We start from the raw sequence: 144,179 nt of genomic DNA, 5'->3' as shown, positions 1-144,179 counted from the left end.
TCATCATTATAGTACAGCTTTAACACTACTAATATTGCCTTTTTTTTTGTAATTAGCCTTTATTTTCTCAACTAATGGATTAGTTGTTTGCTTTGTAAAAAAAATGCTGAATTGTATCTCTGTGTTCTGATTTTTATAAACTGAGGAGTTTTGATAATGAACCTGGCGCCATTAAGAAACAGCTAGGCTAATGTTAGCGTTCAGAAATGTGTCAGTCATGTTAACTAGAAAGTGGTTCAACGCTAACTGCTGCTAGCTGTCTTCTAACATTAGCTGATGTACTGCATTCACACGGCGGCCAATTTTCCACATTCTTCACAGAAAATGTCGCAGCTAAGCTTAGCCGTCATCACGTCTTTTTTTAGGGTACAGTCAGTATAGTAGGCTACATACAGTCGGACCCCCTGCTGACTCAGCGTTATTGTCTGAAGACAGTACGGGGGGGGGTCACTTCATCCCCCCATTACACCTCTGTGACTTTCAGATTGAAGGCGAAACGTCACACGGGCGTAAATATGGTGAAATTAATGAGACGACAACATTTTTGCTCGAACTTCAAATACTGAGTTTTCAATTTTTGTTTTCAGTTTCTCTTGTGTCGTTCCATTATTTTACCTGGAACAGCAAGGTGACGTAATAAAGACGCAATTTATATTCGCACAGTTAGCAAAATGGCTGCCACAGAGTTTCGGTATATTAGCTAAAGTAAGATTAAACCTAGCAGCATTTAGCGTTCAACTACTTCGTAGATCAAACTGCTGATATTTCAAGTTACACAACAAGTCTACACATTCCTAGTTTATGATGTCAGCTAGAAAAATAGTTAAATGCTTAATAATGTAACAAGTTTCTCAGTTAGCCTTTGGCTTTTAATTCTTAAACTAGATTCTGGAAACCAAGAAGCAGCCCAATGATATTTTAGATTCCTTAAACGTTAACTTGAAAAAGACTTAGCAGGACACTCGGAAAAAATGACCGCTATGCTAATATCTTATTTTGTCAACAGTGGAAATAAAAACAGTTTACCAAAATAGAAAATATTCAAGAAGCTGCTCAGCTTATTTTTCAAACTGCTCAAACATAATAGGTGATTATAAAACATACTTGGCATTAACGTCAAGTTGACAACCTCACAACACATTTGTCATCGTAGCTCTGCATCGTAGGAGAGCTGAGAGCAGTTTTGCTGTATTTCTTGTAAATATGTTTCACTGTCTTGCTCTCTGCTGTTCCTCTCCACCCCCTGACTCTTCAGATCATTATGTAATCCTGCTCTGAATCATTGCTAACACACACAAAAAAGAAATCCTCTCATATTTGGCCTCTGCAGACAAACGTTGGTGATTACACGTTCTCCAATGTTATGCAGCTTTTCTCTACCTTTACATTAAAGCAAATGAAAGTCCTTCGGGATTTCACTTTGAAGTCTATGTGACAAATAGACATTATTTACTGTAATCTGATATATTAAAGCTACATCACAGGGAGGGAGTGATGTTTTACTGAATATCAGCACTGCTGTGATTTGGTCGTATCCTCACAAGGCCGATAATCACGACATCCAGAACAACGTCTCGACCTTGAGTGTGACGTCACTTTTATAAAACAGTTACACGAGCGGAAAATAGTGATAAAAGTGAAAATCAACAACAGATTATTATTTTACCCCACCAACTCAAATAGCTTCACAATTCAACTGAACCTAGACTGTTGCCAAGCAACCCAAACATTCTATTCTACTGCACTCTTTTTACTCTGTTGGTATCCATGGTTACCACAGAGCAGCACATGTTCAATGTCTTCATGAACCTTCACGTGTGTTTAAGGGTGCTCTTCACATTAGGCCCGATTGTTTTGACCGAACACGACTGCTCCCCGCCTCCCTCGCTGGTCTGTGTTCACCTCAGTAACATCGTTCCTTGCTTGAGTACACTTGGGTATGCACACAGTCCGATACAGGAGGTGGCAGTAGGCGCGTAGTTGGTTTGCAAATCTGCCAAGGAGCAGAAATAAGAAGAAGCATCCAAAGTAAACTTGCGGGCTGAGTCCATCCTGCTAACTGTGGATGTTTTTGTTATTTCTGAGACGCCAACAAGAACTCAGAGGATGAAATCACCGTTTAGAATCACATCATAAAGCGGTCCACTTGACTATTTGAGCACGGTTGCATTCACATCTCCCGCGGACAGTACTCGAGTACTCATGCCCAAGACCACCTCTTCCACCAGACTCGGGGCACAGTACCCGAGTACGGTACGTTTGTGTTCACACTGATCAAGTGAAACAGACTTTGGGGTCAAGCGTACTCTGACCCGGGCCCGGTTCCCTAATGTGAAAACACCCTTGCATTGGATCATGAAACCAGGGAAATTAGAGTCTCTTGTTTGATTCTGAGGTTTGAGATTGACAGATAAAAAAATATACTGTCAGCTGTAAGTGCAAACAAGAACTCCTGGCTTAGGAGGAGTGATACGTATGTGAAAAGTCCCAGTGATGTCGTTCTCCTTATATGGTCACTCATGGAATGCCTCTTGTCCAATCAGATTGCTTGGTTGGAACTAACTGTTGTTCATTTATAGACACAGCAGCAGCTTAGCCGTTTCTAAAAAACACAAGTGTGATGCAACCATATTCAGAATCTTTCATCTGAGCAACATAGCATTGAGTTTTTTAATAAATCAGTATTTTGTACCTGTAGAACATATTTTTGATGTTTTTCTTCCAAAGTTGCCTTGTTAGGGGAGTACAGGATTTATTGCAGGTCTTTTTTTGTGTTTGGACTGCATAAAAAGACCATTCAGTTCAAAGATAAGGAATACATGTGTAGCTACAGTTGTGAAACATTTCCAGCCAGGAGACAAATAATGATCCTGTAATGACTCATCAGATCCATCGAGAAGTGCCTTTATTACATTTGGCACTGTCTCCAGTGCAAACAGATTTTAACCTCCCTGAGTGTGTATCCAAAGTGACCTTGCCTCGCAGCATGTTGGGTCCAGATGCGATGTCAGCAGTGCAGTTGTTGACAGAGGTTTGAAAAAAAAGCTGCCAGCTGACGTGGCTGTCCAATTAGAAGAAGTGCTTCCCACACATTTAAAGTCTGTCCGAGCATGTGGATGCAGATTTCACAAGTGGTAATTGTGATGATAGTATTTTAATCATAATTAAGTCCACATGCATGGCTGGATGTAGACCCTTTAATGCGTTTTCATCAGATGTGAAAACTGGGGCACAGTGGGGAGTAGTGTAGCTGTGTTTGGAGGGAAGCGGGGGAGAGGGGGGAGGGGGGGGGGGGGGGGGGGGGGGGTCCTGAACATGTGTGTGCGACTGAGCGTTGTTTGTTTGTGCAGACCTCTGGCTAATAAATAACTCTCCTGCATACTGTGCAACTCACCGTGTTGTGCAAAGGAATTCTGTTGTTGGGGCAGATGTAAGTGGCTGCTTCCTTTTGGGTTTCCTGTTGTTGTGAGTGTGAGTCTTGTGAACTATCTCACTAGAGGGGGTTCCTTTCCGTCAACATCAGGAAAAGGGAAACACTTCGATTGTCCTGAGCCGCATGCCAATGCTCACCTAAACGCATGAATGGAATACCGAACGACGCCTGGAAAAAAAATTCTTGCGATTGGCTGTTTGATAACTCAGAGTTAATCACACAGTCTGCACACGTCTGAACATGTGCTTATCATGTAAACAAAAGGGGAGACAGATAGGTTATCTGATGAGCCCCGTCTGCTCGTCAGCTGCGGTTTGTTTGGTTCCCACAGGAAAGAATTACTGAAGGTCTGTAGTGACTCAGGTTTTTGCCTTTTGGGGATTCTCTGTGATCTTTCTGAATCTTTGCTGCAGGGAAACCTCTTTCCCCTGTCCCCCCCCCCCCCCTTTATTGAACTCTGTTACAAACTCAGCTCGTTCTGTGTGATCTTGCTTGGTCAGCCAGAAGTGTAATGGATTAAAAACGGCTTTGCTAATCCTGCAAACTGAAGCTCATAAAACCACACGTCTCTTGTCACTTTTTACATTTTCACGAGTCTAAATCTGGAAATACTTTTACGGTGAAGCATTTTCATTGAAGCTATTTTAAGATGCTGCAGTCGCCTTTCTGTCTTCATGTGAATTTGTTTATTGGAACTCTATTTGCTGTATAGATTGCTGAATGTGAGGGTGCTGCAGGGGTGACATTTGTTTGTAGGCTAAATAGGAAGCTAACAAAAGTTCATGACTGTTAACACCTTTTGAAATGTAAGAGCTCAGAATTCAACACCAACTATATTTATTTCCAGCGTTTGTAGGACAAAGTGGAAGTAGAATTGGCTTTGCTTCCTTGATAAACTCGATCACTTCACTTGGATTTCTCTTTGGGATTTTGAAGCATTGGACAAAACTTGTTAGCTATAAAGCTAACAAAGGTTTAGGAAAGTTACCTGCTTAATAACATCTTCTCAAATGAACACCACCTGTATGATTTTTGAAGCTTTTTTAAAACCCCTGAAGAAAAAGCGAAAGTTAGACTATTAGAGAAAGTCTTCATGGTGAGGTAATTTACTTCAGTTTTATATTAAGCAGGCATCATGGTAATGTTCAGACACCAGCGAGGTTTCATCATTTGGCTACTCGTCAGAAACCAACAAACCAACAAACCAAGATCAAGACATAAAAGTTTTAAAATTCAAAAGTTGGGTTTCCAAGTGTCCAATCGTCCCTCAGTGATGAATAAAGAACTTCTGGCCCTGATGAACTTTTGGAAAATATGTCTTCAATCTCAAACTTCTGCAAACTACCAACAGAATATCTTCAATCTCTTAGCAACACAGCAATCAGAAAACCAGCTGACTCTGTGATGAGGGAACCAGAAGCTAAAAAAAAGAGATTTCTTATTTGTATGTTTTCAGGCTCATTCCTGCAGCACTCCCATTAGAAGCTATATTTAGTTTTTCACATCAGATATTTTTCTCCTGCAGCTAAATACAGAGAGGAATTCAAGCTCATCATTGACCGAATCGCTGTGGTGAAGCCGGAGAACGTAAGTGAACTTTGAAATATTTTTTACCTTTTGTGGGAAGAAAACTGGACTTCAACTCTGTGTTCATATTTCTACTGTGAAGCATGAACAGGCTCATGTGGTGTGTGCGGTCTTCTGGTTAATATATTATGACTGGATGAGGAGTCGGGCCTGTGTTGACTTTTATATTTCTCTTAAGAAGGGTTCAGATTTGAGGTACTATCACCATGGGGGGCATCGGGTCAGGATGCAGGAATCCAACAAGACTTGATTTTATGTAACAGGTTAATTTCTTTTCAAGTTAGGTGAATCACAAGGGTAACAGAAGACACACATGGGATTGAACATCCATGCATTGCTGAACTGCTGCGCAGGAAGTGTACTAAAGGCGGTGCAGTAGGAAAAGAGAGGAAGTGAAAGGAAACAAAATAGTGAACAAATAGTGATCTTTACTACAATTTCACTAAACTGTTTGTTCCTGAAGGTTTCCAACAAAGACTCTGAGACTGCACATTACTATTTCCTTTATAAACTGGAACTGGAACCAAAACTACGACTAGATTCTAAACTAAAGTTATGATGTGTACTTGATTCATTTTTAGAATCAAACTGATGCAACCAAAGAAATGAATTAAACGTTTAAAGTTATTATGTGACATAGAGAGACAACAGGAGCGCTTCTGGTATTCCTGGCATTTCAGGAAATATGCTTACTTGTTAAGTATGAGATTGACTCTTAAATCAGCCTGAAAGATGTCCTGTGGAGATTTTTTGTTAACGAACTAGATAAATAATTTGGAATAATGTTGGTTTAAAGGGACACAAACATGGTGCTTATGTTGCGTTTTACGTTATTCATTATTTCTTGGCCTGTTGCAATTAGAAAAAAAAAAACATCATGCATTTTACATTATTTAATTAAATTAGAATTTGGGAAAAATCTTCAGTAACCCGAGTTAAAGATCCAACATGGCGGCTGCGTGCATCAGTAGTAGTTTAAGCTGTACACTATAGTGTTTATTAGCAGTTTAGTCTTCTTTTTGTTCATTTAAATGTGTTGTGTCTGCCATTCCCTCCACTATCTCCAAGAAGAGGCTCACAGAGAAAGAAAGGCCACCAACGGATTGATGCAAGAGCACACAAGTTATCACAGTGTCACCCACATGACCGTCACTGTGGGCTCTTTCTCCTCACACAAGAAGCCTTTTGTGCTGACTCACTGTCTCTGCCTCAGGGTGAGAAGTATCTAGTGCTGAAGAAGAAATACAGACAGATGCTGCAAGACCGAGACGTCAAAACCTCCGGGACGAGAGGGGACGAACAGAGACATTCTCCCGGCACGGTGGCGTGGGACTCGACAGACACGTCGACTTCTCCCGCTCGCCTTAAAGAAGAACAGGATGAGCCCATGACGTGCGGAGAGGCTCACTCTGCTGCGGAGGTAAAAAAATCTGCTCCCTGTTCTGTCCTAGTCTACTCGTGTGTGTGTGTGTGTGTGTGTGTGAGAGAGAGAAGTGATGATGACTCAGCAACAAACTCCCTGAGTGTGCCATCACTCCAGATCACCATGTTTACTCTTTATATGAATGAGGCGTTTATCTCTAAACAAGGCCGTCGTTGTCAGTGTGCTCTGCACGATGTGTCAGCATGTAATGTGGGCTGCACATGTAAACAGAGAAACACTCAGTGGAGCAGACAGAAGCTCTAAGCTAAGTTAGCTTGGATAAGAAATAAGAAGGTCAAAAGGGCTTTTATATAGAGGTCAGAGCTGTTTAATGCACAGAAGCACTTAACTGTTGTGAAAATAAACACTGTGTGCGGCTTTAATGCGCATAATCCTCTTGAAGTACTCCTACATATTGTTCCTGCTGTAAACTTTTAATCATAGATTTATAAAGATGAATGTGTTTTTGATGTGGCTGCTTTGATGGCGTCACTCGAGTGATTCAAACCGGCTCTGAAGCAAACATGAAGAGACCACACCCACATGGGGAAGAAGAAAAGAGCAGGCTAACTGTGTGTGTGTGTGTGTGTGTGTGTGTGTGTGTGTGTGTGTGTGTGGGGGTGTGTTAGCCTCAGCCAGCGCTCGACACAGCACCTAAGAGCTATGCTCACTCTGAGATCACAGGAAGTTTGTGTTTATAACACGTTATGTGTGTTCTCCTCCTGCAGCACACAACTCCTCTGCAGCTTCCTGTCATCCAAATCCATGTAACGTCAGAGCAGAGCAACGGAGACGATGAGCTGGATAAAGATTCAGGATCAAAGGTGATGATTCGGCTGATTGAGAGGGAGCGCTTGAATATTACAATATTAACTACTGGTTGCATTTCCATAGAACTTTTTTTGTAACGTGCAGTTTGATGTTTCTCAGTGGAATCGCTGACTGGAAACAGTTAAGCTGATTAAAAAGTTATTCTAATGTGCAAAAAAATGTTCAACTCACGACTTCCAGTGGTGCCGCAGTTGACAGGGTCAAACCCAAATTTCAGTTTTTGCCTCGGTCAGAATAAAAACACTCTGATGTGGGTGTGAGGAGCGTTCTGTCCAATAAGTTAAAAAAAACATAAAACTCCTACGACTGATCAGCTGAAGCATGACACATGAAATCAAATCATTACATTGATATTCTGTTATTGGCAGCTGCTTCAAACCCTCAGAAAACATTTAATAATCTCTCAAATAAGAATGCAGCACGAGCACAAACTGACAGGGATGTGAAGGTACATTAAAAACAAAATAGAATGTAAAATCAGTATCATCTACTACACCAGAAGGACTTGGGATCGCTGCTGCATTTTTGCAAACTATGATAACCCTAACACCCCCCCCCCCCCCCCCCCCCCCCCCCCCCCCCGAAAACCTCATTCTGCTCATTATTATGTAGTTGTTCCTTTTTTTAAGGTTTATTTTGGGTGATTTGTTATGCCTTTATTTGGTGATAGTACAGTGGATAGAGTCAGAAATCATCAGAGAGAGAGAGAGAGAGAGAGAGAGAGCGAGAGAGAGAGAGAGAGTGGGGAAGGAGCCATAGATTGGACTCGAACCCGGGCCGCCCGCTTGGAGGACTACAGCCTCTGTTCATGGTGGGAACGCACTAACATTTAGGCGACCTGCGCCCTGATTCTAGCACCTTTTGAACTTAGATTTTAAGTTTTCTTGAAGAATATTCTCTGTTACTTGAAGATATTAAGACGAACACTTTTCTGCTCATGCTCAAGTAAAGGAAATTAGTCTGACACATCAGTTTTTTAATGTATTATTTGTGATTATATGCCGTATAGAAACTCAGACTTAAAATCAAGAAAGTGATGTAGAGGTCAGTGCTTACACTCCAGCTGTTCCTCCTCTCCCCACCAGGTGGTGCTAAGTTAATTACCTGGATTTGTAACCCTGCAGTGTGAGGAGGTTTGAGTGGGAGGAGAACCTGATGGGGGAGCAGAAAGGGGAGGGGAGGGGAGGGGGGGATCTGCATTTAAATGAAGCTGGCTGTTATGATGTAAAGCAGCAGCATGTTGGACCTCATTAGAAAGATAATAATCGCCCGTGCCCATTAAAGAGATTGAGATATGCTGCTCTCCTTGATGCTCCAAACAATAGACACATGAAATATGCTGCAGTGTGTGAATAAAACACCGGCATCAGATTAAGAAGTGTTTGCTTAAGGTATTAGTCACACCATTGAACTGTGCATGGACGACACAGTGAGGACAATCGTTTCCCATGACTGAAGACATGCAGTGACTCCACACCTGAGGTCGGAGGTTTGGATCCAAGTCTCTCAACCTTTAAATGGAAATATTATAACTCTTTTATATCATGCTCCAAAATGTGGGATGACTCTCAGACTAAAAAAAAAAAAAAACACTTCTTTTAATTATAAAGAAGGAGGAGAACTTTTGTTTTGAACTCAGTAGAAAGATTCAACCTCTGGATTCAAACAACACAAGTCACATTCAGGACGGTACACATCAAACCCAGTTTCCAAACATGGTTTAAGGGGAACTGTTTTTAAAATTATTGTCACATTTTTACATTTTTCCTTCAAAAAAAAAAAAAAGGGGGGAATTTAAGTTTATTTTAGGACTCAAGAAAAGTGTTTACTTGTCATATATGTTGTTGTCATTTAAGCACAATGAGCTTACCTGTAATGAAATGTGCTTTATAAATAAACTTCTATTCTATTCTAAAAGAAGGGTTCATTAACTAAGGGTCCGGTGTCCATCTAGAGTTTTTTTCCCGGGCAGAAAAAGCGCTGGCTGTGCGCTGAGAAGAAAAGCGCTGCTCACCCGTCCAGTCTCTATGACAACAGTCTCTGTTGACAACTGCTACTGTATTATTATTTATTTCCCGATCAGACACAGAGCGAGGAGGATGTGGGTACAAGACACGATCTGTAGGAGGCTAAAATACAGGGAATATCATACTTTTTCTTTTTTTATTGAGTTTTGAGACATACAAATATATGTTCGACGGCTTCTCCAGTAAAATAAGAGTAGTTTTAAGTAAAAAACAAACAAACAAAGAAAAGGAGACAACTAGAACACAACACAAACTCAAACTAAGCTTGGCCGTTCAACGAGTTACAAAAAGAAATAAACACAGTATGTATTTGAGGTACATTAATCAGACGGGCTATAAAAGACAAAAGAAGGAAAGGAATATCATACTTTTTGAAAAAGATTATCAGCTCGAGCGCTCGGAGCAGCCGCACAAAAATGGCAGAGAGCTTGTAAAAAAAAAAGGCGCTGGACACGGACCCTAACATTTGTTTTTACAGGTACTGATGGTTCTGTAGGTTCCTGCAGTAGAACAGGTCTTAATAGTTCTTATGGATGTTTTGCTTCACTTCTCTGCTGAGGCCAAAACTACCTCAGAACAAGTAGTGTTGGGAATGTATGTTGGCTGTAGGGACAATTCATTGGTAAGCTTCACTTTGATTTAAACATTTTTTAGACTAAGTAGCTCCCAGTTTAGATTGAATGATTGCCAATTGCTAAACACTTGTTTAACGTAGTTACTAGAACTAGTGAATTAAACATTTATTAGTTTTGGACATCCCCTTGTGTAATATTTAGGCATCTTGTAAAAAATCAAAAACAGATCTGTACATCATTTACATCCTGATGAAAAGTGAAAATAGTCACTATAACTCAAATTCTAAAGTAAGAGTTCCTCGGTCTCTCTCTCTCTTTTCATGCCTAACAATGTTTTCTCTGCGTGTTATTATCGTCTTTTTCCAAAAAGTATGCAGAAGTGGAATGAGCTGGATAAATACGAGCCTGCACTTTTCCTGTTCCGCACGCTGACGTGTGACAGTTTGTGTGTAAGACATAAAAAGAGCCGAGTGTTTGGACATCACGTCTGTGTGATGTGAGAATGATCTGCAATCAAGTCCTCAAAAACAAAAAAAGACCATGTCTCCCCTCTCACATAAATCAGCCTCAGTGACACTTTTACACACACACTGCTGGAGTGAGTGTTCCTCCTGGTGATGAAAACACACACACACACACACACATTGTTGGGGTGTTGTTTTTGGGTTAATTGTTAATTGGATTGTTATTCATTACCCCTTATGTGTGAAAACGCCACCTCCGTCTCGCTGCCTCATTACCTCTCGATCAGTCTGACACCCTTTTGGTCACGTCTCGTCAGCTGGAAAACATCACAGCAGTGTGAGCGCTGAGAGTGTGTGTGTGTGTGTGATGCTGGAACATCACTGTGGGACCATTATGACTGATTACAGTAAACTTGGAGGTATTGTGTCACCACTGAGTCGTCTGTTTTCTGTCTTTCAGTCCGAGTCCGAGCAAGACGAGGAGAGTACGGGCAGTATGGGCTCTGCTGCTGTTGCTGTAAGTCCTTTATCATCTTTTACCAAAGTTTTTCTATTCATTTATTATGTTTTTGTCTCGTGTTTTTGTTATTAAAAAGAGAAACGAAAATGTAATAGTAAAATATTGAAGGCGTTAAGTCTCCAGAGTTTGAGTTTCTTTCACAGATAGTTGACCAGGAGGGTTTGGTTTTTTGGAAATCCACATCCACTCTCTCTCTGTGGTGTCACATCTCTCAGCAACCTAATTCCCTTTAAACCATTAACAGAAGTAAAACAGTGTGCAGTGTGATCATGGGTGTCTCCCACATTGTGTCAGTTGGCCGTGACTCAGTCGTTTGTAGGAAATGGATTAGAGGTTTGTAGTTTCAGCATTATCAAAAGAGGCCACAACAGGATGTGGACAGTAGGGTGTGTGAGTGTGAGTGTGTGTGTGTGTGTGTGTGTGTGTGTGTGTGTGTGTGTGTGTGTGTGTGTGTGTGTGTGTGTGTGTGTGTGTGTGTGCAAGTCTGAGCTCTACCTCCCGTCTCTGTTGCAGCTGGATCCGATAGAGAAGGAGTGGATCTACTCTGCTGCCGGTGCTCGGGTCCCTGACCTCTCTCAGCTTCTCAGACAGGACCCCACGCTGGCAAATAAGAAGGTATAGCCCCTCCCCTCTGCTCTGCCGGGTACACAGGATCATTCCGTGCTCAGAATGTGTGTGAATGTGGTGATATCCCCAAAATAAAGTCTGAAGTAGCACAAAACTAGAGCAGCCGTTTAAAGAACCCTCTAATCAACTCAGTTCATCAAACAGTCGACAACATGAGCAACAAGGGACTACATTCAGTTCCACTAGGCCACAAAAGTCCAAACTCCAGGGAGATAGTGGGGATGTCATGATACTGGAATTTTAAACTGTGTTATGATACTAGCAATAATCAAATGATGTATATTAGATATTAGAGGTGGGGAATTTTTTTTTTTTATTGGTATATTTTCTGAGATTTTAAATAGATTAATAACTTCCAAAAATAGATTTTTTATTTTTTTTTTTTTTTTTTATATATATATATTTTATGCATTTTTCACATAAACACAGAACAAGACAGCACAAACGTAGCCAAATTACTGAATAAAATATATATATATATATATATATATATATATTTAAAAAAAACAACAATAACATACATGTGTAGATTTATTTTTTATTTGTGGCTGATTAGTGCTAAGAATCGAAAATAGATTCTCAATCGAATCGTGACACCATGAAATCAAAATCCAATCGTGAGACACCCAAAGATTCCCAGCCCTTTCGTCGCAGGGAAATTAAAAAGTTGAATCCTAGACAGCCAATTTTGTGTAGTTTCTTTTTTTCAATCATCAAAAATTGCAAGCAAATTCCTCCACTCTACCAAAATCCATACGTCAGCAACGTCTCAGGATGTTACCAACGTGTCTGCTCAGTTTCAACATCGCTCTCTCTTCTTCCTCGCGGCAGCCTCTGGTTAAAAATATGACTGAAGATCTGTCGTTTTTCTAAATATTTTCGGTACTTTTCAAAAGTATCGATCATTTACATAAAGGAGATTTTAACATTTAAAAATGTGAATAAAGTGAAATGTTTGCTAACTGTCCAGTGGTTCAGGAAATATTAGGTAGGAGTTTGCTGTGTTGGGCTCGGTCTGTTCATCAACTCTTATAACCTGTGCACAGCTCCATTCACATAATGATGAAGTACTGTTAGCCTGTAGTATCATGATGTTGATGAAGGGATGCAGAGTAGATGAAACGATCGAGAGAAACGAGGAATAAAGCTTTATCTGTTACCATCTGAACGTCAAACAACCCACTGTCAACGCTCAACAGGTCTCTGCTACCCTGTGGAGGGAGGAGACTCCTTCTCGTCCATCCAGACGTCAGAATCACGTCCAAAATTAAATGGAAAGAACAACAAGACACGCACGTGTGAAAATCCAATGTGCCCACTGTTGTTTTTTTCTTATTTGTCAGCGGGCTTAAAGGCTAAATCTTTACCCACACAAGAATACGTAAAACACACTTTGAAGTTCCTGGTTTAGTTCTGATGTGTAGCTTCTTTGTTTCCATTGTTGTGCACATTGTGACAGCGATATCGCTCATTTCTCAGACCTCGGCGATCCCCTTGGGTTGGTGCAAGAGTGTAGAAACTGAAATCAATAAAACAAAGAAATGCATTTTAAATAAACTGAAGTCTCTCTCTTTCATGCAAGTTAAAAAAAAAAGTCATTAATCTACTTTCTTCTGTTTTCTTTCCTTGTTTTCGGGCTCAAACCAGGACTTCACCTCTGTGAGTATTAGCAGGATGTCTTTAGCATGCTCTTCTTACTGTGCTGGATGATGAGTTCTGACTTCAAGCCTCTTATTCTCTCATTTTGACCCACTGTGGCTCCCGACTGTGACCATGGACATCCTTCGTAGGGGGTAAGTTTCAATACTCACAACACCACCTGTTAGAGGAGTAGTTCATGTGCACTTTGTCTCTGGTTTTGTCTCTGGTCCATCTTCTCTTCTGTGTTCGTGCAGTTCAAAGCGCGATCTTCTTCACTCCCAGACCTGCGTTCTGCTTGTGTAACTTTCACAAGCTCATTCTGCCGAGAGTTTCTCCCTTAATCGTATTCTGAGAACCCTGTGTTTAAAACATCCAGATCATGCATTTCAAAGGTCCACTATCAAAAGGATTATGAAAGATAGCTTTTTAGCTCCTGTGCCCCCCTGACAACCCAAATCCTTTTATTTGTCTCCCCGTGCGCTTAAGAGATTTGAGCTCATGTTTGTTGTCCCTCCCCTGTGTCACAGTTCTCACACTGTCCTGTGGCCGTGGCGGACCACCTTCTAAGAGTGGCCCTAAGCCTCCGCCATCCCCACCCGGACAAGATAGCACGGCCGCCATTGAAGTGCAGGGGCGATGGTGGGGGGAGATTAAGGAGAGTCTTAATGCCCCACAAAGACTTCACCCACTTAAAGATAATCTGAAAGTAATAGAGCAGGCTGGGATTAATTGTAGAACAATGCAGGTTGTGTCCCTGGGAAGGTGCTAAGTCCCCCTCGGGCCTCTTTGATGTTCCCCCTTTAGCTCTCAGAACCCTTCCCTCGTTCAGCGGAGGTGGATGCCTTCACAGAGCTGGCGTACACGAGATGCCGCCAAAAAAAAATCATGAGGCTCCCGATGATTTACGAGTCTACTGTGTAAATCCAGGTGCTGTGGTGTTTGATCTGCATTCATCATGTCCAGACGTGGCTGCAGAGAAGTCGTGTTAAGTTTACCAAGTACAAGGCTCTAAATCACATGTTTGACCAGGACTGAAGGATTACTCTTCATCCTGGGAGGACTTAAGTGTTTCCTGCTCTGACCAAATGTTTGTTGAGATCAGGTGGTTTTCAGAGGTATGTACTTCAAAAGATCGGTCGGGATAACCAGGTCTCACCTGATGAGCCTGATTTATACTTTTGAGTTCAATCTACAACTGAGGTATGGAGTAGACACGGTCTATACGCCTAAAATGAAACTCAGCCTTTGCTTCAACCCCGAGAATTAGCATTTGCAATAAACTTAAAGCCTTAGCCGTTACCTTAGCTGTAGCATTAGCCATTAGCCCAGCTGTAGCCATAGCTGCAACAACAGTCGAGCCCTAGCTTTTATCTTAGCCATAGCTTCAGTTGTAACCCAAGCCAGAGCCCTAGCCTCAATCTTAGTACTAACTTTAGCAACAACCCTCGCTGAATCTTTAGCCGTAACCTTAGCTGTCATTTTAGCCACAGCGATAATCTCAGCCATGGCTTTAGTTGTAACCTAAGTCATAGCCTTATCATCTGCCTTGGCCATAACCTTAGTCATAGCCTTACTAGAAACCTCAGGAATATATCTAGCCTCAGCCAAAACGCTAGCTGTAGCTTTAGCCGTATCGTCAACCACAATCTTGGCGGTAACGTGGGTTGTAACCTTAGCTGTGATCTTAGCTTTAGCCTTAGCCATAAGCAAAGCCGAATATTCAGTTGTACACAATGTCATACAGTAACCCAAGCCTCAGATTATCGTTAGCCGTTGCTTCAGTCACAACTTTGGCTGCAGCTTTTGGCTGTAACCTTAGCTGTAGCCTAGCCATAAACACAGTCAAAACGTTAGCTGTTCCAACAGTCGAGCGGTAACTGTCACCAAACAATTTCTCTATCTATAAATACAGCTAAAGCCCAAAGCTTTAGTCGTAACCTTGGCCTTAGAATTAGCTGTAAACCCGAGTGAATCCTAACCAGTAGCCTGATCTGTACTTACCCAGGATTGTAGCTACATATTGTGCTGACAGTGATTCTTCTTCTTTCATATCGTGGCAACCAAACTACAGTGTTGGCATCCACATGAAGCTAAAGCTGATGTCTATATGTGTATGGTTTAAAGATATTGCTGTAACATCAGTAAAAGTTTCATTTATTAGCGCCAATTCTAACGAGATTCAGTGGAACTGCAGAGCAACACAATTCAAAGCTCAGGTAGAAATCCGTCTTAATTAATCTGAACATATCTCGCTCTAAAGTCTCTTCTTCTCTTGCTTCTCTCCTCATGACGTGGCCCCTGTGCTCCCGCTGTGACGGACTTCCTCCTCCACACAGTTTGTAAGTACATCATTAGCCCATCACTCCTCTCTGTCTTCCTCCACATCAAGTGTCACAGCTCACCAGCCATTGTGTGTCCTGTCCATGTGAGCCCTCTTTAGCCTCCGCTTCCCTCACCGGGGAGCGTGTGGCGGGGGGGGGACAGAGATGTCCCCTGAGTGATTGGACAGGTGAGGGCGGTGGGACAGGGGGGAGCTCACCCCGGTAGGCAGGAACAGAGACGCAGGAAGGGAAGACGCCGCATCCTGTTTTAGCCTCGTCCATCACCACTGCCCACTGGGAGACCCGCCGAGCTGCCCGTCAAACAGCCGTTCAGCCAATCTGTCTTCAGATGTGACAACGGGCAGACAAAAAGAGGCAGAGATACACAAGCCAGACAGCATCTATCACAATCTGTCTGCCAGACGCTCGACACTGAGAGGTGTAGCTACATATCGCTTTACGACTTTCTCCTTCAGTCGGTAAAAGCTGAAATATTTCTCCTTCCAGCTACTGGAACGGTTTGTTGTGCTACCATTAGCACAATTAGCCTCATAGCCCCTAAACACAGAAGGACTCCTGTCCTGTTCCAGCGTTGCATTGGCCCTACAACACTTATTAGCTGGTCCGCAGATGTTTCTTGACTCCTGACTTCATCTGCTTCTTTTTTTTACCACAGAAATAAAAATTCTGAATATCGCAAGAAAATGTTTTATTTTTTCCCCCCCAAGTTTTTTGCAGGTCAAACAAAAAGCTCTGAATCAATTACAAAGGGACATATTGGTCCACCGGTTTAGCCCTGTGGTTAAGAGTGCGTCCCATTTACAGAGACTGCAGTTCTCGCAGACCATCCTGGGTTCAAGTCTGGCCCTCAATATTTGCTTCAGCCTTCTATGATTTTCTCCCGATCTGTCCTTTCAAATTAATTCATTAAATGTACCAAAACATATATTTAAAAAAAGAAATGACAAACTGCGAGTAACTTTTGTATGAACTTGGAAAAAGAGACGAGAGCACAGATGGCCTAGTGGTTAGGTCATGCCCCATGTACAGCTGGCAATAGTCCTGAAGGTTCAAATCCGAGATGCAGCTCCTTTCGCACGTGTCAGTCCCCACTTTCTCCCTATCAACAGTCCTATTCAAATACAGGAATAAAATGCTCTAAAAGGCAAAAAGAGAGGCACCTGACGTGAGCACAATGCATCTTGGGAAACTGGTTTATATAGTGGGGGAACATGCACCAAACAGCGTCAGGATGGGGAGTCAAACCCGCGTCCTGCAAAGTTTTTATTTCTTAAGAAGTCTGTTTTCAAGAATGTAAAAGACGTAAATAAAAAAAATCAGTTTTTAAGTGTTTCAAACATCCTCAGTTGAGAGTTAATTCAGTTACTGTTTGATTCACTATGTTAGGGGACGGGCTCTGAAAAGATGCAAGTGGTTACTTGGCCCACATCTGCACCGACGCTTTGCTTTCACCTGTTGATGGCCCATAATTACACAGCTTAAAGTGTGCAGGGGGAAACTGTGGAGATCACAGATGTGGTTCAAACAGGTGGATGTGGTTAGCAGTTTGTGTTGTACGTACATGTGTCTGTTATTTTCACATCTTTGTGCGCGGACATGTGGGTGTGTATCTCTCACGGCCGTGTCCCGGGGCCCCTGTGTTTCCCTCCCTGACGTGTGCTGACAGTAGTGGGCTGATGTCTGGGTGGGTCTCCACTCTGCAGGTCACACCAACATCATCAATCTTCCCCCTGGTGACAGGTGGCCGGGCCCCCTCACTGTGGGCACAGTGCTGTGTTGTTTTGTAATTAGGCAGGAAACCATCTCTCCATCTCTCCTCACTATTCCTCCATCCATGCGCTCCCCTCTGTGCACAGCTGGCTCTCTGCCCTCACACAGCCAATGAGAAGCCCCCCCCCCACCCCGCTCACCTTAACACTACTTGTAATGATGCTTCAGTAATGACCATACCAGACAACAGTGCAGAAGAATAATGCACAACTCGTTTGTCTTGTTGCACACAGACCGCTCTGCACTGGGCTGCCAAACACGGCAGTGAGGACATGGCTACTCTGGTGGCTAACGCCGGAGCTGACGTCAACACCAAATCAGTGAGTGCATTTCAGTGGGCTACAAGGGGCACTCCAGCTATTTGAAAATAGTCCCGTCAGACTGAATACCTCAATCCTAACTCAAGATCACCTCGATGACACCCAAAGGTCATTTTCACTCACTGAAGTCTGTGCAATGAGTAAACTAACTTTGTAACAGGGCGTTCACACTCACAGTATATACTCCTGAAAAAACACATTTTTCGCTGGGACCTCACCCGGAGTTTCTCCTGCCAGACCCCTAGTATTTTTTTCCACAGAAAGTCCGAGTGGGCTGAAGTGAGAACGCAGCAGGATATTCTCTGGAGAATTCACATCGAGCCAATTGGAGGGGGGGAGTGATGTTTATATATGTTACTGCTGCACGGTGCATAGAGTGTCTGCACGAGACCGCTACGATCTCTGTGCACTTAATTAAACAGTACACGTTCACTTAAGTAAATGCTACATGTAGCATTGATATAAAGGCAATTATACTCTTTATAGCATCTTAAAGCAGACTCTGTTGCTTCGTCCGCTAATTATGCGTCGCTTTTTTTAACCTCAGGAAACCCCCCGCCCCCCTCTCCCGACTGACAGGGATAGTCTCCCGCTGTGATGAGCATATGTGAACAGACAGGTCAGGAGAATATCCAGGGAGGTCCTCCTGAAATGATTTAGATATTTTCAGGAGTGTATATGTGAAAACAGCTTCAGTGAAATGTGTGGAGTGCCCCCGCTTTAAATCTACTCGTCTGTGCAGTTCTCTTCTATTAGACGGACACATTCACTGATTTCTTTGTGGTGTTCTTTCTTTCAGCATGTGAGTATCCAGATGAAGAAGTGATGGTTATGTACAGTAAGCTGCTGTCTTTTTTTTTTTCCTTCTTCTCTCTCTCTCTGTGATGTAATGATCCTAAATGATGTGTGTGAACATCCAGCTGTGAAAATGGATTTACAGCAGCACGTGTTGCGGGGCTGCAGGAGTGCTCCGCTAATAAATCACGTCATGTCATGTTAATTGTCTCAGCAAAACAGTGCGTCTATGTGCCGGCATGCACAACCCAAACGACGACGCAATTTTCACGGAATTGCCGAGCAATTATGTTTTTTGTCATTATCTCGTGTTTCCATAACCTCTGCTAATTTGTGTGTTTTTTTTCCTCACGCTGTTTTCATTGGCTGCGTTTTGGGACCTTGGGAAACCTGCAGGGGGTATGTACTAAAAGCCCTTCCAGCTCTTCCAGCCCTGAGATCAATGTGAAACTGCATTAACCCTTTATGTGTCAGTGTTAACGGTGTGTTTGCATTTAGCAGCACTTATAGAAAATTACAACAAATGTATTCATTTCAACTTTTAGATTTTTTTAAATGTATATTTCCTTTTGTTCTCCTCCTGTTTCTGTCCTGCAGGGATACACTCCTTTACACATCGCAGCGTTACACGGTCACCAGCACATTCTAGACCTGCTCACGGGAACATATGGTAAAAACAGCTTTCATTGATCCCACAGTTAACAGCTCAACAGCAGTGTTGCATCCGGATTAGAAGTTATTTCAAATTAGACGTGGGGAAAAAAGATTCTCAGCCCTATTTAAAAAACAAATAAAACTTGTAATCTTGTGTTTCTGGTTGGGATATCATTTAAATAGAAGCCTTTTGATCACATCAGTACGACGGAGGATTAGGGCCACGTAAATTGTTTTTTTTTTTTTTAATTTTGAGATTAAAGTCGTAAATTTACAAGAATAAAGTCGCAGTGCTCTTCTGATATAGACTATAATAACGACTTTATTCTTTTATTCTTTAGAGTTTAAGAGTTCTACTTTCATAATTTTCGCGGAGGCTGGCCTCAAACTTGTTAATTTACGACTTTATTCTCGTTAATTTACGACTTTAATCTAGAAATCTTTTAACATGGCCCTAATCCTCCGTCGTACATCAGTGTTTAAAAGCATTACAAATAAATTGTCCTTCACATAATTCAGACTTTTCTTCCATGCTGACTCAACACTTTCACAGTAGAGGTGCAGTTAATCAGTTTCAGAACAAATCTGTGTTTTTGTTTACTTGTGGATCATTGGATTGTTTCTTTTTGTTTTGGGTGTAAAGTGTCAGTAAAGTAGCTTACCTGCTCCTCACGTGACCAGTCTCTACAGCTTATCAGACGTTTTCTTTATTCAGGTGCCAAAGAAAACTTGAGGGACTACAGCGGCCATCTTGCCTGCCATTATCTGAAAATCAAAGAACCAGAGGGTCCAGAAGAAGACTGCGAGATACGTGAGTGTCTCATTCCTCCGCTGAATTCATCAATATTTGATGACTGACTTTAATTATTAATGCTGGTATAAATTTAATCTTTAATTTAAGTGTTTTCCTCTCTGACAGTCATTTGCCTGAAATCATTGTTTTGTAGTTTGTGCACCAGTGAAGCATCTTGTATCTCACTTTTAACACATGCTACAGTAATGAAGTTTAATTAAAATATTACCACAGCAACTTTTCTTTTTTGTGATCACAGAGTTTCAAGTCACTCAGGCCAGAGAGCGAGAGCGAAACAAGAACAGGAAGTTGGTGTCGTTGTTCCACTCTAAGAAGAAATGGGGCTCGGCGGAGGATCTGGCTCCCATCGAGGAGGAGAGGACGGCGTCTCATCAGCTCACCCTTCCTCCATTCAGACCCAGGAAGTTCTCCCGCTGAGGGAACACGGGGGAACGTCTATGACTTCCCCCGTGTCTGCTACACTCACACATCCACCAGGTCCTCACAGTCACTCACATGTAGCTACACACAGAGTGTAAGCCTACATGTATGTACAAAGTGTTAACACAAATCATGTAACCAGGATCATACACGTTCTACCAAAACACCACAACAGCTTCATGATTACTGAACCAACACATATGGAATAGGAGATGTTACAGATGATGCTTCGTCTTTTTTGTGTATCATCGATCTGAATGCTCACCACTAAAGTATTTCTTGAAGCCTTTAAAATGTTAGAGCTATTGCTAAATGTTACTTTTGCCTTAATGTTTCTAAATCAGCTCAGGCCAAAATGTTTCTTTGAGCTTTGTTGGTGCTTCAGGGAGCAGCTCTGCAAATGTGTCAATGTGATTTCAATTCATCTTTCTGTACCGTCTGAAAACACCACCGCACCTTCGGCAGCACTGCATCCTATAATCCTATTTTTTTAAGCTGCAGCTTTGATTTTTCTTGCAACAGGATGTTGTGTGTGTGATGGAGTGTCCATGTTGATCATAATGAAGGAACATGTGACAGAGCGGATCAAGTGTCGCTCTATAACGTGTTTCTGGATTCATTGAAAGCCAGCAGTAAAGATGTATCAGGCCTTAAAAACACAGACAGCAAAGCGAAAAGTTCTTTAAACTTTTCTTGGAATTTGTTCTCCGAATGAAAAACGTAGAAAATACAGACTTATCTGTTTAAAAATGCATTTTAAGATTTTATTTCCTGGACTTTAAAAACATAATTCTCTTGAAATTTCAGTAACCAAAAAGTTTTAGACTGATTTGCTCCGTAGTCAAAATTACATTTTTACTGAGAGAATTATTTTGAAATCACAGCTTCACTCTAAGCTGAGGGACTGTGAGAAAAGTATTAGCATACGGAGGAGGGTTGAAACGAAGGTTGTTTCAACGTTTTTGAAACTAATGTTTTAAAATGAAAGTCTCTTTTATTTGTAATGATGGATAGTATCAAAGTACCAAAGCTTTAAAAAAAAAAGAAATCCACTTCACACCTTTAGTTATAGTTTGAACCAAAACGTGCCACGAGAGAGAAAGAGACAAAAAACATTGCTAAAGTTTTTCTATAAATACAGAGTGTGCAGGACTTGGTGATTAAAAAAGAGAAATTTGATGTGCTTAGAACTTTTATTTTTGTTTATACAAGTGTCATACAGTATGGGAGTTTAAAAATGTGGTGTCCTAACGACCTGAGTGAAAACATATGTTTCACTTTCTAATGGAGTTTAGACATTTGACTGTTTTTTTTGTCATCATCCTCCTCCTGTTGATCAAGCTCGCATCAAAGGCTCATATGTCGGGGCGTCTTTTGCCTATTGGTTAGTGCGCGTGCCCAATGATCAGAGACTTAAGTCCTCGAGAGCGGGCGGGTTTGAATCCGACCTGTGGCTCGTTTCCCTGGATGTCATTCCTCTCTCTCTCTCTCTCTTTCCCTGATTTCTGATTCTATTCACTGTCATATCTCTAAAATAAAGGGAATAAAAAGAAGACCCTCAAATAAACCTAAAAAACAACAATAAAACCCTCATAGGTCCAACTGAACTTACATTTTTTGTATTTAAATTGCATGTTAACTTTTTCAATAAGACGTTCCATTCTAACGCTGCGACTCTTTCCCGTGATTATATGTTTAAAGGGCTTTTCATTCATTTCTTATTTGTTGTAAAACTTTTGCTTGAGTATTCAGTGTCGTTGTAAAGAAGTTTTTGTTTTTTTTCCCCCATGCTGATTATAATCTGCCTTTGTCACATATTTGCACAATATTTATATAATGAAGATATTTTGGTATTAAACGGTATTTTATATCGACCTGTATGTCTGTGTCTTCTATTGAAACCACATTGTTCACGTCTACTTCACTGACACTCTGGAATCACCAGCGTCAGTCTCATTCATCTTTGAACTGTCTTGGTTGCTCACACAGTGTTTTCTCATAATGCCCTTTTTTTTTCTCTCTCTCTCTCTCTTCCTTTAAATACAATAACGCTGCTTCTTTAAGCTGCCTTTGATCTCACTTTTAACTACCTGACTTTGCTGGCTACAGATGGAGTAAATATGGGCCCTGCTAACTCTCCATACGGCTTTAGACCTTAAATCCTGATTAGCTGAAAAGGACAGCACTTGCTTTTGGGTCCTGGATATCAGACGACACAGAGGGGAACAGAGGCGAGTGTTTTTGTGCTTCATTTTTGAAGCGAGGATGTTGGGGGGGATAAGAGGGAGTTTCTGTAATAGATACTTATCTTACTGCCCTCAAGCCCCTCAAACAAAGTCCCCCTCTGAAGAGATTATAACCCAGGGAGGGCACATTAACTCTAATCCAATGCTTTGAGGCCCTCGCACCCCCATACCACCCTCTGCCCCACTTATTCCAACCCTTCTGTTGTTGGGGGGCTACCTTGTATCTGGTGCATGTATGAGCAGAGCCTGTGGCTACACGAGGGCTGTGTGTGCGTGTGTGTGTGTATGTGTGTGTGTGGGTGTGTGTTTGTGTGTGAGTCAGGGGGGTGGAGTGACTGGTTCAATAGCACGCTGACTCTAATGAAAAGCATTGAGGGGTGCATACTGCTGTGTAACTGATTCCTCTCTCTGAAGAGATTAGGCGCTACATTGTTGGTTCAGTTGCTCATTTCCATGAGAGCACAGCCTCCCACCAGCGGCCGCTCGCCTTTGTCATTTCGAGTTGGAAAACACAGAGCCCAATGTCCCCGGCTTCCTTGTTACCTATTGTTTCACAAATAGGCCAAAATGTAGATGTCACGTCACAGATGCCCAATAACCTCATTAGCTGCTCGCTGTGAGGCTGAAGACGGAAAATAATAATAATTTTTTAAAAAAGGAACAAGTCAAGTTAGAGCTTCCCTTAGTACAACAGTTATTCTGTGAAGAACAGGGCGGTCTTTAAAAAGTGTACAGTAGCATGCTTGGCCTTTTTTTTTTTGCTTTAAATGTGCCATGTGAGGGAGGGAAACTATTTCTAAGATTAAATTATTTAAATAACAAGTTTTATAAAAGGTAAATTAGATGGATGGATTTAACTTTGCTCTTCGGGAAATTACTGTCACATTTAAAATAACAGCGGTCAGAGCCAAAAGAAAAACATCCTCACTGCCTTTTCAAAACTCTAAATGTGCGTGTAAAGGAAAGATGCAGCGAGTAAAGATGTTTAACTTCCTCTTCAACACCTGAACATGTTTATATCAGACGTTACAGAGGCGCTGCAGCGATCCCATTCCAGTGCGTTCACAATAAACATTATTATTTAAAGCTGCAGACCTCAACCATGTGTGGCAACACCGCTCTGAACTGAGGCCTCGCATGCTGCACACATTTTACAAGAGGGATAGTCCAAAGTATGAAAAAAAAACTGAATCTCTTCATTTTGATAACGTGTATTTATGTTACACTGTCTGCAAACACCTCATCGTTGAAAGCTATAAATAAATAATTACCGTAAATCAGTTCTTTGCACCTCTAAAACACAAGTTTGCAGTTTCAGTGATAACACATCAGAGTGTCAGAACTCTTTAAATTCTTTGAGCTGCAGCTTTGAGGTGACAGAATCTGCGTTTCCACAAAGCGGGCCCGGTTTGGTTCAGTATAGTTTGGTACTGTTTGGTACGGTAAAACCTGATGTTGCTTGGGTTTCCACAGCCAACCCGTACCCTTCCACATCAGTAAATCACAGCGGTGTGACATAGAGTGTAGAGAGCCAATCAATTCAAGAAAAAGAAAAAGAATGACGGTGGAAACTGGGCTAAAGAAGAACGGCTTTCTGGGGACCGAGTTGATTTTTTTCAAGAATAACAAATGATGGTAGCTGGTACCTGAATAAGGTTTCTTTTCATGTCTTTATTGTAGAGACAGGACAGTGGACAGAGTCAGAGATCGGGGAAGGAGAGAGAGAGAGAGAGAGAGAGAGAGAGAGGGGAATGACGAGTGAAAGGAGCCACAGGTCGGATTCTAACCGGGGCTGCCTGCTTGGAGGACTAACGCCTCCATACATGGGGCGTGTGGGACCGCTTAATGCTGAGCAGCTCTGCGCGGGAAATGGCTTCAAGAATAAATCAGATATGAAAACATCCGTCGGTTCATCGTCTTACTGCTGCTTTAAGGCGGAGGAGGGGAAAGTAGCAAGACAACAATGTTGACGGTGTCAAAAGAAGGGGGAGGGGAATAACATTTAATGTGGAGGATCCATGTAAGGAGTCTTCAATACACACACACACACACACACACAATAAAAACGTATGACATTGCTTCATGCCACACATGATGTGTAGAAACGGGGTGCTGCGAGTTAACAAGCTCTTCTGCAACACTGAGCACACCGGGGGGATCTGCTCTGACCGGGCTGGGCTAACTGGACCAGAGCTCTCCCACCGAGCGGATCCTGCGGGGCAGCAGCACTCGACACAGGGACAACACCACCGCCAGCAACCAGCTGTCACACCAGCCCATCACGGCCCTGCCAACGCCGCCTGTCACTCACCCAGCAGAGGGCCGTCAATCAGCCCGCACCCAGGGAGGGAGCAGGGAGGCGGGCCACCGGCCGGCCCCCTCGACAAAGACATACTTACATTTGCAAGCGGTTTCAGCGCCACGACTGTTTAGAAAGAATGATAGAGTGGTCCTGATAAGAGTAATGACAAAGGACAAAGAGTGGGGAGAGAGGGGGGGGGGGGGTCTGGAAGAAGGGGGTCAGATAGTAAAGAGGTGGGAGAGCTTGATAACATTCACACTCTGCTTACATCTCTCCATTTGTGAGGCGTCCCCCAGGAAAATCTCATTAAGGAGGAAAATTGAGGGTTCTGGTTGGAAGCCGCGATGTGTTTGTGGTCAATCGACTCTTTGTGATCTGCATCGTCATAAACGTTGACCTCAACTCCATTAAGCCCGGCTATGTGGCCCCTGTGTGAAATGTGTCCTGCATGGTAGATAAATAAATGAATAAAACAGTAAAAACAGAAGAAAAAACAATTGAAAGCCAGATTTAAACAAAAGCTTCATAATTCTTCTCAAAATACCAAAAGAGCTCCCCATGGTCGTCCTTCTTGTGTTTTAGGATTTGTTCTGTTTTTTAAATGTTCTTTTAAAAAGATCGTAGAGCCGTTTTCAACTTTTTCATGTATGCTTCTAAAATGTCCGAGCGCTTTAAAGACTTGATTGCACTTTTAAATAAATATCCCGTCCCGTCCTCTGGTTTGGATTTCTCAGAGAGTCCCTGCATAAACTTCAGTAAACTTTCTCCCCTCCTCGGTATCTGCTGCAGTAAAAATAAACTAACAAGCGGGAGGCGTTGAAGACTGTGGATTCTCTGCAGGCTTTTGTTGTCCTGTTCACACCTATGAGCTATTCTAATTGCATGTTTAGTCCCTTTGTTAGCCCTGCAGGTAGGGGGATTGTCTGTAATTGAGGTCACACCTAAACCTTTTGTCCTGACCTGCTCATTAGCTGCATGCCCTGTCATTCTGCACTTTTACCTCAAAACCAGGCCCCTTTTTTTTTGTTTTTTTTGTTTTTTTAAACCCGACTGTCTGCGCATTATGTGGAATATGCAGAGGATTTGTAGATAACGGACTGTTTCCCCACAGAGGAATGACTCAGCTCTTATCAGAGATAGAAGATAACTTCATCCTCTTTGCTATCTTGTCCTGTATCTCTGCGTGCTGAGGACAGTCCTCTTCCATTTGGTCACTTTTTCTCTCCTGTAAACGAGCGACATCCTCACGGCAAACAGCTCAGACCCGACCTGTCAGAGCGGGACCAACACCTGCATTGTGGGCGAGCTGCAGAGAGAGGAAGAGAATGAAAAGGAGATCTGCGTGGGGGGACAAAGGCTTGCGGCCCTGAGCTGTTTGTGTTGTGAGATGTAGACACTGATGCCATAAGCCTTCTTCTTCTCTTTGCTCTCTGCTCAGCCCATTGTTGCTCCTCTTCAAATTTGCTTTAGGTTCTGTGGACCCCACCCCGAAGAATTCCTTTTTTCCCCCCTCCAGCTTCAACACTTTCAATCTGCAGCTTATTCAGAGGTATCTCTCACTCTGATCCACCCTCTAAACTAGAATCTTATAAAACATCTCGTAGGAAAGCTCAATACAAAGGGGCGAACAAAAATGGAGAGGTTGCTTGTTTTTATTTTAAAGGTTCTTTTAACTTTCAGTCAAGAAAGAGTGGGAAAATGGCCACCACAACTTTGTAAAGCCGAAGATGACATCTTTAAAATATCTTAAATTTGACCTAAAGTCTAGGGTCCGACCGATATGGAATTTTTGGGGGCCGACACCGATATTAAGAAGAGAGAAAAATCTGATAAATCGGCCGATATTTTTCTCTGTTCTATGTCTTTAGAGATAGATGAAAAAAACGATATATAATGAAGACCAGATGGTCACTCAACTGGAACGTTACTGCGCCTGAACGTGCATCACCTCAGTCACCTCGGTCGCGCTCTACTAAACTCCAAACACAAATGCTATTTAGTTTTAATCATTAATGATAAACAAAACAAAAAAAAATATATATTTGCTTTGTACGACACCTTTTTGTTTTTTGCCATTTAGAAATTTGAACTTTTTCTTCACTCAAAATGTGCCAAATCATTTTGTTAATTAAAGGATTCATTTATCATCTTAGCTTCAGTCAAAAATGATTCCTTGGGAGGGAATCCCATGGAAAATGTCTGATTAGGGCTGAAACTACGTTTTAACATGTATTTATTGGTTGATTATTGTTCAGTTGTTCAGTTTATAAAATGTCAGAACATTTGTAAAAATGTAAATCAGTGCTCCCCAAAACCAAAAAAAGTTAATAATATTAACTATATAAATTTGACTTTTTCTTCAATAAAATGTGATTAATCGATTACGAGAATACCTGGAATGTATTTGGCTGTATCCAGAAATCCATACTGATCTACTCTGCATTCAGGATATTTTTCAAACCCACACAGAAGTCGTGTGTGTATGTTGTACGGGACATTATGTGTTTTTCCATTGCGTCATCATCAGTGATCCAAACCTTTACGAGGAGATCATTGCCTAAAGTACACTCGGTGTGTTTCTGAGCCCGTTGACTTTAAAACTCAGAGTTTCAGGGCCACTGGACTGTTCAGAGGCTGAAGTGGTTTTGTTGTAGGAAAGAAGTGAAATCTGCATATGAAAGGAGAACAGACTGCTCCGTTACTGTGGTGGAAGAAGCATTCAGACCCCCCCCCCCCCCCCACACACACACACACACACACACACACACACACACACACACACACACACACACACACTTGAATTAAAGTATCAATGCCACCTTGTAGTAATAATGTATTACAATTGAAGGCCCCTACATTTAAGATTTAACAAAGTGAAAGTAGAGAAGTATCAGCAGCACGGTGACATCAGAGCTCCGGATGTAGCAGGAGGACGAGAGTCAGCATTAAAACAACATGAATAAGATCATCATCTCTAATATATATATACGTGTGGGGAACAGACGGTGATGAGCTGATATTAACTTCTTTAGATATTTGAATCAACAACATAATATAATGATCACATGTTAGATGTCAAACATTCATCCTAAAAGAAATTAATCTGATAAATAAATGAAGAATTAAGACACAGATGTTGGAAGTTGGATTTTAAAGTATGTTAATATTGTTCTTGAGTAAATTTACTTTGGGATCGTTCCTCATCTGTTCAATCATTACTTGAAAAGAGAAATAAATGCTGCACACTACTCTTGCTAAGTTTCACCAGTTTATTAGAAAAATCACGACGCTTCAGTCGAGAGGTTCAGAGGGACTTAAGCGTTGTGATTCTTCTAATAAATTGGTGAGACTTAGCAAGAGTAGTATGCAGCATTTCTTTCTTTTCAAGTGACAGTTTGTCGCCCTATGCACCTACTTTATGAGGTCGTTGGATGTGTGAACACCTCCTTTAAAAAAACTAAGTCTGTTTAATTAAAATCTATTTCTTCAATGAAATAAAAATGTAAAATAATAATCATCTGAATATGTGTAAAACCTTTGAACTCATTTTGCCTCCTAAAGTTTGAGAGATTTTTTACAGCATCACAAAGAGGACACATCGACTGTATCGTTATTAAATGATCCTGTAAAAAAAGTTATTAGAAATTAAATTACTTGTACTGCTGATGCTGCTGCAAAAAAAAACATATCAACTAAAGACTGTGAGGATGTTGGGATTCTTCAAAGAGTGAAAAATCACTGCAATCATCTATTATCATTTTAATGGCTGCAGTAAAATCCTTTATTTACAGGTGATCCCTCGTTTGAACACAAACACCTTCACAGAGTCTAACACTCCTGTAAACGATGCTTAGAGAAACTATACACGGACTATATTCACATAATTAAAGCACGGTTGCTCTTACAGACTATATAAAGTTGGATCAATCCACTTGTCATTTCCTTTAGAGAACTCATAGTTACATTTCAGAAACATGTGTGAGCGTGCATATTGGACTAACGTGTTGCCATGGTAATCTGAATAAAGTAGATTTCATTTTGAGTTATTACATTTGCAGCATGCGTTCACTTGAATTGTGTTAATAACTATTTTATATTAGAAAGGCTGCAGACACATCGGTGATGTAAAACAGGTCTGACTGTAGCAGATTGAAAGATGAGAGTTTACAGAGGCTCAAATCAAATGCAAACTAACAAAGACAAAGTCTGATTGAGATTCAACTGAGAGTTTTGGAGTTAATAGAACGGCTTTCAGGGGGAGTATGGGGGGGGGGGGGTGCAGCTTTTAACTTTTGCAGTTTAATATCTGGATTTTAATTTTGGATTAAATGCTCGCAAAGAAGAAAAAAATAATGAAAACTGACACTAAATACAGAAATCTTGACTAAAAAACAAAAGGTGGTGGGTGAAATATATTGAACCTGATTTACTGTTCCTAATGTTAGAAGTGAATAAAAGTATATCCAGCGCTTCACCTCTTAATGCTGTTAATATAATAATGAAAAAGATGTGAGATAAGAGAGGTGTGCTGCTCCTTTGAACTCAAACACTGAGCTTAACTATTTCTCTTTTGAAGGGGGGGGGGGCAGTGGAATAAGAAGTGTAATCTTCTCCTCTTATCTCTAACATCCCCCCTCCACACACACACACACACACACACACACACACACACACACACACACACACACACACACACACACACACACACACACACACACACACACACACACACACACAGCGCACACATTAGCATCTGTTATCTCACAATTATCATATACATTAGTCAACACCTGTTTCGCTTAACCTCGTTTAATTAGGGCCATTGAAACGCTGCGCTTCACCCAAAACAAAACCATCCGACATGTAAGAGGGCAGTTTGTTGTGGTTCACTCAATAAATTAACAAATAAAAAGATTTATGGCTCTGGGGCTTTTCAGGCTGAAAGACAAGTGTTAAACATTTTATTTTATTTCTCATTTATTCAAGGAAAACAAACTGCATTTAATATGTTTTGGAGAACGGTGGGGAAAAAAATCGGACTTTTACGCGTGCGTAAAATGTTCCCCATTTGAATATCAGCGTAATTAAAGCCACCGAGACGTTTAATTCAATCTACAAAAAGGTTCAGATGTGTAGGTGCTGAAGTGTCAGGAGCGACAGTGTTGACTGGCAGGATGTTGTTAACTGAATTCGGCTCGTTTTCTAAGATCTCCGCCGATTAGTGCCAGACATGAGAAGTGTTAAGAGTCGTGATAAAAATTACATTAAACTGGTGTTAAGCTTCCTTGTCGCGAAAACTAAAATACGCACATAATAATAAAAAAAAGGATTTAAAACATGCAAATGGAGGGAATGGACACGACAAAAAAGTTTTTCTAAATGTGAAAAGCTGTAAAACTCTTAAAGGAGTTTTTTTTGTGCTAATAAGAAAAAATTAAGATGAGGATAAAAGTCAACTGTAATGATTTTATTTCTACAGTCTGCTCTCTTATCATTGTAGGATAAAATCACTGGGATTCTTTATTTTGTTTTTCTGCTGATATGTCTCTGTTTGATATATAAACAAAGTGAATTTAAAAAATATATGTTTTAGAGTAAATATGAGGTATTTGGGGGGGTTACTTTACATCCAGTTCTCCAAAGAAAAAGAACTACATTTACATAGTTCCTCAGCTCTCTGCAGAAAACTGTGTCGCGATAAGCAGCATTTATTCAGCCTCTCCACCAAAACGCTAAAAGGAACAGCGGAGGGCTTCTTTGATGGGATTTACTGCCAGTGAAAGCTGCAGGTCTTTTGAACGTAGCTGTCAGTCAATACCACAGGGACCTCCCCCCTCTCTCCCCTCTCTCTCTCTCCCCCGCCCCCCCGGCACACACACGCTGGCAGCTTGGGTGTGTATAAATAGATGCAGGAGGCTGGATCGTCACTCAACCCCGAATAGCTGGGACACAGGAAAGATGCCCGCTTCACAAACTGGATTTGGAAACTTCTTCTTGGAGAGGAACATCAACATGCCGGCTGGATATCAGATCCCGGTGCTGGGCTGCCCGCCGGGCGTGCAGCAGCAGCAGCTGGCGGCGATGGCTGCAGGAGTTCCTTTAACGTACTCAGGACTACAAGGATACAACTTTATCCCCTATCCACACCACAGGCACATCACACACATGGTGAGTTCATAATGCTCGAACTTTAACTGTCATACAATGCGCCATGCTGGTTTGTTAGGAACTATTTTAAACAACGATGTGCGTAAAATCTGACGTTCAATAACCTAAAACAACTGAAAAGCTTCAGCATCTTACTTTATACTGGCACACCGAGTTGTTCTGACTTTATGACATTCAAAATAATTAATGAGCACGTTTTTTTTCCGCTTCTAAATATATCACTCCTAGTTTTAAACACTATTTAACTCCGTGCGTAATTCCTCATTTTAACGGTTCTTTTCTCGCTCTTCCAGAATAACGGTTTCGACCTGAAGGCCGCATCTCCCTACCATCACGCGCTCCTGGCTCGTGGGGGAGCTTTCTACTCGCCGTACCGCCCGGGAGCAGCGGAGGATCCCGGGAGGGTCGCCAAGGTGGCCACCCGGGAGAGCACCGGGGCGCTTAAGGCCTGGCTGAACGAGCACCTGAAGAACCCGTATCCGACCAAGGGCGAGAAAATCATGCTCGCGATCATCACCAAAATGAGCCTGACGCAGGTCTCCACCTGGTTCGCCAACGCGAGGCGGCGCCTGAAGAAGGAAAACCGGGTCAGCTGGGCGTCCAAGGGGAAGTCGGACGAGGAGGAGGATGACGAGGAGCAGGAGGGGGAGAGTGACGATGAGGACAGCTCGCTGCAGAAATGTCACCTGGATGACCAGGAAGACGAGGAAGAAGAAGAAACGCAAGCTGAGCGCGCAGACACGCAGGAGCAGGTGGGGAGCGCAGCACCTGTGGAGGAGCGTTTGGAGATGCAGCAGCAGCAGCCAGGCAGCGAGCACCAGGACAGAAATCTCGCACTTGTCAAGAAAGTTGAAAACTCGGAACACACACCTTCCGTTTTGGAAAGTAAAGACAACATTGTGAACCAGAAACCAAAAATCTGGTCTTTGGCAGAAACTGCCACCTCGGACACTGTGAAGAAACCCGTGGACAGTATTTACCATCCGGCCGGGAAACTTTGGGCAGAGTGGGCTTCAAGGAACGGCCTGTTTGTCCCCACATACACACACACTCGTGAACTCATCTGAGCGCGTGTGTTTGGACTCAAATGAAGAGACTTTTAACCACATCTTTTTTTTTGCACTTTAAACTATCAAACCTCAGGAAACTTTTACCTCCTGAAGTTTGCAGTGAAATGTTCTGGGACCAAAGACTAAAACGTGTTATTGTAAATAAATGTAGATGTATTTTTCCATCGCCAAAACTGTAAATTATGTTTCCTTTTGTCTAATCGTGAAGAAATATTTTTGCTTAAATAAAGTTCAGCTTCGAGCGAGATCCTGATGTGTGTGTGTGTACTTGGTCTGTGACTTTGACTTTTAAGTTTTAACACAATAATAATACATTTAGGCGGTAACAATTTAGAAAGAAACCGTGCATCATCATGTCCTTCTGCACATTTCTGAAAGTTATAGTGCAATGTTTATGTTAAGAAGGTCGTGCGTAAAAGGGGATATTCTTCAATATGAACCAAAATACTCCAAAATGAGAATAACAAAGAAAGTTTTTGGCTTAGTTTGCATTTCAAACACTTGGCCAATTAAGTCAACGAAACTGTTTTCTGATAGGTGATAATCCCTGCCAATTCAATTTAACTTTTAGACCTCTTTGTGGATTTATCTTCAAAGTGAAAATGGATGTTGGAGAGGTGTTAATTTCAGCCATTTTATTCTCAGGAAAAAAAAGTCTAAAAATGTAACTCTGGATGACCCAGCAGCAGCAGCAGCAGCAGAGCCAATGGTTCTGTTAATGTGTTGGTAATGTTTAAAGATGTTGCTGAGGGGATCCCTCGCTATCAAACACTCTACGCACAGTACAAAGGGCTGTACCTCCATTAATCCGGGGATAATGAGAAGGCCCCTGGGAGCTGTCGATGCCTTGTCTTCGGGCCTCACCTCTCCATGCAAATCCCTACAAACAGGAACACACAGAGAGGAGATTAGCTCTTATCTGAGCACATTTTTTTCCCCCCAAGCAAACACATGAATACAAAAGAACGTCAAGTAACAAAGCTTCAAAATGTTAAGAGTTATCTCTTCTACCTTTACAATATTTCTTATTGACATCATTTTTTTTTTTTTACATTTTATAATTCCAATATAACACTTTCTGATTATCTGAGCGTTCACAAGCGTATAGTGAACCTCTAGCGCCCTCTTGAGGGATCCAGGTGTAACTGCAGCCTGATTGTCAACAGGTGCACATAACGAGCAAAGGTAGCTCATCTGATGCTTTTTTGGGGGGTCAAATCAACACATTTAAAGATTACACTCACATTTTCAGACTCCCTTTGACTTACCCTTTCCGGGAATAGGCCTATATCGTCTTTGTCCAAGAGATACATGTCCTTAAAACCCGGTTTAAATCATGGACGCAACACGCGCATACCAAACTCGCCTTAAAATTCACACGTTTTTAATTTGTTTTTAATCTTAAAGGATTTCTGTGACACTTAGCCCTACAGCTATGGTTTCAACGCAAACGGGAAGTTTTTGTTGTTAATTCGGCATGCTATTAATACTGCTATCTTATAAAACAAAAGGCTAATACAATAAAAACCCGATTTAAGTTGCAGCTCACACTACTTCCTGTTTATATCCCGCAAAGCATTATGGGAACTGTTGTACCACATTAGTTCGAGGCAGTGAGGTCCCATGTCACGACTTTAAAAATGTCTTTAAAGTAAGAAAACAGGACAAACTGAATAAAATGATAACTGTCACAGTTTAAAGGTCAAGTTTCACACATTTTAATGCGTTCTTTACAAGCTGTTTGCACGTTGGAGAATCTGAATGAATGCTTTTATTTCGAACCAAAAATTTAAATAAGATAACAAAACAAAAAATACAAAAGTAAGTGTCCCAAAAGGAGCAGGAAGAAGTAAAACACATACATACCCCTATGTTACATTTCTTCTGTTAGTTTAAAGATTTTTTCAAATGAAAGTTCACAATTATTTACAGATCACGGGGGACGGGGGATACGTTTGTATATTCACAACAAATATACAAACGTATCCCCAGTTTGTTTGCCACGTAAAAAAAACAGCAATTTCAGTGTATTTACAATCCTAATATCCAGCCAGTCTTACAAACTTTAGAGGAATACCCCTAAAACAACTTTTCTTCTTCCATATCTGTCCAAAATAAATTGTTTGTGTAGTTTCTGAACACAAGCTGCACATTTTATTAAATGAAGGAATGTCAAGTAGATAAAATACATAAAGAGGCACATTCACAGCTTCATAAAAAGCAATTTCTAACAAATTGAAGAGTTGATTTAAAACTTTAAAATGCTTTACCAAAAGCTATGCAGTCTATTCATTTAGTGTTTCATGCTGCTTGATTAAATATTCTAACACTACACAATCATCACAACAGATTTATATTTACAACACTCAAGGGGGCATTATAAACAAGTGAAACATGATGCAAAAAGCTAAAGTTCATCACAGCTGGGACCTTGGTGAGAGAAGTTTTCAGTCCGTTCATATAGATATTTGTGATTCCTCTTGGGACACGTGCTCTGTTTTGGAGTCCTGTTGGACTCGCTGGCCATTGACGGTGAACCTGACATCTGACGACTCTTCCAGGCTTTGGTCGTCCTCGTTCTCCTCCGGTGTTATTTTGTTACACTCTTCCTGCAGCATGGACTCCTCCTCAGTCGGGTTTACTGCTTTCACTTCTCTCAGTGGCTCATGTTTTTCGCCCCAACATGGTTCGACACAGCTCTACAAGAGAAACATCAAAAATGAAGAAATAAAGAGGATTAGATTTGAGTGGAAGAAAGTGGGTGGTTATTTTTTTAAACATTGAGGGCAGGAGATTTTAATTTCAGTGTGTTTATTCACTCGGCAAATACCCACAAAAACCCCCAAACCTGGTTTCATGTGTCAGGTACAGGGTTTAAGAACAACCCTGGCTCTACACATATAGCTACATCCGAGCTTGTTTTGGGTTAAGCGCAGCGTTTCAAAGGCCCTAATTAAACGAGGTTAAGCGAAACAGGTGTCGACTAAAACATGAAATAGTTAACGGAGTGGGAAGACGACTCTACAACCGGCTTCTGGTAAATATTATGTACATGTGTGTTGTCCATTTGAGAGACTGTAGTATCATATTTACCTTGAACTTTCCTTCTGCTTGTCCTCGTTTCACCAAAACTGAAGAGAAATTACGGAGAGCATGAAGGACATAAAAGGGGATTCATGAAAAAGTCATTAAATTGAATATAAGAGAGAGCGTTCAAACCGAAGCTTACCTTTATAACACACAACCCCGATCAGCACAATTAAGATCAAAATCCCAATCCCAATCCCAATTCCATACAACCGTGAGTCTTTCTCTGCAAGGGAAGAGAGAAATGAATCCATTAAGCACACATTGTTCCTGACAGTGTCTCACATCAAATTTCACCCTCAGCAGTGTTAGGTAGGTGACACACACTAGAGGATTTCAGGCCTGATTTAGGGCCCGATCTGCCTACCAAACATGGTTGATATTTACGATTCCAGATCGGGCTGCCTTCAACAGAATACTAACCAATGAGAGCGGGCAGATCGGTAAGCGTCATCACTTTACTTAGTAATTTAACAGCTCACAACCCTGGAAGCTAACATAAAGACATCTGTGTACTGAGCCAAGAAGAAGACTGAAAAAGAAGACCAACTTGTTGAATTATGGTAACAGCACGAGAGGCTTTCTGATGTCTAATTCAACTGATGACGTCCATCGTCCTCCATATTTGTTTTCAGAATCAGAATCTGGGTTTATTGCCAAGTACATTTACACATACAAGGAATCTGACTTGGTGTATTGGTGCTAAACAATTAACAATTTTCTTCTGAAGTCACGTTTGATCACGCGGGTTTCTGTGAGATTTCAGGTCTGTGGAATTGTTACTACAAACAGCAGCTGTGTGGTCTCATGGGCTGGCGTTTGGATGATTATAATATTTAAAAAAAACGTTTGAAACTGTCCTCACTGAAAGTCTGTGGTCTCCCATGTTTTTAAAAACCAGTTGAGATTTGAAAATCGACCAGTGTGTAGCGAGTCTTATGGGACGGTTAGATCTCTTGAGAAACAAGTTTGCATCTCAAATGTTCCCACAACAGGAAACAGGTTTGCTGTTTGTCCGTGAAGAAAACAAACGTTCATTATCTGCCACATGTTTGTATTTAAGGAGGAAGTAAGAAGATGTAGAAGGTGTAGTCTACACACAGATGTAGTGTAAACAGTGTGTAGGTTAAACGTGTTGGTACCTCATAAGAAACCGCAGACCAAAACTGATTGATGTGATGTTACCTTGTCTCCTACACACTTTCATTTTGAGCGCGATACTCTAACCACACAGCTGCAGAGGAAGGAAGAACCTGAAGTGAGAAACTTCAACATTTTTCTCCGCCTACACACAACTTACCACAGATGTTGTCAGACTTGGCCGTTCCAGCTTCCTTAATGTGGTAGTCGCTTTCACACCTGCAAATCAATCAATAAATCAATCAACATGTTGAGTCAGAATCAAAAGATTCAAATTCAGGGAGTTCTGAATTTTCCTCTGAAATGTCCAAAACAAAAAAAAAGGAAGAAAAAAAAAAGCAGCCCTTTTGCTTACGTCAAATATCAGATTCCAAGTTTAATAAAAGGAAAATGTTGGTTTGCAAAAAAATTACAATACAATAAAAGAAGACAAATGTACTTTTAGTTAGATTTTTGGCTTCTTTGGACCTCAAAAAGAGTTTCAAGATTCTGAAAAAGTTTTCTCCAAGCCTCTCTGGAGGTTTAAGAAAACAACTCTTTCAAAAATATGTAATTATTTTTTGTATTGAAAATGGTGATCAAGCGCATGAGCTGCCCTGTCATTTGTAAATCTTCCATTATTGTTTGATTTAGTTGAAATCTGTTATTACAAAGCGAGTCAGATGTCCCCACGAGTTATTCTTTAACTTTTTCTTCCACAAAAACCTTCAGAGGGCAACTCTAGCATACATGAATTCCTTTTGATCAATCATTAACAAGCTCCTGTGAGGAGGTTTTAGCTGGTTATGAATGATGAGATTATTTGGCACAAAACACGACACACATTACAGTCCAAGATCATCAGTAACGAGAGGAAAAGGTACTGCTGTGTCCACAGGGGGCGCCAACATCGACACAAATCGAAAGTTCCTAAAACTAAACTAAAAAACTAAAAAAGACATTTGAGTAAGATAGCCATGCTAACAATGGAGCTCTTTTGTATGTACATGTCACCACGTTTAGTCTACTCTGCTATCGAGCTGTGGGATAAACCCCAAATAATCCTGTGTTCAGACCATTTCTTTTAAAGGTAACCCTAAAAGATAGGCTTAAGAGAACCCATGCCAAAACAAAACCATAAACTCAGATCTTCCATTGTTACGTATTTTATGTACATGTTGCAGCTTTGAAGAAAGAGTGGTAGTTCTTCAATAAAAGTGTGTCTGCTGAATCACACACACCAGATATTAAAACAGTAAACTGGGGGGATTTTGTTGGTCTGTTTACAACATGCTGCCACTTCAGTGTGATGTAAATGTTTTACTTACTCTGTCCATTTCTGGCAGACACTGTCCCACGAACTCTCACTGGAAAATGTGCCAACAGGGCATGTTTCACACACGGTGTCATGTGTATGACTCCCTAAAAAAAATACACCAAAAAAAGACTGAACACATTTAATAAACGAGATTGGGTAATACTGAGATTGGAAGGTTCAAATAAAAGGATGTACTGGATAAAAAAAAAGTCAAGTCACACCTTTAAGTTTGGCCCCTTCTCCTGGTGGACAGACGGTGTGCGGCACACAGGTGATGCATTCCTTACTGGAGCAGTGGAATCCCTGTTCACACATACAGATGGTTTTTTTCTTCTTGTTCTCGTGGACGATGTGCTTAAAGTTTTTATCTGGAAGAGGAATACACGCGAGTTATATGGCATGCTACCTTAAACAGAAGTATCACAATGTGACGAACAAGAATTGTTTTGTTTGATTTCTCACGAGATCTTACTTGGGTCACAGAACGGTTGACGTTGACAATTACGTTCAATTGTGTATGCGTCCTGATATTCATTTTCCCCGCAGTCGACACACTGAGGTTCATCACAAGTACCAGTACCAATCGAGGACATTCTGGTTCCTGTAAAAAAAACAAAAAAAACAAAGTGTTGCGTAATGTAAAAAAAAAAAGCACAATTATGATGTTTTTTTGTTGTTGTATGTAGTAAATAGGGTCCTGTGCCTTTAAGGAATAGTTTGACTTCTGGGTAATATGTAAGTTTTTGCTTTCTTCCAAGAATTAGATGACACCACTCTGACACCTGTCTGTTAAATAAAAAGCTACATCAAGGAGACGGTTAGCCTAGCTTAGCATTAATTCTGGAAACCAGGGAAAACAGCAAGTCTGGGTTAGTTAGTTGAGAAAATGCATTTAACAGCAGCTCTAATTCATCTTAATTAAAAAAAAAAGAAAAAAAAGGATGGTTCCCTATTTCAAATTGAGGTTGTAAACAGGAATGTTTTTTGGAAAGAAGATGTGACTAAGCTCACCATCTCTTGGTTGTAGCACTGCCCAAATATTATTTTCATTACAGATTAAGTACTAATAAACTCTTGTATTAGGATAGGATAGGATAATACTTTATTGATCCCCAGAGGGGAAATTCAGGCATTGCAGCAGCACAGACAAGTAAAGAAGGTCATTCAGAATACAAATTTAAACAGAATAGATTAGATAAAAATATAAATAAAAATAGGGGATATGAAGTACGATATGAATGGTGAAGTTAAATACGCGGGGAATTAAGGCATTAGGTGCAGTGAAAGTTTTCAATTAAAGTATATACATTATGGATTGGAGAAAGAGAATCCAATGGCGGATAAGATGGAAACGAGAAAGTCAAAGTAAAGTAGTTTTGTACATGTATTGATGGTGATCTATATTCCTTGTTCAAAGTTGTATCTGGTTCTTTTTAAACAATGCAACAAAGCCAGCAGAGGTGTTTTCATACCTGGAACACACATCTTGCAGCACTGTCCATTCTTCTCGTACTGATTTTCTGGGTTACAGTGAGGCTGACCAGCGGTAATCACCTGCAAAAACAACAACAAAAGTGTGATATATTAAAAGAGATGTAGGTTTGTCCTTGTCTCATCAGTAGTAGCTGTGGTTGAGGGGTTTGGTTTCTCTGTCGTTAAAACTGTTGGTGCAGTAAGGGCTGTGACGGAAAGTCCCAAACATTCAACACTAATGCAACTCTGAAAAAAAAAAACCAAGACAAACAAGCTGGTGCATTTGATTCTGTATTTCTCTGACTTGTTATTTGCATTTGGTGGTGGATTATAATTCAGTCTCTCTCTGACTTTTTGTTTTGCTCTTAACTTCATTATTTTCAGGATCTGTCACAGTCAGGTGCTCTTTCTTTTACACAGTCAAAACGAAAGTGAAAGTAACTTTGTAAAGACGAGTCATAGGGCCTACTTCTCAATAACATAAAATACCGAATACAACCGTACACTTGAACAATTCGTGATTAAATGAAATAAAAAACATCAAATTAGAAAAGACAGAGAAACACATCGCTGCATTAGTGTTAAAACAGAGATTTAACCACCAGCTTACTGCAACGCCCATCCCACAAAATGAATCCGATTTCATCACAAAATGTAGGATATATATGATATATGATCTTACTCACCAGAAAAGCGCAAATGAGTAAAAGCTGCATCTTCGTTTGTAGTCCCTCCATTGTGAGTCTGCACGCTTCCACACAGTCAGTTTGTTTTGACTGATCTGATCTCTGCGCTGCTCCTTTACTGCAGCTGCACACTCAGGGCGGAGGGGGGCGGAGCTGTGAGGGGGGTTTCCAACAACGACTTTCTTACTCTGCTCTTGACCATTTCCTGTAAATTCATTTCTGAACCGTGTCTCTGCATGGTTCCTAAAATATACAGAACTCATGTTCAACTCGGGTTTGGAGTACTCAGAGCTTTTACTTGACTTAAAGTAGAAACGTCTTGTATCTAAAATTACATTTTAAACTTTAATAATCTGGAGGATTACTGTAATGTCACATTGAAAAGCGAAAGAGAAAATGGTTATTAAGGTTAAAATACTTTAGAAAAACACAACAGAGCATCACATTTAAGTGAAAAAAAAAGCACATTACACATTATTTTTAAATGTAAACTTCTGTGACAGAGAACTTTTGCAAGTACCCTGAATGAAAGTACTACTTATGGTGATCAGTGTGACATCACTGTACATTATATAAGTGTATTATAATATTATGGCTGGCTCATGAATTTGTGAAGATAGTGTTCCAGCTGCAGTTGGTCAAGGTGGAGTTTTTTTTTAACTTTATTGTAGCTGCAAATAAATGCAGATACAAAGTCGCAATTTACTTGTACACAGTACTTTCACGACATTGTTGATTACAGAGTTACAAATTAAAGTCTTTGTATGTGATTTTTTACACTTAAATATAAGATAAATCAAGTATATCCTCTGAAAATAACTCTGTGAGTCATGACTGTCTACAATGGGTGTAACACCCGAGTCCCACTGTCTGTGATGTTTTCAGAGTCCTATCTTCACTTTGTTTACATCGCCGGGACGGCCGGCTGACTCCTCCCCTCGTGTATAAAAGTTGTTTAATTGAGGGACTAGAGAAAAGAAGAATAACATACTGTACTCACTGCTTAACTGTGTTTCTACATCACGCTCATTTGGTTTCATGCTGGTGCTCAAGGGCGACATCTGCTGGATCAAAAAATCACATATAAAGCCTTTAGAAAAGATAATAAGCATTTACAAAGCTTCAATGTTCCAATGTTCATGCTTTATCCACAGAGGAAAACGATCTATACACTTCAATCAGGACCGCTTTGTCAAGAAAAATACTTTTATTTGCAATTATTTACATTTAGTGGTGTGCTTCTGTTTAGGAATCTCCCACATACTAAATTGAAAAGCACTAGATAGGAACAGCACACATTCCTGACCTTCCAGTATACAAGGAAAGCCTAGAGAAGTGGCAAAAAACCCCAAACAGAGCACGCATCAATGACAGCAGCATGGCAAGGATAAAGTGAGACACAGCATAAAAGGAGGAGCTGGGGTGGAGGAGGGTTGCACATGAGGCTAGCCGAGGGAACAGTGAAGAGTATAGGCAGGTTAGAGCAGTTTAAATAAGGCGGCATGAGTGCAATAAGCAAATAGAATGCTTTGAAGCAAATCAGCTGGCCATCAGCTGATGATATGGCTCGCATGGAACAGCTGTTATCAAAAACAATGACATGATAGCAGAGAATGACTCCTTATCCTGCCTGAACTAACGCCATGCTCAAATAAGCCTGAAAGTAAAATTCACAAACTGTACGGCTTTTAGGGAAATTTATAAAACTGTACAAATGTTTCATCTATTCTTAGCCACACCTGAACATAAAATCCCACCAGATGAAGGGATTCCCCATCACTTGTTCATGAAGGGATTTCCCCCCCCTGTCACTGTGTAGCTGTATGAAAGTGCCGCTCTGTTGTGTAACAGTAAAACTTTGACATGCAGCTCAGTGCGCTAATGAAGATGTCTAAAACATGATTCATTGAGCCTTCTTCCAGTTATGTTTGCACCTGTATTCCTGCAATTACGACACAGATGGTCTACCGGGTGCTGCCAAAAAAGCATGCGCACCTCATTTCTCTCACCTTTGTTGGAGTGGACTGGAAAGTCCAATACATTTCAAATACAGAGGTCTTTTCATGTTCTAACCTTTAAATTAGGACACATTTTGTTCATATAACAAAGACACCTCCCAAGCCCATAGATATCAATATCATTTAATTATTAGTAGACTGAAACAGGAAGTAAAAAAAACCAGAATTTTAATCTAATATGAATCATTTGTCTTTCTTACGAAAACTGATTCAATGGACATTTAAAAAACAATACAATACATTTTTAGGTGTTGATTAATTCTCAGAGTATTGTCCAAAGGCAGAATGAAGAACAGGCATGTAGTCAATAATTGTTGGGAGTAAAAATATAATAATAAGGCTTTAAACCTTTTGTTTGTTACACATAGAAAGCTGCTTTCTGTCTTTGTATGGATATATTAGGATTCAACCAAAGCTGTCATGGGAACACCTTTAAAAAATATGTTGCAATGCCTTATGGGTTAATGATATTTATATTTTTCTGAGTGTTGGGAAGATGAACGTGTCTCTTAGCACTCTCTCCTGGCTGAAAAAGAAAACCAGGTGAGCTGCAGGTATACAGCACATTGTCCTGCGGGTCCAGACATGTAATTGGACTGAAAGAATGAGTTGCTCTGTTTTGTAGCCGGGGGAGTCTGTGTGTTTCTGTGGGCGTGGCTGAACTCACACAGCCTGATTTACCTGCATCTAAGTGAAGTGTAACCGGAGCTGGAGCTGGAGGTGGAGGTGGATGTGGAAGAGGGCGGTGGTAGAAAGTGTGACACAAATCACAGAAAGGTTTTCTTCTCCCCAGGTGAAAGAAGCAAATCTCAGGTTAGAACAAAACAAGAAAACAACAACAATCTTTCATGTCTTTGCTCTTTAAAAAAAAAAAAAAGAACCAGTACTGTCTGGGTATTTGCTTGAATATTTGTGTGACTTCTAAACAGACATGATGTCGAGTTTAAGAACAAGGAAGGGGGACAATCTACCTAAAGTGGATACAAACAGTGACGACTTGCCCCAGGTAAGATATTCATTTATACATTTAGACGACATACATTCAACTAGTAAGTTCTTTAAACAGCACCACTTTTAAATGTGTGTGAAGGGTGTGAAATGCATTCTTCTGCAGATGCCAGAGTCACTTAACAGCTTGACTTTATTTAGCTCCAGAATAAACACTCCCCCGCTTTCATTAACGTCAGAATGTGCAGTGAGAAGAGACGGGTTTGTGATTCTATGTATCGTCTCTCATGTGTGTCTTACTTCCTCAATTCAGCCTGATTTCCCGGCTGCTGTTTCCCCACAACTACACAGAAACATGACAGACAATGACTGATTATGGGCACATAGCATTCCTGTACTAGATGCTGATTGAAGTTAGTGCTTCCTCTTTGGGATTCCAGTGAACTGAAGCTGATTAATTCTGTCTTTTATCAGAAGTCATGCACACCTGACAGAAAAGCATTACAGTATCATTTTAAACCTCACGTTTGGTTTCAAATGATTCTGCATTAGTAATCAATGCAGAAAGGTACAAACCATTAATTCTCTACAGGATACAACAAATGTGTGTAACCTAGAAATAAAATACACATTACAATGGGTGATTTGTTTGTTTCAGTTGAGCAATGAGATGCAGCTGAGCATCATGAACAAGGTGAAGAGTGGAGAGCTGTCCATCGACGATGCTCTGAACCAGGCCAGGGAGGGCAGGAAGAAGCTGCTCAAACAGAAGAGCCAGGCTGAAGAGGTGTAACATTCAATGTCAAACTTCCTCATTATATAGTGGCTGCACATCAGTCTAACATTTAGCATATAATGGAGATTTAAGGAGTGTATTGCTGCTTTTTTATGGTCCCATATCAGCTACAAATGCTTCCAGCTCTTTGGAGCTGTGTGCAGCTGTAGCATCCAAACAATCTTTCAATCGGCCTTGCTTGAACAAGATGTAGATTACAGCCACGATGATAAACAACCCTTGCTTGTTTATCTCTCAAGCCAGTACCTCCGCTGTTTATCAGAGTATCAGTTTAAGAGTCCAAACCAGTTGTGTTGCCTGGATGTTGTTCTCCAACAAACGGTAACTTCTCCTGAAGCCCTGAATTTCTGTAAATGTACGGATTGAACAAAGACGATACAACCCCTTTATAAAGTTAAAAACTATCTGGGGATGGTTTTAGCAGCTAAGGAACCATATACTTCCCTGAGGAGTTGGTTGAGACCAAATAGAGAGTGAATATTTGTCCCATGACCATCTGAAGACCATAAAGATGAACTGACCTGAAACGCTTATTGCAGGTTTAAGTAAAAATATTGAAATCAGCAGATTTGGTTTCCAAGCTTATTGGAGACAATTAAAAACATTGTGTGAGTTTAGGATCTGTTTGTACTTTGAAAAGTATGTGCTAGCTACATATTTCCCCCAGATTCTAGCTGATTCTCTGCAGCTGTTGCATTGAATCATTTTAAAAACATAATCTGTTTTCATCTGAAAGAAACCTGTCTTGTAAAGCAAAGAGTTGTGACCTACTTGGGAGTCCTCAGCTTCTCAAACACTGTTGTGTTATAATAAGCTGCTCAGCCTGCTGGATTGGTTTAAGAGAAAATCTGTGTTTGACTTGTTTGATTTGTCTGTCAGGCCTTTTTGTTTTTCATGATGACAAAGGGCAGCTTTCATTGACCTTATCAAAGAAACAAAACAAAGGGCAAAATAATTCCGAAGAATTTCTGAAGAGGTGTTTTCCCTTACAGGAACAAGAATCCTCCCAGTACAACTTCAGTGTTCACAAACATGGCCGCTACAGGTGGCAGAAGCGAGTTCTTCAGGTGAGATTATGAAAACACAAACCCCCCCTGATGTTTATGTGTAGCCCACAGCCATGTTATCAGCTCTGTAAGGCAGAACTTCTTGACGTTCAACATGCTAACATCTTCAATACAATTAGCAATACTAACATGAAGTTAAGGTGTTATGTTTAACATCTTATCCTAGCAATGCTAGTATTACCTAATTTGTGCTAAATGTTGCTATAAATAAGCATGATTTAAACTAAAATCTGATAAGGTATTAAATCCAAAATAAACTGATTGGGGTCATCTGTTGGAATACCAACTTTCCCCACTGATTGATTTCAAGGTTACCATCAGGATTCACCTCCTATGGACCATGAGAATCTGAATTAAAGATTTTGAGATAGTTCTGCTTAGATCAGTGTGGCTAAAAATGATAGAATAAGGAAAAAATATTCAAATATGATTGTTTAAACGGCTTTAAATAAATATATCTTTGGTTTTGAATAATTCAGACCCTCGTTTTATGGCCCTGCAGATTGATTTCAAGACCAAAATGCTGTGCAGCATAGAGAAAGGCATCATCAAGCGACAACTCCTCTTCTCCAACGTGAAGAGCTGTGAAGATGGAGCCGGCACCAGGTTCTGCGTTTCCTTTAAAGAACATCACGATTATGAACTGGAGGCTAATTCGATGGAAGACAAATACAAGGTGAATATGATATGCTAACAGGAATGAAGAACTGATTGATGTCATCTTTGTAACTGGTTGTTCTTGATGCTTCCATTGAGTCTTTTTTTTTTTGAATGCTGGTTTGATTCTGTGTCTGAGCAGATGATGGAGCTGGTGAATAAAATCATTTATGGGAACATATACAGCGATTCAAAGGAGGGCAATGCAGAAAAAAGTCAGCAGCCTCAAGCGTCCCAGAGCCTTCGGGAAGGCGTCTTGTTACTGCACAGAGGCGGCCTGGCATCGTTCAGATGGGTGAAGTACGGATGTGTCATCTTATTTTTGGCCCCTTAAATGTTTAGACCCACTTCCACCTTTAGTTTATACACTGGCACAAAGGACATGAGGCACTTTTCAAAATGTTATAAATGAGCCTAACTTTTACTTTATTCAAAATATGTCATATGATGTCCTATTGTGTCATCATAACCTAGCTAAATAAAATGTATCCACACTGTCAGCCAACAGTGGTTTGAAATCATTTGATTTTGGTGAATAGGAGGATTGTTAGATTTGGATTCAGATTCTCTTTTTACGGACCCACAAGGGGACATTTTTTTTTTTGCAGCAGGAGCACACAGGAGGTAACATAAAGAAGGGAGCTGCAAAAGTGAACAACTGGATCAGGAGGATATCAGGGGCGGTGCTCCTGAAATTCTCTGTGAAAACAGCTTTTAAGCTGTCATGTAGAATTACATTTTCTTGTCTTTATTGTTGTTTGAACTTTTTGTTTTTATGTTCACGCTGCTCCAACTCAATTTCCCCCAAAGTTGTTCGATCGATGGACTGAAAAAAAGCCAGACACTCAGTTCCAAGTGTACTAACTGCAGAAATATCTCAAGTCAATCACTGTGTTATCGTCCACTGGAGTGTTGTCTGTAATCATGACATCACAGCTCGGCTCCAGTTGTTGGTGCTGCATATGACACATGAATCCTCTTCTTCTTCTCCTTCTCCAGATATGAGGTCCAGCTCCATCCCGGTCAGTTAGTTCTGGTCCCCTTAAAGCGCAGAGTCCCTGCTGAAGGTGATGCGACATCATGGACGCAGCAGTCGACTGTGATCCACCTGTCAGACGGCGACACGAGCGTGCAGAAACCGCCCTGCCCCGACACCTTCACGCTTATCACGCACAAAAACGAGTACCAGTGAGTGATTCTTTTTCAGACTGATCTAAGAGTAAACCAGCTGCCTCTTCTGTGAAACGTGTGTTTTCATGCATCTTTTCAGTGATGACATCATAAATACAGACCCAGTGTGTTAACTAGCAGGCTTATCTCAGCCTTTAAGGGAAGTTAAATATGGTGAGCTTTATTGCAGGTTCAAGGTTCCTGCACCAGATCAACCATCGGCCCACGGTGGTTCCCAGAGGGAGCGAGATGCTTGGGTCCAGGCCATCGACAAACTCTGCAAAGACTGGAAGAGGAAGTCCATGGGTGAACACATGTTTGTGGAAAAACAGATTATACGACATATCAGCATAGCCGAAGATGACGAGGACACAGAGACAGAGACGGAGCTCGAGTCAAGTGGAGGAAGAAGCGCCAGTTTCCCTTCTCCTCCGGATTATAAAAATGCAGATTCTCCTTCAAGTGCTTGGGATCATTTATCACCGGGGGACACCAGTCAAATCCATCCCTCAGCTGATTATACAAAGCCGGTCGCTAAACCTCGCAGCCAAAAAAAGACTCCAGCTCAAGTTATAGAGCCTGGAAATTCACCTCCTGTGCCACGTCCGACCTCTCCCAGTGTCATCGCCTTATCTTCACCCACCTCCCCTCTACCGTCGCCCATTCCAACCGCCCCCACACTCCCCGAGACTCCTGAACCAATCTACAAAGTTGTGGAACGCCCTCCACCTCCTTTCATCCCTGCGCCCCCTCCTCTACCCTTTAAATTCAAGATAGATTTAAAAAAACCTCAAACCAAGGCCTTCCACTGGGACCTGGTCAGCTCCGAGAAGGTAACAGTCACTTTTCAGTTAAAAACCTCATTTATCAGAAAGAAAATGTTTTTAGTATAAATCTCACAAAAAGGTTTTCATTAGAGAATTATTCAGAAAAAAAAGAAGCAAACAGAAAGGTCAGTTTCAGCTTGGTTTCACTTCATTATTCCTACGTCATCATTGTGATGTATTATTCTTTGTGTCTGTCCCCAGTGCTGCTCTCTTCTTCAAATGCAAAACATTGATTTCCACTTAATATGGACTTCTCTGAGATTCTAATCTAATTTGTTTCCTTGCAGATTGCAAAATCATTTTGGGCACAAGAACGCACCGGGAGGATTGAAATAGACTCGCCGCGCTTATTGGAGCAATTTGGCGTTAAAGATCTGGGGTCCTTTAGCATGTGTGAGCCGAGCAACACGCAGCACATCATCCTCAATGAGAAGATCGCACACAACTTCAGTGAGTAGACTCCACAATGTAATGTGCTCCTCTCACCTCCTTTCACACACACAGTCCTGACATTTTACAAAAAAACAAAAAAAAAAAACTGGAAAGCCCTCTGACATTCCAGAGTTCCCCTTTCACACATGTCCCTCACAGTGGGAGATTTTCCCTGTTGGACAGTAATAGGACATACTTTCAGTATAAATCTCACTTTACATTTTCCTGACTATTTACCTGCTGTGTTCACACATTGACTCACCCCGACTTCTTGCAGTAATTTTACTAAAGGGCAGACAGGAAAAAAAGTACAAACAGAAGAAAGTATGCTTTACTGGTAAGTAAAGAAAGCAACTAGCAGCCTCTTAAAAAATATCTAATAGTTGCTTTTTAATACAAAAATCCTACCTCTGACAGGGCAAATGACCATTTTTTTGTGGCCAATCAGATTTCTGGGGGGGGGGGGGGGGGCTCTTGTCACCTCTGGCCTCTGAACACGCCCCTGCGCTGAGGAAAACATTAACGAGCTGAATGAAGCAGAAGGAGTTTTACATCACTCTTTTTTTAGAGAGGCATCACTCGCCTATATGGAGAAGAGTTAGGGTATATTTGATACTTGCTATATTCATGTTTAAAATGTCACATATTAGATCTTTAAAGCTTTTCATCTTACCAAAATGATTCATTTGAAATTAAGAGTATGAGTCAAAATGTTAGACCTTGTGATACAGATGACTCAAATGTAGATATATGATAAGATGACACTTTACAAAGTGTCTACATAAACGGTGGTTATCAGTGACCACAGATTGAGCTTCCCTGGTTCTCGTGAATACAAGGAAATAGTGGGTTGAAAAGGCAACTCAATTGCGAATACAAGTTAAGATCAGGTAAGTCTGACAAGGAAGTGATTGGATTTTGTAGGTGAAATATTAAGTTTAATATCTATGTTGAGATTAATAAAAAAAAAACATTCTTCCGCATGGAGCCCGATGAATGAGCAGACAGTATTTCTGCAGTGAATTTGAAGCTGTGGTGTGAAAAAAAAACCAACACCTTCCCCCACCACAAGAGGGAAGTAGCACACAGAAAGAGGAAGCAGGAAGTCTGCAGAAGTAGAGTTAATGTCAGAGCCTCTCATTTTCATAAATTAAACTTTAACAGACCAATTAAGAGGAGGCTGACCTGAAATGTCTTTAAGGGAGAGCCTTTAAATGCCGCCATTTTGCTCTTTTTTTATACTGATGGATGTAATGATGGCTGTAAAAAACAGACAGACGGATATTCTTGCGCTCTGCCAGCAGGGGGCAGTGTGTCACTAATCCTGCAGTGCAAAAAAAAAACTGACCAACCAATCTGCAGAGCAAATTGTGAAGAGGAGCATATTCTATATCTCGTCTAATGGCTTTTCACTTTTGATTAACCGAGTGTGTGGGGTTTGTATATTTCAAGAGCAAAGCCAGGGGAGAAGATTTCAGAAGCTTCCTCTCATAGCTGTTGGAAGAGACACACACACACACACACACACACACACACACACACACACACACACACACACACACACACACACACACACACACACACACACACACACACAGTGGGAGTTGATACAGATGTGGTGGAGGTGGGCTGCTAACAGGAATCAGTGTGAGTGTGCAGACTGGGAACATAATTAGGGTCCACATGCTCATAAAATATGGATACGGGATCTGAGCGACAAAGACAGCGATTTCCTGTCTTGATACAGAAACACGGCGGTGGCGGCGGCGGTCGGAGTTTGTTCTCCTCCCTAACCTGAAAACTTTGGTAGTGTGAGGAACAGGAGCAGAGTGATGCACAGCCTGCAGGCAACCCGAGGCTGTGCATCTTCCTGCTGTATGAATCAGAAGAAAATGTTGCTGCATGTCTCACATTAGTCATTCCAACACAAACATCGAAAGTGACTTTTCTACTCTTGAATTTAGATTGTTTGCCTTAAAAGAAACAATTAATTCAAACATAAATACTCCTTTGTAGAAAAAGGTTCACAATGAATATGCCCCTTTCAGCTCTCATGAAGTCAAAACGGATTTTTAATGACACATTTCTTGCACTTTTTGCCACCTGTACTCTGCTTTAAGCTCATAACTGACACATTTTGAAAAAAAAAAAAGTCATTTCCTGATAACACATAAAACTTGTTGATGAATCATCCTGGAACCAGGGCGGTGTGTTATAAATTTGAATCCAATTTAACTTTCTATTTACACGACTTCTACAGAACTCACAGGAGCTACAAGCTGGCTGACAGTAATAGGCTGAGCTGTTTTCACATGTGAACTCTTGAGAATTTCTAAAAAAAATTCCGGTTGACTGAGGTGCAGATTGGCTAGCGGTTAGGTCTTGTATGGAGGATATAGTCCTCTAAGCAGCGGGCCCGGGTACCTGTCTGGCCTGTGGCTGCTTTCCCACCTATCATTCCCCACTCTCTCTCTCTCTGGTTTCCTATCCACTCTCCTGTCCAATAAAGGCCAAAAACACAAACATAAATCTTAAATAAAACATTCTTTAGGAATAGACTGACACAGAAATCTTCATACTTCTTGTTGTGCACACATGCACCTCACAGCAGGAGAGTATCCCTGTGGGACGGGAGGTATGGCAGTGGAGTTTCAGGAGGCAAGACACAACGTAAAAACACGAAACGAAAGCTCCAGAGTCTACTAGACATTTTGACTTTTTCTCAATGCAACATAAAGACGAACATGCAACTTAAAGCTCCAGTGAGGAGTTTTTAGCTGGTTATAAAACAGACCGAAATGAATACTGACGCCTATTTATGACCTACAAAAGCAAATAAAACCATCAGACACAAGATCTATTATTTATATATATCTATATTCAGTGCCTGTAATCACTGCAACAGGGTCGGTGTCAGACTAAACCATTAACAACATGAGGAAACATAAGTTTCACAGTGAGTGATACATTTGATGGTTAAAAGAAACCAGGAGGAGAATTGTTTTTTGTAAGAAAACACAACCTAGATACATGTAAAAGACATAATCAGCAAAGAGATAAGAGGTATCCCTTTGTCCACAGGGGGGCGCCAAAATCAGCACACACTGAAAGTCCCACACAGGAGCTTTAAGTACACTACTACTTTTATAAATTAACTTGGTTAAGGTTACACCATTCATTAGTGTTGAGGCAATTATCAGTTACTGTACAGCTTGAACTGTAAAAGACAATCATTAAGTGTTTTTATGTTTGTAAAATTAGAATCAGACGACACAGAATATACACAATAAAACCCAGAAATTCCTCCGGGCTTTAATTTCTTGACGCCAAATGGGGAGAAAAAAAAAAAAAAATCTGTTAATAAGACTCCTTTTCCTCTCTCACTCTCTTCCCTCCCAAAGTCACACTCACACCTGCCCCCTCCCTGTTCTTGTCTGCATGTTTATCAGCACAAACCCGTCTAAATGTGTACTGTTTATTCAGCTCGTATCGCACACACTATTTATTCATCTGATCCCATTACACCGAGAGCCGGCGTGCATGCCAGATCTCACATTGTTTTCAGCGTCGACTCAGCAGACACTCAAGCTGCATTTGATCAGATAAAAGAAGTACGAGATCAATTATTAATAAACAAACCAAGAACTGTTAATTAGCATCAGACTGTTAGCTGGCGCCCTGGCTGCGTTTTGCATGTCGACTTTTTTTTAAAAACACCGTGTTGTTTGCAGAGCCACGCTGAGGCAGATGGAGTCAGACAGATTGAGCAGGTGGTTGTATTACTGTTGTACTGCGGTTTTGAGTGCTTTCCTCTGGTTATCAACATGATCCTTGTGGGCCAAGAAACAACATCAGCTGCATCCAGAGTCCACAGGATGACGCTGTAATGATCCATGTGCTTATTTATAGGAGGGCGGAGTTCGCTACAGGATCCAAAACACATTGACAACAAGATTGTAGCTTGTATTGATTTGTTTTTGATTGTGTTATTTGGAGAAATACCAGCTTAACGAAGAAGATAGAGAATTAAAGTTTGTGTGGTTTTATTCTTTAACACGATTAGCCCAGATTGGTTCCTCTCTGCACGCCACGACACCATTTTAATCGGTTAATATTTTAATAACGCCTGATGTGGTGAATGTCTTCACACATTTGATGAGATCATCTATGACGGAAGTATTTAGGTGTTGTAACTGAGTCAAAGTAACACTACAACTTTGCAAACAGAAGGAGAAGTATCGGGGGTGTAGTTCCTTCTTAAACCCTTTTCACACATACAGAAATCTCCTGAAAAACTCCGGAGATTAGGCTACCTGGAGGTTCTTTAGGCTATGTGTGAACGCAAACAGACGCATTTTTCGCGTGGACTTTACCCGGAGTTTCTCCGGCCAGACCCCTCGTATTTTATCCACAGAAAATCTGAGTGAGCTGATGTCTGAACGCGGCCGCATATACTCCGGAGATTTCAATTTCAGCCAATGAAAAGAGAATGACGTTTAAATAGTGACCGGCTAAAGTGTCTACACGCGACCGCTACGATCTCCGTGCACGTTATTAAACGTCTGCATTCTGTTTTCTGTTAGTCAGTATGTTGTTCTGCTCTCTTTTGTGGATGTTGTCATTCCATTGGATTACACATAGCATTAATATAAAGGCAAATATTCTCATTATAGCGTTGTGTAGCGGACTCTGTTGCCTCGGCCGCTACTTCCGCGTTGTTTATTTATGTCACGTCTTCCCTCAGGTAATCCCCCCGACCCCCCCTCCCCTCTGACAGGGAAAGTCCCCCCGCTGTGAGGAGCATGTGTGAACGGCTAGGTCGGGAGAATCTCCGGAGAAGTCCCCCTGTAAATATCTAGATATTATCCGGAGTGTGAAAACGGCTTTATAGTGTTTACAGCTCTTCCAGGCAGGCCGGCCCACAGACACGTCCGGGCCCCTGAAGCGTCCGGGGAACGGAGCCTTCCTAAATCTGATATACTCAAATCAACAGATTCCCCTGCTTTCATTAACAAGCTCCCTCCCACATAAACACAAACATGTCAGAACAGAAATACACCTGCCAGCGCTCTTTGTATTCCAACATCAGTCATTTTTTCAGCCCTTTGTGTCACAGGTCATGCTGGGCACGGTTTCACTCCTAACAGAGAGTAGTTTTGAGGTTTTGTCCACAATCCAAAATTTCTTTGGAGGGGAGGTTACTAGCAACTTGAGAATCAAGAGTTTAAAGATGTACTGATACCAATATCACTATCAGGTATTGGGCCGATACCAAGCTAAAGCACTCTTGTTTGTACTCGTGAAACATCGGCAATACATCTGCAGCCGGTAAAAATATACAGCATGATGTTATCCTCTCTTTATGAGAAGAAAGGCACAGTATGGCCCAGGTCATTTGGCAGTTTTTTTTAGATATTTTAACAAAAAGAAGGATGTCAGAAGAAGAGCAGACTGCAAACTATGCACTGTTGTCTAGTCAAGAGGAGAAAACCCTTTTCAGAATACCCCTTAAGTTAAAGTACAGGATAATTCGAGTTTACGGAAATACGTACACGTGGGCTGATGTTATTGGTCGTATTAGTTTGTTTACACTGATGCTTCAATGCATGAGCTTCACTGTTGTAGCTGCACAGTGGAGCAGGTTTTTAACTGCGTGTATAACAGCTGTTTGTTTGAAAGGGTTGTGAGATGATTCAGGCAGCAAAAAAATAAATATTCAAATCTGCTTCTAACTCCCAGTAGTCTCATTTAATGGAGCACTGTTTGGAAAATGAACAAAGACCTTGAACAGAGATGGTTCTAAAGGTCAGAATAATGCTTAACTAGTAATAATGAAAAATAATGCTAAACTAGTAATAATGGAAATTCATCACAGAGGTGGTAGAGACTGAGATAATTCAGTTCAAGCTGGACCAGTGAGAGTAAAGCTGAAAATAACTGGTTAATTCTCCCACTTAAGGGACCAAGCAAGCTTTTCTTAAAAGCACAACAAAAGGAGAGAATGAAAATAAGTTTTGGTTTCTGCATAATGCACATACAACCCCAAAACAACTTTCAAATTAGCCATGCTGCAAGAGAGAAGAGAAGATAAAGTTCTGCTGCACAAATTTGCTTTTTTGCTGTCAATTTTCAGACTTAAGATATATCACCTCTCCAGGCTGAAAACAATTATTGAAGATGACAGCAATGAGGCAGTTTAAACTGTAACATTCTTGTTTTTTGTTGAGGTTCACATCATGCCAAACACAGCCATCACGACTTCATGTAAAATCCTCTTCAAAGTTAATAAAGAGGTTAAAAAAAATCATTGTACTGGATTATAAAATACATCTTTTCCATCTGCAGTGTGGCGCATTGGAACTTTAATTTAGTCCAGAAGTTCAAGGTACAAGATGTCAAGTACAGTACTTCAGAAAGTAGCTCAGTATCTCCTCCACTGGGTGAGCTCCGTTGTGGTTTTGTACGATCAAAGTGCATTTCTGTGTCCGAGTAATATGGTTATTTACCTTGAGAGCCCTCGGTGCATGCTGCCTATTTAATGACTGGAAATGTCACACTCCTAATTAAAAGTACACCTGTGGCTTCATGCGCTCAGTGGGATCACTCACCGTCTCCAAACTCTAATTTGCCCGGGCAGTGCCCAGTTTGTCTGAGTGCCAATCAGCAGAGGCCTGAAATGCAGTTTTCTTTTTCTGTGTGTGTCTGAAGCCAATCCCTCACTCTTGAGGACACTAGCAGCAGCGCTCGACATTATTTGGATGTTTGATGTTGTGGCTCCTCATTTGGAAATGTGACACGAACGTCTCTGTTGGTCCTGGTGAGGGGAATTACTGTCTCCAAGCTTTAATGTCAAGGATTTAGAGACGTGCTGATTACAGCTTTGTTTCTCCAAAATGCTTCTCATTTAGCATGATTATTTTATTCACTTTGACAATCAGGTTGATGATACCATTGAGTAAGAGAACAATTAGGCTCAGATCCTGAGAGTGAACTTTTACAGACAGTTAAAGGGATAGTTTGAGGACATTTCAGTTCAGATTGAGAGTCAAGCTGTAAACTAAGATGTATTCTTGTGTGATTATCTACATCTTAACTTCGATATGACAGAAACACAGACCAAAAACCGATACCTAAACCATCGCTGCTACTCCTCCAAATATAACTATAAGTTATATAAATATAAGTTTTGCAGCAAGGCCGTCTGTAACAGCGTATACTGGTTTGCTCGTTATTATTCAACTGAAACTGGAGACAGTGTAGTCAATGCTAACGTGTATCTACTCCTACAGCCTGTTTGCTGTCACTTAAAAGCTAATTTCAGTAAGTGCTGCCAGCATTTATGAGCTCCAACTCCCACATGATCTACTCAGTGATGTTTGAACTACACCAAAAAGTTGCAAAAAGGAAGCTCACCTTTGTGTTACTGCCCACGTCGACAGGCTATCATCAAAGATGTTATAGCCTCCTGGAGACAGCTGCTAACTCTCGTGTAGCCGCCAGTTAGCAATGAATTGAGTCCAGCCTTTGTTTACTGTCATATAGCAACTTGAGAAGCAAAGAGTGCAGAGATGTACTGATACCAATACCAAGCAAGAAAATACCAAGAACTGTTTTTTTGTACTCATGAAACATCTGTAATAAAACTGCACCCGGTACAAATATACAGCATGATGTTAGCCTCTCTATATGAGAAGGTAGGCGCAGTACGACCCATGTAATTGGCAGTTGTTGTTTTTTTAGACATTTAACATAAACAAGGATGTCACAAGAATAAAGTAAAACGCCAATTTCAAATCTGTTTCAAGGGTTTAAAAATCTGTGAGTTTATAAATTTGTTGGCATAGATTATAAATCTTGCGCACAGATTTGTAATCCGTGGGAATGGATTTACAAACGGCTTTCTATCTATTCTCACTCGAGCCTCGCTGGGCTCCAGACAAAAGCTCACTGACTTATTTTAATCCGTACACAAAAAAGACAAATGGTAAAAAATTAGATAAAATAGAAGTTAGTTATAGCGATAATAAAACATGGAGACATGCAGATTTTGCGACTTTTGGAAAAGACCATGCTTGCTGTTTCAATCAGTTTCCATTCTTTATGCTAAGCTAACGGCTAACCTCTCCTCGTTGAAGATTAAAATTTTACCAGGCAGTGGTTTCTTTCTTCTCATCCAACATTTGACAAGAAGACTTATTTAAAAAAAAAAAGAAGACATTTTTAAAAGAGGAGTCTGCCTACATGACATGACAGAAGAGCTCAGATTAAATTTAGAAATCTTTCCTGGGCCAGAACTCGCAGGGCAGAAGAACAAGGCTCCAAAAGTTTCGACCTGAAGTTGACAACCTCTCAGTGTATAGAGAGTACCTCAGTGTATAGAGGTTTGGTTTTAGGGACAGCTGATGTGGAGGTGAACTGGTAGCTTGAGAGTTGCCGGTTCACCTCCACCTGTGAGCACCTCACATCTTCAACATTCCTCCACAATAGCTCCCTGTGTTTATGTTTCTGTGTGTCAACATTACTTCACGGACTGAAAGGATACATTTCAATTAAGCGATAAATAAAGTGGTTCTTCTATTTTTCTTAAAGAATGTGACACTTTCAGATCAATGCCTCAGTGGGTCTGACTGGCACCAACAACTAAAATGTGTTTTTGCAAAACTCACCCTGTATTTCACAGACATGTCTTCAATTCCTGGCTTCTAATGAAGGCTTCTCACAGCTCCTGATTTATGCAGAGACATTTCCTGTAAAGCAAAAAAAATCACATCAGCTTTCACTTGATAGAATGCAAATTTGTGCATCTCCCTCAGGCATATGGGGAAAGTAATTAAGCAAAGGACCCTTTGTCTTCACAATGCTTTTTTTTTTTTTTTTTTTGTCATTTCATGGCAGGATGAGAAGACGATCTGTCAAGAGAAAAGCTTTCATGTACTATTGCATGTTTTTGACTTTTTTCTAATCTATTGTTCTTCTAGACATTTTCCTCAAAAGTTTCCCGGTGCAGCCGGGAGAGCTGAAGGACAAACTGTTCATCGTTAGCGAGGAAGACGGAGGCCTGTCTGATGAGCACATCACCTCTCTGAGGAGGTACGACTTTGTGCCAAAAGCAGCTGATTTGTATTCACTCCTAATAGTGTCACAACTGAAGCTGAGAGGTGAATGACTTTGTGTGCCATGGGCGGTTGATGTGTGTTTCTGTTGGCAGGCATATCATCTCTGGTAACAAGCAAACAGAAGAGCAAAAACAAATGTATTAGGCTGCATGTTACTGAAAGGAAGAAGAGAAACATAAAAATAAGTAAGCTCCAGGGCTGGAAATGAAGCCAACGTAGAAGAGGAAAAGCTGCATTTCCCTCTGTGGCCACTTGAGGCTGGCTCCTTTCTCAAAATGATGAAGAATTAAACAAGCCTGGTACAAAACACTCCTGGTGTCTTAGCTTATTGCTATAGGCTTAGAGTTATGTTACGAGTAGTAATTAGGGACATTGCGTTTTTGATGAACGACTCGATGCTGCTACCTCACTTCAGCTAATTCATTCACTAAACACGTTTATGTGTTTGAGTTGTTTGTGTCTTTTGGGGATCATTAAAAAAAAAACATTCTGGACTAATATTATGGCTTGTTGTGCACTTAATTATACTCAAAGACTGTCTAACAAGTCAATCATTTGAAGCCCTTATGGACATTCATAAATACATTTATATTTACAAAATTTTCCCGTGATATAGAGAAATGTCTGGTTGTTTTTTGAGATCTCGCCTTACTTATGTTGTTATCTCAAGATAATGAGTTTATTTCTCAAGATCTCAAGACACAGCCTGGAATAAACTCATTATCACAGCGAAAAACAGCATTGTAATCCCAAAAAACAAGACTGACTCTAACACTTTATAATCAAAACAGATGAGCAATAAAAACATTCACCCCCCATAGAGTGTGTGCTCAAAAAGATGTGAGCTATTCAGATCCAAACTCTTTTAAAACAAGGCTGTAAACATGGTTAATCCTGCTGTCAAAATCAGCATTTTAATATGGGTATTAAAGGGACCTGCAGGGTTAGAGTTAAGGATTAGCAGCCTGCCTCAAGTGGACACTCCAGGAACTGCAGTGTTTACGATTCCTCATTGGCTTCATTTTTCAACACTGAAAGTTGTTGTTTGGCTTTAACCTGTTTCTCCAGGACTCATTCTTCATCTAGGAAATAAACTCTTTCTTCCAGAATCATGCTGGTTGACTAGCTGATTTGCAAGATATTGAATTAGCCACAGGCACAGACCACGTTTTAATCCCACCGCATTCGCTAACCCATAAGCAGCCCGCAACTTGAGTCCTCAAAAGTTGCAGTTGACCTACCAGCAGGTGATGTCACAGAGGATAAGTCCATTATTTATACGGTCTTATGTGAGAAAACAGTTTGAACCAATGCCAGTTCTTGTGAGAAAAACACACGTTTTGCACTCCAGGCCTTCCCAGAGTTTTAATACTAAAGAGCAGATGCCAGAACCTTTTACCAGAGCAGCTTTACTAATAAAAGTTTTATCTCTGGTTTATTTGCGGAGATGGAAACTATTGACATGCCCTCAGGAATATATGACTGGAAGTGGGTGAAATGCTTCCTGAATCGTACCTGTAGTTTACTCAGCTACTCTGGATGCTGACCTCCTGGAAGGCGAGTGATCTAATGTACTGTGTGGAAGGTTTTTTTATTTATTCTAAGAAAAACGTAATATATATTTTAATGGGCTGTGGCGTAGGCCCGAGGAATACAATCTTGAAGGAACCACTCCCTGCTGGTGCTGTAATATTAATGACCGGTGCTCCTCTAGTGGCACATAGAGCGGCTCATGAAAAAGTGAATGTGCCTTCAGTTAGAGGAGGTCCACTTTAAGACAAGCGGGGTTCAAATTCAGTACAATCGAGTAAATGGCTGTTTCCATCAGCGTCTCGCGGCATATAGGAGTTGACAAAGAGCATCAGCACTACTTGGCTTTTAATCACTTAACTTTCTCTCGACTGCTGGAAATCAATGTAATAGCACATGTCTGTGGGTGGAGGGGGAGCTAAAGAATATGATGACATGAAGAGGCAAAGGTCAAAATGAGAGTGCGTCTGATAGAAATAGACAAACATTCTCAATTTGACATACATTTTTAAACTCGATCTGAGTCTGTTCATATGTTCTCTTTTTTATGTATTTTTTTGTGTTGGAGAAAAAAAAAATCACTGATGTTTTGCGTATGGACTCATTCACGTTCATTAAAATTTCATCAAACAAACGTAGCTTTGACCGAAGACAGTATATAAAGATGGACGGCACTCCTCAACTTCCTTCCATTGTACAAAGGTGAAGCCAAAATAGTACATGACGATGATAATGTCACTGTGCTTCTGCTAACAGAAACACACTTAACTGGAGCGACGGGTGGCCTGGTGGTAATATCGCACACCCCATATATCTATCAGGGGTGGATAAAAAGGTTTGAAATCTGCAATATGTCCCTTTGAAGTGTTAAAAACATCACACATTCGCACAAAAACAGTGATATTGTTCTGTTCATTTTCCTCATTAAGGTATGTCCCTACCATGGATGATGTGGAAAAATACAAATCCCACAAAGGACCTGTATCAGAGCTGCATATTGTGGACCAGTTCATGATGGAGGTACAGTTTTCAGTTCCTCATATGAACCTTCATTATAACTAACAGATTTAAAAATTTTCTTTGGGATTTGGATCTAACACCATGACCCGAGCCAGCGTCTCCATGTGATGCACTTTCTTTAGGAGGGCTTGTCAACTCTTGCACCTGCCACCTCGTTCACACACTGTGGATGTTGTGACAAGCTCTATGCATTCATCTGGTTATCACCTTACCGCATGGCTGGCAGTCATCATGTGTGCTCAGCTACAAACTGCAGGAGGGTGGGAGGGGTGCACTGATGAAATGCATTGCAGGCGTATTAGACTCCAGACATAAGAGGTTTAACATGCAAGAGACATCCTCAGGTCCTTCTGGGGGCACACATTTCAGTGGTAGATTACAGTCAGCCTGAATGCTTCTAAATAGATAATCATCACATAATAACTCCTCTTAATGGATGCCAACTAATGCAGGTATTTAAGCATCGCACTTAATAGAAAGTGAAATGGCATCAACTGAACATCCTGGGATTAGAGGTGATTGCTGACTGCTTTCCATGTTTTTTTTTTTCAAAATATAATGTTCTGCAATTTTCACATATTCAACTCATCCTGCCCCCTTAAAGCTGTTAATTTATAAATAAAAAAGGAAAAAGGAAAACGCTGACACACACGTTATGAATCATCCTAGTTTCACATTTTAAAACATCGTTATGGGTTAGAGTTAATTGTTTCCTCCATGTGATGCTTTTCTCCATCATGTTACCAGCATGTGTTTTTAACCCGAGGCTACGACGAGTGGAAGTTGGTCTTACAGACTAATGGGCCTCATTCACCAACTGTTCTTAATATATTTTTTTTACGCAGTTTTCAAGAAGCTTTTAACATTCCCAACCAAAAGTTTTCTTATCTTGTATTTGTTACAGTAGCTTACAACAAATCCTGTGTGATTACAGTGTGTGCACACCACCACATAGTCTCATGCCCTTATATAGGCATTGAAAGAGCGTTTCTCTAGCTTCAAAGTTTACAAGGACATGGCATTAATCAAAATCGAAAATTCTGCTGTTTGATAACAGCTTCAAGAATCGGCCTTAAGACTTTTCTCCGGATCTTCTTAAGAACAAATCTAAGAAAAATCCTAGGAAGATATAGACGAATGAGGCCGATTGCCGTCTGCTCTTGTTTTCCTTTAAATCAGAAAAATGTTCAAATGTTCTGTCACATAGTTCAGGATGATTTATTTTCATTTAGGATGTCTATGGTGACACAAGAGTGTCATCTGCAAACTATTTATCTACCTATAAAGAGACTTATCGACATATTAGCCTTGAAGCGCTGACCTTTCCCCGAAGATGAAACAAATCCTAATCATGCTTTGCACTGCACTGCAAATAGGTTGTTGCATGTTCCTAAATCAGGTTTGTATGCTTCACTTGGAGATTAAAGCCAAAGAACAAATCCTACGAGAGAGCCTTCCTTTTTTACTCTTCCAATTTGGTGAAGACGAGAGTTCGAGTTATGGATCTGAGACAAAGTCGGCAAACTACCCGAGAGTGTGTTTGCTGACTAATGTTAGAACAAGTTAATTCCAGGAGGATTTTAATTATCCCAGCGCTACCTTGGCAGAGAGTCGATGTGATATGTTAACACATGTGCCAGAAAAATGTGACAAGACGAGGAGCAGGGAAGGAGGAAGACACATTCTGAGTTCACCCCCAAACAAACAAACAAAATGACTATATGTTCTTTATTTCTTACACTTATCCTAATATCTTTCCCGACCATCTTTCAGACTATCTGCCCTTTGGCTTCTAGGAGACAGTACCTGAGCGTGTGCGGGACTGTCTGACAATGTGGAGTGATTTATTAGAGGTTAGCACAGACTCAAAGGTCGACTAGGCAGCTCAGCCAATCGTTTCAGGGTGTCAAGCCTTCAGTTTCTCTATTAAATCAGCCTGTCGACAGGCCTGCAGCACTCCTCTTTTCGCCTGAGGTAATCTCAACACAGAACTTGAGCCTGTGAGAAAGAGCCGCAGCCATCCAACAACTTTACCACCAGTCTTATCACATAAATCTATACAATCTCTAGGAAATAGGTGACTTGATGTGATTATTACATTCTCTCTTTATGTAAAGGGCTAAATAGATTTACATCTTTCCCCCCTTCTGTTACAGATGTGCAACATCCCCCATCTGAGCACACAACTGGACCTGCTGCTCACTCTGAGAGAACTGCCCAACAGCATGAACGACCTGCAGCCTGTGAGTAGATATGATCTCTTCTGAAGTCAAATGTATGGAAGGGGATCAAGGTAGTATGTAGAAAAATGTATTTGAGTGCCAGGTTAAAACTAGGGCTGCACAATTTATCCTACTGTCATAATCATTGTGAAATGAACATTGAAAAAGATCACAAGGAATGTACACACCTTCAACCAAACTGGAACCGCAGTGTTTTAAAATGAAGCTAATGTGGAATTGACAAAAACAGCAGTTCCTTGAGTGTCCACTTGAAGCTGACAGCAAAAATGGATTAATTCATATAACTCGTGTTTTAAATTAAGAGGGATAAGAGTTATGGTTAGAGGCGTGGCTTAGTTGACTTACAGGCGGCCGCATTTTAGCTGTTTGCCAGGAGGCTTAAAGGGGACATATTATGAAAAATCCACTTTTTTGACGTATGTTTTTGAACATATAATTGGGTAACCTGAGTGTCTACCGACAGACAAAATGTGAAATAAATCCACCCAGTCCTTTGTTTGTGGTCTGCATAAGTCTTACAACACAGAGAAAAATGCTCCGTTTCAAATTTGCTCTCCTTGTGACATCACAGTGGGATTCTGGTAAAAAAAAGTATGCTGAGCTCCATTATCACTGATATGCAACTTTCCTCTTATTGTGCAAATAATTTCAAAGCGATGAGGTGTATCTCACCATCATGCCATGGAAATAAGTTGTGTAGTGATGTGATAATTGTAAACCCAACTCAAACTTTAATCTTTGAATTCAGACTTTAAAAAAAAAATCACATATGGTGTAAAACCTCCTCATGTGAATCAACTGTTGAATCAGAAGTCGGGCTGTTTTTAAAGTTTCACACACACTCCTACGAGCTGAAAAAGGGCAAATCGTCAGCCTCCTCATGAAGCACCGGGTGAAACATGAGCATGCAAATGTATTCTGCAAATGCTAATGTTCAGATACATTGTGGTTTTAGACATAAATGAAAAGAACATCTGGGGATAAACTTACATTAACACATGAAAGCTTCTTTTTTTTTTACCCTCCAGTTTGAGCTTTATGTTTGAAGTGCCTGCTGAAGAAGTTTCCGTTTGATTTGCTGGCTTGTTAAGCGCGCCGAAAACAGAAAGGCATGAGAGCCACTTTCAGACACCTCTCATCATTCCACGGAGCAGAAAAGATGGATCTTAATCAAATCAAGTTCCATTTTTCCTGTAGGTGGTGTAAAACATAGAAAGGTGTTATCTTTATCAGAGACCCACTTCTGGCGAGCGCTGAGGAGAAATTCATGAATTTGACTTTCAATCAACAAACTTTTAGACTTTCTTTAAAGACAAGCACTTTTTAAATGAATACAAGTGAAATGAAATAGAAATAGAATGGATTTCATAGAATTTGATTGTACTTCAACAGTAGACAAGGAAGTCACTGAGTTTGTTTTATACAAAACCTGCGATTGTCAACTGACCCTGACTTAGCCTTAATGTGAGTGTAGTGTATTCTTACATTGTTATTATCTGAGCATGTCTTGCTTACCGGACCAATATGTAGGAGATCTACTGAATGAAATGATAAAGTGACCTTACTATATCATCAGACTATTAAGGAAACATGCAAGTGCTGGCTTCTCTGACGACAATGCAGCATCCAGTATGTCCTCTTCCTAAGTTTCGATTTTGGTCCTTGAATGGTTTGTTTTTGTTTTGACCAGAGAAGGTAGGCGGTTTTAATAAACCCCGACACGGCCACTGTGGACAGACCTTAGTTTTCCAGGCAAAAAAGCAAACCAACAGGTGATGCAGCGATGGAAGAAGAATTAACGGGTTCAGATATAATGGATTCTACCTGACCTAAAAAACCTCTGCATTTTTCTCATAAGCTCCAAGAGCAGAAACGTGGTAAGACTAGAATAAATATGGGAGATGCTTTTGAATAAAAAATGGAGAGAGGTTAGAACACAGAAAGGTTTACAGACCGATGCAGAGCTGGCTAAACACTGAAGCTTCAGTGACCGCAAAATGGCAACCAGTGTACACATTGACTCTAGAGAGGAGGGGGCGGGGGGAGACAGCTCTCTGTAATGTTTTGAATTTGGACTGCAGTACCCATTATAAACACTAGGGGTCATAGTTACATTTTGCTCCATGAAGGCTGTAACATTTAGAAAAAATGTGTGCATCATAAGGTTGTCAAAATGTTCAATTCCTTGATACATTTACATGCTATTGCTTTAAATGATGCATTTGAATGATCAATAGAATCAAGTATCAAGGCAAACTATCTACTTCTAAACTGAGAAGGTTCGGTAGTTTGTCATATATTTTCAAATAATTGAATTATATACAGTTTCTGTTATTCTAGATGTATAAAGTATGGGTAACTGACTGATATCATAAATAACTCTGGTCATTAAAGGGCTAACTTATAGTTGGAGCCAAACATGTCAGACTTGTGCAGTGCCAGTATCCTCACATTTCAGGTTGACATTAGTCAGACTAATCGTTAATACTCCTATAGAGGATTTCTGTTTATTGGCATGGGGGACCGCAGGCTGTGAAGATATTGCAGTCAGACAAGAATACCTTCCAGCTCCTCTGTCTTTTCTGTTTCTCTTTTTTTATGTGATTCTCTGAAGCTTCTGTTCCTTTCAGCATCAGTGCCTCAGTCCTAATCTCTTGTCTGCTGACTGTCTGCGAAGGAAGAGAAACAATGGATAAGAATGATGGCCTTGTAATCCATCGACTGTGACAGCAATTTTTCTTTGTCGAAGACCCAGAGACAAACATATCGCGCACACTGCTAGATGACTCGACAAGAAAGATTAGCAATTTCATTAAGTTTCAATTTGCTCTACGCTTTTTCTTTTGGATGTTTTTTTTTTTTTTTTCTCTTTCTACTGTGTTATAACTTAGAGATATTAAAAAAAGGTCATTTTTCAATCAAACTTTGGTATTTGCAGGAGGATATCTCCGACAAAGTGTTTCCTCATCTGCAGTCCACAGTGTGGTGTGTGACTGTTCCATAACAGGCGTTCAAACATGGAGAGGTTAGGGTCCTCTCTGAAGCAGACTACCCTAAATCCTTTGATTCTCTGACAGGGCAGACCTTTTTAAAGCCCCAAAACATTTAGGAGGATTTGATCCCCACCTGACAGACTCGGGCTTGAGGAGAGAAAGAGCAGAAATCACACCTTCAAGGAGGATTCTCACCTACAATGTGCTTGTTGGTGCAAACTTTCACTGCCAGGGTGACAGGCTGTGCTCTGCATCGTCGACCCCGCTCTATCTTTAAACTGTTTGCTGTGCTCCGTGTGAAACCATTTCTAAATATAAATAAGAGAGTCAAAGGCTTGGGACATAATCCAGTGATGCAGAAGACAGGAAGACATCTCCTGAAGATGAGATGTACTGAATGGGGAAATCACAGTACATTCAACATTTTCTCCTTTTCGTAATTTGTATTCAAAATGTACCAGAGGATAGAGCATCTTTATCTCCTGTAGGGCCACAGATTTTGAGAATGAAGCAAAAAATAACCTGATTTAGTCATGTAGCCAAGTCTCTAAAGAGTTTAGGAAATTGTCAAGAAACTGTCTAGATTTGTGCACATATGAAGTTAGCTTTCCTGTGTTACTAAGCTTATACTTTAAGCTTGTGGATTTTAACTGGCTGTAAATATCTGGCTTAAAACAAGGAAGCATTTCAAGGTTTGGTGCAAGGTGTTGAAGTCCTTCCGTGTGGCAAATGAGGGCAAGAAATGGGCCAAAAAAAACACAGGCCTCGGAGAGTTTCAGTCATTTGGAAAACTGAAAGTTGGTGGAACTGTGGTAAGCCAGGACACACACACCCTGCAGCAAACACACACAGACAAGACAACAGCAGCAAGCCAAAGACGGGGTCGTCACAAAACTAACATCATTTAAAAAAAATTTCTCATCATCACAAAAAAGAAGTGAATTGTCCAAAAATGAGGAGTTAGCTTTTTTCCTCCAAACTGTATTTGACTGGATTACCTGCCTACGGGCCTTCAATTTAAAGATGAGTCATCCAAAATATATTTCTACCAAAAAGACTTTGCCATGGCAAGATTAATTAGCACAGAGAGACAGGATTAGAGTTTTCATTTCTTATAAAAAAAATAGTTGTAAGCCACAATATGCTGACAATCAGTTGTCTAATGAAGGCACAGTGTACTTCTTTATTACGTAAACTTCAATAAGAAATGACATTATGGGCTGAACAGTTTCAACAGTTTCATCTTTCGACTGTAGAAATAGCAATGGGCAAAACAGAAGAAGGATTTCTCCTTTATCTTGTAATGGTTTGGATCGGTGACTCGTAATTATTGGTTAATGGTGTTGTGGAGAGCATCTGAGACTCCAAGCTAAAAGTGTACAACCACTTGCATCTAGGGTTTCCACAATGTTTTCTACAATTCCACAATGAGTCAAAAGGAAAGTAGGAGCTCTGCAAACATTCCTCCATAGCTGACGCACCGCTCAAACTAACGTCAAGGATAAAAACAAGGCGCCATCTAGTGACGTCGCTCCCCCACTAACTGTCTTAAAGGTGCATTCCACAATTTCAACTGTTACAATCTTCTCGAGGTTGTCCCAGTGGCAGGTTTTATGATGATACTCTTTAAACAGGATCATATGGTGAAAGTGTTTTTGCTTGCTGGTTCACACTTTATTTGTAAAAGTTAACTCTTTGTGAATCTTCTCCTCTGTCGCCCCCCGGTGGTGGAATGAACTTCCAAACTCCATTCGATCTGCAGAGTCCCTCTGCACCTTTAAGAAAAAGCTAAAGACCCAGCTCTTTCATGAATACCTACTAACTTAATGATGATGGTCTCCATATTATTGATGATGATGATGGTAATGACGATGGTTTTTGTTTGATAACGACGACTTATAAGATGGTTTCTATACTGATTAGAGCTCTCAAGAACTGCCCTCAATGTTGTGCTTTGCCTCTGGTCACTTCCTGTCAGCACCTGTGTGTCCAATCAGACTCAAAGCTGATCGTTTGCTCTTACTGACATTGTTCCCTTTTTTCTAGATCCTTGTTTCTGTTGTTCTTACTCTCTGATGTACTTCGCTTTGGATATAAGCGTCTGCTAAGTGAATTGTAGAATTGTAGAATTGTGAAGGACTGTTTTCACCTCAGCATTGACACCTTTCTCCCCTAACACACCATTGGAAAAACATATAATATGGTATTTATTTCTTTTCAGCTTTTCAGTGTGATTTCTATAGCTTGTCCATATTTAAAGCAATCTGTCCAGAGCTGGTTATACTGGGAAATTCTGCAGTATTCCTAAAGGAAATTTAGCTCCACTTAATTGCATAACAAATAACAATCTCACCAAACAACCAGGCTCTGCTTTTTTTTTTAGGTCAAATGAGGTGTTGTGAGTTGGCTCTTTATCTTTATAATGTAAAATACTAAAGCCTCTGGGTTATTTCTGTCCACGCTTTATCAGCACGGAGAGTTTCCTAAACAAGCTTTAGTCCACTTAAATTTCACAGTTGTTGTGTGGAGGAAATGAAAGCGGCTGCGCCTGTGTGCGGTCGGATTACAGAACAAAATGACTTTGCTCTGTGGCCCTTGTGTTTGTCTTCCAGCTGATTAACCAGAAGATCAGAATGTGCACGCAGCTGAACAACTGCGGGTCATTTGTTTCCGTGCTGGAGTACCTCCTCGCCATTGGCAATTACCTCAACGAGAACGCCAGGAAGGGAAAGGCCAAGGGATTCCGCCTCTCCTCCTTAACTAAAGTACGACTCCGCCGCTCTTTTCTGACCTTTGATTGAGTTGCAGCAAGGCTAATAAGACTACTCATTGATATACACGGCAGGGTTTCTCAACGTCCTCTTTCAACTTCGTCTTAAAGTCTTTCTCGCTGAAATTTCTCACATTCACTCAGGTCTTAGACTTCTGTTCTGCTGTGTGGTTTCATGTCACCGCCTGGCTTCCCTGGTTTCTGAATCTCTTAGATTCATTGCATTCATTAACGGCTGTCACTCAGTTTTGCTCAGTTTAATAAACTTTTCTTTTAGATAGAAGCTTATGTACTTTCACCTCTCATATATCTGTTTGATAACTATGGAGCAAGGAGAGGGCTAATTTAGCGTAGTATTGAGGCTGAAGAGTTTGGAGTACATCTAGCCTTGGCTTCCTCCGTAGGTACATGAACAAACTCAACAAGCCAGCATTTTTAAACTTCTGCTCTGAAATTATAAAGAATTACAAAGTGTTAAAACCACTTCTTCTAAGCCAGTCTGATACAGAATGGTTTTATGACACATGGGGATTTCTACATTCATGCATATAGCATCTAGTCTACACTTAGTAAAGCATTTTAGAGCCTTTAAAACTACACATTTCCAAAACTTTCCTAGACTTTTAGAAATGCTACCAACCCTGTTTACGTTGGAAACCCAGCGGTAGGAATTTTATGTATAAGGACAGTAAAAGACTTCATATTTCCCTTTCTTAGAGGCTTTATATGCGATTTTTCACACTTAAATATAATAGAAATCAAGTATATCCTCTGAAAATAACTCTATGAGTCATGACTGTCCCACTGTCTGTGATGTTTTCCGAGTTTTCCGAGACATATCTTCAGTTGGTTGACATTGCCGCATGGCAGCTGACTCCTCCCCTTGTGAATAAAAGTTGTTTAATTGAGGGACTAGAGAAAAGAAGAATAACATACTGTACTCACTGCTTAACTGTGTTTCTACATCACGCTCACACTAGCATTAGCATGCTAACACAACAATGCAGCGCAAGTTGTTTTGGTTTTATGCTGGTGCTCAAGGGCGACATCTGCTGGATCAATGTCTGCCTTTAAATGTTTGCTGAATGGGTATTATTGTTTTTATTTATTTTAACTTTTCATTTTTTCTTATGTGCTCTTATTGTTGTTATTCCTATTACGGTAATTCTAACTACACCATTATACTGTTTATTGTATTTGATGTCTTTGTAAAGCACTTTGTGGCTAATGTCTGTGAAAAGTGCCATATAAATAAAATGTACTTACTTATTATTACCAGTAAAAAATATCCTTACTGGATAAATACATCATGCCAATAATGAACCAGCCTCCACTCGCAGTCTTTTACTCAGCTTGTTATACTAAGCTAAGCGAAACATCTGCCTTCTGCGGCTTCTTTTTTTATAAGAGTGCGATCCCAATCTTCTTATTTCACTCTTGGCCAGAAAGAGAGAAAGCTTAATTCCCAAAACGTTGAACTGCTGCTCTGGAGGTGTGGTACTTGCTGGATGTATTAAGAGTATTTTCTGCATTTCTTTGAATGAAGCTTGAACCACTCCTTTCTGTCTAAAAGTCTCTCTGTTGAGATGGTTTCAGGGGCAGTGCACTCCGCGCAGAAGTTAAAACGTCCTCTGCTCCATTTAATGAAGCCGAGCCCCTGTGTTCCCTCAGAGGGGTTTCCAGGTCTAATTGAGAATTGTAAACTGTTGCTGCTTGAGGCAGACTTTCAGCAAATGAATGGTCGACTACCTTAAAGAAAACAGGAATCAAGTCAGCCTAAGAGCTTTCTTTGATTTTTTTTCCCCTTACTTGTGAGCATCAGTAGGCTACTTGATGTGTGTCGTTGTATATCTCAAGGCTTGACTGGGTCTTAAATTGGTAAACAACATGACCCAGTGTGTACAAGTAACCGTCACAGAATCTGAAAAGGGCCATGCTGCAATTTTAGTACGCAGCACCATCAGGAGCAGCATGGCATGAATTGTAGATTCATCATTACCATTTTAAACAATTATATAAAGCGGTCACAGATAATACTGCTACTGCTGTTACTGGTGTACTAAATGGTTTGCCAGGAAAACCATGTTCCCAGATTAACATCTCACATTGCAATCCTGAGCCCTGACAGCCCTCTGACATCATCACTGTGGTTCTTACTAAATCTGTTGTGCTTTCTAAATTGATAGGACTAAAATAGCTATTGAAACTAAATAAAATCCTTGAAGGCATGTCTTCACTGCAGGGCTATCAGTTAGCTCGTAATCTGGAATTAAAGGTTAGAGTTATTAATTTATTTTTTTAATGTTGAATGTACAAAATTCAACATGGAAAACTTAATGAAGCACAGAATTGTCTTTAAAGTCTTTATAAATGCGATTTTTCACACTTAAATGTAATATAAATCAAGTCTATCCTCTGAAAATAACTCTGTGAGTCATGACTGTCTACAATGGGTGTAACACCCGAGTCCCACTGTCTGTGATGTTTTCAGAGTTTTCAGAGTCCTATCTTCACTTTGTTTACATCGCCTGGACGGCCGGCTGACTCCTCCCCTCGTGTATAAAAGTTGTTTAATTGAGGGACTAGAGAAAAGAAGAATAACATACTGTACTCACTGCTTAACTGTGTTTCTACATCACGCTCATTTCAGGTTAATTTACATGCAGTGTGAAGATAGCTAGCATTAGCATGCTAACACAACAATGCACCGTGAGTTGTTTTGGTTTCATGGTGGTGCTCAAGGGGCGACATCTGCTGGAAGAAAAAAAGCACATATAAAGCCTTTAAAGATGTGCATAAGCAACACGACGCTGATGTTTGATGGCTGTCTTTTGTTAGTTTTCAATGTTGGTTCAAAGATTGCTAAGTGAAATCACATTGGGCTTTTATTGTCTATGTGCAGTAATGTACAATTACTAAGCTACAAAAAACTCTTCATGAACACAAACCGTTTTACTCTGGTACTAGCACTCACAGTAAGTATTTTTTTACGCCAAGGTTAACTTTTATTGGCAACATCCACAACACAAAGAATGTGTAACACAGAAAAAAAACCAAGCTGTATGTGTAAAGAGAATCTGTGAATGGCCGTCCTAATCTTTCGCTGGCCTTGAGTAAGGAAGCTGTTTTTTTTTCTTAAGCTACACACAGAGGAGTATATCACCATACACATCTGTCTTGTTTCCTTTAAGTTATAAGTCCTCACGCTGTGCAGCGGGGGGACCACAGCTTTGTACAGGCTGTTTTTTTTTTTTACAGCAATGTGTGCTTTTTTTCTCCATCTCCAGCTCTCACAGCTCCGTGGGAGAGAAAAGACGTTCACCTTGCTCGATGCCCTTGTGGAGCAGATCATGTTGCATGAACCGCGCCTGGCCACTTTTACCCAGGAGTTGGCAGAATTCGAAACTGTCCCGGGAGGTATTTGCTAATCAAGATTTGATCAAAAGCTGAAAGAAAGCTGTGTTGTACTTTTCCAATTGAGGTCTGTTAAGTGAAATTTGTATTTTCTCTGTGTGTGTGTGTGTGTGTGTCTTTTGGATAGCCTCCATTAAAGGCCTGACCGCAGAAGTAGATGGTGAGTAGATCAGATTTTACTACAGCACCCAAAGACTGCTCCCAAATCTGCTGAGATCACTGTAATACCGACCCGACTTTTTTTTGTGCCAACGTAAGCTTTTTTTGTGAGGCTGTGTGATAGTAACATTTACTAGCTCTTTCCGTAATTGAAGTCTCACTGTACTTTGTTGAAAAAAGCGTTGTCTGTGGGGAATAAATGGGCTCAGTCCAATATATTGTCTGTATGATGACTTACAACAAGTTACAACGAGCACAAATACAGCACTCCACATGATCACACAGGAGACAGCGTCTGATTTAAAGCAGCTATTTGCCTCAGTGGTCAGATATGACAAATTGTAACCAAAGTCCGTGCGTGTGTGTGTGTGTGTATTTGTGTGTGCGTGTGTGTGTGTTGTTTCAGTCCTGAAGAATGAACTGCAGAAAGTCGTGCAGTACAAAAAGATGGCCAGGAAGAGAAAAAACGGAATTGTTCACCCCAACTTCTCCAGAGACCTGAAGGTGGAGCACTTAATCTTGTTTTTTATAATTTAGTCACTCAGCCATTTAAAGGTACAATGTGTCTTCTTGTAAACAAACACGATATCGATTATGTTTTTCCTCACAAATGAACTGTTTACTACTGTCTGCTTTCTCAGCTTGTGGTCTCCTTCTTCACTGCTTTTATTGGCATCTTCCTGCTTTAGAGGGAGCTGAGTAGCCACTGGGGATGTAATCAGATAGATTACTAATTCATTATTTTAACATGCACTTATGATCTTCTCTAAATACATTCTAGTAGCATCACACACAAAAAAACACACACAGACCTTAAACACACTATTGGTGACGGATTCTCCTGTCTACTGACGTCCATAAAGTCATTAAAAACAGGAGATATGTTGCTGTGATGATCCTACACTCTCTGCTTTTATTGATTTTTGATCATTAGGGTTTTAAAGCATTTAAAAAACAAACAGATTTCATCATTTAATAAAGCCATTTGCTTGTGGCGGCTGGACTTATTACAGCATTTTACTTCATGATGGTGGTCCTAAGTGAGGACAAAACAGATGATAAAAAAATAAACTTTTTATAGCATATTGATCAAATTGGACTTCAGATGGCCAATTATGATCAATTGGCCAATGTTCAAACACCTTAAGGATCTAAAACTTGCATTTAAAACCAACTCTTTTTCATGACTAACTAACAGAGTAGCTTGATTGCCATTGGCTTCTAAAACGACTTACAGTATGTGACAGCTCTCTCAAACGACATACAGATGATTGACAAATATGAGAAAAACAGTGGAAAGTATTCTTTTCCCCAATGAGCCTTGGGTTCTTGATGTCTATGAACCTGTTATTGAGGGATATGTTACCATCATAACATATTTTATTCTAAAAGATATTCCGTCACTTTGTGTTTTCTGATTGTGGGGGAAGAACGCTGTTTAACAAACTGGTTCAAAATCTCCTGTAGTTATCCAGTTTGGATAAGATTTGGTGACGATGGCCACCATAGCATTAATTCCCATACTTTTCATACTCATCAAACTATTAGGTAACCCATGATGCCCTAAGGGTGTGGGGAAATGTCCCCCACAGTGTGACAGAGTTTACAGGTCCTGTCACTGAAGAGGTCACACAATCAGGTTTATCTGTAAATAACGGTTGTATAAGACTTGAGACAGGGGTACTGGAATAGGGATGTGCAGCCGAATAAATAATTCAACATTGTCTAACCTCCCTAGTCTGCACCAGAATTTCTAGTCAGTTAAACCAATTATTAATATTTATGTTCACCCTCAAAGCTGGTCTAAAGTGTTGTGTCTAAAGCTGTAATGCTGATACGCAGCCAACCACAATATTAGCCATAGACTGGTTGTAGTCCCTGTTAATTGACCTGCTTACCCAGCTCTACTGCCGGATGTAAACCAGCAAAGTGGACAGATGGCACCTCTATAGGAGCAGTGCGGTTTGGCAGTATTTTGATGTAGAAAATGGAGATAAAAGTGTACCTGTGTCAGGTTGAACTAGCATGTAACCACTCGACCAGAGCAAAGGACAAACACATTCAGAATAGGCATGTCGACGTTTACCGGTAGGACGGACCTAAGGCTGGTGCTGCTGTCATTGCTAACGTTAGCCACACTCCTCAAACAAATTTGGCGTCATTAACCCGTGGACGCTGTGACCTGATTGGACTGAAAATACAGCTCATCACATCACTGACAGCCCAAGTGTTCTCTTACCTTAGGACTAGTCTGTATTTAAATGTCTGTTTAAGGAGTGGGAAATTAGCGGCTAGCAAAAATTGGTTAACAATGTGACATGATCACAGTTTGGTAATTTTTTGCACAAAACTATTTGGTTGGTTGTCAGAAAAGATTCTGGTTTGCGTTAACATAATGCATAACTTACATATTTTATCTAAACAACACTGGAAGCTTCCCCTTGACTTTCTCCTTTGCTCTTGTCACAACTATTTATGACAGGAGGTAAAAACTGAATGTACAAATGGTAACATAAACAGTACAAATCCTAAGCTTCTTATTGGAAGCAGATTTGTACAAAACAGATTCGGAAAACTGACCTTCAGTTGTGTACATTTCTGACCAAACATGACTTTCTATACCTTCTGTAATTGTCAACAGAAAAGAATCACAGGATGTCTTTGACTTGCAGCTTTCTCAAGGTCAAAAATACACTGTTGATCACATGTGCCCTTTCAAAGCATGTTTTTTTCCGCATTATACGAATTGATGTTATGCAGAGTTAAGTGTCAACCGAGTTTGAGTTTTGATTTACTCAAACAGCGCAAAAGAAATCACCAGGAGCTTCCATTTCTGTTCTCTATACCCTAGATGGCGATTGAGAAATACAACACGGATCTCTCGGCACTGACGAAGACGTGTGAGGAGATGAAGAAACTCTACTCTGTCATACTGGTAATCCTTGAGTTATTATTTCAATATCTCTTTTGTACAGCCTCAGAGATGGATTGCCCTCCGTTTCCGTAGTCTCAGGATGGCCCTCTTCAATTATTTGTCATGTTATCTCCCTCTCTACTCTGGGAAAGTACATATATTTCAGGGTAAGAAGTCCCCAAGGTTACTTCATTTTTTTCACTATAGGTGTCCTTCAGGGCTTACACAAGGACATAATGCCTGAGCTGCACGGAGCCGTGGCCTCGACATCCTTTAACAGCAAACACGACCGATAGCAGCTTTGGAAAATGCTATTCTTACTCGTTTTTTAATAACTTTTTCAGGATTTAATGATCACTTTGGGCTGTCTTATTTGGCGGAAAGTGCAACAGACAAGTTTACCCTGACCGTTAATGCGTGACATCAATGAATGGTCGACAACACTATGAAAATGAGAAGCTGTTGAAGCCCCCCTGGAGGGTTTCTGATGTGTTATTAAGAAAAAAGCAACACATGGAAAAAAGGATATATACCACAAAGTTCTGTGGTTGAATCGTTCCACTGAAAAAAACTTAATATTGTTGTTCAAGTTTTAGCTTTTCATTCTTGGCGAGGGACTGTAATTAGGTTCTTGACATTCTGGCTGAAAAAATCCACCAGCCAAGCATATTTCTTTCTGGTCAGAGAAAAATGTAAAGCAGTCAAAACGTACCTCTGAACAAAATATGGAATACATACAAGCTATTTATTTAGCCTTATGCTAACACTAGCTAACAGCAGACCGGTTGCAGCAGGGTTGCTGATGTCCTGGATAGTAAGTGGTGAGTGGTGTGTGTGCGGAGTGCATTTGTGCATCAGAGTATGTGTGCACATGTCAACCTGCCCCCATGAAGCTATGACATGCAGACAGCAGAAGAGCAGGAGACAGAAGCTGCAGGTACACCAACATGGAGTCAAACGCAGCACAGTTTTTTATAATTTCATGACTACTTTGGTACAAACGTTTACCCAACATGTGGCCGATAGCCCTCTAAGATCTGTCTGTATTTGTGCTTGGTGGGTGTCAACTTCGGACCATGTTTTTGTTAGCATACAGATGAAACATTAGATAAGATTGCTCCTTCTCTAGATTATTAACAAAAAGCTCAATATTGCCTCTGGTGCTGCATTGCTGCAAAGTTGAACACTCTCCATCAATATTAGATCATAAAAGGCTGCACAAAAAACTCTCACAGCTGCAGAGAGACGAGTGCTGCCCCCGAAATTAAACACACGTGGTGATCAATAATCTCTGCACAGCTCGGTGTGAACAGCCAATCATCTGCCTTCAAACTATTCCTATTTTAGAATATTTATCTGATCTTAATCGTGCCAAATCTGACCATAAATGAAATGAATGACAATATCTCAAAATAAGATTAAACTAATGTCTAGTCTTTTTTAAATTCCTATGTACATACAGCTCTTATATTCTATAGTGAAAGCGATGATGTGGATTTGGGTTTGCTGTGCCTTAAGGTACTTTCAAAGTTGACTGGACCCTCTGCAAACAAAAACAATGAAAACATTTAACGAGTTTGTCTTGAGAACTGTGGTTTCCATTGAGCATTTTCCTCAACATAAAGTTCCTTCATAAAGAGAATTCCTCGGTCACACACACCGGTGGATTCAGAGGAGGTCCCTGTGTTTTTCTTTGATCCCAGTGTCTACAAAGGAGGACATTTCCTTTGCCCACTAACCTGCTTAGATTAGGTTTATAGCGCTCAAGCCTACTTCTGACATTTCAGCAGGCACTTTGTCTTTTTTTTATAGAGTCCCCACCAAAAACAATCAATACAAAAGTAGAGCCTATTTTCCTCACCTTTCCCATATCTCTAAGGACGATCCATCATCATAGAGAGTCCACTTACCCTTCCTGCTGTGTTTGAGTGCAGGGATATTATAGAGAGTGCTGTGAGCTTTAGGCCTGGTAGGGAATTGTGTTATATTACAGCCACAATTAGATTCCTGTGCACTGCACCCATCTCACCCACCCACCACCACAACTTACACACAAGTGAGCAAGAAGGAAGTGAAGTTACTAAAGACGGGCTTTATAGTGAGAGGACAAAATAATGAGGATAACCCCATGATTAGAGATTCATGCTCTAATTAGGTTCTGCTGTCAGTATGGAAACGGTGTAATAATGGTGTCCCATTGATGGACTCACAAGGCGTTACTGTAGTGTGAGAAGTATGACACATAGGGGGCTTCACATACACACTCAGTCATGCACATGCAATGTTAAACTCTGCAGTTGTAACAGCGATGTAAATATCCCACCTTGAACTGATAATATGCAAGCGATAATAGTTTCAGACCTTCCCTAACTCTCTTGTACTGGTATAGATTTAACAAGATACATCACCAGGGGACACGGTTAGAGCGTTAAAGGTCAAGGCTTAAACTGTACAATTATCTTTTATTTGCAGGTAAGTTAGTAAAATGATTAAAGAAGTGTGTGTCTCTAATCCAGGGGGTTCCAGACTTGGCGTTGCAAAGGATCCCCATATAGCACGCTGTTGCTGCTGCACATTTTGACAAATAAAGGCAGCTTTGAATTAAAGGCCAATGATGCAATTATTGCTTGAATAGTTAATGGTCAAAACTAACGATGATAAAGTATAGTGCAACAGGTTGGCATAGATGGGCTGCCCTAAAAAGCAAGGCAAGGCAAGTTCATTTCTATAGCACATTTCAACAACAAGGCAATTCAAAGTGCTTCACACAAGACAACAAAAGCATCATGACAGAGGAAAGAAAAGAAACTTTAAAATAGAATATTTAATCACTGAAATGATTTAATCTGAAAATATGTTCAAATAAAAATAATTCAAATGAAATTAATTGAAATAAATAAAGTTAAAATATAAAAGTTACAGTGCAGAGCTAAAGATTAAAATCTTATTAAAATTGTTGAATGAAAGGCAGCTGTAAACAGGTGTGAGTAAGATCAAATAAGTCATTTCTAAATTAAACTTTTAAAAATCACACAACTGTGTTCACAGTTAAATATTCACTCTGGTGTAAATGTACAATTGTATAATCTGTCCCATCTTTGCTGTGGACGAGTTTAGTATAAAAATAATTAAAGACTTGCCTGATATTGACGCATGTCCCAAATAAAAGTCAGGGTCATCTCACAGACTGAAGTGAAAAAGTGGGATTCTAGGCAGACATCATAAGAAGTACAATTTAACGGCTCTGCACAGGAATTAACAGTCAAAACCGAAAGACGTAGACTGTCAGTATCAAGGTGAGGAAGCCCCCCACCCCACCCCCTTCCTGCCCCTGGGTCTGGACTGGGTGTGGTTTTAACATGTATATGACAATACTGTGAGCTATAGAAATGATAATGTTTTGAATTTTGGACCAGAATTCCTGGATATTCCCGGGAGTTAACGGAGCCGTTAATCTAGTTTTTCATGTCGTGTAAATAGAAACCACGGCTATTAAATTCAAGTTTCAGGGTAGACATATTTACGGTTTTTGTTTTTATGTTTGAAGCTAAAGCTCATTGAGGCAGCTGATTAAATAACACCACCTCTAGATAGAGTATTTTTCTTTACTTGGTGAGAGAGACAATTTAATATGAAACACATGCTCTTTATGAGACAGTATATACAGCATGTACATTATAAAAAAAATGGAGAAATCAAAAAGCATTTTATCTCAATAACTCCGGGAAGATTTAACATTGAATACAAACTCATTAATCCTTGCTCTGTGTAAGCTTATGCTTAATCAACGACATTTAAAATAAACGGTCTTATAAGGACCTTCTCCCCTCTTGGAGTAAATCGTAAAAAAGTCAAACTGTTCCGTAAAGTGAAATGTTACATGATAAATCTTAAGATTTAAGTATTGTCCCCTTCTCTGTTCAATGAATCACTCTGAGTAATATTGAAAACAGTCTGCTGGTGAAGTGGCTGTGGCCTTTCAAAGTTTTACAATTTGACCTTTAGCTGCAGTGTCCCCCCTCAGGCCGCCAGTTGTTTTTCATCAGCAGGGAGCCGTGACAAAATGCACCGTCATCCCCCCCCCCCCCCCCTCCAGTTTTCATAACTTTAATAATTAAGAGTTATGTTTTAAAAACTGTATCGGTCCATTCTGTGCCATCTTGAAAATATCAAAATATCAAGTTTAGACACAATCACCATCCACACACTCCAAACTCTCAGTCCAGAGCACCACCTGCGTCCATCCCCTCCTTTGCTAATTTCACCGTGTTGGGGCCGCCGCTCTAATATTGTGTCTGTGAAAGCTCCTGAATATACAATAAAGCCCTTCAGGAGCATCGGAGAAAATGATTGAGAGTGACTCGGCTGTGTTTCTGTTGCAGGGGAGCAGCAGGTTTGGGAAAAGGCTTCATATTTAGTCACATCTTCTCACCGGAGAGGAGAATTCATAATGATGCCCCTGAATAGCCAACATGCAAATTTATTAATCATAGAAGAAGAAGCTCATGAAATTTTTGGAGGTCTGATTTTGGAGAAGTTTTTTTTTCTTTTTTTTTTGTGGCTGTTATTCTGGAGGCATGATTTTATAACAGCTCAGAATAGAAGCAGACGCTTTATGTAATACGCTTTTCTTCGCTGGAAGTCTGATATATATTGAATAGTCATAGTCATAAAAGCTGGCTGCTGCGATGTAATCACAATCTCTTCATATAGACACCAATCCATCCCAGCTCAGTGGCGGCAGATAAGGAGCTTTTAATCTCGCCTTTAAAGTAAAAAGCTCAAACCTGCAGATTAAAGATCATTCAGTGTGCTTCTGACAGGTGTGAGTAACAGCTCACTTTAAAGACTCGCAGCTTTATTTGTGTGGAGCAGCCCTGACTCACAAAAAAAAATCACATTTGTATACAACACAAAAACATTTGGATGCAATTTAATGCCGACAGAATCCGTTTGCTGTTAAAATGAAGAAGAAATATTTTCAATGGACGTTCATTGCGAGCCTGAGGGAATTTAAGTATGTATCAGTATAATGTTTACAAGCCACCTTTTTCATTTGCTTATCGCTAAAATAGGCAATCCTCCAATGCACATGTCATAGTGATGACAGCATTATATCAATTTGAATGGTTATACGCATATAAAAAAAGTAAAATATAACCAAAAGCATAATCTTTCCATATATCTGAGATACTTTTGTTGCAGCACTTTTTGTTTCAACCTCTCAATGCTATTTAAAGGGGACATATTATAAAACACTTCTACAGTGTTTTTGAACATATATTTGGGTAACCTGAGTGTCTACTGACCCACAAAATGTGAAATAAATCCATCCAGTCCTTTGTTTGTGGTCTGCATAAGTCTTACAACACAGAGAAAAATGCTCTGTTTCAAATTCGCTCTCCTTGTGATGTCACAGTGGGATTCTGATTTTAAAAAATCCCCTCCCCTCCCCTGGTAACTCCACCCATGGACTCCACCCCCAGCCTAGAGTAAAACTTTTGCGTGGGTCTGCCATTTTTATTCTCGCTACAGAGGAGTGATGTCTAACAGGAAAACTTGGGGGGGGGGGGGGGGGGGGGTCATTGCATTTAAAGAGACACACACACCAAAACGGAGCGTTCAGAGAGAGCTGGTTTATACAGGGTCACAAACCTCCTCTGGTGCTTGATTCATGTTATATTTTGACCAAAGCACAGCACAGATGTTTCATTTAGACCACAGGGGACTGTTTGAAAAAGTGGACAAGGGGGATCATATGTCCTCTTTAAATGTTTAGCTTGTTAAAGCCACAGTGAATACTTTTTTAGATGGTTATGAATTTAAATGAAATTAAAACTGATGCCTCTTTATGACCTAAAAAAGTAAACAAGACCACCAGCAGATGTGCAGTTGCACTCAGAGAACTTAGGAGGGCACCAAAGTGGACCAAACCGAATTCCTATTGTTGCTTTAACGCGTGCTGTGACACTCGTAATGCTTTCTATTTGAAGGTTTTACTATTCCATCACTATCTGTTTGTTAACAAAGTCAGAGCTGTGCTTATACTTACACATATTCTTAAGAATACCTTTAAGTTTATAAATTCCACAACTTGTGTGGGAGTACACATCAGTGTATACACACTGTTGATAAGAGAGCCCGGGAAAGTAGTGTGTAATGTGGTTGATGAGACATCTTTAGTGTTTATTAATCTTCAGTATTTTCCAACAGATATCAAGACTCCTGCTAAAGCGGATTTATAACACTGAAGCTGCTTGACTACTTATATTTTCTCTTAATGTTTTTGTTATCGATAATGACATTTTTAAATCCTTACATAAGTTAACAGTTGCACTACAGTAAGTTACAACCAATCAGATAATCCATTCATTCCCAAACTGTGGTGCGAGTACCACTGGTGCTACATGGGATCCCTTTTGTGGTACACTGGAAGTCTCTTAAATGGAAATCTCAGATTTGAAAAAAAAAGTTTTTAGATAAAGATGTACAAATTAAGTAGTTTACAAGCAAAGCTGTGATGGTAAGCAGAGGAAGTGAATATGTGGGAGAGGCGAGGTTAGCAGTGACGCTTCAGCACCCGCTAGCAGCTAACGACGTAAAACCAGTAAGAAAATAGGAGTCGAGTCACGTCCACATTGGATTCTGTTGGAGGGGCACAGAGAATGAGCCCAGGCTGCAGAGCGTGGTGTGTGAACAAAAATGAATAATATGCATATCAAGGATAAAACTGCCTCCTGTGTAAACTCTTGATGTTGTTACTTAGCCCTGCGCTATAGTGTATTTTAATGTTGGCCACAATGGTCGTACTTAGAGTGTGGTGGTCCTCATTGTAAAACGTTTGAGAGCCACTGATTTAATCTATTTCCTGTAGGTGCTGATGAATGCTAATATATAGTAGAAGTGTTTCTTTCTGCACCTTTAGCTCTTTGGGATATTATCATTTTAACTGATACTTTCTAAGATATACCTTCTAACTGGGGGATTAGAAACATTTATTATGCATTTCTGATTTTTTTTACTCTGTAGCTTAGTATTTTCCACCACGGTACGATACACAATGCCATCTTATTATCCTTCTTATCCTCACTCATTAAATAGGAAACACATTGACTCATAGAACAGGCAAGCCCTTTATTCCCCCTAAAGCCGTCTGGAAGAGTGGTTGTAGATCTGTTGGCTTTATTGGCCACTGTATGTGTTTGTTAAAAAATAAAGACATGCAAAAGCAACAAGGCTCATCAACTAACAGGCACAGCAGGGGGGGATGAAGTCACTCAGACTGAGAATCAGAAAATAAAACCTCTCCTGCCTCTGTTGATAACTCATGTTGTGCTCTCCTGACAGATTGTGAAAAACATCAGGTAAAAAGTATGCAAATAGACTCATTTGCACATATTCTGTGAGTGTAATATAATATTTTAGAGACAGGTGTTTATATCTCGCACCTCTCTCATGCCATGAGAGAGAGAAAAAAAATATGCGTGTCCTCACCTGTGAAAAGATTTGAGGACCTGTTAATGTAAATGTGAGGTGGGGGTTATTTCTGTAGTACATGAACGATTATGAAAACGTGAAACAGACTGTGGATCATCTTAGATCTATTCAGCCATGGTCAGACAACACAGAAACACAACACACATGGCTGACAAAGTGCAGACCATCGCTGACCCATGCTGACCAAGATCTCACAATCATTGACAATCATTGGCAAAGTGGCCAAGTCTTCATCACACAGTGTGGCTTATATTCTGCTAGAAGGTACAGCCCACAAATTCCTTTCCATTTGGGTACATCACTATAAAACAATAAAGATGACATGACACTGATTTGTATAGACTCTCTGTCTAGCAAACAGTTGTTGACAACATATAGTTGGCTCCTATCCAAACATAGATCTGATACAATTTACATGTTTCACCATATAAGGTTACAGCTTCACAGACCCAAAAGAAGAATTACCCTAAGATGGTTGACACAATTTAAAGATATGTTCACAAAATTATCAAGATGAATGAATCCATGAAAATACGTACTAACAGTAAACATGTCATGCTCTCTGTCAGCATTAGAACTTCTGGAAGTTTCTCTGTCGACTCTGTTTGTCTTAGTTTAACAGAAGTAGCACATTATTATGTTTATATTCATTCACAGATTTATATAATTTATTTTCAAATAATATCTGTCCAAAAACTTGTTATCACTATTTGATTTGACATGTCATCTTCACAATGTCATCATTTTTTTTTTTTTAAAGATATCTTTTTTGGGCTTTTTGTGCCTTTATTGGAGAGATAGGACAGTGGATAGAGTTGGAAATCAGGGAGAGAGAGATTAGGGAATGACATGTGGGAAAGGAGCCACCAGCGCCCCATCATTTTGTTTTTAAAGGTCACATATTGTGCAAAATACACTTTACCATGTTTTTCAGACGCTACTGAATGTCTCTACAGCCTGTCGAATATGAGAAAAGTGCAACCTCTCCGTCTTTTACCTGCTCCACTTTTCAGAAAATGTGTGCTCAAACAGGCCGTCTGGAGATCTTCCCTTTGTGACATCACAAAGGGCAGTAACCCCTCCCCCAGATGGGTGACACTCCCACAGCTAGCTGCTTACATTTTGCAATTTGTTTTGTAGGTGTCACGTCATTTATGACATAATGGTGTTGAATGTTGGTTGGAGTGGCCCCCCTGTAAATTTTTGCCTATGGCCCCAACAGACTCCAGAATCACCACAGACCAAAGGGCATGGTGCAAGAAAGCCTAAGCAACCCAAGCCCTTTCAGAGGGGGCGTGGTCAGACACAGCTCACTTGCATTTAAAGCTACAGACAAAGAAAAGGCCTGTTCTGAGCAGGGCTGAAATAGAGGGGTTCATAGGAGAATACGTTTATGCAGCACCATGCTCAGGGGCTCTGAACAGTATCCTAATTAATGCATGTCCACAGAATCCTGTGTGTGCATGTCTGTATTTGGGCATGTGTGTGTGTAGCATGTCTCAACAACAGAGTGAAAAAAACAGAATCCCCCCTCTGGCAATAATAAAGTACACATTCTTCTTCTTCTCAAAGGCCTGTAAGAATCTTTTGAACAAAATAAGTTGTACAGAAATTAAAAGTGATTGATTGTGGCATAGCTTGAGTCTGGGCTTTAACCGACACAGTCAACAGCATGTAATGAGCCAATTAGTCCACTTAGCCACCGCGACCCTTTCTGCCAAAGTTTGTTCTTGAGAATCACGAACATTTTCCTGCACGGGACCTTTAACCTCCTCTGAATTCAGCAGTGAACGTCCACATCGGTGTATAAGTGCACTCAAGGAAATGTGTTGCATGCAGAGGAAGTGTATGAGGTAATTATTATGAAAAGTAAGGTGTTACGATAAATATGCAAGACCCAGGTACTGGTTCATTATCGAGAGCTGTTAATTGGAAAATAGTTTTTAACAACCTCGCCGGTCTCAGAAAGAATAATGACTGTCGGACTAAAGTTTCATATTTCAAAGACACTAATGCTGTTTTTCTTTTTCTTCTTCTCTCTGTCAAGGTTAAATTTGGAGAACCGGCGGATCAGGACTCTCAGGAGCTCTTTGGGTTGATCTGTCAGTTTGTCCACGACTTCAAGAGGGCCCATGCTGAAATTATATGAGTTATGGAGGACATCCTGGTAACCGCAGAGACTGCAGGGGTGCTTATTAAACAAACTGAGGGGATCATGCCGGCTTAGTCACAGCTCAGAGAGAAAGAGATCAAAGAGAAAGATATAGCGTGCAACTTTAAATGCAGTATTTGATTTTAAAAGACACAAAGTTTGGTATGGATTCCACTGTTTGTATTCTCCTCCTGTGTTGTTGTACAGATATTTTTTATTCCATATATCGGGCCCTGCTTGTGATTCATTGTACAGACAGTATCTATGATGTGTACAGTGATGTGAATGCACCCGGACATCAGGATGACAACGTCGATGTAAATCAGTTTTGTGAACATTAATCTGATCTGTGTTGCATAATTCCACGTCAGAGTGTGGTCATGTTTTGGGTTGACTTCATGCCTCCTGACATTTGTTTTGGAGATGAATCCGTAATGAAGGCCCTCGTCGGTTGTAGGAAACTCTCATATGCTGAAGAGTGCTGCTAATACCCACCGCACTGTGCTGGCGGAGGAACAAAACAGACAGCACTTCAGAGGCCCAGGCTGAGGCCGCTGTACTTTGGGTGCGTGATTATTTTGAACACGGAGCCACGCTGTGGTCGGGGACATCTCCCATCCCAGCGCTCCAGGAGTAGCTCCAAGGCCACCTATGATTAATAACCAGGTCGGCGCGGCGGCAATGACACCACGAGAAACGCAAAACTCCCCCCTTCAAAGAGGTTGAAAGGTATTCTTAACCCTGGCTGGATTTGATTTATGTCTTATAGAGAGTTTTGTGTGCCTTCCATTCTAATGAGTTGACAGAAAAAACTATTTTTAGTTTTAATCGTGAACTGTGGTGGCAATGAAACAGACCTCTGAGAGGGAAGCAGCACCTTTCCTTGCAAGGAAGGAAACAGGTGATTTTAATTAAAACTTTACATCTGCAGAAGCAGTGATTCATCAGCAGGAAAAAAATGCAGGACCGTTTCATTAAATGTTTCCTTCAAAGTGCTTTATCTCTTATTTCTATAATTTCCAATTTGTCACTTTTACAGCTAAATGGATTAGAAAAGCTTTTTTTGTGTGCTTCTTTTCCTGGTGTAGTTTGTACCTCTTTAGAAATGACCACGAGGTAAGTGTCCTAACATCTAGCAGGTACAAAAAAAATCAAGACTAAAAGTCAAATTTATTTTACGATCTTAAATTGCTCTCTTACTTTGCACTGTTTCATTTTTAAAGGAAGAATGCGACTTTTTAATCCAGTAGGTGTCGCCCTTGAGGACAAGCATGAAACAAAACAAACTGCTGTTTGGTAACACCTAAGCCATACACAGCAAAAAGACCAGTGTTGAATTAACTCCCACAGAGTTGATTTCAACCCTTTTTCAGGGTTTATATAGCTCCACACTTTAACTTTAAAGTCAAATTAACACTTTAACACTGTGAGAGAGTTCCCTTTTCAACTCGCTAAACAGATTTAAAATAACACTTAGGGATTATACAAGTAACTCTGCTACAACACTTTTTTTTACTACCTGGCTAGTGTTAGTTTCACTCCCTTAAGAGTGAGGCTATCTACACTACAAAGTGTTAAAATTAATTGTATGAATGAATAATAAACAAAGTATTTTTCAAACAGTGACATTTATTTTTGTCTTCTCTGTAAATTAAAACATTAAGAATGAAGGTACAATATACAATCCCAAATCCCAAGTGAAGCCTCCGCTCTCCCTGAGCGACACACCTCCAACCCCCTCTCCCCGCTCGTTCACATGAAGGAGTTATAAATAAGAACACACCATAAAGTTCAAGTGGTGGACAGAATTGTCCTTTGCTCGAGCTGCGACTTCCTGCCGCATGCATTGCTGTGTTAGCAGGCTAATGTTAGCAGGCTTTAGTTAGCTCGTAGCTTTACATTGCTCATAAATTGACACAGAATGACCGTGATCTAAAGACGCTTACTTGACCTTCAAATAAACACTTCTTTTCTCTAGTCCATGACCTAAACAGCTTTTATACACAAGGGGAGGGAGCTGGCCCGTCCATGTAAACATGATGTAAACACGGCTCAGACAACAACACAGCCAGCAGGACTCGAGCTTCTCCCTCATTGTACACAGTCATGACTCAGAGAGACATGTACACAGGATAGACTTGGTTTCTGCTGTATTTATGTGTAAAAATGTCGCAAACAAACATTCTCCCTTTAAGTCAAACAACTGATTACAACTGTTAGGTATTAATCACCCCTTTGTTTTGAGCCACAGCTAAACGGCAACACTTGTTTTAATTATTAAATGTGTAATTAAGAGGCTGTATACACCTACACATTATAGTACAGTTTGTCGATGAATAGCTTGTTATATTCCATTTCAGTCCTTTTCAGACTTCCCATTCAAGGTGCGATATTTACACCTCTGTGACGTCTCGCCTTCTATATTTTAAACCTTCAGGCTCCGCCGGTGCTCTGTGACCTCCCGGTTCCACTTAAATTATCAGGCTGTGTAACGTGTGGAGCATCTCATGAAGACTTTTAGGTGCCATTTCCAAAAATCTTCACTCGGAAAATCATCAGTTTCTGTTCAGGGAATAAACATGATGAATGCTTTACCTGCAGAACTCAAACTGGAGTCCTTTTAAAGTCAAACTGAAGCAGTTCTTAAAGCAGACTCGGTCCCGTGGTGATCTTGTTCTTCCTGTTTTACTTTATTTTCTTGAGGCTGTCTTTTATTGTTGTGCTTGTTTGTTACTGTTTATATCTGTTATTGACTTTCATGAATTTTAAAGGCTCATCTAGGGACGGGAAATAAAGGCCATAAATGCTGTATTCAATGATTTACTAGCTCATAGCTTATCCCTATACAAATAAACAAGAAATAAACTGATATATAAATAAATATAAATGTCACAGAGGCATAACGGGGGCCGTGATCCCACCTCTGTTCCTTAACAGAGGCGAGACAGGATCAACGGAGCCGGCGGGGGAGAGCAGCGCTGTGTGCATGTCTGAGAGTGTGTGTGTGTGTGTGTGTGTGTGTGTGTTTGTGGAGCTCCACATGTTGTGTACAGAGACTAATGACAACATTGTTACAGTGCTGTTGTGCTACAGACACCTATAGGTGGCGTCCTCTCGTGTAGTATAAATTAAAACAAGTGAAAAGGCAAAAGAAAAATCAATGTTTGGTCCTTCTGAACCTTCAGCCAGACGACGGGTTTAAGGCTAAAGTAACACCAAAACTAAACATTGGGCTGGATCCACTTAGAATGGATTGCGCTCACTAATAGCACCATAAGTTGCGCAGCATTAGCCCCCGCTATCTGCCCTGCTTTAGCACCCGTTATCCATAAAAGAATTTGCACTGATTATTTTCCATCGCACACCCACAAAGTTGTCCTGCTCCATGCAATTGGGTCTTGTTTAGCATCTGAATGTGGAGAAAAGGCATCTTACCCTCTACTCTACAAGGAGAGATGAGCTCTCATGCTGTTGGAGATAAAGATGATGAGTTGGGAGGGGGAGGGGAAACTTCTCCAGGGTTTTTATGTTGTAGCCCGGACTGGAAAAATGTAGCACGAGTTTCACTGTTTAGTAAAAAGCTTCCTCTCTTAATGTCTGTAATTGTGGTCATTTTTGCAGAAACTGTTCTTGGGCAGAATATTTGTGATTAACAAATCATCTACGGCAATGTACTCCATTTGGTTATTTTTATTTAATACAGACAGTAATAATTTTGCAACATTTTGTCATTTTGTTTTTTTATTATATTTATTTTATTATTATATTTTACTTTTTCCCCCCTTATTTTATAAATGTGTATATATATATGCATGTGTATGTCTTTTTTTCCCCCATATCATTTATTTAATTGTGATTGTGTGTCTTGGAAAAATGTTTAAAACGCAATAAGCATATTGTTAAAAAAAGAAAGAAAAAAAAAAGCTTCCTCTCTGAATGGAGCAAGGAAGGGCTATTCGGAAAAAAAAAAGTTCCTTCTCCTCGTGCGTAAAGGCTCCAAACCTCTCAACAGAACAGGTGTGGATGAGGCGCTGACAGTTCTGGACAGATTTAAACCCTGAAGTCATATTTACAGACTTGAACAGATCATGCAGAGGCGGAAATTACTTTCCTGATCACGGGAACGTTTGCGTGCAATAATTTATACACTATTTACATCTGTAATATTTGATTTTTGATTTATAAATATTCAGAATGTCGCACATTACGCCTTTAAGCTGCCAGAACATGAACTACAAATAAATATGAAGGTGTTCTTCATACCTCCTGGTTATGAGAGCGCTAAATGATGAAACTGTTTCAATGCTGTGTTTACAGCCTTTTATTAAAAAAAACACCTCATCCTCTAATTAAAATAAGTATGTGAATTTATGCTCAGAAAGATCCTGGTTCAGACAGAATGCTAATACATCTTAGTGAAGGAGATTGACAACTCGTATCTCTGATCGCCTCTGGCTGAGTCTCTCTTTTATTAAAAGCACCGTGTTAAATTTATGTTTAATTAGAGGTAAAGTGTATACAATGAATTCTCACAAATGAGCCTGTGCCTTATTGGAGATTACCAAAGAAAGCTCATTATGTGAGACAGGGCAGTCCGACAGCGAGAGTACACGCTCTCCTTTTGACCGCTAATTAAGTTCCCCTGAGAATTCTTCTTTTTATCAAGTCACAGTCATTACGCTGAGTTTTTTTTTTCTTCTCCCTTTTTATTTTTCGCTTCCAGATGATCAAACGATCGGTTCTGATCGGAGCAGGTAAAAATGTTTATGTGATGTTTTTTTCCAGTCTAAAGAGAACTTTGAGATTCGAGACCCGGTCGGTGGGTTTGGCCCCAGACCTGATTGCTTTACGAACAACACAAAACAGTTTTCTTTTTGAATCAGTGAACTTCAACTCAGCCTCAAACGGTGACACATGAACGCTTGAGGTAATGTTACGCGTGCTCCATGGTGAAGCAGTTTTCAATACCAGGACACAAAGGAGCACGGCTGTCACTTCCACTGACAACAACAAGGTCACGTAGAAGGTTTTTTTTTTTTAACTGCTGGTTGTATTTGTATCCCTTTCTGTTAAAAACAAGTAGACTAAAAGAAACAGAATGAACTAAAATCCTAAAATTACTTTTCAATTGAAATAAAAAGCTCCAGGGAATGAATGAAGACCCCATATTTGTTATTATAGGGTTAGGGTTATACTATTCCTGCCATCAGACCTTGGGAACATTTTTTATTGCGTCTCCAGCAAACAACAAATAATAGTGTTTGTGTTCACGCAGACATCTGAGGGAATCTCAGTGAAAAATGTAATGACACTAAAAAAGCACTTCATCCTCGCTGGTATAGTCAAGTAATGATTCAATGCAAAAACCATTAAAAATACAGATACAACAACCTGAGCAAATGGGAATGACTGGGGAAATTGGGAACACATGGACAGCTGTTGAAGATTTAAGTTACTTAACTAAAGTACATGTAGCACTACTACTCTTCAAAAGTTCAAGTTAAGGTCTCACATTCAAAAATCCTACCAAAGGAATAATTTCACATCTTAGATATTTGACAGCGACTCTTTTGTCTGTAAAGCTGAATATCAATCAGTAGCCATCCAGGTCTACACTCCGTCCCGCCCACTTTGCTCTGCCAATGAAAGGAGTCTGATCCAACCTTCACAACAGGGTCCTGAGTCACTAACTAGACTCTTCTCCTCTGTCGCCCCCCGGTGGTGGAAGGAACTACCAAACTCTGTTCGATCTACAGAGTCCCTCTGCACCTTTAAGAAAAAGCTGAAGACCCAGCTCTTTCATGAAAATCTCAACATTTAGTGATATTGAGTATGATAATGATGATGGTTTTTGTTTTATAATGACAAGGACGATATTTAGGATGGTTTCGATGCTGATTAGAACTAAGTTTAGAAAAGTTTTCGATGTTTAACTCTGTACAGCCTGTGAGCATTGGACATAAAGTTGTTCGGTTGCACACACTGACGTTGTTTCCTTCTCTCTAGATCCCCACTTGTAATGTGCTTACTCTCTGATGTACGTCGCTTTGGATAAAAGCGTCTGATAAATGATTTGTAGAATTGTATCCTTGTTTCCAGTGTGAACCCGACAACAAAACGGAAGTAAACCTCAGTAAAGGCAGAGTCACATCAGCATTTAAAACTTTGTGCATATTGCATGGAGGCAGCAAGGAGCTCTAAATATTTTGGCTTCACTCCTGGACAGCTTTTTCTCTGTCCATCTTGATATTCAGTCTCTGAAAAGATTCAGTGAATGAATGCATACATTCAGAACAAATACATTCAGAATTTGTCATGATGTGAAATAAGGGCTCCTAACTGGCTGTGTTGCATGTTTTCATCGTCTTCATCAAGGTATAAACCTCCACCCGGAATGGTTTACAGACTTTTAAGTAGGCGTTGGTATTTGTGCTGTGCATGAACTCTTTGAACTCGCTGTTATTTTAGGAACCAAGTAAACAGGATTGCAGTTGGATAATATAGATTTAATATTTAAGCAGAACAACACCCCCCCCCCCCCCCCCCCCACACACACACACACACACACACACACACACAACCACCATCATCCACCCCCACCACGTGATAAAAACTCTTTAATTATGAAATGATGTACAACCCTGAGAAACAAAATGCCATGTGGAGTAAAAAGCATATGGAGAAAAATAGAAACAAGTCTGGACAGTGTGTCCCATGTGGCTTGCATGTTAGCGTTCAGCTAACCAGCTAACGTGCGAGTAATCTTCACCTTCACTTGAAAAATACAGAGAAATAATCAGACTAGCCGTCAGAAATCATTAATGTAGCGGAGTACACAAACACAATTCCCTTCTGAGAGGAGATGAAAGACAGCCTGGAGGTATTAAAGCTCCTCTTAGCTGGTTATGAAACAGACTGAAAATAATACGGATGCCTCCACATGACCCATAAAAGCAAACTAGACCATCAGCGAGAAGATTGACAGCTTCTGCAGCGTTATTTTTGAAGCCCGAGTGTGCAGATGGGTAGGTGTCATAAAGAGGTGATTAATGGCACCTTGTGTTTTATTTATTCATTATCAGGTAGTTTTAATCGTTGCTCTAGACACAAGAAAGCAGACAGAAACATAGATGTAGAAATAGATATAGGAATTAAAGAAGGACAATTAAAGGAATAAAGCAATAAGCTGAAAAAGAAAAGAAAGAATGTGCGACAGTTTACACATGAAACAGCAGAAATCCATTTATATCCTCCTGTGAACGTCTCTCTGAGTCATGACTGAGTGACACACTGTGTTGTTGTCTGGTCGTGGTTACAGGACGGGACGGCCTTGTGTATAAAGCTGTTTTAGTCAAGGACTAGAGAAAAGAAGGAGAACATTGCCTACTCACTGCTCATTTGTCACGAAAGCGTTTTAAGATCACGTTCATTCTGTGTCAATTTATGTTCAATATGAAGCTATGAGCGAACCAAAGTGTGCTAACATTAGCCTGCTAACACAAACAATGCAGGACACAGGCGACTGCAGCTCGAGCAAAAGGATGATTTTGTCCATCACTTGTGCTTAATGGTGCTTAATTATGGTGTGTTTGGTTTCATGCTGGACCTCAGGGGCGACATCTACTGGATCAGAAAGTCACACATTCTACCTTTTAAAGATGAAATAATATGTACAAAAAGCACAGTGTTTAACATAACCCTTACCTACACCTAAAAAGTCTCCACTCTCCATTTGTGTCACATCTTGGAAGCCGAAGAAAACTTTTTCATCAACAGGACTTCCTTCACAAGATGGATAATAATGCTCAGCTTCTTGTTTTGTTATGTGCTAGGTTATTATAACCTCTCTGCAGACGAATAAATCTCCAGTGTCACCTTGTAGTCATTCTCATTCAAAAAAGTTTAGAAGACGTAGTTCCCTCTGCAAGATTTCCGAGGACTTTCTTTTTGGCACGTTACAAGCCCTCTCCTCTGAGCTCTCAAAAAAAAAAAAAGCCTCTATTGCCATGGTAACGTACTGACATGCACAACATTAGGCTCTGAACCATTTGTCAGAGCCAGGTCATGACAAAAATCTCATTGAATGGCAGCTCTTCAGGTCGGGGTGCTGATACCACAAAAAACAAGTCAGATGTGTATAATTACAAACAGAGAGCTGAAAAAAACCAATATTTAATTTGGTTTTTAGATATCAGAAGACCATACTATAGACAGCATTTTTTTTTTTTTTTACCCAGATGAACTGTGCAAATATCAATCGAGATTAGATCCATTATGCCGGCTCTAAATCTGAACAGACTCCGAAGACTTCATGAAATCTGTCAGTGAGCCGCTGTTCTTGGTGTCCTGTGCTCATACGTTGTTGTTTCCAAACATTTCTCACCCCCACCGCGCGTTGGCTGGCTCTCGGCCTTGATTTGTGTCAGCGTTCAGCTTCATTGGATTCTCGGCTGTTTGAAATACTTCCACTTTTCATCACTTTCAGCAGTGTGCGTAACCTAATGATCTGTTGTTGTTCAGTCTCCGAGATCAAACGGCTGCATTCGTAAGCATGAGCTTTTAATGAGAAAAGAAGATGAACCCCCCAAAACACCCAAATGTGCTTTTCAGGATTCAGGCTTCTACTAGTTTAATGGCACCAAAGCTCAATTCACAATGACGATAATTAAAGCACCATTTACAAACATCTGTCCTCTCCACGTCCTTATGTCTATATGTTGTATTCAAATTTTAAGAGTGGAATTTGATCCTTGAAATTGGTTATTTTTATACTTTTCTTTCACTGCCTGCCAGTTTAGGGAGGGGTTTGTAGGTGATCTCCCATCATCCCATTTTTCAAACCCAGCGCAGTTTGGGCAGATGGCTGTTCAACATGAGTGTGGTTTAGCCCCAGAGTTTGTTCTTGCCACTGTAACTTTGCTAAATGTTGCTTCGTGCTCATCATCAAACAAGTGGAAGTGTTACAAACGGTTGGAAAAACAAGGGAGGTGGACCCAAGAGCAGAAACCAAAAATATCTAATTAAACAAAAAGGCCAAAGGCAACAAAACTTAATCTCAAAAGTTCAACAAAAAACACAAGGATCAAAAACAGGGAGCCACAGAAGAGCACGAACAAAACTGACATTCATACAACATACAACGAACTGACACAGAAGGGAAGAAACACAGAGACTAAATAGACACAGGGGTAATCAAACACAGGTGAGACTAATAACACAGGTGAAGACAATGAGAGCAATCACAATGGAGGGAAATACACAGAGGAAGGAATGGACACAACACTGAGGACAACTACAAAATAAAATACATGAAACACTAAAGACACACAGAACTCAAGAATGAAACAAAACACACTAGAACATAAAAAAACACTGGTTAATAAAGTTACAAAAATAACACATGAAACACTAACCTACAAAACACACAAGGGAAACAACATCATCAGACAAGAATGAGAACTAAAACAACAAGAAAACCTAAACTCTGAAAATAAGAAACCAAATCATGACAGGAAGTGTACATACCTAGTATTATTCTATTATTGTATTTGTTCTCCCTTTATTTAATTGATGTACATATGTTTGATTTATAACTTCTTGTTATTTTTGATAATTATATTCTTGTTTCTTGAGCTGTTGTGACAAAAAAAAATCCTCCCATGGGGGATCAATAAAGTTTATCTTTATCTTTATGATGGTTTAACGTTGGGTCTTTGTAACATGACAAAGAGTTAAGGTCTTTAACCTGTTTTTTGTAAAGTGTCTTGAGATAACATTTGTTATGAATTGGTGCTATCCAAATAAAGATTGGTTGGTTGATGATAAGGAGTTTGAAGTGGACATGCTCAGGGGTTGAGGAGCCAATGGAGGTTATGAAGGACAGGGGTGATGATGTGGTCACGGGCGCAGAATTCTGGACTTTCATCGTTAATAAGGTCAGCTGTTCATTAATCGGTTCTCCTATATTTTAAACTAATGTTAGCTTGTCTGGTTGAGTTTAAATGAAGTTGATGAGCTGATTCAGAGAAGTATAAATATACCTGCAACATTCAAACCTGATGCTGAATTGTACTTCTGCTGTTGGAGAATTTGGACACATTTGCATATTTAACTGACCTGCTATGCTCTGATAAGAAATCTCACTTGGAAATGTATTCAAATTAATTACTTTGAGGGGAACTAATTAAACACCTGCCTTCGTTTTCAATTCTACAAAAAGCTGTACATGCATCTTTCTTTCCGCTAAAGGACGTTATCAGTGAATGAAGGCACCTGTTTTAAGAGCTTGTAATGTTCCTTACATTTCCTTCCAATTACCTTATAACACTGCCATTTCCATCGCTAGTTATTTCTCCATATCTGCTGATTCTGAAAAAAAACAAAAAAAACGAGGGTGCCAATCATGTAGCTTTTTGTAAGTCAGTGGAAGGACATCTGATTGATCGGCTGTTTGTTTGGGGCCTGCAGTGACACAAGGGCAGAGGTGACATGCTCACGGCTCTGATCTTTGGTCAATATTGTCACAAGACGCTTCCAATGACTTGTTGATTTAATGCAGCTGACAGGCAGGTGCAGCAGATCATGCTGAGAGGTAAATGCATTACACCCGGAGATCCAACATTAAGTCAACGTGACACTCTTTTCCACATTGGATTTTTTTATTTTTTCCCAGATCATGGGAGAAATGAAAGGTGACATAAATGAATTTAAAGTGAAGGTCTTCTTGAGGTGAGAAGGTTTTTTTCCCCCCCCGCCCACAGAGACAGGTAGTGGACAGCTCAAGCAGGTGAACTTAAGAGAGAGAGATGTTGTCACCAAGACAACCATAAAAAGACTTAAGGTCCCATCATTGACTTCTGTGGAATTGAAAACTGAAAGATTTCCAGCCCACCTGTGCAATGAGATAAGTATGAGTCACTGTATTAAACCTGAAGCCAGAGTGGACTTTTTTCCCAGGCAGGACAAAAAAAATTAAAATCCTGCTCAAAAGCCTTGTTTTCAGCTCTGGACTTTTAGATTCCAGTTATGCAAACTGAAAAACCATTAGAAATATGTTTGGAAATAATTATTTTATGTATTTGCTCCCAGATCCGAGAAAAGGGAAATTATTGTACATCTACTGCATGTCTCCAGTAGAATTATCAAGCCAATTACTGAATGTATATTTAAGTTGGAGGCTATTTTAAAGAGAATTAGAGAAATATAAGCTTTCTGCAAATCACGCAGGGACCGTTAATTATAACTTCCACCACATGTGCGTGCGTAAAAGTGGATGGCTTTGCGCGCACATACGCAGCAACATCACTGCGGGGAACAGCCGCTGTCAGACGCGTTACTCGGAGTGGGAGTGAGGGCTATGGACGATTTATCGACTGATTCGCCTTTCAGACTGGAGCAGCCTTTTCTAAATCACTCAACATTTTCTACTTTTGTCTCGCTTTTGTTTAAGTCGACCTGGAAATGAGACGCAATCGGTGATCTCTGTGTTCCTTTGCAGAGGAAATAAGATTAAACTTAAATCGGATTCTGATTTTTTTCCCCCACACTCGGATATGGCTCATATTTGGATGCATTAAGATATTTTCACAGCGTCAGACAGCATCTGCGGCGGGGGGAGAGACCAGCGGAGGGACTCGGAAACTTGTGTGGTGCAGGAGTCGGGTCTCTCTTTTCGGATCTGCGCTGCCACAGCTGTCACAGAGAGCGAGAGTGAAAAGAGAGCCATGGTGAACTCCTTCATACTGGTGCTCAGCTGGGCTGTGATCTTTGAGGTGGCGAGAGCTCAGAATGACACGGAGCCGATCGTCCTGGAGGGGAAGTGCCTCGTGGTGTGCGACTCCAACCCGGCCACGGACTGGAAGGCTTCGTCCTCTCCGCTCGGCATCTCGGTGCGCGCCGCCAACTCCAAGGTGGCTTTCTCTGCAGTCCGGAGCAACAACCACGAGCCGTCGGAGATGAGCAACAAAACGAGAATAATCTACTTCGATCAGGTTAAGACGATTTTGTGAATACTTGAAACGTCAAAAAGTGTTTAATCTGCTTTTGATCACACTTTGCATCCAATCTCTCCTGCTTGATCCTGACCTTTACACCTTTAAATCAAATGTTGGCATTCGCCTTTTCTCTTAATCTCCAATCAGTAGCTCAGTTTTGATCTGTTCTGCAGAATAAAGTGTCATTAAGTGTAGCTCTTCCCAGAGTTTAGTAGCAGTTGGCATGTAGCTTCTGTAAAAGTGCACATATCACACGCAGGCGGGTTAAGAAGTGACTGGATTATGTTTTGGAGCGGGCGCCCTGCAGAACCTGCATGCACACGCATTCATCAGATCGCCTCGAGCTACCCCACCACTGCGTGCGCACGCGCTCGAACACGCGCCACATATACACACACCCTCACCTTGCATCAGTGCACCCAAACAAATCACAAACACACAAACAAGCAGAATGCCATTAGTCATACAGCAGTGGGCAGCGCAAGGTGTTTGTAACAACAACAAAAAAAAAAAAACCCAAAATCCGCTGCCCTCTCATTTAAATTACATAACGTGATCTTTTGCAGCCACAACACTCTGCAAAGTGATCTGATTGGTGTGGATCATGTGCACGCTGTTGCTATGAAAGCAACATTTGTCAAAGGTCTTGTTTGATCCTTGCAGAGGTGTCTCTTAATAACAGGTGGGGATACAAGTGTGAGACTGTGCAGGTGCTGCTGAGAGGAGCATCGGCCTCCTCCATCAATCATTTCCCACAGAAGTTCATTTTCTGCAGCACTATAAATGAATACTGTATGTCTAATACGACTATAAGGTGCTTTAAAACCTTTTAGTGACACTCATGAGACAGCGTTGAGTGCTATGCAGGCTGACACATTCAGGGTGGATCTTTTTAAGCATGCAAAAAAAGGGAAAAACTTATTTATTCATCAGTGCCCTAATATGTATGTGTGAGGTTGATCTACACGTGTTGCTCAGAGGATGCAGAATAAGAAAGGTTCAAAATGTCTTCAAGTACCATTTTGGTTTCTTTGTCAAGCAGTAGGGTTAAATGCTGGGTGAGGTCCATGGAGAAGCAGGTTGAATTGAATATTTGTTGAAGTGTGTCACACTTGGTTTGTGTCTGAGCTGAGGAGACTCTGGTAGCCACAACACTGATTCCTGTGTGTACTGCTCGTTTAATATTCATATATTTAAGCTGCATTGAATTGCAGGTCTTTGAAGTTCTGGTTAAATAAAAATAAAAAAAGTCATAATGTGTGTTTTTTCTCTCAGGTTCTGGTGAATATAGGAAACTACTTCACGTTTGAATCAGTGTTTTTGTCCCCGAGAAAAGGAGTCTACAGCTTTAACTTCCACGTCATAAAAGTGTACCAGAGCCAGACCATACAGGTACCATTGCTGCTTTTTTTTTCATTTTTACTGAGCTGTGTTGGACTGGGGTAAAGTGGTTTTTAAGGGACTGTATGAAAATTATTGCTGTAGGGTGGGGCGGTTGGGGGGGGGGGGGGGTGTAACAACAAGTAACTAACTAACAAATAGGTAACTTTACAGGCAACATTAAACTTTTAAATGCTAATGTGAAAACAATTTGTGAAAGTAATTGAAATACTGACATGTTTTGGGTAATTTCTCAAAAACCCTTTTACAAATCTTGGCCAAATCGTTTATTTTACTCATTCTTACATGTGTGTTTGGTCTTGTGCTTTAATTTTTGGTCATCTGTTGTTGTGAAATGTTTTTGAGCTTCTCATATTTTGTACTTTTTTGTTTATATCCATTAATAACAAGACACACTAACTTCTCTTAATCAAATGAGTAAAACTTGATTTAAGATTAAAAAAAGGAAAAGGAAAGGGATAAGGGATAGTGAAATAATATTTAGCAACAAACAAAAAAGCATCAATGAAAAAAAATGCAAAATATAAAAGAGAGTGCAAAAAACAAACAAAGATTAAATAGAAAAATGGTGACAAATATTCACGACAATGTTTGTTACCCTTTTATAAAAAGAAGAAGATTTTAACTGGTTTAAGAAGAGAGAAGCTAATTTCTTTACATTTACCTTCTTCCCAATTCATTTATGTACAGTCCCTAAATCAGAACTTATTGGCTGATGGATGAAACCAGTGCCTGTTGGATTTTGGTGACCACTTTTTTCCATTCAGATACGACATGTTTAATTTTAAAATGTACACCAAACCTGTAACTTTGTGTTCTTGTGTCTGATGGACTACAAGTTGTTTTGTAGTTTACTGTGATTTTAACTTGATTTTATTGACCAAAGAGATAAAGTCAAAATGTTAGAAACAAGGCACAATACAACACCAAGACATGCTTTTCCACTTTTCTTTCTTCTTTACCGCTGCTAACTGTTGTTTCTGTTGTCCAGGTGAACCTGATGTTAAATGGGAAACCCGTCATCTCTGCTTTCGCGGGGGACAAAGACGTGACGCGTGAGGCGGCCACCAATGGAGTTTTGCTTTATCTAGAAAAAGAGGACAAAGTTTACCTGAAGCTGGAGAAGGGGAACCTCGTTGGTGGATGGCAATACTCAACATTTTCTGGCTTTCTTGTGTTCCCACTGTAAAAAAAAGAAAAAGAGAAAAAAAGAAAAAAAAAAAGAAGATTGTAAGCTTACTGACTTCTTCATGATGTGTTGTCACCGTATAATCAAAACATTGCTGCTGCGTCTGCTGGATCTTACTGAGTGGTTGAGAAATTATAGATGAAAAATGTATCTGAACGGAGGGGAGATAAGACTTTGGAAATCGCGTATCTGGAAGTGCTGAGCGCCCCGTCCAGATGAAAGAGACTTGAAATGTTCCCTATCGCTACTATATGTTCCTGTCACTCAAAGAGCCTCAGAGAGGAACACCAAACACATCCCAAAAGTACTTTTCAAACCGCGGCTGGTTGGAATAAGTTCTGATTTATTTTCATGACAGCTGTTGCATTGAAGTACATCTGCTTTTTGGGAGTAAACTATAAATGCTTGTGTTACTTGTGTGACTTGTCATCACTTAAGTATTTTCAATGCTACATACTGTACTAAGGATGTTTTATTGTTTCAGGTGAACAAAGATGGATTATAGTGGTTTAGGTCACTGATAGTCCAGACAATGTCAACGTGAGCTGCTTGATGGAACAAATATTTTTCATTCGATTAAAAGGGCGACTTACACCAATGACAAATCGTGTTTAATGATCAGAGGCATAAATGGATTCATGTAAAGGCCTTCCAGTCATAGGGGCTCTCTGACCCTTTGACCACCTGTGAAATGTTACTTTGAAAAAAAAAAAAAAGAAGTCCTTCGACCACCTCAGGCCCGCCCAAGAGACCAGCTAGGCCCCTTAAAGGCAGAGTGAATGGGCCCTCTGCAGACGCCATTAATTCATATCAGTGCATGTGTATTGGATCAGTAGCGGCTGAGCTAGCCTCCTGGCTAACATTCGCATCCTCGGCCTGGATCCGATCAGCTTTTGGAGCTGAATAAAACGTTTATTAATAAGTTATTGTTGCCTTGGGGGTTAATGGCCCTAGCCTCCTTTATTTTTTGCCGTCCTTATTTTTTTTGTATGCAGGTCCTGGTGTGGGTATACAAAGTCCGACATTACTGGTCTAACCTTGAAGTTCAGTTGTCCCGCCCATGACGTTTATATCACAAACTTAATGGTTAACCATCTTAAGAAAGGGAAAGCTTGTTGTTACATTTTGAAGTAGGCGACTAATCAAAATGTGTAATTTATGTGTTAAAAAGAAAGGGTGAGTATTTAGGTGTAAACATAAATTGTGTTTTCGTTTCTCAAAATTTAGGACGGATTATGTTTTGGCTAAAGGTCATGGGCCCCTCATGCAGCTGCCCCCCCCCCCCCCCCCCCCTTTATGGGCAGCCTTGACCACCTGCAACATGTTACTGAATAAGTTCCAAAACAACCACAAAGACGCTCTAAACAACAAAGTCATGAAACATTTTTAAAGACATGCAAAGCAACTACAAAGAGATGCAACATATCTACAAAGACATAGCTACACATGGCTCTTAAACAAGTACAGAGTTTTAAAACAACCACCGACACTTCAAACAACTTTAAAAAAACGCTAAGCGATTTGAAATATCGAAAAACAGAATTCAAAGAAATGCAAAACGACCAGCCATTTTGGTGCCCTAGGCGAGATTAGGATAGGCGACCACCTATATGGCCTAAGAGAAAACAACCACATATTTGCAAAACAAGAACAAAGTTCGGCAGATGGCGGTTCATCATGAGTCTGATCCTGCTCGAGGTTTCTGCCTCTTAAAGGAAGTTTTGTTCTTGCCACTGTAACGTTGCTAAATGTTTCTAAGTGCTCATGATGGATTAACGTTGGGTCTTTGTCGATGAAATCAACAAAGAGTAAAGTTTAGGCTGGCTCTTTTTGCAAAGTGTGTTGAGATAACATGTTATGAGTTGATGCTATACAAATAAAGATTGATTGAAGTTGGAAAACAACCATAAAGTCGCTGAACTCCCATGAAAAAAAAAGACAGAAACAACTAAGACGATGTTAAAAACGACAACAAAGTGACATACAAAGACTAAAATAAAAAAGTTGCAACTAATAAATAAAAATACAACCAAATTATTTTTACAGAACAAGTCTGGAGGGTTATTTTTTTTCTAGGGTTGATTAAATTGTATCCGAGGCCAACCAGGAAATGAGGTCAGATTTCATCTAATGTCTTTTAATTTTAAGCGCACTGCTGATTCACATTTTATTATTTTCATGAATTGTAAAGGTCAATTTAGCCGTCATCCTGTCTTTTATTTTGTCAGGTTTGTTTTTGCCAGAACATGTTTTGAGGGGAAACGTAATTCTTGCCTGGGTTAAGTTCATGAGTAATATTTTCATTTTCCACTTTTCCCTGGACATAATTGATACTTAGCCTTAATCCAGAGCCCTGAGTCAGGTCTGTGAGAAACAAACAATGACAGTACAGAAGCTATAGTACACACATTATGGTAACATTTGCTAACCTGACTTTCAGTGTGTGATGGTGTTGCTCATACTGATCAACCTAAAGTGAATGATTAACCGACTCCTCAGATTCCTTCAGATATTCAGAGGATTTTACTTTTATATTGTTTGGGTGTTATGCACCTTTCTCTCTTATAAGATTACTCTCTCAAGTTCATCTGAATATTTGTTTTGGGCTATGACAGACTCATGTCTTCAGCAGAAATGTTTGGATTAACGCAGCATGACTTGCTCGTGGAGCATTTGGCAGCTAAAGAGACAGATGTTCTTCAGAAATAAGCGGAGGCCAAAAACTCACAAAAAAACCAACATTGGAGTTCAAATTGAAACGGTGCACAAACACCAATAATAATGCTGCTTTGAATATGCTTGATTGTGTAAATAGGAAACTGTTTGCTAACAAAAATGACTGTTTACTGATTATTTACAGCTCCCATAAAGTGTCAGAACAATCAATTTTTTTGCAGGTGTAAGGTTTACGGTTTGGGTTAACATTTTAAAAAGTAAATGGTGCCTCAAGTCACTAATGCCTTTAAACAAATTCACATTTATCTTTTCACTGACCGTAACAAATTACTGAGTGCCTACATGAACCATAAAAAGTGTAAATAATGCGTTCATTGCCACAGAGTGCAAGCTGAGGTGTTAAAGAGAGCAAACACAATGCGCAGATACATCAATTAAAAAATGATTTTTATGTTAAAAACATAATTCAGGCAGAATTACGTTTCTTCAAAGAAGGTATTTGCTGTTGAAGACGAGCAGAAAATGAATGTAATTTAAACCTGTGTAAGTGTACCACACCCTGCAGTGGTGGATTTGTTAATTTTGTGGACCTTAATAAAGTTTAATGGGCTTCTGAGAAACAGAACTGACGGTAGACAAACACCTGTCACAGCTTGTGAGCATAAACAGCATCCACAGTGCGGCCCGGGACACCTGATGAATTAATAAACTCTTTAATTGTTGCTCTATGTGACGGCTCTCTCCCCCCCTTCATGTCTCCACAGCTGCGTTACTGTCAGCCTCTCTGCAGAGTGTGTGTGCGCCACTGGTGCAGTGTGTGGCTGCGTTGTTAAAAATCAACTTAAAAGCTCGCCGAGGCTTTTCCTTACGAGCTCATTTGACTCATTATTTCCCTCTGAAGTAATGATCTGCTGACGCGTCCGGTTGAGCTGCTCTGAAGTGTTCGGGATGTTCACTTTCTTTGATCAAACTGAAATGTTTGTGAACATGCTTTTGTCAGTGATTGATGAGTTGTCCTTGGCAGTTATGACATTATTTCTTTTTCATAACCAGGAGAATTTTTTTTTTCTCCCTGTATTTTGGTTGCGAAAATAAAGAGGGAAAGGGCAGCGAGCAGCTCAAACATCCTCGTGGAGGTAACTGATGTTATTTCACACTTATGTAATTCAAACATCTGTGAGAGGAAACAGGGCTGGAAATGTAACGTTACTGATGCTGCAAAACATATTCAGTGACATGTAGTGTTGTCAAGACGACACTAACACTTGACCGGTCTCAATTTCAAATCCAGAGTCCGCCTAGGCCGAGACCGAGACAAGGCCGAGTAAAGGTGCTTTCTATTCCAAGACCAAGACCGAGACCTTCATAAGTGACATGGCTCTGAGCAGTAGCATTTCTTGAATCACTATGCTTAATGACGCTGTCGATTTATTTTGCTGAACTAAAACATTTATATTTTTTGGGGGGGTTTGTAGGTATGCATTATGTTATGTTTGAACGTGCACACATTGATTGATCCTGAATGACGATGGAAGCTGGACCGTGCCACTAACATGATTTAAGCTTTAGTCCTTTATGATATAATTTCTTTCTTTTGCAGTAAAATGATGCAGATGTAAATCTTTGGTTGAACAAGGTTTGGTATTATGTAATATTGAGATACACATGTTGACCATTAACAGGTTGCTTAATTGTTGTTGCAAAAAAAAACAGCATAAAGGCTCGTTAGAAGCAGTGATGGGCAAGTGACTGAAAGATTATCAGCTATAGTTAAAGGTACAACTATCATAAAGTAACCGAGTCATTTACTCAGTTTTCTGTATTAGAAAAGGGACAAAATATCCAACAAAGTCACTTAACTTTTTTTTGCTTTAGTACTCATCTTAATATTAATATTATTTAGTGTTGCTATGGCAACGTGAGAGGACACAACTCCTGCATTCAAATAACATTTTCAACATGAAGGTATTTAGCTCATTAGTTCTCTGAAGGAAAAAGACCTGACAGTGGTTTGAAACATCAGACCAAAGTTTTTCCTTCCTGCATAAAGACTTTAACTCCCCGCGATATTCTTGTTGTTTTTAGTCGAGGAGGGAAAAGTAACGTTGGTATTTCCAAGACAGAAACGATGTCTTGGAAATACCAACCTTGGAAAAGATAACGCCTGAATGATCATCAGCCTGTGTTTGTTTACTGCGAGTGATATTCTTTCTCCCAGGATGCTAATGTGCTATCAAGTGGCTATCAAGAAACCTTAATAACATCGTTATTGAATTTGAAAAGTAACTAGACAAACTACAGCAAACATTAGGCTGTAATGGAGTTACTGCGATGCGTGACTATATTACAAGTTAATCCAAACTAAACCCTGGTTATAAATGATTCAAAGCCTTCATTGATACCTTATGACCAAATTACTACAAAGCCATCAACTTAAAAGTCATGATGCCCAAACTGTGCAAAGCATGTTTTACAAAACATCTTTATTCTTGATTACCATGAAGTACTGTCTAGGAGATTATTGGGGATAAACTCTTAGATTAATAATTTAGTAGTTATAGTATATGATCATGCAGACTGAGTCATTGATACGTGCTTTATGATGACTAGTAAAGAGCCTTGATGCTTCTAAACAGCATGCTAATGAACAACCAGCTAATGGTGAACATGTGTACCCCGAACTTAAAGTGTGACTCAAAGGTTTCAGTGTACTTAAATTAAATGTTCCAACGGAGTATTTATGGATTCATTCTGGCTGAAAATGACGAATAAAAATCATGATTTTATGAAATGTATTCATGAAGTGTTTTTGGAGTTACTTTTGTAATCCTCGTATTAGATGGGGAAAGAAAAACATGCAGATTTTATTCTGTTTTGACAAGAAGACGACACATTCAAAGCCCCTGTGAGGAACCCTTTTCGTTGGTCATTTTGGCGCCAATACAGTACAGGCCTAACCTTTATTGATATTTAATTTTCAAACAGCTCTTTGGCACATACTGTACAACGAAAACCAGAGTGTGATGAGTCAAATTCTCGCCAAATTCCAGACTGTAGCTTCTTGGCTAACAGCTAATTACAACACAGGACCAGAAGAAGAAATAATTTCTTACTTCAGTTACGTTTACACAACAACAAGAAAGTCAAAAACTGGAAATTTGTCAATTCTGTTCAACATGATTACCCTCTTAACCTAAAATAATAATAATAATTGGGGTGGCAACCGAGTGGGCAAACACATTTCTAGGGTTGCCACCCCTCTGAACACGCCCCTGGAAACAAGGCAGCTCCTGGAGACGATGGGAGCCATAACATCTTCCTTCCTTCAATGAGCTTTAACTCCCATGAACTCTCAGCTGACACAGAGGTACAGAACAGGGTCCTTCTACATCCCATCTGTCTCCACCATTACAACTAATGACAAAGGTTTAATCGGCTTATATCACCAGAATCTGCTGGAAATGTTTTGTACTTGAAAGCATTTCTCGTCTAATTACACATTTTAAGATCTCTTTTTTTCACCATTACACAACCTTGGCTGTTATCATATCCTAAAAGAGGATGCAGCTTTCTTACCATAGAAATCAAAATTCTTTCTTTTTTGCCTTTCTGATTCTGGTTTCCAATTGAACATTTTTCAATATTTCAAATTTTGACTTTGAGTGCTGAAGCTTTGGCCTCAGATTTGAAATGCAAACAGTGGTGGAAATGTAAAGGAATGACGTTAGATGATGAACAAAAATCATGAAAAGCATATTTTTGAGCATTGACAACACTTTAATAAAAACTACATGCAAAAAAAAAAGCATAATTATAATAAACATGGTCCGAACTCAATAATCCAACCAGCCATGTGGAGTGCTGCAATATTTTGAATGAAAAAACAATGCAATCTATGTCATAAGTAATTGTTATATGGTACCTTAATGAACAAACAGCGTTTCTTTAACGGCCTCTTATCAAACATCTTGTGTTTGTGTGGAATTAAAAGTGTCTGTAAATGTTTGAAAACTTGTCCTCGGCATGTTTGTGTCACATTTTGAAAAAAAAGCAATAATTCCCTCTGTTAATGAACCCGATCCTAATTCCATCTGCTGCAGATTTTGATCTGGCTCTGCAGCCCGATGTGCTCACAGGTGTGTTGAAGCTGTCAGATTGTAAGCGAGATAAGAGAGATTCAAACAGGAAAGTTGTTTTTTAAGTAAACCGCACAGGTCTCCACTTTACATGAATTTCATTAGACTGCAAACAGAAGGTCATCTGGAGAACTTTACACTCAGTGATTTTACGGTCGTGGAGCTGTGGGGAGAAAACTCTGCTGCAGAAATAAAGGATTTTAGTATCATGGAAATCCTCAGAGATATACCGAGAAGGCGCTGTGTTGAATTTCAAACTCAAGTTTGACCTTTCTTCTGTCTTTTCAGAGAAGAATACTGAATTGTGATTAGATAGATACACAATATACAATATCTACTTATTTAGGAATAAATATCACACTTCACTGTGGATTGGCACAGCTTTCTAAATGTCTTGTGAAGGGAGTGATATGTAATGCATTAGTACTGTGAAGCTCTCAAAGGTTAACAAATCATTTTAAAGATCATGTCAATATTAAATCTTCATAAGCTGAAAGAATGTCTTATTTCATTTTAAAGAGCGCTGAAGTAAAAGAAGAGCATGCATTGCAAAGTATTTGTGCTATACATTGGTACATGATTGTCTTCATAATAAATAAAAAAAACAGTTGACCATTTGCTGAACTCAGGTTCTTTACAACAATCGTTCAACCGCAGCTCTGCAAGTGTAACTTAGTATGACAGGCATGTTTCTGAAATCGGAGCTCAGTGTCTGAAGAGTTTGAAAAGCAATGTCCCTATTTAAGGTTTCCATTTGCAAAAACACGAGTGCTAAAGTCTCAGGTATACATCAAACTGTGCACCAAGTAGTAGTTTGAGCAAACCCCGGTGTTTAAAAATGAAACCAATGCATTAGTGCAAAATCCTGTATTTCATCGAGCGACCGCTTGAGGCTGACTGCAGACGCACCGGAAGACGTTGAAGTCGTCATCAGAATTACTGTCAGTTACACTAATCATTAATATTTTTATCTTATCGGGCCAACAATGCTGGTCAAATGTCCCGTCTTTAAGCAGTAGCCTTCCACAAGCTGAAGCTGTATTTCCCATTAATGGCTTTTGCCATACTGGTAAAGTGCTCTACTACCTGGATGTAAACCAGCACAGTTAGCATCTCATAGCTCGTTTTGCAGGATTTTAATCCTGAAGTTTGGAGATAAAATTGTATTTACAGTAGTCTGTTTCAGGTACAACTGGGAAATAACCGTCAACCAGAGGAATGTGTAATCTCAGCACAGGCATGTGGCATTTGAATGTTCACCTGCATATTGGCCAGTGGTGTTGCACTTAGCAAACCAGTTTGACATCGTCTACCTGCAAATGCTGTGATCCTGTGTTAAATTGTGCTCACATTTAGCATTTTGTTACCTTTAGTCTGAAATGTCTGATTTCAAATGTGTGTTTAATTGACTTTTAAATTAGTCCCCTAGGAACATCCCTAAAATCTTTAAGTAATTCTGCCAGGATGGAAAGCTTGACAGGCACAACAACACAAACTGAGACACCAGACTTGGCTAATTAGCATGATCTTGGTGCCAGAGTAACAGACATGCTGGCCCATTAGTCAAAAAAAGGACTTCTTGGGGCACCAGCTAAGCTCAGTGGTTAAATCACACATCCCGCGTTCAGAGGCTTAAGCCCTCATAGCCGCAGTCCTGTGTTCTACTCCCATCCCAATCATTTACCGCATATCATCCCTCCACTCTCTCATCCCTGTATCAAACTTTATCAACTGTCCTCTCAATTAAGGCATAAAATGCCCAAAATATAGTCCTCCCCTTAAATCTGTCATTCACTCCTTTTAGGTAAGGCATTTTGCGGTATAACTTTATAACATGTGAGACATTAGCGGGACAAGGACAATGCCCGCAGTGTTTCTTAAAAAGAGCCAATTCCTCCTAATCTTCTCCTTTGTTAGTCTGGAGGCATCAGTCAGTACCTGAATAAGTAAACAACTCAGGGATAAGTCTGCTTTAGCAAGCAAAAGATGGAAATTAGAAAAATGACTCATGAGTCTTTCCATCCACTTTGACTCATTTGTGGAAGCTTCGTGAAGGGAGATGGACATAAAAGCAACATTTTCAATGATATGAGACAGCAGCAGAGTACCTGAACAGTTTAATACAATGCAATAAACACGTATCTTTCTAAGCTTATAATTCCCCTTTTTTTTTGGCTTGGCTCTACGTGTGATAGCGAGGATTTAGTTCAGTATGAGCGTTTGAGGCTGTCTGTGATGGATTGCATTATTCTTTGGAGGTATTTTGTTATTCCTTCCACCCTCCATACATCCTTGCAGTCAGAATTTGCTCACCTATCTGTCTATCCCAGCACCTGACATGAAGAGAGGGTTAAAGCATTTTGAGTTGAACAGGCAGAGAATTTACATGTTTTCTGCTAAACAAGTGAAGTAAGTTTTTTTCCCCCGTGATAAACACTCAGGTTTTGGCAGTAAGCCTTCCAGTGTTCATTATTAGAGAAGATGCCAGGACACTTGTGAGATTCAAAGCTTGTGATTTCCTCCTCAGCTGAGTGAAATGTTCCGCCACAGCTGCTGAGAAGACATCAATCTGTAAGCCACCTGCAGACGTCTCATTACAAACGAGACAAACTAAACACAAAAGAACAGAACTATAGAGAGTGATTAAAAAGCACCTGTAGTCCCAAAAAAATCATGAAATATGATAAAACAAGAGTTTTTGATGAAATGTTTGTCCTTTTGAATCCATGTTATGTAGATTTTCAAAGAATGGTTATCTCTTTATCACTATCACACAGCACAAAACTTGAAAAAAATATAATATTTCATGCTGTGTTTTAACAGGATACCTGTTACCTTAAAGGTCAGATTTTATCCTCCTTTTCAACAAGTTTAAATAAGTCTCAGAGCTCCCCAAAACATGTCTGTGAATTTTCTTGTTCTAAATCCACTCTGATCCTGTATTTGATCGTACCTATAAACCCCTCTATTTCAGCCCTACTCAGAACATGCTGTTTCTGTGTCTGTACCTTTAAATATGCAAATGAGCTGCATCTGACCACGCACCTCTCTAAAAGGTCTGAGGTGGCCCGGGCTTTCTCGCACCATGCCTTATTGTTTCCGGTGAGAAGGCAGACTCAGAGGACAGAACAAAGACCTAGCTGTGGGAGTGTCAGCCACCTGGGGGAGGGGTTACTGCCCTTTGTGATGTCACAAGGGGAAGATCTCCAAACAGCCTGTTTGAGCAACACATGTTCTGAAAAGAGAAGCAGGCGAAAGATGTAGAGGATGGACTTTTCTCATCATTGAGGACACACATTATTGTAGGAAATCAATGGTAAAGTGTATTTTGTATAATATGTGACCTTTAAATCGGGCACATGGTTTATAATCTCTGCTGAACTGGCTCTTCAGTATAATGATGAATTATTAATCCACCAGATCAAAGCACTGATCTCTAATTAATAACATGTTTGACTGACAGATATTTTGAAAAAAAAAATGCTCATGAAAACAGGAATCCAAACTCACTTCAAACTAAGCTCCGAATAATTTCATGAGCAACAAACTTGGCTGCTTTCAAATGCGTGCTTTCACATCCAGCACATAGGCAGAATATGTGAGCACTGTATGCTAATAGGCTTGGAACAGAATGGTTGATTTGTTGGGTTTAAGAATTGCAAACCCACGTTTGCATGCAGTGCAGTTCTTCAGAGCACCTCTGTGCCTGCAACATGCCTCATTCTGGTGTGTGAATAGTAAATGAAAATCTCATTTGGCAGGGCTCAGACGCTGGGGTTAGGGTCAGAGGGGCTGCTCGGGGTAACTCACAGTCGCTCTATACGATGAGTTTTCACCGGGTTCATTACTCACAGTTCTACCTTTGTAATTCAGGCATCTGTCAGTTTCCAGAGGGAGCGGGTGGGGAGTGGAAGCCTGATATATTTTTGGCAAAGCATTTCTCAGAAAGAGAAAAACAAGGATAAAAGAGCTTAATCCCAATATGTCTATCAATTCCTGGTGGAGTCTATGAAATAGACAATAATTATGTCTGTTGACGTAAATTCTCTATGATAATCAGAATTTTACCCTTTCTGTAATCACAACAAAAACACACCACTATGACACCATTTATAAGTTTCACAGAGGTACACAAGTCAATCAGCAACCTTTTGGCCGTCGAATGTGGCCAACACTGAAGTGCCCAAAACTGCAGTTCATATAGTGGCCACTAGGGGCTTGATCCAAAAGGGAGTCTATGCCCAACTGCACATGTAAAATTACTCAAATTTACACCAAAAAATGTGTCCAGCCTGATACACAAAAAAAGCTTGGTCTCTACAGCTACTTTCCCCATTTCCCCGTGGCAACTTTGTGGGGATGCATTTTGATTTCAGTCACTTAAATAATATCAAAGATTAAAAGTGGGACCTAAGACAAAATAAATATTTTCAGACACTGAAATTATAGTGTGTTATTTATATGTTTACATTAATTAGCAGTAGGTATGGCTAATGATTTTTTGAAAATTCAAATAGTGATTGTAGAGTATTTTTTGCTCCCCTAATTACAGGTATCCGTATCTGTTCTCACCGTGCCTGGCTTGTAAGATAAAGATAAACTTTATTGATCCCCGTGGGGGAAATTTGTGCATTACAGCAGCTCCAGAAAACAGGGGACGGGAATATAATTATTAAAAATAAAAATAGAAGTTAAAATCAAATCAAACATATTTACATCATTTAAATAAAAAAAAAATAAAAAAATACAATAATGTAAAATTACACAGTAACTAAGGGATTGTTCTTAAAAAAACACACACAGTGTGTAGCATGAGGTGGTGATGCTGTTAAAGAGTCTGATTAAACAATCTGACGGCAGATGGGATGAACGACCTGCGGTAGCGCTCTGTCTCACCCACCTCCTCTACAGAGTCCAGAGGACAGTCCAAGACAGAACTGGCCCTCCTGACCAGTCTGTTCAGTCTCTTCCTGTCTCTCTCTGTGCTCCCTCCTCCCCAGCAGACCACTGCATAGAACAGTGCAGACGCCACCACAGCGTCATAAAAAGTCCATAGCAGAGTCCTGCATACTCCAAAGGACCTCAGTCGTCTCAACAGGTGAAGTCGACATTGGCCCTTCTTGTACAGGATGTTGGTGTTGTGTGACCAGTCCAGTTTATTGTTGAGGTGAACATCCAGGTATTTGTACGTCTCCACCCTCTCGATGTCCAAGCCCTGGATGTTCACCGGTGTAGTGTGGGGTGACTTCCTGCAAAAGTCAATCACCATCTCCTTTGTCTTGCTGGCGTTGAGCTGAAGGTGGTTGAGCTCACTCCAGTCGACAAAGTCCATGATGACCTGCGTGTACTCCTGTTCGCTCCCCTTAGACACAGAGCCCACGATGGCTGTGTCATCGGAGAACTTCTGCAGGTGGCAGCTCCCAGAGTTGTAACAGAAGTCTGAGGTGTACAGGGTGAAGAGAAAAGGGGAGAGAACTGTCCCCTGCGGGGCCCCTGTACTGCAGACCACCATGTCAGACTCACAGTCCTGAAGCCTCACGTACTGTGGTCTGTTGGTGAGGTAGTCCGTTGTCCATGCAGCCAGGTGACAGTCCACTCCCGCCCTCTCTAGCTTCCCCCTGAGCAGTGCAGGCTGGATGGTGTTGAAGGCACTGGAGAAGTCAAAGAACATGACCCTCACAGTGCTGCCGGTGTTCTCCAGGTGAGTCCAGGATCTCTGCAGCAGGTAGATGACAGCGTCATCCACCCCGATGTTCGGCTGGTAGGCGAACTGCAGAGGATCTAGATTTGAAGTCACCAGGGGGCGGAGGTTGTTGAGGACGATCCTCTCCATGGTCTTCATCAGGTGAGAGGTGAGGGCCACAGGTCTGAAGTGGTTAGGCTCCCTGGGGTGAGATGTCTTTGGGACTGGCACCACGCAGGAAGTCTTCCACAGAGTCTGTACCCTCTCCAGTCTCAGGTTGAAGATGTGCAGAAGGACCTCACAGAGCTGGTCTGCACAGTCCTTCAGGAGTCTGGAGCTGATGCCGTCGGGACCTGTGGCCTTCCTCGCCTTGATCTTCCTCAGCTGGCTTCTCACCTGATCAGCTGTTATGGAGAGGCCGTCGGAGGAGGAGGAAGAAGAGGAGGGGGTTGTTGGGGGGTCGTCTGAGGAGGAGGAGGAGAGGGCTGTTGAGGGGGGTGGCAGGTTACTCGGTACTCAGGGTACTCAGATGGAGTGTTGAAGGGGGTGGCAGGGTACTCAGATGGAGTGTTGAAGGGGGTGGCAGGGTACTCAGGGTACTCAGATGGAGTGTCTGAGAAGCGAGCTGGTCTGCGCTCTGGTGGGTGGGGGTGGAGTTGGGAGCAGAATCAAATCTATTGAAGAACAGATTCAGTTCATTTGCCCACTCCCTGTCTCCTGCTTCAGGGCCCCTCCCACGCCTTCTGCTGTGACCTTAGATGTTATTCAGGCCCCTCCAGACTTCTCTTGCATTTTTATGTTGTAAATGCTCCTCCATCTTTTCCTAGCTGGCTTTCCCCTCCTTGATTTTTATCTTGAGTTCCTTCTGCACCCTCCTCAGCTCCTCTCTATCTCCAGATCTAAAAACCCTTCTCTTTTCATTGAGCAGGGTTTTCAGCTCAGGGGTCACCCAGGGTTTGTTGTTGGAGAAACACTGTATTTTTTTGGTGGGTACAGTGTTCTCAACACAGAAGTTTATGTAGTCTGTGATGCAGTGAGTTAAACCGTCGATGTCCTCCCCATGTGGGCTGCCCAGCACCTCCCAGTCAGTGGTGTCGAAGTAGTCCTGCAGCGCCTCAGTGGCCTCTTTAGACCACTTCTTCACATACCTGGTTGTGGGGGGGTTGTTTTTTTTTTTACCATAGGTATATAAATGGGCTGCAGTCTCACCAGGTTGTGGTCTGAGCGGCCCAGGGGGGGAGGGGTGATGATCTGTATGCATCCTTAGTGTTTGCATACAGTAAGTCCAAAGTTTTATTGTCCCTGGTATGGCAGTCAACATACTGGGTGAAAGCTTATTCTGTGTTTCTTGTACATCAAACTGCCGTAGTTTCAAATTCACTGCTTTAACAAACCAACGATGGTGTAACTGCAACTTCTTCCACTTTCCTTTTTTTTCTTTTTTTTGACCTTTATTTAATCAGGGGAAAGTCTCATTGAGATTAAGAATGTCTTTTACAAGAGTGTCCTGACCAAGACAGGCAGCAGCACAATTAAATTGGTTTCAGACACAACACACTTAAATAAAAGGAAACACAAAATATAAGAAACATTCATCATGATTTTGTCATAAATCATCAACAACAGGGGATCAAAAAGGAGCAATATGAGTCAGTTAAAACATCTACAGTCAGATACAGCCTGCCTCCAGATCCTGTAAAAACATCCAAGGAAACCAGGTCCCGAAGATTTAGAATATCTTGCAACCGATTCCAAGAAGAGGGAGCAGCATGCTTGAACGCCCTTTTTCCAAAATCAGAATCAGAATCAGAATCGGGGTGCTAAACAATTAACAAGAAAATAAAGAAAAATTCATCTGGTTTTATTATTTTTTTTAGACTTGAAGTTTCTCATTCTTTACAACCAACGCCACACGGTTCTCACTGACAAGTCTGAATGCTGCTGTTGACTGTATTTTATTTTATTTTTTTATTGGTAGGCTGTAAATAAAGTTATTTGAATCTTGAAACCTCAAATAAACAGATATGGTACAAAAAGATTTCTGCCATTTAGACACACTCACTTTGTCTCGGTTAGGTCTACAATCTCAATATACGACGCTCTAATGGAAAGAAAGCACATACCTTCATACCAGTTACATCATAAGTTACAATCTTATACATTAATCTAACTTCTAAATCGTGTATAATGCCCGTGAACTGTAAAATATAATATAGGGGATTAAAGGCACACTGTGGGCTTCCCCATAAGAATAAGTCAATTTGATTAAATTTCACACTTGAGAAATAACTGGATCATAAACACACATCAGGGCTCAATGAAGGCTACTTTTAAAATATGTTTCTTAATCTATTTTTAGTAACATATTTCAGAGGATCCAGCAGGTAATTTAATATTAAACACATGTGGAGGACTTGTGGAACTAGTCCAGTCCTCTTCCACTCGACTCTTCCCCGAGGACTTGATGATATTAACCACGAATGACATGCCCTGGCTCTCAGGATATTGTGCTTTTTTTTTTTTTTTTGGCCTTTGGATGCTTTTGTGAGCGAGATGGAGCTGCATTATGTAAGGAAAAGAGTGGCACGTTAATGCTAATGCACATGGCATGATGAAGATGAATTGCCTTTGTCTCGTCATCTGTCTCTTGTGAAAACCAGACGCAGGGAGAGGAGGGGCAAAGGGACTACTTACTGGCATGGCAGCTCAAGAATGACTCAAATCAAGAGTGCATTAGCTGCTTTGATGGACAATAAGCGTGAAAGTCGAGAAAGGCGGTGAATATGTTAAGAACCTCCCCGTCTGAAAATATACGCTCACAGTGTGGCGATGCATATGTTAGCAAATAGCAGCTCCCGCGAATCAACCGATGACCTTAAGGATTCCTCTGCAGCTACATTGGAAGGAGCTGACTTTGATGTGTTTCCTACGGTGGCCCTGGAGGTCAGATGTAAAAATATTTTGCAGAATACTTTGTAGACCCATTTACTTTACTCTGTTGTATTTTTGTATTCAAAACAATAACAGAAAGATGACGTCGAGCCTGGCGGAGAATCATGGGAGTTCTCTCTGCTCCCCCCTCCCTCCCCCCGATGAAAACAAACTCCAACTAGACCGTAGTCAAGACGAACGACTAGCAGACCCGAGGTAGAGAATATGTTTACCGACGATATACTACATGACATTTTTATCACAGCAGCACATGCAGCTACGGAACGGCAGTTTCCAGTAGCAGCTCCCGCTTCCTTATGTAGCGGTCTTTGACGTAACATCCGGTGTTTCCACGGCAACGATAAAAATGCTGTGTCTGTCATGATGACAAGACACGCCCCTTTAAATTATAAAATTATGGCTTTCTCTGGCCTTGATAACTGTTGGATATATTTGAGGTAATGTAAGTACTCAATAAAAAATAAAATAGAACATAGGTTTAGTCCATTTTTAATGAATTGGGAAATTTTAAAGGTCCCATATTCTGCTTGTTCTGGTTTTATCTGCTCTTTAGTGTGTTTTCCAAGTGTCCTGTGCATGTTTAGGAACATCTATGCGCAAAAATTCCAAGTCTGTGGAAACGTGGTTTCTCCTACCTCCTCCTGTTAGCTGTAGCATTAGCCGTATGTAACGCTCGGTTCTAGCCCCCCTCGAAAAAAATGTGTCAGTCCGACGTCATTGTCAGTGTGAGGTCACTGATCTAAGCTCATTGGCTCGTTGTGGCAAGCCCAGCAGCTCATGTTGCACGCCCGTTAACTTCTGTAGCACGCCCATGATATGCCGTAGCCTGCGGTAGCACAGTAGTGCTAAGGTGCTAATGTTTTTCCTACCCTCGGACGGAGAACCGTGCTGAGCAACTGACCAATTACGGCAGAGCCGACAGACCGACCAATCAGATCAGACTTGGCACACGTGGGGACTCTGAACGTGGGCATCGAGCCGGTGCATGGAGCTGCAGTTCATGAAAACAGAGACTTTTTTCTAAGTTTAGCTATTGTGAACATACTTTAGTAGGTACATAGATTAAATATATGAACCCCAAAAAGGGCAGAATATGGGCTCTTTAATGTAAAATGTCTAATAAAATTTTACATATTATACCTTTCACTAAACGCAAAATAATATTGAATGAATCGTGGAAAAATTCCATGAAATCACAAAACACTTAACAAAATGATACACAAACAATTACGAGCCTCATGAAACACTTTTGAATTTCCAGAAATATTTTTTACTTTTTGTGAAATATTTTTATTTTATGTGATGCGTTTTCTGAGTTTTATGACATTTCTTTTTCTTATGCTAACATATTTCTTTTAGTGAAATGATTGTGTCTTATAGTGTTTACCAAAGTTAAATGATCAAATCTGCATTTTAAGAGCTCTAAAGAGAAAGACATTCCTGCCTTGCTGTCGGGGATTTGAACACGGCGTCACAGATGTAATAGCAGTATGTTGACTCGTGTCGGCAGGATGTCCTTGACAGGAGTGTACAGTAATGACACATTCAGAGGCACTCGGAGCACTTCGGCTGATTGCAGGGAATAATTTCATAAATATCAAACGAGACATTCTTGGACTTTGATGGGTTTTTAGTGAGAACATACAGTGAGACAAAACAACTGCTCGTTGTGTATTGGTTAACTGCAATGACCTTAAAGATTACAGAAACAAGGACTTATGATATTAGAGTTGGATATTATGTGTGTGAGAAGCATGTCTCTCAATAATAAACCAGAATTTAAAGTATTAATAAATTCCATGTGACAGCTAAAGCACGTCAAACTTTTTTTTAGACCCTCCTCAGCAGGGTTTCAGAAAGATCTTGGTTTGGGTATAACACTATAAAAGTCGACAGTAAATGGAAAAACGAGAGGGACCTGTTGACTTGGAGACTGAAATAAAAGCATCTCTTCAACCTTGATCAAAGTGCTTGTGTCGCTCACACAGAACAAAGGATGTGAACTCCGCTCTGACACTTTCACACAACTAACATCCCCCGTGAACATCTCTCTACATCTTCTTACTGGTAACATTATGGAGCACTTCCCTCACTCCAAGACACATTCCTGTGAACCCTAAACCAGGCAGGGAATATGTTTCCTGCAACAAGTAATTGGCAAAACAAACTAGTGTTATTGAATGCAATTTTCAACACGGTTGTAGTGTTGCAACTCGTTTTTTTCTGAAAGTGAGAACAGTCTCACCCGGAAATCCTGTGGAGAGTTTTGGAGTGTCAAGAATCCTGTGGGTGCAATTTCACCTTGCAGGATCCAGTGATGCGATGTAGCAGCTGCAAATGTTTCATTAATGTTTTTTTTTAACATGTTTGATAATTACATGTACACCGTCCTTTTTCAAACTTGAGCTCGTGATTTGCTAACATAAACGGGAAAATACCAATTAGCTCTGCATTTATATTCTGGGACTTCATTAAAGTTGCTTTTCATGATTTAGAGTTTTTAAAAAGTCATTCTATGTCTAATCTTATGCAGCCCTTCGGTTCATTTTAAGTCTTTCATTATTGAGAGACATGCTGAGGACGTATGGACATGCATTAATGGAGAGATGTCAGAGTGGGGCTGCGACACACTGCTACACAGGGAGCTCACCAGAGCGGTTTGGTGCCTTATTCAAGGGGACCTCTGCAGTACTCTGAAAGTGACCTGGCGCCTCTCAAACTACCAGACCCACTTCCACATTTTGGTCCCTGCAGACTGAGATACTGCCGCCCCCTAACAGCACCTCGTTACTTTACGTGACATAACTGAAAACAACATAATGTTAAAGTTTATTGACATCGATTTGGCGGGTGAGGTCACACTAACGTCAGCACAGTAGCATCCTGGGAGAAAGAATATGGCTTGCAGTAAACACAAACACAGGCTGTTGACCATTCAGGCGTGAGCTTTCTGTCTTGGATTTTTTTTAAATTTCAATTTAACTTTATTTGTAAGCAATTAAAACATAAATGTAACCATTTGATGCATTGCACCAGAGTTAGCCTCAGTCCCTTGGCAGGTAACAATTACAACATATAAGAACATCAAACATCAGCCAGCAAGTAAAGGACATGTAACAAATAGCCCTCACAGGCACACACACTGACACTACATAGTCAGAGGGTGTAGTGGCATGGATCACACACACCCACACACACACACACCAACATTACTTTCCCAGCTCAGATAGCCCCCTAGTGGCGGGTGGCTGCATTACAGCTTAGACACAACATTTAACCAGCACTGAGGCTACATAATAAAAACATGAATATCTTGTATAACAGACAAAGAAAATATGGTCAGCTAGTCGGGCACATGCCTAAATTAAACCCCACATTGTAACATTATATATTTAGTATAAATAACTTCAGCACGTCTCTAGCACAACTCACATTATGTTGTAATACTGCCAAAAAGTTTTATCACCTACACTTCAAGATGCTCCTCATTTATTCAGGTAATGTTACCGTGGAACTTGACAGACATCAAAGTCATCCGTAGCACATTCACAGCTTCCTTTAAAGGCTTACGAAATACCTTTACCTTCATTAAAATGGATCTCTGAGAACGCAAAGCTCTTTTACTGAGACTATAGGAATGTGTTTACTCATTTTTGTGGTGCTACACTAAGACCATCAACTATGTGAGAATCAGATGAGCTGGCAACATGATCCAACACCTTCCCTTCAATGTGTAACGATCTAATCTAAAGCAAGTGTTCCTTTTAATATCAATTTGAATAACATTTTAAACATTCTCATGTGCTTTTGCAATTATTCACACTTGTGCTTCAGAGCTTAAAGTGCCTCTGAGTCACTCTGAAAATCAATGGCAAAAAGTTCAGAAGGAGTCATACGTGGATTGCATTAACATTTCTCAAAATCCAGCGATTAATCATTTTTTTCTCCTGAGAAGAATTCAATCAAGGGAAAAATACTGAAGTTCAAGAGCTCCAGTTGTTTGATCCTTTTTTTTAAGAGTTTAGCACAAGAACAGCACTTTTCTCATCAAACCCTCTGATTCGACTCAGGAGAAAAGAAACAAGCATCTCTTTAAAACAGCTTCTGTCGTTAAGTTTTTACTTTATTCGTCAGTCCCTAAAAAAGCTCAGAGGCTCATTAAGTAGGATCGTGTTCAGTCTGCGAGACGCTGAGCTAGTGTCCCATCACAACAGATCTACATCACAATGCTTTATTTAAACAGTCCGGTGTTGATGCTGTTACACAGATATTCACTTGTCTCATCAGAGTCTCTCGTCTGTTTTCTGACCTCAGAGCCCTGACCTAATTTTTTACATCTAAAAATAATGTTCATAAAGATGAACTGAAATCCTTCTCTTTCAGGGCAACATGAAGACACTCCTTTTTTTTTTTATTCATTACAGCACAAATAAATATTTATAGGTTGCTCAAACACGCTAACTGTGATCCAATGGTGATTTGTTTGTGAAACTATATTTTTATTCAAAGACTGATCCATCTTAAAGGAATAATATACAACATCCTGAATATCGATAAATTAAAAATAAAACATACCCTATGTCAATATATTGTGGAGCAACGACTTCCTAAAAAGAGAGAGGGAATTCAAATTAAATATGGATTTGTTGTTCTCAGCTACAGAACCGCATAGCATTCATCAAAGTAAAAAAAATAAGACACTCGCGAGGGACGAGATTTATGTGACATGAATGAATGGGATATGTACATGTTTCTATATTTATTTAATTACATATATATTTTTTGTTTTATTTTGTGTTTTCTCTGTTGTGTCTTGGGACATAAAGGTAAATATCTCATGTGATCCTGATTTCACTCTTGTGTAAGTGTAAAGTGTAACCAAGTTAAATGTTATGGTATTATTTTGGTTGATAAAAACTTGTCAGTATGACTGATGGAAAGCATGAAATCAATAAAAATAATTATAAAAATAAATAAAAAAATAAGACACACTATCTCGTAAATATAAGTTTGCATAAGCATTTATCAATTGTCGCTAACGCTAGGATAAGATAGTAGCCAATTATGGCGCAATCAGTTTCTATCTGTTTTCATTTCCTACTCGGAATGAGACACTGGGAACGATTAAAGTCACTTAATGTGGACTTAACATTGGACATGTTGCTGTAGGAGCTGGGGATCGAAACCCAAACCTTCCAGCTGAGAGATGACCAACTCTACCAACTGAGCCACAGAGACATGGAAAGACTGTAGGCACATTCAGGTTGCCATGTCACAGACAAGCTTCAGTTTTCAGCCAGCTCTGCATCAGATTAAAACACGTCTGCGTTCTAAGATTTCTTTATTCTTCAAAAGCATGGCAACTTCACGAAGAAAAAACCCACCAGAATTCTCCTTTCTCTGAGATCCCGTCATTGTCCACTTCAGGTTCAATCAGAACATTTTAGCTCTGGCTCTATGTGGATAATCAAGGGTCCGTGTACCTTCCGTTCATTCTATTTCCAATGCTGAAACGCAAATCGGAAAACAAAAAAACAGGCATTTTTCTTTTTCAATCTATGGAGCAGATTTTAAAACAAACAAACAAGAGCCGGTATTATAAGGAGAACCAGAAGCAGTATTTTAGCTTTTTTTCCCGCGATTAGCACGTCTTTAGCACAACAGTAGCAGATTCGGTTGGCAGGAGTGTGAAGACTGGACGAGATGGTGTCACTCGAGCCCTGTGGAAATTTAATTAGAGAAATGATTGCTCAAAATCTCTCGCACGCGGATATTTCCACAAATTTATTACAATTAGGTGTGCAGCAAGGATGTTCTGAAATGAGTGTCAGGAGATTTTGTGCACATCTCCAGGAGGGGACATGTATCCGACACACAATTAGAGGTTACTATCAGCAGAGCAATAAATCAGGTAGGCCTAAGTTATTTTGGATTTCTTTGAGTTACAGAGGTGGGTAGTAACAAGTTACATTTACTATGTTACATTTACCTGATTAAGTTTTTGGATGAATTGTACTTCTAAGATAGTTTTACATCATCTCCATACTTTTTACTTTTACTTGAATAGATTTGTGAAGAAGAATGTACTCTTACTACACTCCATTAGGGCAAACTGAGCTAGTTACTTTTTTCTTTACCCATTCACTATTCTACGCATTATTATTATTATTATTATTATTATTATTATTATTATTATTATCATCCCCCTACGCATCAATTTAATGTTTTATTTTGTCGGACAGAGGGACTTCCGCCATAGGCTCTACCACCTGACTGTGTTTCACCAATCACATTTGGAAATGTGTGTTTCTTGTGCTGTAATTTGTTATTTTGTAAATATTCAATTTATTTTTCATTTTTATTTATTCTATTATTTTATTGATTGGAAGTACTCAAATTTACCTGAAGATTAGTATTTTGTATTTTTTTCTGATTAAATGCATGTCTTCACAAATTAATCAGATGTTACTCAACAGTTGCTCAGTACTTCAGTAGTTTTTTCCCCCAAATACTTTTTTACTCTAACTCAAATATTATTTGGATGACTACTTTTTACTTCTACTTGAGTCATATTATGCTGAAGTAACAATACTCTTACTTGAGTACAATTTTTGGCTCCTCTACCCACCTCTGTTGATTTATTTCTAGACTACGTATATTTTATGAAATATAAATCCATGAAGACTAGGCCTACATGTTACAGCTTACTTATGTTGATTCATCAGACAGGGTCAACATACAGGTATGTCTGCAATGGGAGTGGTTGCTGGTGAATGCCGGGTGGGGAAGATTTTGAGAACAACTCATCGTCCCCATCACGAAATGCGCAAACGTGTAAGTATTTTTTGCAAGTCTTTAATGTTGTGGTATATTGTATAATGTATTTTACTAGCTAACTTTTACTTACTTTTCCCCCAAAGGGTGCACGTAACCTTAACCCCGTCCCCTACAGTGCTGCATACATGGGACACAAAATCCACATCGACCAGAATGAAAAATTGGTCATGTTTGGAGTGACACATGTTCTCGCAATAGATGGGTACAGCAGTAAGGTCGTTGCCCACGCAACCATGCCAGTCAAGAATAACCTCACGATATATGAAGAAGTTTACAGGTTAGTCCAGAACTTCTTAACTTTTCTTTTCTCAACCTTTCTCTGATTTCAGAATCCAGGGCAAAAATTCAGGCAGGCGTAATTTTTTGTGAAAAAGTCCATGGAAAAGTTAGTCTTTATACATACGTACTTTTTTTTTTTACTTTGTATGTAATTTAAAGACTAACTTTTCTCACAACTTCACTTTTCTGCAAGTTTTTTTGTGACTTTGTGACTTTTTTCAATTTTTGTGACATTTTTTAAAACTGTTTGTGACTTTTTAGAAAAACGGTCGAATCCATATAACAAACTATTATACGTTATATGGATTCTAACGGATTTTTTTTGTCTTTTTTATTTGTGATAGGCATACTGACCCATTATTTCTCAAATGGGGGTCCGTGTACCCCAAGGGGTACTCTGAGGTACAACAGGGGGTACATTTTGGATTGACCAAAAGCACTGTAGTTGTTAAATAATAAAATGAATCCTGAAAAATACAGTGCTTTCAGTCAATCCAAAATGTTAATAAACCTCAAACCTGAAAGTAAAAATAAGTTTTGGCTTTCTTAGAATCTGTGTGCACAATTATTAGGCAACTATAAGTGTGTAGAACTATTATGCAACTGAATGAAAAATGAAAATGTTCCCATTTCACCTGTTTACATTCTTCTGTTAAAGTGAGAATAATAAACAAACAACTCAAAATGTCCAAATAAACATTTCTGACAGTAAAAAAAATAATCTGTGACCAATATAGCCACCCTTCTTTTCAATAAGTCACAAAAACGGTGCACTAGTAGATTGCAATATTGTTGGTCTATCCTACATTGTAGACTCAACATTTGATGAGTCAACATTTGATTGAGTCATGTTTCACTATTTTACAGATCAGCAGTTCTTGGATGTGGGACCAGGTCAGGGTGGACCATGGCCGGGAATTTTACTTGTCCCTCTACATGCAGGAGATGCTGTCTAACCACAGACACAACTTGCAAAGGCAACCATATTGCCAAACTCAGTCTACAAAGGTGAGGTAACGGTCTCCTTAATGTACAAAATGTGGGAGGGGGGGCTACAAGGAGATCTGGCAAAAAACACTGTGGTGAGTTGAATATCTATAGCATATCTATAGCATATCACCCAATAGGACACATCTTTGTGCAGACCGAAATATCACTTTAACCAGATGCACCCTTGAGTGGGGGTGCTTGTAGGTACCCATACGCATCAATGGTCCTGCTCCTTGGACTCCTAATCAAACCTCTTCATACTGTCTGTAAACTTTTTACATCTGATATAATCCTGTTTCCTCTCACCATGTTGATTTTGCAGACTAAATGTAGTGGGGATTCTTTTAATTGAGTATTGTTTTTATATTATCTACCTTTTAGTTTAAAAACAAATCTACCCTTTTCTTGTCTACAGAATCATACGGTAGAGCGAACGTGGGTAGAGATAATTAACCGGGTAAATTACCCAGTGAAGGAGGCCCTCATACAGCTGCAGGATCAGGAAGTCCTCAACATGGATGACAACGTGACTAGATACTGTACATCTAACCTTACTGCTGAGCTTTGCAAGATTGGTATAACAAGAGCTGTACATGCATGGAATGCACACAGAATCCCAGGTGAGTTAAATAAAAAAAACATGTATCACACAATCCAGTCCTTTTTTGTGAACTTCTTATTTTAAAGTTGACAGTGAATTTTAACCATAATCACATTTTGTGACCTATGCTTTGCTTCACAGGCAAAGGAACACCCAATTGCTCGGCAGCAGGAGGATGTCCAAAAAAACTGGGAGAGGAGTTGTTGCTCCATGCCTCCCAAGCAGCAGACATGTACCAGCAGGATGTTGGCTCTTCACTGACTAGAGTCTCCTGCTTTGGAACTGACCCCTTCTCAACTGAGGAGGACAAAATATCAGCAGAACAACTTTTTGCTGTAGAGTACCCTGATATTTCAGTTTTATTAGATAATGTGGTAAACTATAACTTTGTACCTTTTCAAGATGCATTGCTGTATCTGATAAACATTACGCAGAAATATGTCAAATAAAGACAAGTTGGTTCTGGATATACTGTATATTTTGTCACTTTCCTTTAACAAATAAAATCAAACACTTGCTAAAATTGCAACAGTAGCAATGTGAGGCACTGGTCGGATGTCAGCATCCACTGGTCAACGCAGTTTTTGCAGCCAACAAAGCTTTTGCAGCATACGGCAATCACAGGCTCTTCCATTAGCCCTGTTTGATGAAAAAAATAAAAAGGACAATACATATGCAATATTAGAGTTCAATATATTCTCTTGTCTTTACTTAAAGGAACAGTTCACCCAAAAATGAACATTCTGTCATCATCTACTCACCCTCATGCCAGTTAAAACACAGGTGTAGTTTGTCCATATAACACACAAGGAGGTTGCAGCACTACTGGAGAGCAAGTGGGTCTCCATTGACTTCAACACAGTGCATAGAAAGTCAATGGAGACCCACTTGCTACTTGTGTTTTAACTGGCATGAGGGTGAGTAGATGATGACAGAATTTTCATTTTTGGGTGAACTGTTCCTTTAATCTACATATTACATATGTGTAAAAGCTTGGCAAGGGACAGTTTCACTATAACATGGAAAAGCAAAAATTAATGATTGATTCACGTGAACATTCAACTAGATCCTGCTTAAAAGGTAGATTTTAATATAGATCAAACAACAAATTATGTTACAGACCTTTGCATACAACCAAAGGCATCCTTCATGTGTGTTATCATGGTGTTGGTCAGAACCAGCATGGTGCCCCTGGTGCTGCTGGCATGTGTTGACAGGTCTTTTATGACTGTGGTGACTTCCCTCAGTCCTTGAGCAGCCAAGATCACTTCTTCTATTTTATCATGGACCCCCTGAAGACCTGTGGAGTCCATATCTTTATTACTACAAGGAGGGTTAAAAACAAAAACAAAAAACAAATGTATGATACAATATTCATATAACTCTTTCTTGTTTTTTTTTTGTTTTTTTTTGTTTTTTAAGAGAGATGTTATTTAAAACAATATAAAGACAAATATTGATAGGCAGTAACTCAAATGTTTACCTCAGTTTCTTTCCCTTTGTTCCTTGCTGGAACTCATGGAAGATCTGCTCTGGGACAGCAAGAAACTTTTTTGCATTTTGCTTCCAATACTTGGATCCTAGCAAGAGAGGAAGACAAATCATGTAACAGATATAATGTAAACACATTTACAGCTGAACAGAATACTTTGTGGGTCCAAAAAATTAAGAGATAAAGAGAGCATAGTATTGAAGTAGATGGGGCATGTAGTTTATCAAACAAAGCATTTTCATTTATTTTTATGCAATTATTCATTTTTTCAATTAGTACCTCTTGTCCCTTCGGAGTCCACAATCTCATTTCCCTGGGCATCAGTCAGGATGAGAGGGTCATCACTCTGCAGGACATCATGTATTTTTGCAAGGATACCTGTGGTTGTGGCTTCAAACTCAAACAGTCTGAGTACAACCATACGGGCAGGCTTCAGTTTCCCCTGGCTGAGCTCAGCAATGAAAACAGACCTAGAAAGATTGTTGTGGGAGTGGTTTACATCAAGTCAAATCAATTAATTTCATCTCAAATACATAGTCTACATTACAATTGATCCAATTACAACTGATTCAAGTTTTAAAATTATCTTGGTTACAAAGGATCACAAAAACAAATACAATGATGTTGATGTATTCTTATGTAGCTAGCCTTGGCCCAAACGAACCCCCTTTTTAATATGTAGCTTGCTAGTCAAGGGTAGGGGCTCTGAAGTGATGGAACTGGGGGTACCTTTGGAAGGTGTTACTCATGCTTGCTCGCGGGGTAGTGGGAGCAATGGCCTGAGCAGGTGATCCTAGAGCAGCAGTGGGCTGTGCTATACGATGGAACTGGAAACGGTTCTGGCCTGACAATGGAGGAGTCTGCTCGGCGACTGGTAGAGCAATATCATCCCCATGAACCTCATAGTGGCCACGAGGTCTAAGGTCCAAGCAGCTGAAATGTCCAGCCGATCCCGGGAATATCGCCACATTGTCATCATCAGTTATGCACAGGCTAGGAGCATATACCTTTGAAAGAAAACATTGAGAAGCCTTAATCAGTCGGCTATTCGTGTGCTATGCATAGCATCCTTTGATTTTAGCATGTTCGCCAAGCAAACGAAAAAAAGTGTTACTTACCTGGAATATTCTGGTGATTTTGTCTCCAATCATGTTGTCCTCCTTAAGCGTTAGCCTTTTGTTTCCTTTAAAAAGGATATAACTGGTTGAGTCCATTGCGCACGAGGAATTGTTACCGTATCGACACCAAGTTGAAATTAAACTAGACGAGCACCGCGACCTTCCTGACCCTTCCTGACAAGCGGACCAATCCGCGTGATTATTTATTTATTTCCGGGCCACAGACTGAAAAGCGTAAAAATTGAAAATTGAAAATTGAAAATGGAAAAACAGAAATTTAAGGCCTTTCCCCGAAAACTAAAAGTTGAGTCAGAAAATGCAATAGTTTTTAAAAAAAAGGGTAATTAAATAGTTGTCCGATTTTTGTTTCAGAAATGGAAATAGAAAAAATGGCCCTAAGTTTGTTGTTTGATTTGCGTTTCAGAATTGGAAATAGAATGAACGGAAGGTACACGGACCATCAAGGTGCACTTTACGATAAATGCAATATTTTTCACACTAAGCAGCTGATAAACAGTCTCCAGTGACGCTGAATGAATTGGAGTTTATGACTCCTGATTGCAGCCTGTTTCTCTTCATGGTAGGTACAGAAGTTCTTCACCACAGGCGACCACTTACAGCACGAGTTCAAATCTGTGTTTATTCACAATCAGCCTCGACTAATCGCTCCCGGAGAGTTTTATTGCTACCTGCTGTGTTTTCCTCTCATTCTAATGGGGAATTAAAATAACAGTACAAAAGAATTGGATATTAAGTACATTTATACTGTAGCGTCTGTTTGGTTCAAACTTCAGTTCATACATCTCTCAGCCACAAAATGAGAATAACCAATCAGCAACAAGTCTTTAAGTCACCAAAGACAGATTAAGAAACGTTTCCTGATAAATGATGTGTATTGTATACCTGCATTAAGATGTGTTGAGATGTGAGGCAGACAAAGCCGTTTGGCATTGCATGGTTTTCTCTTTATCGTCGTTTGTAATCTTGCAGAGAAGCTTCTTTTTGTCTTTTCCTCACCTGCTCGAGGTGAGAGACACCTTGCCATCGGCACGACAAGCAGTGAACTGAAGTGTGAGTAAACGTCTCCTGTGTTTAATCACAAAAAATAAACCCAATGAGCCACAGTATACCTTATCTCTCACAGAGCAGGAAGCATCCAACCTCCACTATCACAACAGCACATTCAGATCACAAGGTTAGCTCAGCTGGCTCCATCACCTTGACAATCAGTGAGACTCAATTATCAGCAATCAACAGGCCTGCTGAAGTGTCCTTCAGCGGCACGCTGCATCATGAACAAGGACCTCCCTGTAAAGTAGACACAGAGAGCCTCCCCGCTGTAACCAATAATACATCATCAAGTCATTAATATGTTCGGCAACCCAAGACGCATTTTACCATAAACTGTTTCTTTGTAAAGGCTCATGGCTTCACTTGTAGAGCAGAAGTACAAGAATGTGAACAGGCCTTGAGTAAAAAAAACAAGCTTTCATGTCTGCATGTGTGCAATCTCAGAACCCATGAGCTTTTGTCTGATGGAGATATATTCTTCTGGGAGTGATGGGCAGCTTCTCAAGCTTTCAGGTGTAACCAGCAGTTATAGCAGCAATAAACAACCTCAAGTGAAGACTTACTTTTACATGCGCTGCATTTTTTTACAGTCCAATATAGCGACTTGCAACCAAGACTACAAGTGTTACTGGAGCTGTTTGACCTCTTCTTAATGACTTGGGATCCCCCAGGAGGAAACTTGGAAAACGTCGCCGGAGAAAGGAACGTCTTGGGCAACTTGCTTAGCCTGCTGCTACGCAACCCGTGTCAGTCAAGTTGATCATTTTTGATTGGAATGGGTTCTTAACTGCAGATATCTGAGGTAAATAAATCGTCATCAGATGACCACCAAAAGTGAGCCAGGATGTCATTTCAATGGACTCTCCCACCTGTGTTTGCTCTCCATACAGACGTTTTTTTACTACAAACAGAAACCAGAACACTTCCCATACAAAAATCCAGACCCCTCCCTCCCCCATTTTAATGTAGAATCTGTGTAGAGATTAGCATGTGTGCTATATGACTGTATTCTGCCTTTTACGTTTTATTTTACAATTTAAATCATATTCTTGATGAGATCTTAACCTGCACAACAAAAGAGCTGTAAAATGTATCGGAGTATGATGCTATTTAACAATACAAACAGGCAGGCTTGGAGAGGGTAAGGCTGGAAGGTGGCACTAGAATCCCCTCAAGGTCTGACTCACAGCTCAGAGCAGAGCAGCGTGCATGCAGGTCAGATGTGAACCTGAACACTGATATTTACTGTTCAACAGGGAGTTCATTTTCTCTGTCTGTTTCCACAGAGATATTTATGAGGCCAAATAAAAGTGTGAGTCAGTTTGTGCAAGCGACACGTCTTCATGTATTTCCAAAGCTATAACTGAAACACTGATCAAGATCAATACAAACAGCTGATATGCTCTGAAGAACATTGAATCAGTTTTTTTTTTATCAGCTGAATGACTTTGTATCTACGGACTCAATGACATTCTGTCGGTCTATCGCTCAATGCATCTCTGTTGTCTGGAAGAAAATATCACAACTATTAAATGGACTTCTGGCAGTGATTTTCTTGCTACTTACCCCCAATGATTGTTTTCTTATGTAGAGCCAAAGTTCGCTCAAAGTTTCCACTTATTCACTGAGCAATCTGTCCTTCTGTTTAAAAAATATGAATAACATTTTGGAGAGTTATTCTTTGTTCCCAGATGATGAAGCCTCAGGACTTGAATTATTCTCTAGCACCACTATGAGGATCAGAAAAGTGGTTTTTTTTAGCTGAACTATTTTTACAAGCTTTTGAAGTCAGCCTCGAGTGGACACTCGAGGAACTGCAGGTATTTGCACTTCCACATTGGCTCCACCTTTGAACATTGGAGGTTGCCTCTTGTACGAGCGATCTGGTGTGTGGTATTTGTTTTTCTTTTTGTGATGATATTGACAGCAGGCCAGTGTCTGAGGAATGGAGTTTTTGGGACATAGTGTGTGGGTGTGGAGGTTAGATAGGTGCTGAGGGACTCAGGCACATGACAGTATTTCTAAGTGAGGAGGAGTATTGTGTTTTTGATTCGGGATCTAATTGGGAGCCAGTGGAGGCGGATGAGGGTTGGGGCGATGTGCTGCCAGGGCTTTGTGCGGGTGAGGACTCAGAGAGGCAGCAGAGTTTTGGACATTTTAATTTGCTTGCACATAAGATTTATTCAGCTGAATTTTTGCAAAGACAACTTGAATATTTATGTTCTGCACAGGAAAATCCTGTAATACCTTTGGTTAAAACCCTCGTGCCTCTAACACCAACCTAATTTCATTTTTTTTTCCAATCACTATCAGCTCATTTTACTCTGTGCTTATGAGCAAACCTTAGCATGCTAAAAAGCTTTTGAACTGGGAGATTTTGTAAATGAGCTTCATGTGTTTTTTTTTGTCTGTAATTGTTTGGTGTTTGTATGTTTTGATGTATTTTAAATCTAACGTGCTTCTTATGGGTTTCTTTTTTATTATTTCTGCTATTATAACTGACTCTGCAGCATTTTGGTAAGATGTTTTTTCTATTTATTTTCAAGGTAACATGTTATTCTCCTTTTCAGCCAGTTTAAATAAGTCTCAGAGCTCCCCAAAACATGTGTGTGAAGTTTCTTGTTCTGAATCCACTCTGATCCTGTATTTGATCATGCCTATAAACCACTGTATTTCAGCCCTGCTCAGAACAGGCTGTTTCTGTGTCTGTACCTTTAAATATGTAAATGAGCTGTGTCTGACCACGCCCCCTCTCTGGAAGGGGTTGGGTGTACTCGGGCTTTCTCGCTCCATGTCCTATTGTTTTTACGATAAGAAGGCAGACTCAGAGGACAGAACAAACACCTAGCTGTAGGAGTGTCACCCACCTGGGGGAGGGGTTACAGCCCTTTGTGATGTCATGAAGGGATAATCTCCAAACGGCCTGTTTGAGCAGACATTTTACTGAAAAGTGGAGCAGGCAAAAGAGAGGATGGACTTAGAAAAACATGACAAAGTGTATTTTACATAACATGAGACCTTCAATGGTAGAAATGTGAACACTGTGAATTGCCCAGTGTATAACCAGCTACTCTCATATGTTGGTTCATCCCTCTAATTGATTTTTGGTATTAAGTGTATTAGTATTGGGTATTATTGGTTATTGATTTGGGGTATTCTTACATCAGGAAAAAATAGTGAAATGAAGTTTTAATCCTTAGGAAATCTCAAAGAACAGTGTGATAGTGTGAAGTTTTGAGATTCCATTACTTTTGCATAGGTTTTGCCAGTGTACAAACTTAAAATATTAGTCAGACATTCAGATAATCAGAGGATATTTTTAATTCAAGCCCTGCCAGTATTCTGTGGTTTGTGCGTTTGACCCAGGAGTAGGAAATGTGACTGACGACGACCTTCAGGTGGAACTTATTCTGGTCTCATCAGCTTTCTCCATTGCCGTGAATCTGATGAGGGGGCGAGAATAACAGCGCAGGGACCCTGCTATGTTTGGTGTTACAAAAAGCTGCGAAAATGGAAAATTTGCGGCAACTTGGCAGCAATCACAGACGACGTCCAGCAACAATTAGGTCTCCCGAGAAGGGAGCAGGAGGATGTGCTTATTCAGAGGGCCTCTGCTCGAACTGTGCTGCCAACGCCAGAGACGGTACACAACATGAGATCCAAGACAGACTGCTCAGTTTCCATGCGGCACACAGAATAAGTAAACATCCATCTGTCTATCCTCTGTAGCTGGTGTCCAAGCTTGGATACAGTTTGCTGTCTTTGGGTAATAATTGTAGGTTTTTCACCTCGAAGTGCCAGCAGACGCAGCCTGGAGGTGTAGCTTTGTCAAATGTAGTGATATCGGTGTGTTGGTTCATAGGTACAGTGGGACACAGACAGAGATACTGCCAGTAAATGAGGGATGAAGGTTTGTCTGGGAGTGTGTGTTTGTGTGTGAGACACAGTAGTGACAGTGTGTGTGTGTGTGTGTGTGTGTGTGTGTGTGTGGGTGGACGGATGGATGGGCGGCTTTCACCCAGTTGGAAAGGAAGAATTATTGCTGTGATTTGAAGACACTGTCTCCAGCATTAAGGACTGTTTCACCACAAGACTGTAGTGTTACATTTCCAACAATCACAGTATTACTTTTTCTGTATCACGTCAGCAAATCCTCTTTCTGAGTAAACAAATTATTTACAACAAAATGTGTTTTTTTCTTTCAAAAAATAGTAGGAAACATCAAGCTGAGTGCTGGGAAATGCCGAAACATTTCAACTACTCACTTAGGAGGATGTCAACAAAAGCAAGGCAACATATTGTTGCACCGATATAATTATGATTTTGAATGGTTTCATATCAGAGTGTGTAAAAAGCTGGATGACATAACTGCTCCTAAAAAGTGATGCAAAGAGATTCAGAGCTCCCCCTTCAAACCGGCTGCAGTATAGGTCATAAGCTCCTCCTCCTCCACTGATTTATGTCAGTATTCACTTTTCTGGGACGTTTATTTTTAATGATTCACGATCAAAGAGTGTCACAGCGACGTCTCTGATTGGTGGAGCTGGCTGTTACCATGGCAATGTTTCCCGCACCTCTGCGCCTAATGTGAACAGATAGTGTCGCTAGTTAGCAAAAGTACTAATAACCTTGTTGCACCGCAATGAATGTAGTTTATATATTAAACAACACAAACTACAAGATATTAAAACAACTTGAATTAACAGTAGAAACGCTCTAACAACTACAAAAGTAAAATCTTTTGAAAAGAAGCGATACCATTTTCAATTGATTGTGGGATGGGTGAAATGTAAATAGAGTATTTGAATGGGGAAAACTACTTCCAGAACCAGACCTGCATGCAAAGTGGACGGTCACTTTTGAGCTCTAAAACATCGAATCACTCAGAGAGGATTATAATTACTAATATTTATAATATTCTTGTCTCGACCCACCTCTGAAGGATATCTATGTACCTATGCATGCTCAGTGAATGTGTGCAAAGTGTCCGCTCTCATACAGTGTCTGTTTTTTTGCACTCCCCGTTTTTTAACCAAAGCTAAAGAACTCCACACGTTCTTTACAATGTCGACAAAAGTAAAGTTACACAGAAAGCAATGCTGGAAGTAGAGACCGGTTCATTTCTTTGATGCAACACATACAGAAGATGCAACTTTCTGACTTTCCCCCCGGATTTGTCTATGGATTTTTTGATTATGTAATAAATTTATATTTTTGTGCCATTTCTTTTTGTGTTAAGTAGTTCATGAACTAGTTAATGAAAAGCGTGACGTATATGAGTGTTTCTGGATCCCACTGACTGAGAACTTGCTGTGATTGTGTCATTTAATTATCTTACAAGTGTTTTTATTTGCTTATAGGCCTCTAAGTGGGGGTGGTAATCTCTGACGGCTCAGATAGAGAACAGCCTGTCTCCTCATGCGCAGATTCAAGTCTCCCAGGATCCATCACTGTCTATTGTTATTATTAGTTTTGGCATAAAAAAACTAATTTAGAAATCAGCGTTGGATAATTAAAAATCCAACTAAATCCGTTCCCACAGGAGAGAGAGAGAGAGAGAGAGAGAGAGAGAGAGCAGAGGATGTGTGAGACTGCTGCCAGAGTAGACAGAGAGATGTGAGTGAGCAGGCAGGATGTGTTTCATTTTCAGTTATGATAACCTTGTAAAAAATGTGGCCCTTTTCTCGTTCGTCTTCTCCTTTGCTATCTTTGTATTGTATGTATTTAATAATAATCTTTCTATAAGTCTTCTTCTCACATGCACGTCTGAATATTTCAAGAGAATTTCAGGACAAGCTGCTGTGAAATCTTCATGAGTCGCCTGTTTGCACAGGCACCTTCCTGTCGGACCAGGAGGAGGGTGGGCTCAGGACGCAGGGCATGACGTAAAAAGGATGACGCAGTGAAGGAGGATAAAGTAACAAAGTCTGATCCTATGATGGCAGTGAAACTACAACGTAATTGAAGGCAGAACAGAGTAGGAAGCAGCTTCACTAAATGAACAATGATCACACCGGCTGTGTGATGTGAATCTTCCTGCTCATTAGCATGTGGTTATATTTCCTTCTGTGTTCACACATCGGATCTACGCAGAAATTTTACCAGGCAGGAAAAGTCAGGTGAGATAATGCTGATGAGCAGGACTCTCACCATGAACATATTTTCAGGAGTTTAGTGCATGAGTTAAAACATCATATCCACCCATCTATCCATCCATCCATCTATCCACCCACCCATCCATCTATCCACCCACCCATCCATCCACCCGTCCATCCGCCCATCCATCCATCCACCCTTCCATCCATCCACCCATCCACCCACCCATCCATCTATCCATCTATCCATCCATCCATCCACCCATCCATCTATCCATCCACCCTTCCATCCATCCACCCATCCACCCACCCATCCATCTATCCATCTATCCATCCATCCATCCACCCACCCATCCATCTATCCATCTATCCATCCATCCATCCATCCATCCATCCATCCATCCACCCATCCAGCCACCCATCTATCCATCCGTCCGTCCATCCACCCATCCATCCATCTATCCATCCACCCATCTATCCATCCGTCCATCCATCTGTCCATCCACCCATCCATTTCTCCATCCACCCATCCGTCCATCCATCTGTCCACCCACCCATCCATTTGTCCATCCACCCACCTACACATCCATCCATCATTATTCCTTCCATCCATCCATCCACCCACTTACCCATCCATCTATCTATCCGTGCACCCACCCATCCTTACTCCATCCATCCATCCATCCATCCACCTACCCATCCATCCATCCATCCATCCTACTCTTTATCTGCTTGAACAGTCTCGTCTTAATCTTTGATGTTTTTGTATTAAAAAGGTTGTTCATACTCTGCTTCCATCTTAATAAAGTATGAGAAGTTATTTCTTCTCTAACTGTCCCTAATGTCTGCCCTGAAATATGAAAAGGGGCATTCAAGTACACTGCTCCCTCTTCTTCGAATCAGCTGCAAAGTTCCCTGAATCATAAAGAACATGTCTCACTGGATGCATTAAAAGTCATTCTTATGTCTGAAGATGTGTTTTTATTCATATGGTAATCTGTAACCTTTTATTTGTGAGTTCAAAAGTCTGTTTGATCTTGATGCTGTCTGCCTTGGCCAGAGCACTTTAGAAAAAGGGAGTTTTAATGGTAACAGTCTTCACTCCTGTGTAAATAAAGATTTTAGAAAGTATTTTTCTATCTTTTTTGATTGGGTGGCTGTTGGGGTTTTCATGTATGGGTGCTAAGGTTGACAACATTTTCGGTACTTTTCAATACAACTTGTTTTAAAATGAGACAACCTCTATTTTTTAATGATCAATAGAATTCTAAAGTACCAAGGCTTCAAAAAAACTACAGTTCTTAAGTCGTATTTTTAAGCAAAAGCTGACTAAGATAGAAGAAAAAAAACTACCAACCGATGTACCTGACTCCCAGCCACCACCATCGGACTGTGTCGTCGCCACAACAGACGGCGCTACACAAATAGTAATTGATAGATTGATTGAAATATCGATGATTTGATTTTTAAAAATATGGCGTTCTTAACAGATTTCCCTGATAAATTAACTCCCCATGTCACTAGAGCAGGACAATGTTTGACAGCAGTGAAAATAAGTTTAAGGATGAGGCATGATAAGAAGTGAAACTGACACCAAATTGTGAAAAATTACATTAATTGTGCACTTATCATTAAATGATTGTCTTGCCATATATCAATAAATGCAGAATCACTGTATCATGATATTATCATTATGCGGGCCATGCATTGCTTATCGTATTGTATCATCAGTTACCCTGTAATTTCCAACCTAAGTATTTAGCTTAGACCCTTCAGCACCTTCCATTGTATCTTTGAAAAAACACATTTCTATTGCAACATGGAGTATATGAAAATAGTTTCAAGGTTAAAGGATTGCCACACCTGCAGTTCTTGGACCAGTCTTTCCATCCACTCACTGCAGAGAGATAAACTGATATGTCCCAGCAAAGAAAGCACATCAACCTATAACTGTCCTCACCCTCTCATCTTCCTTTATGGGCACCTTATGATAAACGCTTCAGAGTATTTATAGTTGCACTGCGAGGTAACAGCACTGCAGAGCCTGTCCTGTCCGAGCAGGTATACTGTACTGTGTGTCTGTTTCATTTTGAGAGAAATCCATTTCAGCCCTCTGCTCCAGCAGTGAGAATCTGACCCAAACTGATCCTCAGAGATGCCCGAGTTGTTGCAACCACAACACTTTGTTTCTAAATATCATTTAGGTTTGTCAGCTTGTCCAAACATTAATCCCCCTGAGAAATAGCCTCATGAAAAATGTAAGTTGTTTCCCTGTCTGGGCCCATTAAGTCTCCTATTAAGCTTTCAAAGACAGTCGATACCCAGCGCCTGAACATTTTGATTCACTCTAGAGCTCAGGTTGCACCTTGCCCATCCTCCAGTCACTCCGTCTCATGCCCTGCACAGACACAAACCCGAAGCTTTCCAACAGAACGCATTAAGGATTTATACACATCCAGCCATGCTCTGGTTTATCCTATAATCTACAAAATGTCAATACAACAGACACTAAAACCTTTAATTTGACATTTTGATTGCATTTTTGAAATATGAAACCTGTGCAGAGGTGGGAAGTAATAAAGTAAAAATATGTCCCTTCACTGAAGCTGACTTTTCTGTACTTTACTATTCATAATTTAAAGCATCTGTAATTTCTTTGAGTATTTACTGTCTGACAAGTTGATTTTAACTAATTCAATGTAAAGATACATTTCTGTTATTTATCATTTTAACAAATAACATTTAATGCATACAAAAAGAAAACACAATTACCACAGATAAAGTAGTCACTAAAAGCCTTTGCTGATTAACAAACTCTTAAACGCACAGTATGTAAAATCTGCCACCAGGGGGCTCTCAATCGAAACAATAACAAAAGATGACGTCGAGGATAGCGGGGAATCATGGGAGTTCTCTCTGCTACATTGGCCTTTATTTAAAACATTTGATACACTAGAGAAGAGGGCTTAGACGAGTTAACGCTTTTCAGAGGCGGGGTTAAGACACTATTGGCCCCGCCCTCCAACCTCTGTTTATTCCCATCAAACTGATTTTCACATTGATGCATAATATGCTTTTATGTTTGTGTTTTTAAATGTATTTAATTTATGAACTTGAATTAATAAAGTCAAACAGTCTATTGATTGTTGGCCAGTAAAGAATGAATTTAAGAGCCTACTTCAGAAAGGAAGTTGCAAAGGTAATTGCATTTTTACGAGTGCCTTTCTCTGCTTGAGTGTGTAATATGTGTTCTTGTGCCACGTCTGTGCAAGATGTGTTTGTGCATGTAAACTGGTTACAATGAGAACAGGATGTTTGGTTTCAGCCTTGAAGACACATTAAGCTTGCACTGAAATACCTGCTACAGTGTCTAATACAAACAGCAGCACAGTTAATGAGTACATAACCTGTCTTGATATGACAGCTGGCATGTATGCATGTTGCTTAACAGATGGCAACAATCTCTCAATAAACTGGGAGACGGCCGTGCATCCTCGCAGACGTTTCCTCGAGGAGAAATCGAACAGACCATAACAGGTCTATTTTTTTTTTCCCTCGCTGGAAGCACAAATCTCATCACCCACAGACTGAGACATCATCCTTTCCTCTCCTTCAATAGTGTGACTTGTGCCAGATATCTTCACCGCAGCACAACTTAATCCGAGACTCATTGAAGGGGCCTGATAAAACACTGTCTTCCAACTCCCTTGTCAAATAACTTCAGTAGGTCTTTAGTTAATATAGAGATCAAATCAATCAAAGCTGGATTTTAATGGATTCTGCCGGCCATTTGTGGTGGGGATTATTTTTTCTTCAGTACCTCTGGAAGCTCAGAGATATGAGGAAATTGTGCTTTTTATCATTAGAAATTAATGATTTCCAAAATGTATTGGATCATGACTTATGCTTGTCAAATTGTGTTGGGTAAGAGAGAGTATGCAAATGAGAGGCTGGAGGTGTAGGTGTGAATTTCTATGTTCTATTTATCTGTCTTTGTGAGGTTTCATTTTGCATGAGCCACAGGTTATAAAAGATTGTTTTTACAATCTGCAGGGTACAACAACCCTGTTGTCCCCAAGTGTCAGTTGTCTGTGTCACAGAGACAAAATAAATGTAGGTATTTATAGATGGCTCAACATAAGCTCTGAGAGTGCAAGCTGATTTTTATTTTTATCTACAGTATGCAGGTAGCAGAAACATCATAATGTGTTAACCCATGATATATAAAGTCCAGCATCATTGATAGCCAAATATTACTGTTTACGGCTATTTTGGCTGTAATCATTTCAGTTCTTGTGGCCTCAAATGACCATATTCTGTAAAAAACTTAGTGCGTACTGATACAAAGAACTTATATTTACCATCTCGTCATGATCAGACTCTGTATCCCAATGGTTTATATGTGATGCAAGCCCGGAGAGGAAACTGTAGATCAATCATGGCTGGTGGCCTGCGTCTTTTCGACATGTACTGTAGGTTATAAATCAGGCTTTGGGAGGGGAGTGGGTCACTGAAATTAAACATGTTGGAGCCTCTGAGCGAAACATAAACAAGCTGAAAGAAGTGCCATCCCATCGTGTGGGAACACAGAGCTGAAAACAACAAACCCAGAGGGAGTTTGACCTGCTATATTAATTTCTACAATGTCACATACTATACCTTACAGGCGTTGCATTTAAAGAGACACACACACCAAAACGGAGCGTTCTGAGAGAGCTGGTTTATACAGGGTCACAAACCTCCTCTGGTGCTTGATTCATGTTATATTTTGACAAAAGCACAGCACAGATGTTTCATTTAGAGCACAGGGGGACTGTTTGAAAAGGTGGAAGAGGGGTAAAATATGTCCTCTTTAAAGTTTCTTGTCCCCTTCCCACGATAACTTAAACATACAGTTCTGTTAAGATATTCTATTCAAACCTTCATTGCAGTTTCACTCTTATGATAACTCTCACCATGATTGAAATTATTTATTGCTTTATTATCCTCAAGTATTGCTTAATCAATGTGAGTACACCATAAAAGGATCCCTCTTTACTGTACTACCTCGTATTTTGGAATGCAGTTATTGTAGGCAACTCAGCGTCGAGCCAGAAAACAATAAAAAAAATTGATTGTCCCATATTTCTCCTAATTACAACAGCTGTGATCAATTTCCTCGCTTGTTGTTGTGTCCAATTACTTCCTTGACCAAATCCCCACAGTCCTCTTGCAGTGGAGCTGCAGCTCAGCAAACGAGCCGCTGCCTAAGGTTGTCTGGAACATTTATCCACCATGTACACGGGTTCACTGCGATGTAAACATATTTAACACGGACTCATTAGCAACGTCTAATCCCACATTTATCCCCGTAGTATGACTTTTAGTTTGACTGATAATGAGGCTAAGCGTGCTGTCTTGCATGTTCCTGTGTTGTACTTTGAACTACAGTAAAAAAAAAAGCACTTCCAGCATGCAGGCTTCTCACTTGTTTCTCATACTTTACCTGTGAGTGCCTTAGAGCGTGCGTTGTGGTTTAATACTCTTTCTCTCACAGAAAAACATATTTATCATTCTCGAAACCATGCAGCGAATAATTGACCAATTATTCAGTAAAAGGAAGTGCAGATTCTGCATAATGTCAGCCTCCTAAAAATGAAGCAAATTGACGGTGCAGAAAAAGCGATCTGTTTGAAGGAGTGCGTGGCAGGCCTTTGTAACTTGTGATTTAGTATCCAGAGTAATTACCCAGGTGTTGTCTTCCGCGGTTAAGTTCAACACCACGGCCAAAAAAGTTACTTCCTGTGGTGCAACACGAAAGAAGACGGAAAGCGATTATGCGAGGCAGTGTGGTGAGCAGCGATGATGTATGATGCAAACAAATCTACCTCTGGCTCTCAGACAGCAGCACATGGGCGACTGCTATCCTGATGCGATTAATCTCCATAATCTTTTGCAAGATTCAAGAAGATTGCTAATACAGAAAAAAAGAGACAAACCTGTTTACACACAGGTGCTGTTTGCAATGTTGATTACTGCCGTTGATTTTACTTTGAAAAGTGTCATCAAAGTTTGCAGTGTGAGATGAATTAGTTATTTTCCTCACGATAAGCTAGACAGCTTCAATCTTGATGTGAGTCAGATTAATTAAGAATCATGAGAAATGCTTGATGGTGAGAAAGCATGCAGGGAGAAATGATGAAGATAATCCCTGCTCACACAGATACACACATATACTTACTATTAACACACACACACACACACACACACACACACATCATTCTTCCCTAAAAGTGGTGGACAAAGAGATGTTTTCCAAGTCAATCTCCCGGGCTCATCCTTTGATGAAAGTCCGACCTTTTTCATTGATCTCTCTGTTATCTCAAATTGGTAGGACCTCTAGTCCAATAATGACTGACGGATGAAAAGCTCCTTTAAGTTTTCGTCTGCACACTTCCCCTACCACCAGAAAAATGTAAAGACAGAGCAATATCATCTTGAAGTTGAAGTTGAACAACAAGCCTGTGTGTGTGTGTGTGTGTGTGTGTGTGTGTGTGTGTGTGTGTGTGTTTTCCTCCGGAGTCAGTACTACCTCTCATTAGGTCCATCATTATGCTAATAAATCCAATTATCTCTCAGCTGTTGCATGCACGCATCCATGGAAAATGAAATTTTACACTCTGCTGCAACCCACGTGGAAGTTTTTATTGTTTTACAAAATTGAATCAAATTAGATTTGATTTGGGTTATTTGTATTTTTTTATTTTTTTTACACACTGATGAACAGAAGGAGAGCGTTCAATGTCAAGGTGAAAGTGGATCCAAAAGAAACCGCAGATATTACACACACAAAAGGCATGCAAGAAAATATTCAACCCCTTTTATTCGATAAACATGAGTCATCACTGATGAAGCTGTTAAGTTTTTAAAAGTCAGAACATTTAAATATTCAAGATACCTCAAGAACATTTTGGCAGACAGTTTATTTCATAACAACCAATTCTGGCCTCATTTCTTGCTTCTAATATCTTAAAAAATATGATGTTTATCTGGACTTGTTAGTGAATGAAGCTTATAATAAATGTAAAGTAGACAAACACACTTGTTAAGATTCAAGATTTTTGCATTTTTAACATGTTTAGGTGTTCACTTTGTTTCATGGGAAGTCAGTTCAGACTTTGCCTGTTGGGCTCATCTGTTGGAAAACAAACATGAACATGAAAGAGTTTATAGATTAATTTTCATACAGGAATTGGTCTCACAATGCAAAGCTAGTTCTGTAGGGACTGAGGCAAAACTTGATCAAGTCCGGGGTTGGTGGCTAGGATTTAAAAAAGCCTGTTCACTTCTAATCCCAGTTCAACCCGACAGAGCTGGAGCTGTTTTAATGGAGGGAAGAGGGACAAATTGCTGTGCCAAGACGTGCTGCATTTGCTGCCAAATGTGCATCTACTAAATGTAAAAAATAATTTAGATCCCTTTGTGGTGATTTGTTTCCACTCTCACAGAAAGGGTTTCATTCTTCTGATTTGCCTGCAATAAATCTGCTTTGATTTACAGTAAAAAAACACAGGCTGGATGAAAACGTTCTTCTGGACTCATGTAGCTGCAGCACTTGTGTCTCTTTGTAGGGAGTATTTGCAAAAGCTTGTTCATCTAACAAACCCACAAAAAAGGCAACAGGCATCGGAGTGCGCGCCTGTGTATGAGAGGAATAACAATCAAGCTGTCATTACCTTGAGGCCAGTTGTACTGGTAATTGTGAGAGGATGACAACAGGTTGGCTGGCATTAGGGCTCATCTTCCTCTGGCTAGTTTAGCACCTGCCTGCTGGCCACTTGCCTAATTTTTGTCTGACAGGCTCAGCAGGAATGATTGATGCCCGGAGGCCTCTGATGCTGCGTGTGTGTGTGTATGTGTGTGTGTTAAAGTGCCAAACTGCTCTATCTGAACACCACTATTCATATTGAAAGTCATTTAAAGCCACACCTGTCATTGCACACACAAGTTCTCCTTTGTATGCTTACCCCCAGACACACACACTCTGGAGATAAGCAGGTACTGTCTGCTGCTGATAATATTTTTGGAAATGTGAATAACTTCAGGAGGATTTTTCCGAGCCAATGTAGGTTACAAAAGATCTGCGGGTCCACTTTGTGTTTGGCTGATGCTGCACAATGCCCGTGGCCGACAATGAGTTTATTATAAGGGGAATGTCCTGCTGGCAGTGTCTCCTGGCTGTGTGGCTGACGGGAAGCTCCTTGTTAACATTGTTTAAGAAATACTGGCCAATTACCAGGGTGTTGTTTTGTTGTGAAAGACTTAATTCCCATGACCCCCCTTCCCCCGCCGATAGAGTCCAGTCAGACTTCACACATATCATAAGACCACCGCTCAAGCGTTCCTCTATTGTTCAGCGTCGATAATCTCCGTCTTTGCCTTGTGTATGACGACCTGAATGCAGTGTGGTATACTGAACCCCTTATCCTCTTTCTTATGCATCACACATATCCACACACACACACACACACACACACACACACACACACACACACACACACACACACGGGCTCCTTTAGCTCCAAAGAATTTTAAACCTCCCAATGTCCTGATACTATTGCATTTTTCATTGGTATTTTAAGCAAAGAGTTGTGAGGTCTTAGAAGTCAGCTGGCATTAATTCCTCTGAGGCGGAGAGATTCAACTTCTGCCTGGAAAGAGGCTTAAAAAGAAAGTTCTCCTGCTTTCCAAATGACTAAATTGCTCCTTTCTCACATAGATTTTCATATTCCTCAGTGGACAGGGGAACAATAGATTATTGATTGTGAATGGAGTTTGCTCTGTTTAACGCCCCAGTAATTTCAAAATGTTAAATATCTTATTAAGGGTGTGTCTCCTTTTTTAGAATATAAAGATTTTTAAATAGTTTTGATTCAGCCGAGAAGTTTGATCAGTTGTTTCATTGTTTTCCACGGTTGAGGGCTCTGAAGTGTCAGGGGTGCAGGTGTATAAATAAAACATCAAGGAAGGAAGAAAACACAAGAAAACGGAGGTCATTAATTCTTCTTTGTGGAAAAAAACATGAAATTTAATGTATTTTTTTTCTTCTACCATGAGATCAAGATGGAGACATGAGTGACTGAATATCACACAAAAGACAGATTTTTTTGTATTCAATGGGACAAGAAGGCTTAAATTAATGGAAATATTCGTAATGTGCTGTACAGTCGGGTTGTTGTTCCAACACATTCTCATCCCAGGTTGTCGGATACAGACACTTTGTCACACTGCTTTGGCATCTCATTCTGACCACAGACTGTTTAAAACATTGACGGTGTCTCAGTGACATCACCCTTTGGTTTCTGAAGCGATCTTTTGAAGCCCATCAATGGCAGTGTGCCTTAATGAAAACTTGCTGTCTCTAACTATCGGTCAACCTAATAACAGGTAAAGCGGTGCAGGCAAGGTGGACCTTGAGCCTCCTGATGAACAGATAAGTGAGGTTAATCACACCCTTATTTATGCGTAAATCTTATCAGTCATAAAATCAAAACGGATGAGCTATACATTTATTTTTAGACTATAATCATGCTTATTACTTCTGTAAAAATTGACATTTTTAAAACGGTTGCTAATGGGACTTGTGGGGCTTTTGCAGCCAGCCTCAAGTGGACACTTCAGGAACTGCAATTTTTTGCACTGGTTGAATCTTTAATGTGTCCTACAGATGTTGAGACTGCTTTGAAGTCATGTTCATTTGGTAAGGTTTACGCAGACAAAAAACTTCAGTTAACGATTATGGAAAACAGGGACGCTAATTAGCCTAGCGGTTGTGGCACACACCATGTAAAGAGGCTATACTCCTTGAACCGGGCAGCCTGGGTTTCACTGTGATCCTTGGTGCTTTTCCACATTTCATTCCCCACAGTCTCATCCCAGATTCCTTCTTTATTCACTGTGTTTCTCTATAGGCATAAAAGCCAAGCCACAAATATAATCTTTAAAAACCATGTTTCAGGAAACATACAGGGGTAAGTTTAAAAAATAAAAATAAAAACGTTACTTTTGGCTAGGTTTAAGCACAAAAACATGACGAGGTTTCAGAAAAGTTTTTGGGGAAATTTAGTATTTAAAAGAATGTATGCTACTTTTAGTGAGGTGTAGGCACTAAATATCAAATGGTTTTGTGCTGTGAACCTGACATTGGAATACATCATGGGATAGTTTCAGTCATTAATGCATAGTTTATTTTTGGTTTCAAACCCCCGTCCCAGTGGGTCCTAAAGTCCTCTCTCTGTTTGGGCCATCCATCCAATACAACAGTCAACCTAATTGGATCCTCCCCACTGTTACACTAAGTCACAAAACACAGGTTTCTCTTGTCATCTAATTTTGCCACAGGAGGGTTTAAGGTGCTTAAACTTGATCACGTCGAGTGCAATGCTGACTCTGAAGGATAACTTGTGCATCTGTATGAAACGCCAAAGAACTGCGACAAAGTGTTATATCGAAGGTGCTGGGGCTGAGGACGAGTTGTTGTTGCATGAGGCGCTGAAGTCTATTTTTGCATTAAATGAACTTCTCCATCTGATTCACATTTATTCTAGCCAGTTTGGAGAACCAGCGGTTGGTGTGTGTGTTTCTGTGGGACGACGTTTGAATGAAACCGAACTTTTGGTAGAGGGAAGCGGCGGCCGTCTGCGGTGAGCTGACGTCCACGACGAGACGGGAGAAGCCCCGGTCTTTGCAGAAATCCAGAGCCTTCCCCGTCAGCCGCGAACCCAGGTTTTTGCGTCGCCACGGATACACGACGACCATGTGCGACATCTCGGCGTAGCTCCCGTCGCCGGCTTCTTGGCCGAACTCCGCTCCCCCTCCCGAGACGCTCCCGTTGCAGTCGTCGAACCTCTCGCCGTCCTCCGCTCCCCTCTTCCCCGTCACCGCCACCATCCCCACCACCTTGGACTGGCCTTTGACGTCCGCCTCGGCCACCCACAAACCGTTATCGGGGTTCTCCAGGTAGTGCGCTTGAATGGCGGCCATGTCTGAGCTCAGCCTCCTCGCCACGTAGCCGTCGTAGATCTCATGGCAGCAGTAATAAATGAGGCCGGCCCACGCGCTGCCGAAGAGAAGCGCCTGGAAGTAGGAGCTGCCGCCCAGCACGTAGCCGGCCATGGAGATGCTCAGAGCGATGCCGATGTGGTCCGGGTGGCTCATGGCCTTGAAGAAAGCCGGGTAAACATGTTCGAGGATGCCGTCGCGAAAGAGAGAGCGGATCACGTGTTCGTCCGAGGGCTTAAACTCCCTGATGGAGAACTCGACTGTGTGGAAGAGGAAACAAAGAGGGCGGGAGGGAGAGAGAGAGGGGGAGCTCAGTGAGACTAATCTGCCCTGTTGTGCAACAAAACATTCCTCCTGGTTTCACAATACGGCTCAACATGCTCACATAACTTCTTGTACAAAAGAAAAACAATTACGAATGAATTCTACCTTTTTCCAGAACCTTTTAATTTGTAATTCAACTCTATTCCAATCAAACATTAAAAACTACATCGAGTGCATGACAATCAGAGGTGAATAACCCAATTAAAAGTAATGATTATCGCATTGTTCGAAGCTTTTAAGACTTCAAAGTGAGAGTCAATTTGAGTTTGATTCAACGAGCTCACATAAAAAGTGACAATAATGAAACTGTAAAGAAAGGTGAGAAACCCGGAGGCAACAAACAAAAGGTCTCGAGTTGAAATGTTTGATGTGTCATCCAGGCATGTTAGTAGTGCCATTCATTCACACCCTAGCTGTCTTATTAGTGCTGTTGTTTTTATAATCACATACTTGGAAATTTAAAAAAAATTATAAAAATGAGCATAATCAGAACATCAAACTTACAGTTATTTTTCTGGGCCATGCCGACTCTTTCCCCCCTCGTGTTGTCGTTCACTCTGAAGGACTCAGTGCTGCTGCTCGCCTGCACTTAAGCTACAGATTGTGGTAATCAGCCATTCTCACAAGGGGTTGAAATTAGTCGGAGCATGCTCACCTAGGAGCAGCATGCAAACGCCCACACACACACTGAAAAAAAAAAAAAAAAAACGTGTGGACTTTGAGGTGAAACATAAAACACTTCTTATTGTTGTGAGAACTTTTACCAAAGATTGAAACGGCTGTGATTTAAGAAAGTGTCCTCGAGAGTTTAATTGAAATTAATCACAGTGTTGCTTTGATTACAAAACTTTTTTTTTTCAAAACTTA

At 40.4% G+C, this 144,179-nt stretch overlaps 6 protein-coding genes and 1 pseudogene across 6 annotated transcripts in view; 5 read left to right on the top strand and 2 right to left on the bottom strand.

Annotated features, from left to right (window-relative positions):
* Nucleotides 1–22,117, top strand: part of LOC109996991 (ankyrin repeat domain-containing protein SOWAHC) — a 23,200-nt gene extending 1,083 nt beyond the window's left edge. Inside the window, exons 2-11 of the mRNA XM_065961372.1 lie at nt 4,959–5,020; nt 6,234–6,440; nt 7,172–7,267; nt 10,801–10,857; nt 11,374–11,475; nt 17,013–17,027; nt 17,474–17,566; nt 18,953–19,025; nt 19,725–19,820; nt 20,062–22,117. Of these exons, the coding sequence (XP_065817444.1) occupies nt 4,959–5,020; nt 6,234–6,440; nt 7,172–7,267; nt 10,801–10,857; nt 11,374–11,475; nt 17,013–17,027; nt 17,474–17,566; nt 18,953–19,025; nt 19,725–19,820; nt 20,062–20,240 (980 nt within the window). The 3' untranslated portion in view covers nt 20,241–22,117. The remainder of the gene's footprint in view (nt 1–4,958; nt 5,021–6,233; nt 6,441–7,171; nt 7,268–10,800; nt 10,858–11,373; nt 11,476–17,012; nt 17,028–17,473; nt 17,567–18,952; nt 19,026–19,724; nt 19,821–20,061) is intronic.
* An 8,585-nt stretch (nt 22,118–30,702) lies between these two features.
* On the top strand, nt 30,703–32,276 carry irx7 (iroquois homeobox 7). The gene is made up of 2 exons (XM_020651340.3): nt 30,703–30,959; nt 31,253–32,276. Exons 1-2 carry the CDS (start codon nt 30,750–30,752, stop codon nt 32,024–32,026), a joined length of 984 nt encoding a protein of 327 aa, XP_020506996.2. The 5' UTR covers nt 30,703–30,749; the 3' UTR covers nt 32,027–32,276.
* A 1,455-nt stretch (nt 32,277–33,731) lies between these two features.
* On the bottom strand, nt 33,732–39,869 carry cd40 (CD40 molecule, TNF receptor superfamily member 5). Its single transcript, XM_020651338.3, has 9 exons — nt 39,713–39,869; nt 39,026–39,107; nt 38,026–38,154; nt 37,775–37,921; nt 37,564–37,657; nt 36,417–36,475; nt 35,259–35,342; nt 35,123–35,160; nt 33,732–34,728 (listed from the first exon to the last, which is right to left on the bottom strand). The coding sequence occupies exons 1-9, from the start codon at nt 39,761–39,763 to the stop codon at nt 34,486–34,488; spliced, it is 927 nt and encodes a 308-aa protein (XP_020506994.2). The 5' UTR covers nt 39,764–39,869; the 3' UTR covers nt 33,732–34,485.
* Nucleotides 39,870–42,465: 2,596 nt separating this feature from the next.
* LOC114921167 (uncharacterized) lies at nt 42,466–86,244 on the top strand. The gene is made up of 18 exons (XM_065961693.1): nt 42,466–42,543; nt 42,660–42,736; nt 43,337–43,465; nt 44,467–44,541; nt 45,044–45,217; nt 45,341–45,498; nt 46,198–46,386; nt 46,559–47,201; nt 47,483–47,645; nt 56,606–56,717; nt 59,203–59,293; nt 61,450–61,536; nt 67,142–67,294; nt 70,587–70,716; nt 70,841–70,873; nt 71,279–71,376; nt 73,724–73,807; nt 83,331–86,244. The coding sequence occupies exons 2-18, from the start codon at nt 42,662–42,664 to the stop codon at nt 83,430–83,432; spliced, it is 2,496 nt and encodes an 831-aa protein (XP_065817765.1). The 5' UTR covers nt 42,466–42,543; nt 42,660–42,661; the 3' UTR covers nt 83,433–86,244.
* An 8,483-nt stretch (nt 86,245–94,727) lies between these two features.
* cbln4 (cerebellin 4 precursor) lies at nt 94,728–103,482 on the top strand. Its single transcript, XM_020650893.3, has 3 exons — nt 94,728–95,425; nt 96,704–96,820; nt 97,821–103,482. The coding sequence occupies exons 1-3, from the start codon at nt 95,159–95,161 to the stop codon at nt 98,016–98,018; spliced, it is 582 nt and encodes a 193-aa protein (XP_020506549.1). The 5' UTR covers nt 94,728–95,158; the 3' UTR covers nt 98,019–103,482.
* Nucleotides 103,483–119,207: 15,725 nt separating this feature from the next.
* LOC136181043 (uncharacterized) lies at nt 119,208–122,639 on the top strand (annotated as a pseudogene).
* Nucleotides 122,640–138,519: 15,880 nt separating this feature from the next.
* On the bottom strand, nt 138,520–143,932 carry LOC109996651 (probable N-acetyltransferase camello). The gene is made up of 2 exons (XM_020650894.3): nt 143,817–143,932; nt 138,520–143,248 (listed from the first exon to the last, which is right to left on the bottom strand). Exons 1-2 carry the CDS (start codon nt 143,833–143,835, stop codon nt 142,497–142,499), a joined length of 771 nt encoding a protein of 256 aa, XP_020506550.1. The 5' UTR covers nt 143,836–143,932; the 3' UTR covers nt 138,520–142,496.
* Between the last annotated feature and the right edge of the window lie 247 nt (nt 143,933–144,179).

Source organism: Labrus bergylta, chromosome 12 (genome assembly GCF_963930695.1).
Source record: "Labrus bergylta chromosome 12, fLabBer1.1, whole genome shotgun sequence".
Lineage (NCBI taxonomy): Eukaryota > Metazoa > Chordata > Actinopteri > Labriformes > Labridae > Labrus > Labrus bergylta.
The sequence above is the reverse complement of the archived record's forward strand: the minus strand, read 5'-3'. Positions and strand labels throughout refer to the sequence as shown.

Excerpts from the sequence above, each read along its gene's own strand:
- cd40 (XM_020651338.3), bottom strand. The coding sequence starts at position 39,763 with ATGGAGGGACTACAAACGAAGATGCAGCTTTTACTCATTTGCGCTTTT. Across the intron at positions 37,658-37,774 it reads AGAAGGGGCCAAACTTAAAG|GGAGTCATACACATGACACC; the intron begins GTGTGACTTGAC and ends TATTTTTTTTAG. Across the intron at positions 36,476-37,563 it reads GTCTGCCAGAAATGGACAGA|GTGTGAAAGCGACTACCACA; the intron begins GTAAGTAAAACA and ends ATTGATTTGCAG.
- irx7 (XM_020651340.3), top strand. The coding sequence starts at position 30,750 with ATGCCCGCTTCACAAACTGGATTTGGAAACTTCTTCTTGGAGAGGAAC. Across the intron at positions 30,960-31,252 it reads ACAGGCACATCACACACATG|AATAACGGTTTCGACCTGAA; the intron begins GTGAGTTCATAA and ends TCGCTCTTCCAG.
- LOC114921167 (XM_065961693.1), top strand. The coding sequence starts at position 42,662 with ATGATGTCGAGTTTAAGAACAAGGAAGGGGGACAATCTACCTAAAGTG. Across the intron at positions 43,466-44,466 it reads AGAAGAGCCAGGCTGAAGAG|GAACAAGAATCCTCCCAGTA; the intron begins GTGTAACATTCA and ends TTTCCCTTACAG. Across the intron at positions 73,808-83,330 it reads AACTCTACTCTGTCATACTG|GTTAAATTTGGAGAACCGGC; the intron begins GTAATCCTTGAG and ends CTCTCTGTCAAG.
- cbln4 (XM_020650893.3), top strand. The coding sequence starts at position 95,159 with ATGGTGAACTCCTTCATACTGGTGCTCAGCTGGGCTGTGATCTTTGAG. Across the intron at positions 95,426-96,703 it reads GAATAATCTACTTCGATCAG|GTTCTGGTGAATATAGGAAA; the intron begins GTTAAGACGATT and ends TTTTTCTCTCAG. Across the intron at positions 96,821-97,820 it reads ACCAGAGCCAGACCATACAG|GTGAACCTGATGTTAAATGG; the intron begins GTACCATTGCTG and ends TCTGTTGTCCAG.